General features: G+C 42.1%; 4 protein-coding genes across 8 annotated transcripts in view; 2 read left to right on the top strand and 2 right to left on the bottom strand.

The window, feature by feature from the left end:
• LOC134316840 (phosphoinositide 3-kinase regulatory subunit 6) overlaps positions 1 to 31,692 on the top strand; it is a 33,274-nt gene extending 1,582 nt beyond the window's left edge. The window contains exons 3-19 of the mRNA XM_062997338.1: positions 2,168 to 2,259; positions 2,564 to 2,632; positions 3,625 to 3,757; positions 4,909 to 4,978; positions 9,884 to 10,070; positions 11,419 to 11,545; positions 12,931 to 13,017; positions 14,004 to 14,385; positions 21,083 to 21,176; positions 22,067 to 22,186; positions 24,877 to 24,984; positions 25,893 to 25,995; positions 26,944 to 27,014; positions 27,136 to 27,226; positions 27,723 to 27,775; positions 29,122 to 29,228; positions 30,052 to 31,692. Coding sequence (XP_062853408.1) covers positions 2,168 to 2,259; positions 2,564 to 2,632; positions 3,625 to 3,757; positions 4,909 to 4,978; positions 9,884 to 10,070; positions 11,419 to 11,545; positions 12,931 to 13,017; positions 14,004 to 14,385; positions 21,083 to 21,176; positions 22,067 to 22,186; positions 24,877 to 24,984; positions 25,893 to 25,995; positions 26,944 to 27,014; positions 27,136 to 27,226; positions 27,723 to 27,775; positions 29,122 to 29,228; positions 30,052 to 30,208 — 2,051 coding nt within the window. The 3' untranslated portion in view covers positions 30,209 to 31,692. The remainder of the gene's footprint in view (positions 1 to 2,167; positions 2,260 to 2,563; positions 2,633 to 3,624; positions 3,758 to 4,908; positions 4,979 to 9,883; positions 10,071 to 11,418; positions 11,546 to 12,930; positions 13,018 to 14,003; positions 14,386 to 21,082; positions 21,177 to 22,066; positions 22,187 to 24,876; positions 24,985 to 25,892; positions 25,996 to 26,943; positions 27,015 to 27,135; positions 27,227 to 27,722; positions 27,776 to 29,121; positions 29,229 to 30,051) is intronic.
• Positions 31,693 to 36,848: 5,156 nt separating this feature from the next.
• Positions 36,849 to 97,394, top strand: myh10 (myosin, heavy chain 10, non-muscle). Of its 3 annotated transcripts, XM_062997337.1 has the most exons (43): positions 36,849 to 36,961; positions 41,252 to 41,628; positions 44,517 to 44,673; positions 61,517 to 61,544; positions 62,919 to 63,021; positions 64,406 to 64,435; positions 66,641 to 66,733; positions 67,410 to 67,473; positions 68,297 to 68,395; positions 69,111 to 69,254; positions 69,340 to 69,435; positions 69,723 to 69,841; positions 70,777 to 70,929; positions 71,199 to 71,372; positions 71,693 to 71,866; positions 72,821 to 72,935; positions 73,946 to 74,011; positions 77,186 to 77,379; positions 78,106 to 78,227; positions 78,701 to 78,770; positions 80,229 to 80,389; positions 80,528 to 80,636; positions 80,731 to 80,862; positions 83,005 to 83,211; positions 84,317 to 84,454; positions 84,860 to 84,983; positions 85,237 to 85,408; positions 86,082 to 86,294; positions 86,507 to 86,651; positions 86,739 to 86,945; positions 87,079 to 87,183; positions 87,436 to 87,588; positions 87,698 to 87,946; positions 88,063 to 88,275; positions 88,738 to 88,950; positions 90,818 to 90,979; positions 91,089 to 91,217; positions 91,294 to 91,382; positions 91,465 to 91,588; positions 91,700 to 91,908; positions 92,255 to 92,363; positions 95,041 to 95,213; positions 95,729 to 97,394. In XM_062997337.1, the coding sequence occupies exons 2-43, from the start codon at positions 41,275 to 41,277 to the stop codon at positions 95,862 to 95,864; spliced, it is 6,027 nt and encodes a 2,008-aa protein (XP_062853407.1). In that variant the 5' UTR covers positions 36,849 to 36,961; positions 41,252 to 41,274; the 3' UTR covers positions 95,865 to 97,394. The 3 variants fall into 3 exon arrangements, with proteins under 3 accessions (XP_062853407.1, XP_062853405.1, XP_062853406.1); XM_062997335.1 differs by lacking the exon at positions 73,946 to 74,011; XM_062997336.1 differs by lacking the exons at positions 64,406 to 64,435; positions 73,946 to 74,011.
• Positions 97,395 to 102,390: 4,996 nt separating this feature from the next.
• ubn2a (ubinuclein 2a) lies at positions 102,391 to 116,388 on the bottom strand. 3 transcript variants are annotated; one of them, XM_062997330.1, is made up of 16 exons: positions 115,946 to 116,388; positions 115,175 to 115,276; positions 114,262 to 114,390; positions 114,050 to 114,141; positions 112,633 to 112,786; positions 111,993 to 112,063; positions 111,580 to 111,709; positions 111,030 to 111,139; positions 110,576 to 110,686; positions 109,955 to 110,095; positions 108,291 to 108,338; positions 107,918 to 107,963; positions 106,397 to 107,821; positions 106,124 to 106,262; positions 105,363 to 105,431; positions 102,391 to 104,799 (listed from the first exon to the last, which is right to left on the bottom strand). In XM_062997330.1, the coding sequence occupies exons 1-16, from the start codon at positions 116,174 to 116,176 to the stop codon at positions 104,759 to 104,761; spliced, it is 3,039 nt and encodes a 1,012-aa protein (XP_062853400.1). In that variant the 5' UTR covers positions 116,177 to 116,388; the 3' UTR covers positions 102,391 to 104,758. The 3 variants fall into 3 exon arrangements, with proteins under 3 accessions (XP_062853400.1, XP_062853401.1, XP_062853403.1); XM_062997331.1 differs by lacking the exon at positions 105,363 to 105,431; XM_062997333.1 differs by lacking the exon at positions 115,175 to 115,276.
• Positions 116,389 to 118,430: 2,042 nt separating this feature from the next.
• ift56 (intraflagellar transport 56) overlaps positions 118,431 to 130,000 on the bottom strand; it is a 13,996-nt gene continuing 2,426 nt past the window's right edge. The window contains exons 4-17 of the mRNA XM_062996547.1: positions 128,133 to 128,247; positions 127,984 to 128,033; positions 127,299 to 127,444; positions 125,339 to 125,510; positions 122,872 to 123,049; positions 122,522 to 122,577; positions 122,040 to 122,093; positions 121,724 to 121,787; positions 121,134 to 121,222; positions 120,431 to 120,514; positions 120,192 to 120,261; positions 119,673 to 119,779; positions 119,183 to 119,316; positions 118,431 to 118,904 (exon numbers count right to left, since the gene is read on the bottom strand). Of these exons, the coding sequence (XP_062852617.1) occupies positions 118,793 to 118,904; positions 119,183 to 119,316; positions 119,673 to 119,779; positions 120,192 to 120,261; positions 120,431 to 120,514; positions 121,134 to 121,222; positions 121,724 to 121,787; positions 122,040 to 122,093; positions 122,522 to 122,577; positions 122,872 to 123,049; positions 125,339 to 125,510; positions 127,299 to 127,444; positions 127,984 to 128,033; positions 128,133 to 128,247 (1,431 nt within the window). The 3' untranslated portion in view covers positions 118,431 to 118,792. The remainder of the gene's footprint in view (positions 118,905 to 119,182; positions 119,317 to 119,672; positions 119,780 to 120,191; positions 120,262 to 120,430; positions 120,515 to 121,133; positions 121,223 to 121,723; positions 121,788 to 122,039; positions 122,094 to 122,521; positions 122,578 to 122,871; positions 123,050 to 125,338; positions 125,511 to 127,298; positions 127,445 to 127,983; positions 128,034 to 128,132; positions 128,248 to 130,000) is intronic.

Raw genomic sequence — 130,000 nt, 5'->3', positions numbered from 1 at the left:
CTTTAATTGCTGCTTTTACATGTCCCGTCCATCATGTATGTAGTCGCCTAGAGGTCATGATTGCAGAGGATTGGATTGGAGAATTGGATTTTGGTGTGTGTGACTTCCTTAGAGAGCTCTGATTGGAAGCAAAGATTGGAGTATAAACCAAACAGATTGCTTAGAATTACAATAAGCTCTTATAAAGAGAAATAATGCAGTTTGAATGCAGCTTAGTAAAATTAATAAGTCTGTTCATTGCAACTTTGCTTTCGATAAATGAGACTATGCATTTTGGTTTGATTTTGCTCATCTAGCCAACCAGCAGGAAATAAAGTTTATTTTTTAACTTTAGGAGATCAGTTACTAAGGCAATGCAGACAGACGCCTTTTTTTTTTTGGCAATTAGATAAGCTGTCGCTGTGCACGTTAGCGGTATGTAGCATTACAGGCTGAGCAACCTCTTAAGGTCCTTGTATATTTTTAGTTAGATAGGTATCAGTATTGTTTACACCTGTATTGAAATGCTAGATTTATATATGGACTTATATATGGTGAGTCTAATGCCTAGTTCACACTACACGATTTTTGCCCTGATTTTTGATTGGCGACTGGTCGGCGCTAGATTTGCTGGTTTGGGAGCAACTCGGTGTTCGCTCGGCGATCGAAACTCGGCTCTCAATCGCTATGTGTGAACTCAACAACTCGATCCGGGAGAGATATCTAGCTTGTCAATATCTGGATCTGATTTGCCCGACTGGCAATGAGTGCTATGTTGAACAGCCAGTGAGAATGCAAGATATGGGATGAGGGGAAACGCAGGGGAGGAGTGTAAAAAGGTGGGACAGGGGCATAATATAGTTTATATCAGAATACATTGGCACACACACGTTTTACAGTAATTCTGACTTGATCGTTCTCTACAAAATATAACACCAACGTTGCATTGCAAAAAATATTTAACCTCCAACTCACTACAGAACAATCCATGCTGCTCGCGTAGCCAAATCCACTCAGATTCATTTCTTTTTTCTTCTTGATTTTACGCTGCACATCAGCGCACAAACTTTGATCACTCGCTACTTGTTGACGTGCATTTTTGGACGTTGTATCATTTAACCTTTCGTCACTTCTCACGTTTGTTTTTGTTTGGAGACCAGAGAAGCTGCCTGCGATTCCAGTTGGTGATAGATGGTGTAGTGTGAAATCCCCTATCGCCGATCAGTCATGTAGTGTGAAATACACACCAACTTGAAAGACTCCCGATTACAAGAAATTCATTTGTGTAGTGTTAAATTGGCATTACAGTAACATTTAGTTGAAATTGATCAACTAATTGATCTAACTAACTAACTTATTGTTACCTCCCAATATTTTAAATGTAGTGATTAACATGTAATTCTGCGTTAAATTAGGCAGCGAATTAACTGTACATTTAAACACTTCTGAGGAAAATGTGTCATGGCAATCTTGGAATCTCTTCCTTTATTTTTCAACAACTGTTCTTTTTTCTGTGACTGAATGATTGAAAACCATAGCCTGAGGTTGTGCTGAAGAATTGTGAGGTAATCCTCCTTTGTCCTTTTGCCACTTAAAACAGCTCTGAAACAATACAACAAAACAACACTGTGTTGTTGTGTTTGAAAGCCTCATTCTTCATTGTAATACTTGTGACTTAGAACAACAGGTTCTAAGAATATATATAAAAAATTCCACTTAAGACTGCCATGGTGTACAGTAGGTGCCAAACGTTGAATCTTTAAAAAAGTGACTTCGATTTCAGAATTTCTTAGTATTTGGCACCACTAAAAAGCAAGTAAATGAGCATGTCAGTTCCTTTGTACAAAAGCTCAGATTTCCTTCAGTCTTTTTGTTGAAGCAGATAATCAGACGCCTCTAAGAATAATTTGATCTTCTTATCTGAAGTTTGTACATTTGCTGCTGTTGTTCACTGCTAAAGGTCATGCACATTTTTTGCTGATTGTATGATTTGTAATGAATCACATGGTATTCAGTAAAAAAGCAAAATCGTATGTGAGGTAGTGTACTGTATGTGAACTTTTTGCATCAGCTTTACACAGGTATATATACATGTATGATAGATTTATTTATAGCCCTGTATAAAATGTAAATCCGGATTCTACAGCAAGTAGTGATAATCTGTAATTACACTGTGTATGTGTTGCAGGAATGCTGAGATGGACATTACATAAAAAAGTGCAGTGTGATCCTCAGAAAAGCCTTGCTCTGGTCCGAGTGGCCATCAAGGAACTGGAAAAAGTAAGTGTGTCTGCGAGTGTGTGTGTGTTTGTGTGTGAGTGTGTTTGAATCAGAAATACCACATTACAATGAGTAGCACATTAAGGAATCTGGGAGTGTCGTTAGTGTAGTGTTTGAAGTGGCAAGGCAGCATAATCCCACAGAAACCTAATGTAGAAAAAAAGAGTTACATTAATAATAATGATGTTAAAAAGTTCAGACATTTATAGAGTTACTAAGTTATTTGTGTGTCCACAATGACCATGACCATACAGACTTGTGTGCAAATGTGTGTGTGTGTGTGTGTGTGTGTGTGTCTTTACAGGCTGAAAGAATGAATCTGAAAACACACATCATCCCACTGTTACACACTCTGCTTTATGCAGTCATACAGGTACGCTGCTCTACATACATTGGCCAAAATCAACTGTTTTGATAGTCAACAGCCGATCAAATTTAGTCCAAAAATATGTGCATTCAGAACTGTGGTACAGACTGACCAGTCAGGACACCATGATGCTCACATACACTATATATCAAGTAGAAGCAGGACGGAATAATGTATACCGCAGTAGTTTTTCTCTGCGTGGGCATAGAACTGTCAATGAAATAATGCCAAAATTTTAAAGTAAGTGCAGATGTGCAAACATAGTTGGTAAAGCTTCTGACTGTGGTGAATATTTGGGCAAGAGGGTGTCCTGACTAGTCTCGTTCTTAAAGAAGTTGGTGGAAAGTTAAACTGATTAAAAAACAATAGAGGGAGCTGGGAGTGTCAGAAATATGATGTTGGGATTCTAATTGAAAGCAAAGAAAACAGATGAGGATAGGAACAAGGTTATCAAGATTAAGATGGTCTGAGCATGTGCAGATAAGGGACGAGAGTTCTCTGGGGTGAGAGGTGCTGAGGATGAGAGGAAGCCCAGAGCAGAATTATATGGATGCGCTAAGAAAGGACATGAAGGTGGTTGGTGTGACCGAGGAGGATGTGCATGACAAGGGAAGATGGACACGAATGTGAATCCCCTGTGGTGATCTCTAATAGGAGCTGATGAATGCACAGATATTTAAGCACATCTGGGCATCTGCAGTCTGAACAGCACATCCTAAAGCACCTGGCCCAGTCTTTCGCCAGGTCTTCCTGACATCAACTGCAGAGCTCTTGGGTGTTTAAAGGTTTGGGGGTTTTGTTTACCGGCAGGTTTCAATGTGCTTTACACACAGGAGATGTTTTTTGCTTACTTTTAAATGCATTCAGTTTTGAGAAAAGATTTACCTTCCATGTCTAAATCGACTAAATGCTCCTCTTCTTCCTTCTGTTTTTTAATGGCATTTACTTACACACGGTGTGTGTGTGTGTGTGTGTGTGTGTGTGTGTGTGTGCTACAGTCGGTGTACATACCTGATGAGTTATATAAAAGGCTGTATGAATCATGTAAGAGGCTGTTGACACTGCCCGAGCCGTTCTGTACTGTTGGACTCAACTACACTAGATTATTAAAAACAGAGAGATACACACCAGGTAACACACACACACACACATACACACACACACACACACACACACACACACACACCCCTATTGTACCCATTCAGTGAGAAGAGCATTTGTATGGTTGGTCTTGGGATGTTGGTCCAGAAAGCCTCATATGATGTTTCAGTTCAATCCAAAGCAGGTCAGTTGGGCTGAGGTCAGGGCTCTCTGCAGGTCACTGGAGTTCAAACTAAGCGTTTAAAGAAATGTATTTTTTGTAGAGCTTGCTTCATGCACAGTCATCCTGAAACTTCCTTAAACTGTTGCTGCTGATTTATTTGTGATTTATTACACCTGTTTTGTTGATTACAAGTGATTAGAAAGGGTGTCACAATACTACTACTACTACCACACACACACACACACACACACACACACGATATCCATATCCCTACCACACACACACACAAACATACCCATATCACTTAATACAGGGTCTTAAATTGTCAGGCTGCAGCCTAATCTATTTTAGAAGTCTTATTGTGTTTATAAGGTATGTTAAATCAGGTAATGTTGTCGTTACATGATCCACAAATAAAAAAAACCTTTCTTCTCCATTGTTTCCTATGCACTAAGATGCTTAGCATCAGGCACTGTGTACATTTACCACTTGGAAGCTCAGTTTTCACTGCTTGTCTTTGTGCTCAAAGTTCAATCTGATTAAGCTTTGACCCAGTTTGTGACTGACATTTTCCAAGCACCAGCAATGAGACAAATTGTTTAAATGACATTGTCAGAAATGAAACAGACATGGGGGAGAAAACCTTTAAATCTAGCATGGCAGTGTGAGTCTTTTCCTGCTGCTGTGCATTATGCAATCGGGACTGGACTGGGTGCCTTCTTGAGTGGGGAAGTGGGGGGTCACATAGAGAATAGAGTAGCTCTCCATGTGCGATACGGTTGTGTAGATAACTGATCCTGGCAGGTGATAAGAAAGGCCGTAGAGTGCCGCAAGGGTGTGTATGATGTGGATATGGGGCTTTTTAGATAAGTTCTTATTAAAAGGATACAAATAAATAATCTGAGTTGTTGGGCATATATTTTTAAATCTGCAAGATGCAAATAAAATCTACAGAAATTGTTTATTGGCTTATATTTAGTGTGTTTGTGTGTGTGTGTGTGTTTGTGTGTATTCACAGGAATGCTGTATCTAAGGAAGTTGGTGGCTGAACACAGTCTTAAAAATGAACACTATCCACAACAGGAGCGGTAGGAACACACACAAACATACACACACGTCACACTTACATATTACAAATATAAAAGCATGCATACAGTGTATCACAAAAGGGAGTACACCCCTCACATTTCTGCAAATATTTCATTATATCTTTTCATGGGACAACACTATAGAACTAAAACTTGGATATAACTTAGAGTAGTCAGTGTACAACTTGTATAGCAGTGTAGATTTACTGTCTTCTGAAAATAACTCAACACACAGCCATTAATGTCTAAATAGCTGGCAACATAAGTGAGTACACCCCACAGTGAACATGTCCAAATTGTGCCCAAAGTGTCAATATTTTGTGTGACCACCATTATTATCCAGCACTGCCTTAACCCTCCTGGGCATGGAATTCACCAGAGCTGCACAGGTTGCTACTGGAATCCTCTTCCACTCCTCCATGATGACATCACGAAGCTGGTGGATGTTAAACACCTTGAACTCCTCCACCTTCCACTTGAGGATGCGCCACAGGTGCTCAATTGGGTTTAGTCCATCACCTTTACCTTCAGCTTCCTCAGCAAGGCAGTTGTCATCTTGGAGGTTGTGTTTGGGGTCGTTATCCTGTTGGAAAACTGCCATGAGGCCCAGTTTTCGAAGGGAGGGGATCATGCTCTGTTTCAGAATGTCACAGTACATGTTGGAATTCATGTTTCCCTCAATGAACTGCAGCTCCCCTGTGCCAGCAACACTCATGCAGCCCAAGACCACGATGCTACCACCACCATGCTTGACTGTAGGCAAGATACAGTTGTCTTGGTACTTCTCACCAGGGCGCCGCCACACATGCTGGACACCATCTGAGCCAAACAAGTTTATCTTGGTCTCGTCAGACCACAGGGCATTCCAGTAATCCATGTTCTTGGACTGCTTGTCTTCAGCAAACTGTTTGCTGGCTTTCTTGTGCGTCAGCTTCCTTCTGGGATGACGACCATGCAGACCGAGTTGATGCAGTGTGCGGCGTATGGTCTGAGCACTGACAGGCTGACCTCCCATGTCTTCAACCTCTGCAGCAATGCTGGCAGCACTCATGTGTCTATTTTTTAAAGCCAACCTCTGGATATGACGCCGAACACGTGGACTCAACTTCTTTGGTCGACCCTGGCGAAGCCTGTTCTGAGTGGAACCTGTCCTGGAAAACCGCTGTATGACCTTGGCCACCATGCTGTAGCTCAGTTTCAGGGTGTTAGCAATCTTCTTATAGCCCAGGCCATCTTTGTGGAGAGCAACAATTCTATTTCTCACATCCTCAGAGAGTTCTTTGCCATGAGGTGCCATGTTGAATATCCAGTGGCCAGTATGAGAGAATTGTACCCAAAACACCAAATTTAACAGCCCTGCTCCCCATTTACACCTGGGACCTTGACACATGACACCAGGGAGGGACAACGACACATTTGGGCACAATTTGGACATGTTCACTGTGGGGTGTACTCACTTATGTTGCCAGCTATTTAGACATTAATGGCTGTGTGTTGAGTTATTTTCAGAAGACAGTAAATCTACACTGCTATACAAGCTGTACACTGACTACTCTAAGTTATGTCCAAGATTCATGTCTATAGTGTTGTCCCATGAAAAGATATAATGAAATATTTGCAGAAATGTGAGGGATGTACTCACTTTTGTGATACACTGTACATGCAAATGTACAAACACAAATCTTATCAGTAAAACAAACACGAACACACACTCATAGTCAAGGTTAAACATACACATAAGAACATTAAGGGCATTTTTGGTTCTTGTGGCCAGATAACTCAATCTAAGCCTAGCCTTAACCTTCTGATTTCTGAGCTAAAGCTTTCTTTCTGCAAAATTTGACTTTTGTAGCTTAGTCTATTGGGTGCAGTTAAACTATATGGACACAAGTCATTAATTGAGTCAATTAGTTCTGTTCCACATTCACTTCTCCTGGCAGTTTCATTTCTGTTTTTAGACAGTGGTTATGAATGTAGTCATGTTAAGCTTTCTACTTACTGTATATTAACTTTATATTTCCTTAAGAGATTTGCTGTGGATTAACCATGTCACATTAAGCATTTTAGAACATTCCCAATATAGTGATACAGTGCATAAAATCCAACAAATTGTTTATTTATTTATTTATTTGAAATTCATTTTCATGTCTTACCACCGCTTTATCCTGGTCAGGGTCGCAGTGGGTCCAGTTTCCCCAGAATCACTGACCTCAGTGTAGTAACACACTCCGGACAGAACAGCAATCCATCATTGGGCCTCAAACATCTTGTACCATTCCGCTTACAGTCAGTAATGTTTCACCGTCTTTGACGGGTCTCTTTAGCAAAATCACTTAGAGTAAAAAGGAGAAAATTAAGAATGGAGATGTAGGGCTGCTGGTGTGGTGCAGCGATTTAATGTGCTAGCCCGACACCGCTGAGATCTTGAGCTATTGACCTGGTTGACACTAAAGTTTTAATCTCAGAGTGCTGAGAATTACACAGATGTGACTGGCTATGTCTAAGGATGGGTCCTGGCAACTTCTTACTCATACTGACCAGCTTCATACTCACACCAGCCAACTTCTTACTCATACCAACCAGCTCCATTCTCACACCTACCGGCTTCATAGTGACAGAATGTGTCTGGACACAGAGGGTGGGTGACAGTACATTTTAAATCAGCACTCCTACTTTACAGAGATCTGTAGCTTCATGATGTTTTTATCGACAACATTAATCAAACCACAACTTTTTTGACAGTTATCAGTAAATCAGCCACTCATTGACATATTTAGACCTGTCTCAGTTGAGATGGTGTGCTGAGATTGGGCAGCTTCACTCTATGTTCTATGTTTGGGTTCTGTGTTCTATGTTTAGGTTCGCTCTATGTTCGTTATTCTGTACTGGTTATCTGTGAACACAGTGCAGGTACTCAGTTGACCCTTAAGTTAGAAACCTTTTACACTGTGTTACTTGTGGTGGAACCAGTTGGACGTGTTTACCTTTTTCGGCAACTCTGGGTGTTTTTTTAACCACTTCCTTCTTATAAACTCTGTCAGACTCATTCAGACCAGGTATTAGGTAACACTGCCAAAAGTTCCCGGACATTTTAAGAGCTATAAAGCTCATAGAGTACAATTTCATGTCCACACCTGATCGTTCCTAGCATTAGTAACATAACCTCCACTGCATCTCTATCATACCATGACAACAGAAAATACCTTTTATTAGAGGTAGCTCATAATCTCCTGTAGTACAATAAAGAAGTGTTGGCTCCTTGGAAATTTCAATTTTTTCTTGCATATTTGTTGCACTTGCTTTAGATTTTAGACTGGAATTGATACAAGACAGAGCCAAGCTAGGTAAAGACAAATCACTCATTTACATTTACATGGTCATATACACCGATCAGCCACAACATTAAAACCACCTCCTTGTTTCTAAACTCACTGTCCATTTTATCAGCTCCACTTACCATATAGAAGCACTTTGAAGTTCTACAATTACTGACTGTAGTCCATCTGTTTCTCTGCATGCTTTTTTAGCCTGCTTTTACCCTGTTCTTCAATGGTCAGGACCCCCACAGGACCACCACAGAGTAGGTATTATTTATTAGGTGGATCATTCTCAGCACTGCAGTGACAATAACATGGACTGATCCACTCAGACCAGCACAACACACACTAACACACCACCACCATGTCATTGTCACTGCAGTGCTGAGAATGATCCACCACCTAAATAATACCTGCTCTGTGGTGGTCCTGTGAGAGTCCTGACCATTGAAGAACAGCATTAAAAGGGGCTAACAAAGCATGTAGAGAAACAGATGGACTACAGTCAGTAATTGTATAACTACAAAGTGCTTCTATATGTTAAGTGGAGCTGATAAAATGGACAGTGAGTGTAGAAACAAGGAGGTGGTTTTAATGTTTTAACTAAATGCTAACTGGGGATAGCTGGAGATCAGTCATTCACATTGCTGTGGAGCCGTTTTGGTTGCTGGTTGACTCTTTTTGGCAGAAATGCTGTAAATCGAGAATAAATTGCCAGATTAAGATCCTGCCACAGGTTTTTGTCTTGCAGTACTTCCTCATTCATACCATTTTTGCCTTGTTTTTTATTTCTAAAGGTGAAGTCATGAACACTAACCCTATTTAAGGCAAGAGAGGCCTGCAGTTCTTTAGATGGTTGGGTTGTTATGTGAGTACAGAGCTAATACAGGTAGAGATCCCAGTAAAGATGCAGGTAGAGATGCAGGTAAAGATCCAGGTAGAATGCAGGTAAAGAGATAAAATACTAAGGTGAGACAATTCAAGATGAACACAGTCGATATCAATATCAGCAGAGAAAACATTGATATCAGCTGTCATCTCACAAATTTGAGATTTTGGAAACTGCTCTGTATCTGTACACTTAGGTCTAGGAAGTGTCTCTAGTAATTATAACTGATAAATGATTAAATACCTTTAAGTGGTTCAATGAACAGCAGATTAAAACAACATTATTAAATGATTAAAACAGCTTTTCATTCATTAAAGAACTTATAGATTCTGGAGGAACGTTTGCTGTTCTGCTGGTGGGTGTAAAGATGTGTCCACCAGGTTCACACATGATGCAGGCATGTGCTCGCCTGAAGCACTTTTCAGCCAGCGTGCACATGGAAATTTAGGTGTTTTTAATTGACACTACGCGTAATGGGAACCAGAGAAAAACAGCAAACATGAAACAAGAAGACGAAAATCTTATTATCTGGTTCAACATTGTGATTTTTCTTCTTGTGTTTTTTGTTTAGTCAATAACCTTATATGTCTGGACAAGTTCATTTTTTTTAGTTTATCTTAATGCTGATTTTAAAAGTTTTTCTTTTGGTGTGTGTGTGTGTGTGTGTGTGTGTGTGTGTGTGTGTGTTTGTGTGGGTAGTGTGTTTGTGTTTGCAGACCCGGCGGTGTTCTCAGAGTCCTTGTACACAGTAGTAGGCAAGGATATTGAGGCTGAGGGTCAGACGGAGACATCTCTTGAATACATGCGCTTCGTGGTACAGCGCCTTCTACAGGCCACACTGGGAGAGGAAAACTGTCATGGACCAACGTTAACCCAAGCACTGAAGGTCTTATAAACATACACATCAACACATGCACCTGTCTGTGTATCTGTCTGGCTGTCTGTCAGTTTGTAATGCTTAGGGTGCACCGTATTCTACTATACTTAACCTTAGGTTCACATTAGGGCACAAAACTTCCAGGCTATGTGTTCTCATCAAGTTATACTATATGGACAAAAGTATTGAGACACCCCTTTTAGTTACTGAATTGATGTATTTTAGCCACAAAAATTGCAAAGAGGTAGTAAATCAAGTATGTGAAAGCAATTATATGCTTCCAACTTTGCAGCAATAGTTGAGGGAAGGCCCTTTCACGCTCTGTGCACAAAGCAGGCTCTATTAACACATGAAGAAAAGCACTCCAGTGACCTGCACAGAGCCCTTATTTCAGCCCCACTGAACAGCTTTGGAATAAACTGGATCATCAATTAAAGCCTTCTTGACCAACATCAGTATTCGACCATACAAATGTTCTTGTGACTGAATTGGCACAAATTCCTACAGACATACTTTAAAGTCTTGTGATAAGCTTTCTCTGAAGATTGGCTATTGTTATAGATGAAAAAAATCACAAAGAGGTCACTATCATATGTTTTTGAAATAGGATGTCAAATACTCTTGGCCATATAGTGTATGTCATAAATACCGTGTTTGTTTATGTGAGTACAGAGCTAATACAGGTAGAGATCCCAGTAAAGATGCAGGTAGAGATGCAGGTAAAGATCCAGGTAGAATGCAGGTAAAGAGATAAAATACTAAGGTGAAAAAATTCAAGATGAACACAGTCGATATCAATATCAGCTGAGGAAACATTGATATCAGCTGTCATCTCACAAATGTGTGACATTTTGGAAACTGCTCTGTATCTGTACACTTAGGTCCAGGAAGTGTCTCTAGTAATTATAACTGATAAACTGATAAAATACCTTTAAGTGGTTCAATGAAGAGCAGATTAAAACAACATTATTAAATGATTAAAACAGCTTTTCATTCATTAAAGAACTTATAGATTTACTTTTTAAAGTCCCCACATCCAATCACAAGCCAATCAGGACATGGGAACATTCAGCGTGGGATTAAGGCTCTTTGGGTAGTCTTACTGCATGGTGCATCCTCTATATCAATTATCATCACAGGTTTTTGTCCAACACCTGTGTAGGTAATCTAGGCCAGCTGTGTAGGCAATCAAATGTGTTTTACCTGTTGGGTTTAGTGGAACAGCTTGGCCCTGATAAATCTGAAAGTTTTGTTTAAGCACCCATCCATGTACCCTTTTGTCTACAGGTGTTTAAGTGTATCTAAATTTAACTCTGTATAACACTGTCTGTCTGTCTGTGCATGTGTGTGTGTTTAGGAGCTGCAGCAGGAAGTAGAGTCTTATTTTAGTGAGGTGTTGGCATGTGTTGATCAAAATGAACAAAGTCACAGAGCACAGAAGCTTCAGCAACTCTACACACAACTACTGCTCAGCACAGGCAAGGGTAATCACCTCATTCAAATCTATACACAACTGCTGCTCAGCACAGGCAAGGGTAATGACCTTATTCAACTCTAAACACAACTACTGCTCAGCACAGGCAAGGGTAATCACCTCATTCAAATCTATACACAACTACTGCTCAGCACAGGCAAGGGTAATGACCTTATTCAACTCTAAACACAACTACTGCTCAGCACAGGCAAGGGTAATCACCTCATTCAAATCTATACACAAGTACTGCTCAGCACAGGCAAGGGTAATCACCTCATTCAACTCTACACACAAATACTGCTCAGCACAGGCAAGGGTAATCACCTCATTCAACTCTATACACAAATACTGCTCAGCACAGGCAAGGGTAATTACCTCATTCAATTCTAAACACAACTACTGCTCAGCACAGGCAAGGGTAATCACCTCATTCAACTCTAAACACAACTACTGCTCAGCACAGGCAAGGGTAATCACCTCATTCAACTCTATACACAACTGCTGCTCAGCACAGGCAAGGGTAATGACCTCATTCAACTCTAAACACAACTACTGCTCAGCACAGGCAAGAGTAATAACCTCATTTAACTCTATACACAACTACTGCTCAGCACAGGCAAGGGTAATGACCTCATTCAATTCTATACACAACTGCTGCTCAGCATAGGCAAGGGTAATCACCTCATTCAACTCTATACACAACTGCTGCTCAGCACAGGCAAGGGTAATGACCTCATTCAATTCTATACACAACTGCTGCTCAGCATAGGCAAGGGTAATCACCTCATTCAACTCTATACACAACTGCTGCTCAGCACAGGCAAGGGTAATAACCTCATTCAACTCTCTACACAACTACTGCTCAGCACAGGCAAGGGTAATGACCTCATTCAACTCTAAACACAACTACTGCTCAGCACAGGCAAGGGTAATAACCTCATTTAACTCTACACACCAAGCTGCTTCTCAGCACTTACAAAGTACTAAATTGTACTCAGTTTTACATGGTTCAATTTCTATTCAACAGTAAAGAACACTTTTTAAAACTCTTTTTAACTCAATACAACCATCTCATTTAACTATAGTTTTTAAAGTCTATACCACAAAGTACCAGGAGTGGTAGTTCATTGGTTAGGGTAATGGAGCAGTAATCAGAAAGTCCCTGCTTCAAGCCCCACTGTTGCCAAGTCACCACGGTTAAGCCCCTGGGCAAGGCCCTCAACCCTCAGTTGCTTGCACTGTAGTTGGTCACAATTGTACATTATTTGACTAGTTTTGTGCAAAGAAGCTCCAGTTGCCTACACAGAGTTCGGGCCTCAAGCTTATGGTCAGGTGTTTTAATTGTTATATTCAGCTGTTTTGATTTGGCATGTGTTTGAATCTCCTGGTTTTCAGATCCCTTGTGTTATGGTTCTCTGACCCACGTACCTCTACCCAATCCGGATATGAGCTTCCACATGTGGTGGGAGGAGGAAGAGCTTTGTGAGTATGATCTAATTTGAAACTGTGCGTGTGTGTGAGTGTGAGTGTGTGTGTAAGAGTTGAGACATTTAGTACAAACCAATAAAAAGAAGAAGTTTTAATGTCTTAGGACACTAATTGCTGCAGTTTCGCAAGTACAATTTCTGTCGATTTCTTGCTTAATACAAGACTTCATCTATCCTCTCAGTCTTAATAATTTTCATGTCATGTAGGTTCATCTATTGTTTGATGTGCAGTTGTAGCCTTGCGGTAAAGATACTGGACTAGTAATAAGAGGGTAGATGGTTTACTGCATACTGTCACAATTGTTTCTTGCTTTGGATAAAAGCATCTGCCAAGTTCCAGCCCAATGGGCCAAATCTGCCTTTTGGGAGGAAACATTTTACAGGCACTTTATTGTTTCCTGTTAGTTAATGAAATGAATACAAATCTTTTGGATTCTGAAAATATTGGTCATACGAAATATTACATGAAGTACTACAAAAATGTCTCTTTGTACTAAACCTAATGAAACAAGTCGATTATATAGATGTGTACGATTGAATGGAGCAGACTTGTTTGTCATCAGTGCTCTCTTTGTTTATCTGGCGCCTCATCCAGACAGTAGACGTTTTTGTTGCAGCAAATGTAAAGTGACTTCTGATCCTGTTTCCTTCTGTTGATGCTGTCATCTGTTTTTATGCCAGTGTCAAAGCTTAGACTGTTTTTTGATGGTGGTAAGCTTGCACATTAGACTGCTGTGTTACCCTCTTTTATGTTTTTGTGTCAGTACAGGCTGTATAATATCAAATATGAGAAAATAATTTCTATATTTTTACTTGCAGGTGGGTGGGTTGTCTTTTCTAAATGGCCCATAGTTGTGAATACATTAGTTAATTGGCATGTAGTGTACATTATGTACAACAGGAAGTCTTTTAAGGTTCACTTGAAGTCTTTAAGGTCATTAGAGTGATAACTGATAATAAGAAAATGTTCTTCTCTTACAGGGAGAGAGCTGGCTAAGTTTGCGCGCCCCACCTCCGTCTCCGACAGCTCTGTTTCCATGGATGATTTCGACATGACTGAGTTTTTCTCCGAATTAGATTTGGACATACGTCACTCTGTCATCTCCACTGACAGTGGCATTGACATGGGACAGGGCTCTCCACTGGACACGGAGACAAAGATTGAAAAGCGCCTGTCGAGGCGTGGTGGAATGAAAGTAAAGCCTTCGCTGATGGGCAGCATGACACTTATTCAGGACACTTTAGAGAGTGAGAGCGCATTTCTCAACCAGCAACAACTTCAGCGCAATTTCACTGCAAACGTTGTGGTAATGGGAGACGATCGCGTACTCGGGAGACTCGCCAGGGCCTTTTACAGACTCAGGTATGCCACGAAGACACATAGACTGAAACATCCAATGTACTAATTGTCACGTGGGAAGAAAGGGACACAAATGCAGAAGTAAAATTATAAAAAGATATTTTATTTAATTAATAAGGACAACAGAAAAGGTAAACAGCTAACATAAAATAAAACAAAACCCAATCGGAAACTCCGACGGAAGCTGACAAACACCGATCTGAAAAGGAGAAAAACAAAAGAGAAAGGTTACACAACGGTAAGGCGTGGATTCGAACCGGGGATGCTGGCGTGACTGCCGATTACTTTCCGGAGTTGCCACCCAGCGGTTACAGAATCCAATGTTCCGTTTAACTAAAGGCACTGATGCCGAAATTACCACCAACGCTAAAACAGCGCGGAGTGAAAGCCGCTAATGCTAATGTTAGCGTTTTAAAGAGACAGCGATAAGGAGTCTGCCCAGCAACTGCACGAGAGCTGGGCAGCTGTAGAGAGTGTGGATTCGAACCGGGGATGTTGGCGTGACTACCGAGTACTTTCCGGAGTCGCCACCCAGCGGTTGGAGAATCCAATGTTCTGTTTGACTGAAGGCACTGATGCCTAGGATATAACCAGCGCTACTAGAGCACTGAGTGAGACCGCTAAGCTAAAGCTAGCGCTGAAACAAACAGCAGTTCGAGGACTGCGCGGCGTCGCACCACACTATTTCTAAGAGGACGAAAGAAAACCCTCATACCTCAAACCTTGCGGTTTTACTTACCCTAATGGCCTAGCGCCACCAGGGCTACCACCTATAGCTAAACAACAGTGTGGACGAGCTGCCACAAGAGACCACAAAACAAACAAAGGTGCGACACCCACTGCTGTGTAGAGCTGGCTTAAATAGCCAGCCCCACAGCTGTGGGTGATCAGCACTAATTGGGAGGTCTGGTATAAGAACCCTTTGTTTGCTGAGCTCTGTAACGTCTGTTTCGCTGGGAACCCGGGGCACGTTCACCAGCTACCACAGACCTCGTTATAGAACCCCCTCCTCTAGGGACAGCTCCTGAGGTCCCAAGACCCGCAGCACGGTTCCGTCGGAACTCGCGGATCAGTTCAGGGTCCAGGATCTGACGAGCCGGTACCCATGAACGTTCCTCAGGGCCGTAACCTTCCCAATCCACCAAGTATTGGGTACTACCCTGAACCTTCCTGCTGTCAAGTAACCGGCGAACCGTGAAGGCAGGGGCACCCTGGATGATACGAGGGGCGGGAGGTTGGGGAGGGGGTAAAACTCCCCCGCACATAAATGGTCGGAGATGGGAGACATGGAAGGTTGGATGCACTTTCATGCGGGGAGGAAGCTCCAACCTATACGTCACCGGGTTAATCCGCCTTACCACCTTGAACGGGCCAATGTACTTGGGTGCCAACTTATGTGGAACACCTCGAACGGGGAGATCCCTCGTTGAAACAAGTACTCGTTGGCCTGGCCGGAAGGTAAGAGCCGGCTGCCGCCTGCGGTCAGCTTTGCGCTTCACAGAGCGCTGGGTGGCCACAAGTGCCTGCCTAGCTTTGCGCCAGGCGGCGCGGCAGCGGCGGACCTGAAGCTGTACAGACGGGACCGCTACCTGCTGCTCTTGCTCAGGAAAGAGCGGAGGAGGGTACCCGAACTGAGCTTCAAACGGTGACATGCCGATCGCCGAATGATGCAGGGTGTTGTGAGCAAACTCTGCCCACATCAGCTTATCCGACCACGTGGTCGGATTCCCTGCCGTCAGGCACCTGAGCATCTTGCTCAGATCCTGGATAAGCCTCTCCGACTGCCCATTCGACTCCGGGTGGTAACCGGAGGATAAGCTGGCCTTCGCGCCAATAATTTGGCAAAAGGCCCGCCAGCACTGGCTCACAAACTGTGGGCCCCGATCTGACACAATGTCTGAGGGGACCCCATGTGCTCTCACCACATGATTCAGAATGATCTGCGCAGTGCCCATGGCGGATGGTAGCTTGGGCAGTGGGATAAAGAGGCAAGATTTGGTAAACCGGTCGACAATTACCAATACCGCCGTGAACCCTCTGGACTTAGGCAAGCCTGTCACAAAGTCCAGGGCAATGTGGGACCACGGTCTAGCCGGTATTGGCAACGGGTGAAGAAGGCCCCTGGGGCGCTCTCTGGGACTCTTGTTAAGAGCACACACCGAGCAGGCACGGACAAAGTCACGTACCTCATTCTCCATCCCCGGCCACCAAAATCTTCGGCGCAGCAAGACCAGGGACTTAGTCACGCCTGGGTGCGCCGCAAATGGGGAAGCATGAGCCCACTCGAAGACCTGACGCCGTACGGATGAAGGTACGTACAGTCTGTCAGGAGGTCCCCCACCGGGGTCGGGTTCAGCCCGTTGGGCATCCCGAATGACCTTCGATATGCCCCATGTGATTGGGGCCGCTATCTGGGTCGAGGGGATCACGGGATCAGGTCCGGTCTCCGGCCTGGTCGGTTCCCACTGTCTAGACAGAGCGTCCGGTTTGACGTTTTCGGACCCCGGTCTATAAGACAGTGTGAAATTGAACCTTCCAAAAAATAAGGACCACCGGGCCTGACGGGAGTTCATCCTCTTGACTTGCTGGATGAATGACAGATTTTTGTGATCCGTCCAGACAAGAAAAGGATGTTTGGCCCCCTCGAGCCAGTGTCGCCACTCCTCTAACGCCAACTTAATGGCCAAGAGTTCCCTGTCTCCAACCGGGTAGTTCCGCTCGGCTGGAGTCAGGCGGTGCGAGAAGAAGGCACATGGATGTAGCTTCTTCCCCGGCCCCACTCTTTGGGACAAAACTGCCCCAGCCCCGACCTCGGAAGCATCCACTTCGACAACGAAGGGTTCCTCTGGGTCGGGCAACTGCAAGACGGGAGCAGTCGTCAAGAGTGTTTTTAGCTTGTCGAAAGCTTGCTGGGCCTGCACCGTCCATTGGAACGGACCTTTGCCTGTGAGGTCCGTTAACGGGGCGGCGACTGAGCTAAAGTTCTTAATGAAACGCCGAAAAAAGTTTGCAAAGCCCAAAAACCTTTGCAGTTGGCGTAAAGAACTTGGAGTTGGCCACTTCTCCACCGCAGATACTTTAGCCGAGTCCATGCGCAGGGTGCCCTTGGACACTACAAACCCCAGAAACGAGACCGTGGGGGAGTGAAAGACCGACTTCTCCAGCTTGACAAACAGATGGTTGTCGAGCAAGAGCTGGAGAACTCGTCGGACATGCCCTATATGCTCGTCGATGGACTGACTAAAGATAAGAATATCGTCTAAGTAAACATAGACGAATTTACCAAGAGTCTCCCGCAAGACCTCATTGATAAATCTCTGGAAGACTGCGGGGGCATTCATTAACCCAAATGGCATCACCGAGTACTCATAGTGGCCAGTGGGCGTAATGAACGCAGTCTTCCACTCATCCCCCTGCCTGATCCGGATCAAATTGTACGCGCTGCGAAGATCGAGCTTTGAAAAAACCGATGCTCGCTGAAGGGCTTCGAAAGCCGTGGCCATCAGCGGCAGCGGGTACCGATCCTTGATCGTAATGGCATTCAGACCGCGATAATCGATACAGGGGCGCAGGGTGCCGTCCTTCTTGTTCACAAAAAAGAACCCTGCCCCAGCTGGGGAGGAAGAAGGACGGATGAACCCCTGTTTAAGCGCCTCACGCACATACTCCTCCATAGCAACCTTTTCTAGGCCGGAGAGCGAAAAAAGGCGCCCCCTAGGAGGAGTAGTGCCGGGCAAAAGGTTGATGGCGCAATCGAACGGTCTGTGGGGGGGCAAGTCCTGCGCCCGGGACTTGCTAAAAACCTCCCGTAAATCATGGTACACAGGAGGAACAGCTGCCAAATCCGGAATCGCCATCTTGGGTTCGGACGGCTCGGGGCTCGCGCCGCCTTGCAGTAGGCACGAGTCCCGACACTGCGTTCCCCAGATAAAGATCGATCCGGTGGCCCAGTCGATCTGGGGGTTGTGTCTTTGCAGCCACGAATACCCCAAAACCACCTGGAGGTGAGGAACGTGAGTCACAAGAAAGGTGATCCGTTCCTCGTGGTTTTCCAGGCGCAACGTGAGAGGTCGCGTCTGGTGGGTTATCGGGCTGCCCGCTACAGGTCGGCCATCCACAGCATGGACCGACACTGGAGTTGTTAGCGGTTGGACCTCAATCCCCAGCCTGTGTACCAGGTTGATGTCTATGAAACTCTCCACCGCGCCTGAATCCACACAGACCCGAAGGTCTGTGTCTCCCAGACCCCAAAGCAACCGGGCCTGCAGAAATAGTCCTTGGGCAGGGATGGTAGTTCGGCTCACTCCCGAGTCCCTAGCTCGAGAGCGGCCTGCTAGTTTAACGGCTGCCGGGGTCTGGCAGACGGACCCGAAGCCGTTGGGGCACCAGCGCGAGCTGACCCCAACTGCATGGGCTCAGGATCCAGGACAGGCGGAGGAGAATTGGGAGAGACCTGCGAGCGGGTGAACGGGGAACAGGTGCCCCGTTCCCGGGCTCGCTGGCGAAGGCGGGTGTCTATGGCGTTGGCCAGGACATAGAAGTCCTTAAGAGTGGTAGGAGGGTCCCTGGTGGCTAGCTCGTCCTTCACCTTACCAGACAAACCACGATGGAATATGGCAGTAAGGGCCCCCTCGTCCCAACCACACTCAGCCGCGAGCGTTCGAAACTCGATTACATAATCGGCTACTGACCGAGCACCTTGGGTAAGCTCGAGTAGACGAGGGCCTACCTCACGGCCACCCGAAGGGTGAAAAAAGGTCTCCTTTATAGCTTCCTTAAAGGAGCTTTCCGAAGAGCATTCTGGAGCATTTTGCTCCCAGAGGGCAGTAGCCCATTCTAAAGCTCGGCCAGTCAGCAGGGAAATTATGTATGCAACCTTCGATCGCTCCGTAGGGTAGCGAGAGGGTTGCAGCTCAAACGCAAGGGCACACTGGAGGAGGAAGCCACGGCACCTCTTAGCCTCTCCCGAATACCTTTCGGGAGGCGAAATAGGGGTGTCGCGGTTTCCGCACCCTCCGGAGTGGGTAGGAGAGTGGGCAGGGGGTTCAGGACCGGACCTAAGAATTGGCGACTGCAGGGTGAGCGCAGCTACCCGCTGCGCCAACTCGTTTAGGGCCACCTCGTGCCTGCCTAACGCTACCCCTTGATGACGTAGAACGTCCGTAAGGGGTGGAACTTCTGCTGCGTCCATGGTATGGTCGCACCTTTCTGTCACGTGGGAAGAAAGGGACACAAATGCAGAAGTAAAATTATAAAAAGATATTTTATTTAATTAATAAGGACAACAGAAAAGGTAAACAGCTAACATAAAATAAAACAAAACCCAATCGGAAACTCCGACGGAAGCTGACAAACACCGATCTGAAAAGGAGAAAAACAAAAGAGAAAGGTTACACAACGGTAAGGCGTGGATTCGAACCGGGGATGCTGGCGTGACTGCCGATTACTTTCCGGAGTTGCCACCCAGCGGTTACAGAATCCAATGTTCCGTTTAACTAAAGGCACTGATGCCGAAATTACCACCAACGCTAAAACAGCGCGGAGTGAAAGCCGCTAATGCTAATGTTAGCGTTTTAAAGAGACAGCGATAAGGAGTCTGCCCAGCAACTGCACGAGAGCTGGGCAGCTGTAGAGAGTGTGGATTCGAACCGGGGATGTTGGCGTGACTACCGAGTACTTTCCGGAGCCGCCACCCAGCGGTTGGAGAATCCAATGTTCTGTTTGACTGAAGGCACTGATGCCTAGGATATAACCAGCGCTACTAGAGCACTGAGTGAGACCGCTAAGCTAAAGCTAGCGCTGAAACAAACAGCAGTTCGAGGACTGCGCGGCGTCGCACCACACTATTTCTAAGAGGACGAAAGAAAACCCTCATACCTCAAACCTTGCGGTTTTACTTACCCTAATGGCCTAGCGCCACCAGGGCTACCACCTATAGCTAAACAACAGTGTGGACGAGCTGCCACAAGAGACCACAAAACAAACAAAGGTGCGACACCCACTGCTGTGTAGAGCTGGCTTAAATAGCCAGCCCCACAGCTGTGGGTGATCAGCACTAATTGGGAGGTCTGGTATAAGAACCCTTTGTTTGCTGAGCTCTGTAACGTCTGTTTCGCTGGGAACCCGGGGCACGTTCACCAGCTACCACAGACCTCGTTATACTAATAACATCTTTATACTAGGGATGCACTGATACCATTTTTTCTAACAATACTTTAGGTATCGGCTGTATACTAATATGAGATATTCACTCTATTCAACCCAACTTGATGATTTTTTCACATAAATCCTGTAATTTCTACTCTATGAATATATACAGCTGTTTCAGAAACAGTTTAGACTTTTTGAGTGTTTTTTGCACAATTTGGGTTGTGGATTTAACTTTACATTGATAAAATTGCCATTTTTACAGTTAGTTTTACAATTAGTCTACACTTAATCACCTGGCTAATACCATTTTTTACTGTGAAATATGGTGGTGGCAGTATCATGCTTTGGAGGTGCATTACAGCAGTTGTGGCAGGGTAACTGGGCAGAATTAGGGGGCAGATGAATGCAGAACCTGTGTTATATGCAGCAGCTGAAATAGAACTTGATGCTTAAAGGTTGCTGGATAAACTAGATAAAATTGAACACGATACCAATAAAACAACACCATTATTTTTTAAACTTATTTTTTCTTTCTGCTATTTTCTCACAGGAAAAGAGAAGCACGTCGACTTTTTTTGACTGCCAAAGTCAACATAAAGATGTTTTACATTCCTGTTTCCATACAGCCCTCCTCTCACGCCATGGTACATTTCATCTTTACCTTTAATATACTGTATAATAAATATAAATAGTTTGTCCTTGGGATTTTTTAGTTTTATGAAAATGGACATACTGCTTGTATTCAGAAATGTGTCATGGCATGTAAAGGCAGTTTGCTGGGGCACAGGGCCTTCTTTTCTGGACGAGCGTGTGACATGTGATACTTTTTACTCGTCTATCTGTAGCACTGTCACCTCACGTCAAGAAGGTCCTGGGTTTGATTCCCAGGTGGAGCAGTCTGGGTCCTTTCTGTGTGGAGTTTGCATGTTCTCCCTGTGTCTGCGTGGGTTTCCTCTATGTGCTCAGGTTTCCTCCCACAGTCCAAAGATAGATACTAAACTAGAGATACTAAAGTCTAAAGGAGATACTAAATACTAATGGTGAAACTAAAGAGATACTAAAAGTCCCCCTAGGTATAAGTGTGTGTGCATGTGTGTTTGCTCTGTGATGGACTGGTGACCTGTCCAGACCTGTTACCTGCCTTTTGTCCAGTAAATCAGACCCACTGTGACCCTTAATAGGACAACACGGTGGTACAACAGACAATGAATGAATGATTGAATATTTTTGAGGTTTGTAAATTTGTGTAACTGTGGACAACTTTACAGTTTAGATTATAGTGTGTTAAAGTGTGTTTTTGTTCTTTATGGGGTAGGGATGGGGTTTTGACATTATAACACCTGTGATTTTTCCATATATGAGATGTGTAGTGTGTGTAGGTGGTTTAGTGTGTGTTATTGTAGGAAACACTGTAACCACACGTAGGATGTATTAATGAGCAGGTGTTTTATTTTGGAGGAACTAAAGAACTGAATGACGTGTGTTTGCATTGAGCACTGTGTGATTTCCTTTTTCTGATGAATGTGTGTTGTAGGGTGTGTGTCCGGTGGACTCTAACCCATGTGTGTTGGGCTCATATTTGGGGAAGGTGGATCCATGGTACGGGTGTAACATTGCCAGCCTGGGTCACATGATCCCACAACTTGCCACCATGGTAAAGTACCCTTTATGCATTTATAATAGAGGGGCATCAATTATGTTTTTTGGGGGGGCAGGAGGGTAGGGGTTTTTTTCTACATGAACCACATTAAAAAATATTGTGTGACTAGTAAAATTTACATGTACTATGTGTATATATACACATATACACCGATCAGCCATAACATTAAAACCACCTCCTTGTTTCTACACTCACTGTCCATTTTATCAGCTCCACTTACCATATAGAAGCACTTTGTAGTTCTACAATTACTGGCTTTAGTCTATCTGTTTCTCTGCATGCTTTGTTACCCTTTCATGCTGTTCTTCAATGACCAGGACCCCCACAGGACCACTACAGAGCAGGTATTATTTGGGTGGTGGATTATTCTCAGTCATGGTGTCATGGTGGTGGTGTGTTAGTGTGTGTTGTGCTGGTATGAGTGGATCAGACACAGCAGCGCTGCTGGATTTTTTAAACACTCCTACCTAGTTGGTCCACCTTGTAGATGTAAGGTCCGAGACGATCGCTCATCTATTGCTGCTGTTTGAGTTGGTCATCTTCTAGACCTTCATCAGTGGTCACAGGGCGCTGCCCACGGGGTGCTGTTGGCTGGTTATTTTTGGTTGGTGGACTATTCTCAGTCCAGCAGTGACAGTGAGGTGTTTAAAAACTCCATCAGCACTGCTGTGTCTGATCCACTCATACCAGCACAAAACACACTAACACACCACCACCATGTCAGTGTCACTGCTGGACTGAGAATAGTCCACCAACCAAATAATACTGACTGTGGTGGTCCTGTGGGGGCCCTGGTCATTGAAGAACAGCATGAAAGGGGGCTAACAAAGCATGCAGAGAAACAGATGGACTACAGTCAGTAATTGTAGAACTACAAAGTGCTCCTATATGGTAAGTGTAAAAACAAAGAGGTGGTTTTGATAGATAGATAGATAGATAGATAGATAGATAGATAGATAGATAGATAGATAGATAGATAGATAGATAGATAGATAGATAGATAGATAGATAGATAGATAGATAGATAGATAACAGTAATGATAATAAAAATAAAAATAAAATAAAAGATGTGTAAATAATAACTATACAACTGTAACTATAACTATAACTATGTAAGGATGGTGAAAAATAACTGTAACTATACATATGACGGTTGTGTAAAGTGCAGGTTATAACAGCCCAGTGTGCAGTCCGGGGTGATGGTAAAGTTTAATGTTATGGCTGATGAGTGTGTGTGTATATATATATACAGTGTATATATATATATATATATATATATATATATATATATATATATATACAGGGGTTGGACAAAATAACTGAAACACCTGTCATTTTAGTGTGGGAGGTTTCATGGCTAAATTGGACCAGTCTGGTGGCCAATCTTCATTAATTGCACATTGCACCAGTAAGAGCAGAGTGTGAAGGTTCAATTAGCAGGGTAAGAGCACAGTTTTGCTCAAAATATTGCAATGCACACAACATTATGGGTGACATACCAGAGTTCAAAAGAGGACAAATTGTTGGTGCACGTCTTGCTGGCGCATCTGTGACAGAGACAGCAAGTCTTTGTGATGTATCAAGAGCCACGGTATCCAGGGTAATGTCAGCATACCACCAAGAAGGACAAACCACATCCAACAGGATTAACTGTGGACGCAAGAGGAAGCTGTCTGAAAGGGATGTTCGGGTGCTAACCCGGATTGTATCCAAAAAACATAAAACCACGGCTGCCCAAATCACGGCAGAATTAAATGTGCACCTCAACTCTCCTGTTTCCACCAGAACTGTCTGTCGGGAGCTCCACAGGGTCAATATACACGGCCGGGCTGCTATAGCCAAACCTTTGGTCACTCGTGCCAATGCCAAACCTCGGTTTCAATGGTGCAAGGAGCGCAAATCTTGGGCTGTGGACAATGTGAAACATGTATTGTTCTCTGATGAGTCCACCTTTACTGTTTTCCCCACATCCGGGAGAGTTACGGTGTGGAGAAGCCCCAAAGAAGCGTACCACCCAGACTGTTGCATGCCCAGAGTGAAGCATGGGGGTGGATCAGTGATGGTTTGGGCTGCCATATCATGGCATTCCCTTGGCCCAATACTTGTGCTAGATGGGCGCGTCACTGCCAAGGACTACCGAACCATTCTGGAGGACCATGTGCATCCAATGGCGGTGCCGTGTATCAGGATGACAATGCACCAATACACACAGCAAGACTGGTGAAAGATTGGTTTGATGAACATGAAAGTGAAGTTGAACATCTCCCATGGCCTGTACAGTCACCAGATCTAAATATTATTGAGCCACTTTGGGGTGTTTTGGAGAAGCGAGTCAGGAAACGTTTTCCTCCACCAGCATCACGTAGTGACCTGGCCACTATCCTGCAAGAAGAATGGCTTAAAATCCCTCTGACCACTGTGCAGGACTTGTATATGTCATTTCCAAGACGAATTGACGCTGTATTGGCCGCAAAAGGAGGCCCTACACCATACTAATAAATTATTGTGGTCTAAAACCAGGTGTTTCAGTTATTTTGTCCAACCCCTGTATATATATATATATATATATATATATATATATATATATAACACACGCATATATGTAGTTTGTTAATGTGTGTGTGTGTGTGTGTGTGTGTGTGTGTGTGTGTGTGTGTGTGTGTGTGTGTCTGTGTCTTCAACAGTGTGATCCTAACAAGCCACATGAAGCTAACCCCTTTCTGGCTGATGTAATTTCCTATTATGTGCGAATGGCACAGCAGCCAATCCACTTCACTATCTACTATGTGAAGGTGAGAAAAAAAAATATCACAGATTTTTATTTCTATTTCTTTATTTGGGTGTGATGGTACAGCATGATGTCATGCCACCAAAAGCACTTGTCTCATCACATAAGTGAACACTCCGGTAAAAAAACCCTGAGGTGTGATACTGCTATATTACTCAGAGTTTCATTACACCATATACTTTGTTGTGAATGCTTAAGATCCAGGAACAGTGGGCCAACATTAAAGCCACCACCGTCACCTTTGATGTTTTGCTTGGATGGGTATTTTACTGAATGTCTAGTGTTAACTATCAAGCTCAGTCAATAGTGACCCATTCAATTCATAAACACATGAACAAGTTGCATTTTTCTGAGTTTTACCCCTTTTACCAACACATGTCCAATCTGCAGCTGCTTCTTGTTACTTGCCAGTGTTGGGTTCCCATGCTAAGCTCCATGTGACCCCCACCACCAGTCCCAGAGATTGCATTATGCAGCGGCAAGCAGGAAGAGATCATGTCCAACCTTTACTCCCTCAAACACGATCAACTGTGTTTATGTGGACGCCAGGCGTGCTTGTTGACCTTGTTAAGACATGAGCACAGCTTTCTTTTATTTTAGTCTATTATGTCTGTGGTCCGCTGCTGTACAGACACAACTGTTCGTCTTTAAAAAGGACTGGCTGTATAGGATATAACTACATTGCTACTGCAACAGCGACTCTTGCTAACTGGTGAGGCGCCAGCACGAGCTGAAGAGGAATACTTGAGTTTTGCTGGTGTTGGAGGCGATGTGTGCTAGTTTGCTGTTCTCCTCAGGCAGCAGTCATGCATGAAGCGAGGTTTATAATGCAGAGGGCAGGATTGGACTTTTTTTTTCAGTATTGAAAACGGTTTAAAAGCCCCAGCTGTATATGCTTGTGTGTGTTTTTAGGTTTTCTTCACCAGCCCAACCAAAGAATCAGTGGAAGATGTTTTCTTATCTCATCTAGGTGTTACTTTTCCTGACTTTATACAACGCCACACCACAGCTAGAGGTACCAGTACCACTGTCTGTACTCAGATTTAAATATGCATGTGTTTTATAGTAGTTTGATTAGGCGAAGAACATGGCTGGAAAGCTATTTTTTTTTCTTAACCATCTTTAGTATTTTAGGATAGCTCTTTTTCCACTTCACTGATGCCCATCCTGGCCGGGGTCATGGCAGGTCTGGTTCCATCGGGAAACATTGGACACAAGGCAGGAACAATCAGGGCACCAATAAATCTCAGGGCTTTAGCCATCCCCTCTCAGACAAAGCCAGTCATGTCTGTGTAGATGACCGGTTGGCTGGTGGTGGGTTAGTGTCTATTACCTCTCACCCCTTACCAGGAACAGCTGGATAAACAGCCACCGCTGCTAGTCATAAGACGTCCTTTATCAGTCTAAAGAGCTTCACACATCTTTTTCGGCATGTGCTGTAATTTTCTTCCCATTTAGTATAGGAGAACTGCAGAGCACCAATCTCTTCTGCCAGTTCTTACTTCCATGTCCAAAAGCAATGGTTTGCTCTATTAAAGTTTGTCTCCACTTAATCCTGGGTCACATCAGGTCTGTTCCTCTGAGAAACACTGGGTACAACACAGGAATACTCTGGACTGGACGCAGATCAATCGCAGGGCTTCGGCCTTCTCTCTTCCTCCTCAGACATAGCTAATTATAGCCAGACATAGCCAATCAAGTCTGACCGTGGGCATCACTATGATTTGAGCCAGGATTACAGCAGGGGTCACTCGAAGGCCATTTTTGACAACTCTTATCATTTGTATCCGGATTAACTAGCAGCAGGTCTGTTTCCTACATCATTTGCTTAAATGATGAAGCCATCACTGAGTAGCTCATGTAAATACAGAGGTTTATCATGTTCTGTAATATTAAATCAATACTCCTGATGTTATATGTACCCAAAAACCAGGTGACATGATTTTGTGATTTTCTCCTACAGTTGGAACTTTAAGACAGAATAAAAATCCTCCAGAGATGTGTGGTGCTCTTGTCTCACTAAACTACAGAAAGGTATGAGAACTTAAAATGTGCATATTCGGATTTGGAAGAAAAGTGCAATACCCTAAGTACAGATTGGTCAGCACTCTTTATCAGGTAATAACACAAACCTAAAGTGTTCACTTTGTTTCAGGTGTCATTAAGCAACAGAGAAACAGAAAAAGGTATCTCACTACGGACAACAAGAATCCAGGTCTCAGCTGTATCCACCAACAGAAATGAGGGTAGGAAAAAGTGAAAACTTTTTGAATATTTTTTTGAGAGACAAATAAGCCATAGAGTTTAACATGGCAGGGGTGGCTTTGTAGTCAAGCTACAGACTTGTGATCAGAAAGCTGCTGGTTCACGGTCAACAACTGCCAAGGTGCCCATACACCATACACGATCGGCTGTGCCTGAGGGAGGGAAAAGGTGAAATTGATTGCTGCTATACAATTGCGCCCTCTGCTGACTGGTCAAGGTGACTGGGCCATGTGACAGTCACAGCCCTCCTTGGCCAGTATGGCAAAGATTGCATCTGGGATGGGGGTGGGGAGCTTGGACATGATTAGATTAGGAGCAAAAAATGTAAAAAACCAGCAAACAAACAAACAATGCAGAGCTGGATGTGTAGTTATCCCCCTTTTAGAGACAATAAAGAATAGTGGCTAAAAGAGTGGTGGCTCATTGTTTAAGTCTACTGCTAATAATATTAGTTTATTTTCTCTGTTCCTGTTTTAGATCTGAATTGTCTCACAGTGGACTTGGGAGACATGAGGACCAAAAGTGTTTTGGTGAGCTCACACTCTCACAGCGTCATACAAATCATGTACTTATATAGGAAGTGGTAATCAGAATATCGTATTATTGTTTTTATTTTTATTTTTATTATTTAATGCAGTTTTTAAATCTTTCATTATTTTAAAATGATTTACATACCTGAACATTTTGCAGACTTAGGGTTTGATTTTGAACCAATAAAACTACTGTTTTTACCATTACTTACCTTACGTACCTCACTGACCAAGGTCCTTCTTGGCCGTTTGCCCAGTTTCGCTAAACAGCCAACTCGAAGAAGGTTTCACATTGTGCCAAGCTTCTTCCATTTAAAAATAACTGGGGCAACTTAAAGTTGTTGATATTATTTTATAATAAAAAAAACAGCACAAACATTAAACCAAGGTTAAAAGTAACCTGAATTGTACACATATTGCCTGATTACAGTGCAGTTATTAATTATAGTGACACAGTAAAGGGTGTGAATACTTTTGTTAATTCACTGTACGTTTAGAACATGGTGAAGTACTCTGTGTATGAATCTGATCTCTGATCTAACATACCTATTTGAACTATATCTTTGTTATGATTACAGGTCTTTGTTGTTTATCCTATATGTTTCAGTTTTCTATCTACAGGTTAATATGTCATTATTAATAAACAATAACCTGTAATTAAAATTTTGTATTTATTAATTATCTTCTAAATAGATCCATGTTTTTACAGCTTTAAGAATTAAAAACAGGCCGCTCAGGTGGCACAGCGGTAAAAAGACATGCTGCAACCAGAGCTGGATTCTGAGTACATCGTTTCGAATCCAGCTCTGCCTCCCCGGTTCGAGGCTGGACGGCTGTATGAGCAACGATTGGCTGGTTGCTCAGTTGGGGGGTGGGACAATGAACCGGATGTGGGTCTCTCTCTGTCAGAATGCGATTACGACCTCTGCCGGGTGATTAGAGGCGCCTGCACAAGAGATGAGGAAGAGTGCCCTTAGGGTGTGTCTCTCCGCATGCAACGCTAGGTGGCGCCAAACTCATCAATGTGTGGGTGGCAAAAATGCATCCGACTGCTGCCCATGTTTCGGAGGGGATATGGGTTAGCTTCGATCTCCTCTGTCAGGGCAGGGTTCGGCATAGACAGAGAGGAAGCACGATGCAAATTGAACAATTGGATACACTAAAGGGGGAGAAAAAGGGGAAAAAAAAGAATTAAAAACAGAGCATCTCAAGGTTCATTATCAAAGGGGTATTTTATTGTTTAATGTAACTTCCTAAGTGTGGGAAAGACAGGAGTTTTTACATTCTATGCATGTTCACTCCATAATGATTTTTTATTTCCTGACTTTGTCATTTATTTTTATCAGGACCCCAAAATCAGAACGTGTAATCTGAAGATGAAAACCCTAGAGAGAACAGGATTCACGCTGTGTCTGGATAAAGACTCACGCAGAACTTTCCGTAACGTTCAGAGGTTAGAAATATCATTTTCACCAGATCATGATTTGTGTAATAATGGGGTATGTGTGTTCCCAGGGTTCATCTGATGGTGATAGTGACAGGGATACCCTGTCACTATCCTAAATTTAAAATCCTAAATGTAATACTATTTATTGCATTAAAAATCGACAGTAAAATTAAAACACATCAGCGTATCTGTCAACTAACTGTAACAAGCCTACCTGCTGTGGAGCTTTACGGGTGTCATGGTTACAGAATCATGTCTGTCTGCATTTGCATTTATGGCCAGCAGAGGGGGCATTAAGGTGCAGATCCTCATCGAGCATTATTTCACTTTAGGTGAAGGTGTTTTTATTTATCACAGTTTCTTCCTCGTAGACGGATCTGTTTCGCCGTTGTAAACCTGCTTTCTCTTTAAACCGTAATGCAGGTCAGTTTTTTTGCTGGCTTATGAGGGCAGCACAGTTTGTCTTTTTGGGAACCGCCCTGGACGACTGAGCTGCCACAGAGGCAGTGTGATAGCCTATTTTTGAAGCATGCCCCACATTTGGAGCCATGCCGAGCACGGGCTGTGTCAGTTGGTATGATGGAATGCCATTTAGTCATTGCCATACCCAGCTTGTTATGTGGTTCAGAGGTCTGGAATGATCGCCTTTGGCTAGTACCTATAATGAAATATTATTTGCAATAACACATAAGAAGACTAAAGTCTAAAGGACGTTATAAAACTTTCGACAACACATAAACTTTTTATTTCAAATGTAACCATGAGTTCATGTAGGATTTGGACTTGATTGCATTGATATTTAATGTTACGTTCTGATCTTCTTTTACAGTATTGAAGTTGAACCGTGTAAAGATCCGGGATATTACATTCAGAGGTCACTGAGGTCAAGGTTCGCATCAGAAGAGGACACAGACGCTGGACTGAGCACATTTATGAATCGAGAACTTCCTCTTTCCATAAACACCTTCTCTGGTGTCATTTCCTGACAGGAGCTGAAAGTACAAAGGACAAAGTGTTTTGATGGACATGTTAACAGCTAATTAGAGGTGATTTTAGTGTTTTAATACTTTCGTCGTGCATTGCAGTGCTGCTAAAATCCCACTGTTACTTAACAGTGTCTTCACTCTGTTTGGACAACGCAAGGTGGGCTTCATATATGCACTCCTGCCAACAGGCCGAACAATTAGGACTTCAGGACTTCCTTCTCTGTGGAGCTTTTTTATATGGAAGTATGAGTACATTTTGGATGACATACGCTTAGATAACTGTTAGCTGATGCCTCTTTTACTCATTCAGTTGTGGTATATGTGTCTGCTCTGTATATCCTCTAATGAAGATGTAGTTTTGGATTTACTACATCCAGAAAAACAACTTTATTATTCCACATTTAAACCCCAACAAGTCTGGTTTGAAACAGAATGTCCAAACAAAACAGACATTTCTGAAGTGTCCTAATACTTAAGGAAACCAAACCTCTTCTTTCATACATCAGTACAATCAGATTTTTTGTAACTACCAATTTCTTCCAGGTTCAGTTATTCTTTATCTTATTGTCCAAAGTGACTGAGTTCTGACCAGATACAATTAAGGATTAAGGAACTTCAACAGTGTTAACTTGACACTAAAGGGGCTTGAACCAGCAACCTAATAATAATTAGTCTGTTACCATAACCTCTCTGCTCCAACTGCCTAGTTCCCAGTTGGTTGTCTTTGCCTCATGCACAGTAAGACTGTAGATACCCAAAATACTAAGGAGAGGGGTACAGTGGCCAGTCCACCTTCTGCATATTTTGCAAGGTGGGAGGAATCCGTACCAGACCTTCATAACAGTAATTTGAGTTCCTCTGTTTCTGCCACCATGCAGTGCTGGCAAAAAGAGTCACAGACTAGCACCTGCCCCCTCTGCCATGTGTGATGTCAAAGACTCTTTCTTTTATATCAGCCAGTAGAGGATTCTCACAGAGAGAGATACTCCCATCCTCTCAGACATGGCCAGTAATGTCTGCGTAGACCCCTGGTCAGCTGATAGCACGGTTGAGATTAGAACCCGTCACTCAAGCGCCCTGAAAGTGACTTATTACAGTTTTATTCTCTAATTATGAACATGAAGTTTTTTTTTCTTTGAAGTTTGTTATTTTTAGGTAAAAAAGAACAAATTATTGGTGGTGCAGTAGTTCATGTTGGCACTTTACAGCTTCAGTGTTTTAGGTTTGTTCCTGACCTCTGTGTAGTGGGAGTTTTCTTGCCCTGTGCACAGTGTTTCTGCGATGGACTCTGGACCAGCTGCGACCCAGCTCAGACCTGGATGGAGTGTTTATTGAAGTATGAAAAGATCAAAGCATATTTAGCTGTTTCACTTTATAAAATGAAGATGTTTTTCTGTATAATAACAGATTTCATTATCTGTTTGTAAGCACACTAGATTAATTTGATTTGACTTTTTGTTTTTGAATAAATGATTTTGCAATCAGAGGTCTTCATTTATTATTATTTTTTTAAAATGACAATTAATAAAGATGTAATGGGGCTGGTCGAGCCTCACTGTTGAAGCATGAGACAAATCCACACACCTACACAAATAAAAAATAGAACTCAAGTGCAAATGTTTTAACCAAGGTAGAACAATACTGTAGCTAAAACCACTAACAAGGTATAATAAAGGGATAATCACAAAAAATAAGGTGGACAAATTAATAGAAACAATGTAACAAATGGAACACATGAAAACATCCCTAGCTGCCACGGAGAAGAAGGACAGAAAAGGGATAGTGTAGAACTGAGAACTGGATTTATGGAAAAGGGACATCATGTAGCCTCTGGGTCAATTCAGTAATTTGGCAAGACACATGGGTGTTTCCTCAAAGCTAAAAAATGTTGCCATGACATGTCAGCGAAAGACTAAGGATTAAGTAGCCCAGTATCACAGCTGGCAAGTGTCAGACTGAGAAACTGTGATGTAAAAAAACCCTCCACCTGAAGTGAATTAGCAGGCATTCATCTGCGCCTGCAAAAATGGTGTGGTGTATCTGAGGCACTCACATCCAGCTGAGCCACCATGCAGTCGTGGACAACAAAGTATTTCTAAAGGCCAATGTAAATAAGATTCAAAATGATGGATTTGATGCGTAAGTTAGATTTTTCGTTCTAAAACTTGTAACACAGGGCCGCTCAGGTGGCGCAGTGGTAAAAACACACGCTGTTCACCAGAGCTGAGATCTCGATTACATCGTATCGAATCTTGGCTCTGCCTTCCGACTAAGGCTGAGCGGCCACATGAACAACGATTGGCCTGTTGTTCAAAAAGGGGCGGGCTTGAGCCGGATGGGGACTCTCTCTCAGACTAGTGCGATTACGACCTCTGCTGGCTGGTTGTTGGCGCCTGCATGGAGATGGGAAAGGAGTGCAGTAGAGGGTGTGGCTCTCCGTACACAGCGCTGTACTGCACTGCACTTGTCAAGTGTAGGTGATAGGATGTTCGATTGCTGTGCACATGTCGGAGGGGGCATGGAGCAGCCTCGTCCTCCCCAATCAGAAGCAGGGAACAGCATTAGTGAGAGGCTAAAAAGGAAAAAAATAAAATAAATAAATAAATACACGTTTAAAAGGAACAAAAGTAGGCAGCATGGTGGTGCAATGGGTAGCGCTGTCACCTTACAACAAGAATAGCCTGGGTTCAGTTTCCTGGATGGGCAGCCAGGTCCTCTGTGTGTAGTTTGCATATTCTGTTCCTCCCTAAAGCCTAGAGGTTAACTGGAGCTACTACAAATTTCCCTTCGCTTTACTCTGACCAGGATAAAGCGGCGGTAAAACAATGAATGAATGAAACCTAATGGATGAATTATAATTAAACGGTGAGAATTTTACACAATGCAACATCGCCGCCTGTTGGAAAAAATGCAAAACTGCGCGCCATCCAGAACCTCACAAGGACAGAGCAGAGCTTCATGTCTTTGTGGTGTGAGAGGAAACCGGAGCTCCCGCAGGAAACCCACACAGACAAGTGGAGAACATGCAAACTCCACACAGAAAGGACCTGGACTGCCCCACCTGGGGATCAAACCCAGGACCTTCTTGCTGTGAGACGACAGTGCTACCCACTGAGCCACAGTGCTGCCCGAAAGACCAAACTCAATAAACATCTAATCAAGAGATTAAAGCTTTTCTAACCTCACTGGTGTTTATGACAAGACACATCAACCATGAGATAAAAAAGTTTCAAATTGATTAAAAAAATTCTAAATCTATATTCTAATCTAAATTCCGTAAAGCTAAATATTAATATTTCGGCCGCTCAAGCAAGGACGGATTAAGGATAGTCTGGGCCCCTGGGCAAAGAGTTGCCCAGGGACCCACCCACCCCGCCCCATAAATTAATACATTAAACAACCTGTCAATAACTAACCCTAACACAAAAATCTATTTTATATAAGTTTCTTTCTACTCTTCTTTCTTGCAAAGTCATCCACTAATTCATCAAAATTAAGCTGTCTGACCAAATCTGATTCAATGGCCAGAAGTGACAGTGAGTTCAGGCGGTTTTGGCGCATCCTAATCCTGAATGAAATATGGTAGCTTGCCTGGCAATTTGTAGGTCCCTAGAAAGTCAAGGAGCCATGGTAAACGACTTCTATGGAAGTCAAGGGCCCCATAGCAGGGGCCCTCGTGATCAAGGGCCCTCTAATGGTATGCCCTGCTCTTCTCTAGGGCCCCCTGGTAGGGGCTCTCATAACCAGGGCCCTCTAAAAATATGCCCCCCTCTTTCCTAGGACCCCTAATAGCCAGAAGTTGAAGTCAGAGCAGTGCCACAACGCCTCATCCATTTTCATAAGGGGCCCAAAAGCATGGCTAGGGGCCCCAAAAGCATGGCTAGGGCCCCCAAGAGGCCCTGGGGTCAAAGTCCCTAATAGTCAGAGGATCCTTAAAATGGAGGGCCCTCGGAAAGAAAAATATATTGTATCATAAATGTTGATAGGCATCGCAAAATGTTTTGGGCCAGGGCCCCCCCGGGGCCCCCTGACCTCAAGGACCCCTGGGCGCTGGCCCCACTGGCCCGGTCAGTAATCCAGCCATGCGCTCAAGTGGCGCAGCGGTAAAGTACGCTAGCGCACCAGAGTTGGGGTTTCGAATACATCGTATCGAATCTCATCTCCGCCTTCCGACTGGGCTGGACGGCTGCATGAACAACAATTGGCTGTTGTTTATAGGATTAGAGGGTAAAAAGTCGGATCATAGGTCCTCATAACTGGTGCAACTGCGGCCCCTGCTGGCTGACTGATGGCGCCTGCACAGAGCTGAGAAATAATGCTATGGGGGTGTGGCCCTCCGTACACAGTGCCTGTCGGTGTATGAACTCGACTCGTGCAGGTGAAAAATGCAGTCTGTACTAACTGTCAGTTGAGAGGAGTCCTCAGTCAGCGGTGAGGGGTCGAATCAGTATAGAGGACGCAATCAGGGTAATTGGACACGACTAGATTAGGGGAGAAAATTGGGGGGAAAAAGTGGGAAAAATTATAAATAATACAAAAATATATATATTAATATTTTCACCACAGTGACAAACAAATCTTTCTTTTGCTATTTTTTTAAATATTGGTAACTTGCTTTTTTGTAACTGTGCATTAGTCCATACTAGGGATCTCATTCAGCAGGGAAAAGTCTTGTTGTCTTTTAATCACCAATTTATTTCATTCAAACCAGTCAAGAATTAAACAGCCCCCACCAACCTAAAAGCACTTGTTAAATTCTGTTCTGTATCACTGCTCTGTTAACCACAAGTCTGGCTCAGCTTGATCCACCTCTCAAAACTCAAGTAAGACGAGCATCCAAGTGGTGGAATAGACTTTTCCTGGTAGTCCAAACAGTTGTGTATCCTTTCTGTTGGGTGGCACAGTGGTAAATTATGCCCATTAACGCCAGTCAGGTGTATACATGCAGCCATGAATGGCCCTGTAGTGAATGCTTGATTTGTCTGGGGTCTGTTACTGCCATTACTGTGATGTAAATCTTCTTCTTCTTCTTCTTCCTCGGCCTTTGTCCCGTTCGGTTGCGGGGTCGTTTCTCGGCGGATCATGATCCGCATTGATTTGGCACAGTTTTTACGCAGGATGCCCTTCCTGACACAACCCTCACTATTTATCCGGGCTTGGGACCGGCACTACAATGCACTGGTTTGTGCATCTAGCGGCTAGGTATCTATAGGACAATTCAGTGTTTCCAATTAGCCTGGTGGCATGTTTTTGGACTGTGGGAGGAAACCGGAGCACCCGGAGGAAACCCACACGGGGAGAACATGCAAACTCCGCACAGAAAGGACCCAGACCGCCCCACCTGGGGATCGAACCCAGGACCTTCTTGCTGTGAGGCGACAGTGCTACCCACTAAGCCACCGTGCCACCCCATTACTAGGATGTAAATAGTAAATTAAAAGAGAATGAGAAAAATTTGAACACCCATGATAAAATGGCCTGTTGTAAAAATGGGTGAACACATTCTTTACAGGACACATGAATGGGACACATGTTGCATGTTTTATGTTACATTTATTCGTATTTATATGCATTTATTTGTACTAACATCCTGGTCAGGGTCATGGTGGGTCTGGTACCACCTGAAGTTAAAGGGTAATGCCAGAACACTCTGGTCATGCAGGAACAGGCAAGAATGAATGAATGAATGTACCTGATGAAAGAATACCTGGTTTGGAGTGGACGGGGCCTGCATAAAGAACTGATACTGCCTTTTACAGTTGGCGGGGTTTAGAAGTAAGGTAATTAAGAAGTAAGGTTGTTTTTGGTAGTTCACATGCAGTAATAATGACGTTTGGTTGGACTGGGGTGGGCAGGGCTAGTATAAAATGTTAGGGTAGCTGGTATAATCTGTGATGCACAGTAAAAATGGGTTCTGGGGACCTGGGTTCACTCCTCATCTCTAGCCACTGACTGTGAGTATTTTTGCATGTTCTTTACGTAAGTGTCCTTGTGGTTCCACTATTTATCCCACCTTCCAAAAACAAGCAAGAAGTCTATTGACATTTTAAGCCACTTGCTAAGTGAGTGAGTAATTGAGTGAACATATGTGTGAGTGAAGGAGTAGGTACAGTATGAGTGTGTGATGCCTTGCAATGTATTGCAGAGCCTTACAGCCGTTTTTAGTGGCTCTGGACCAATGGTGTAACTGGGAGCTCATGGGGCCCAGTGCAATAAAAATTTTCATATATATATTTATATATATACTGTATATATACATGTATATATAGATGCATGCTGATTAAAGGTAGGTGAATGAATTAAAGGTAGGTGCCATGGGCCCCAGTGCACTTGCCCCCCCGTAGTTACGCCCCTGCTCTGGGCCAGCGTGACCCTGACCATGATGAACTAGTCAGTGAAAAGTAGAAATGAATGAACCTTTAGGGAACAGTTATAATGCTTCATTGGTTTGTGGTGGGCGGGGCCCGCATAGTATAATGATAATGGCCAATTTACAGTAGGCGGGGCCTAAAAGCAATATTGACATAAACTCGGGGTGTGGTGGGCGTGGTTAATAGTGTAGCCGTTAGTGTGGGCGGGACCAGTATAAAGAATGTTAGCGGTTGGGTTGCAGAGAGGCAGCAGCATCAGTGCAGGCTGAGGGAAGAGAGGAGCTAAAACTGAGAGGATTTTAAGACTCTACATTAAACTGAACGCGCTGGATTAAATCTCACTTCATTAACGGAGTGTTTTTTTTATTACTGACCGCCCTTTGTAAGTCTGAATATTATTCATTTTAAAATAAATAATCAGCCCTGATGGATTATTAGTGTCAGTAGTTTTGGGGTTCTCTCTCGCGTTGTTGAGCTAACTACTTTAGCACAGGTGTGAACTTTACTTAAATGTAAGATGAAAGCTGTTTAAGTGCTTGTGAAGTTTTTCTTCGGTAATTTATCCGTTTCATATTTTAATTTATAACTTAACCAGCCTCAATCCTTTTTTCCCAGGCCATGCACCAAGGCTAGATGACCTAGTCTGGGCGTTTTTGTCCTACCCGCTTTGCGTAGATTGACAGTTGTTCGTATTCATTAACGGCTCGCTGATTGGACAGCTGCCCTGTGATATGATCTCGTATCCAGTTCTGGCGCAGGGGGCGGGACTCTTTTAACCAATCACATCTTAGAAGGGCGGGTCTTGACCAGAAAACAGGTGGCTAGTTAACGGTCTCTAGATATGCCGCAATAACTCAAGTTGAGGATCTGATGTTATATTATGTTATATGTAAGCCATGACTTAATATAATAGGTTTTATTCATTTATTTACATTAATATTAATCACATTTATCATTTCGTTCAATCCATAAAAGTTTGTGGTGTACATTTTCAAAAATTAAGCATTTTGAAGCTGGCCTGAATAACTAAAGGAGGGTTAAATTACGAATAGCTGGTCGCTCCCTTAGTAGGCGCCCTACACACGGGAATAAAATAAGGGTTTGTACATGATTTGTAGTGCACTATAGAGTCAGTGTAGGCGTATTTGGGATATGGCCAGTGATTTTAGTAGGAACGACCTACTGCGCCCATTTTTGTTTGAAATTGCAGGCATGACCCTGTTTTTCTGGTTTATTTTTAGAACCTCTAATGGAAATCACTTTTAGAATACGTTTTAAATGTTTGTTGATTCAGATTCTTTTCGTACATTTTGTTTTTCCTTATTTAAACAGCCTACACCTGGTGCAGAATTTATTTCTAGATAATGTATATCAAAAATCATCATTCAGGGCTGTGCAGTTTCAATACACCTAGTGACCCCAATGTAGAATTTCGTGTCTGTGGTGGCTTATCACACCAGTTTATTTATGGTATTTTACACAGTCACGTTTCTTTTATATAATATTAACATCTAGTGCTGGAAAAAACGTCTTAAGATAACACTGCAGTTGCATTATATCGAAACTACAAACCCAATTTCCACAAAAGTTGGGACATTTTTGTAAAATGCAGTATAAAGAAAAATCTGTGATTTTGCAATTCACTGGAATCTTTATTTCTCTGACAAAAGTAGACAAAGATTTCCTAAGTTTTCACTGATGAAATTCATTGTAGTTTGTAAATATAAACACATTTAGAATTTGATGCTTCCAACACATTTAAAAAGAACTTCAGAAAACTGTTGTCAGTTAACGCCGTCCACTGCTGCATCAAGAAATGAAACTTATGCAGAGAGGTGTACATCAATTCAAGTTCTCGGGGCCTGAGCTTAACTTAATGCGAGCTGTGGTCAGACGAGTCAATGTTTCAGCTTGTTTTTAGAAAAACAGATGCTGAGTTCTCAGTTGCAAAGGCGAAAAGGATCATCCAGACTATTCTCGGCGAAAGCTGCAAAAGCTAGCATCTTTTATGGCATGTCAGGGCATCTCTGCCAAAGAAACAAGGATTCTTCTTTTTACTGCATTTTTCTAAACGTTCCAGCTATTATTAACAATGTGCCCGATGATAATGATACTACCTTTGCTTTGACTTTATTTAAGCAACAAAAGTTGGATCACTCCTAATTAATTCTGATAATCAGAATCAATGATTACATAATCAGTGATATTTGGTCATGTTTTTCACAGCAAAGTAAAATAACTCACCAAAAAGCTTAATGACTGTTTCAAATTGCCAATTTATAGAGCTAACACTGCTACTTGAGTTTTACTGTACTTCACTTAGTTTCCCTGAAAAAGAAGTTAACATGTTGGTTGACCTGATAATGCAGCTGTAGGATCTGCTCTATGTTCAGGGAAATCTTGAAATGAGCTGTTGGGATCACACACACCACCGTACAGGTTCACTAAATATTGGTGGAACATGTCCCTTAGTTTACCGCTGTTTTCATCTTTCCTCATTTGGAATAAGTTACTGCATCACCTGTCAACCAGGCAATTAAGATTGTTTTCACACGTGGTTTGTTAGTGAAAGGGCAGCATTGGAAATCAGCTCTTATGAACTCCTAAAGATCACATATTTATTTAATTTTATGTTTTACCTCTAGCTTGGTTAGGATTCTTGTGGGTCCGGTTGTCCTGGAATTGCTGAGCGCGATGCCTTAACGCATCGTGCACTAGAAGCCAACCCATTGCAGGGCCTCATTTTCTATTTTCTGTTTCTGGTCTCAAGAGTGGGATTGCTTCCATGCACAACCTGGTTTACACTCAGTTTTACCTCAAACAAACCCAGATCGCGGTCTTGGTTCCCTGTCGCTTGAAGAGGCCCTATCTGTCTAGCCTGTCTAAGTAATATCTGGGGGTAGAGCTTAATATGACATGATTATGACACCCTATTCTTTTAATAGATGTGTTGCGTATATCGTTTGCAGTTGTAGAACTTGTAGAACCAACTGAGTATTACAGTGATTCTGTACTGTAGAGAGAAAAGCTTCATCTGTGGGTGGCAACAGTGGGCAAAAGCTTATCCCGTGGGCAGTGGACAGAAGCCTAACTCGTGTAAAAGTGATGGCTAGTTCTACCACCAAGAACTTTAGCTCCAACTTCTGAAGTTGCAAATGTCCATTTTTATAAATATCTGGCAAAGAATACTGCCATGCTTTTGTTTGTGAGTAGTAAGTAGGATTGTAAACAAGCCAGGCCGTCTTTTGTTAGTGTCAAAATGCGCTCTCTTAATCCCATTTTTAACAATTTTGTTAACAATCTCACTTAAATAGTGACCAGTGATCTTTTAACATCTGTATTACATTACAGCAGCTTCTCTGTCCAAGCTAACTGTCCAGTGTAACATTCTAGCTCAGTTAGAAACAACACCATAAATCTCGGTATGAGCTGTAATCACCACACCACACTACAGCTTTGTAGAAATCCACACGGAACATTAGCTTGTGTATAAAAACTAAAAACTGATCAACACTTTAATTACAACAGTTAGGTTTTGTGATTATTTATTAACTTTAGTGTTTTATTAAAACACTGTAGTATTACATATACATTTTTTTCTCGGAGGCAGCTGATTGCAGCCTAGTGTTTTTCTGTCATACTAAAGCTCATTTGATCCACACTTGTTAGCAAACTCTTCAGACTCTCAAGTTTGAGGGCTTTCATTATCCAACTGCAAGTTTGACTTTAGAATGGTCCCATGTGTTCTTCTCATCAGTTCGTGTGTGTTTTGTGGTCATGACCCTGCTGCGAGACCCATGGTGAATGAGGCACAGCTTTCTGACACAAGGCTGGATGTTTGCTTCCATAATGCCTTGATAGTCTTCTGACTTTATTGTGCCCTGCAAGGCAAAGCAATGCCAGAAGTGGCGACTGCAAAATGCAGACATTGTGTTAGGACATGAAAACTGGACGAGCATACAGTTAAATCTCTGGCTTTCCTTAGCAAAGAAAATGCCAGTAATCAGCAGGTGAGAGTGCCAGTATTCCCCTATATTCACATGTTGGCGGGTGTACCAGCAAATCACTAAGTATTGCATTACTCAGACTAGCGTTAACATTGTACAACACTCTTTTCTTTCAATTTAGTCATTTCCAATTCCTGAATGTCAATCCGCTGCTGCTTTCACATTTCCTGATCTGATCAAGGAGAGCTGGATCAACCTGAGACGTTTTCAATCTGTTGCCGCTTCTTATCCTCTGACAGTGTTTGGTTTACACTGGACCAGTCCTGGAGATTGCATAACACAGTGGGAAGAGATGCCTTCCGACCCTCTCTTTAACGCGGCCAATTGTGTTTGTGTAAATGCTGGGCCAGGTCATGGTACATGATCCATGCCAAAGACTAAATTCTAGAAGTGCTGGTACTTTGTGGCAGTTAGTACTGGACTATTTCAACCAGTTGCAGTAATTAAAATGAATGAATTGAACAAGATTAAAGCTCTATGCTTACCACGTGTAAATATGAGGGACATTTTCAAAGCTTCAGACCTCTGTCGTGTCTCGGCTGAAATGTTTTTATTCTTCATCTGACTGGTTTTTTTATATGAGTCGTGATGAACTGCATATGGATTGCGATTATCAGCACATACGTTGTCTTGACCCATGATTAACTTGTCTTTTCTTTTTTTAGGTGGCCCACTTTTCTAGTCCTCAATGCCGGAAATGGCTCAGCGGAACGCTCAGGAGGACCCAGAGCGGTACCTCTTTGTGGACCGGGCTGTGGTTTATAACCCGGCCACACAGGCAGATTGGACAGCCAAAAAGCTGGTATGGATTCCATCTGAACGACATGGTTTTGAGGCGGCCAGCATACGTGAGGAACGGGGCGAGGAAGTGGTGGTGGAGCTAGCAGAGAATGGAAAGAAAGCTATGGTAAACAAGGACGACATCCAGAAGATGAACCCTCCAAAATTCAGCAAGGTGGAGGACATGGCTGAGCTGACCTGCCTAAACGAGGCGTCGGTTCTGCACAACCTGAAGGATAGATACTACTCTGGCCTCATCTACGTAAGTGTAACAGACAGAAAATAATAATGAGAACGAGTAGGTAACTGTAGCACCAGGGTCAAACAGAAAATTTATATGACCCAGTTGTGACTGGAAGAACTGGTGAACTGGTGATGGAAAGTTTTCACAGATCATTGTAGTTTGTATTATATACATGTAGAATGTGATGTCTGAAACACACTCAAGTGTGGGACAGGGGCAAATAAGAGTCAAAAGCTTTTATTATATTGAAGTAACAGTGTTTTGAACCAATCCACAATAATCAGGTGAATTGGTGACAGGTGAGAGATTCATGGTTGGGAATTAAAAGAGGATCCATCAAAGGCTTCCCCAGTGCATGCAAAGATGGGTTGTGGCTCACCACTGTGTTCCAGACTTCATGAGAGAATTGTCAGTCAGTTCAAAAACAACATTTCTCAACACAAAATTGCAATTAAATTAAGAGCTTTCAACATCCACCGTACATAATGGTCTGAAAGTGCAGATGCGTTCGGTCAGATGAGTCCATGTTACAGTTCTTGGTTCCAAAGACAAAAAGGACCATCCAGACTGTTATCAATGAAAGATGCAAAAGTCATCTGTCATGGTATGGGGTGCATCAGTACCCACATACTTCACATGTGTGAAGCTACCTTTGAATGGGAGATCTATTTTGGGATTTTAGAGAGACACATGCTGCCATCAGGGTGATGTCTTTTTTCCCCCCGGAAGGTCCATAATTATTTTAGCAAGACAATGCCAGGCCTCATTCTGCACACGCTACAGTAGATACAGAGTGTGTGTGCTTAATTGGCCTGCCTGCAGTCCAGATCTGTCTCCCACTGAAAGTGTATGGTGCATCATAAAGAGGAGAATCAGAAGACAGCAACCATGGACTGTTGAGCAGCTAAAGTCTCGTATCGAGCAAGAATGGAGAAGAATTCCAACTGCCAAACTGGGGACTGAGTTAATTATCCTCAGTTCCCAACCCATTAAAAAAGTCTAATTAATTGGAAAGGTCCCAACTTTTATGAGTGTGTTCTGTGTTCATATTTACAAACTACTATGAAGTTTTCCAGTAAAAACATTGGAAATATTTCTATCCACTTTCATCAAATTTAAAAGAATTAAACAGATTTTACAATTTTTTCCCCCAACCTTTCTTGAAATGGGATTCGTAAAAAATAGTTTAGATCTAGTGATTTGATGAAAGAAAAAATAGTTTGTGAGTAATCTGCTTACGTACACATACAATGTAAAAAATCTTATCAATATTTAATAGGCATTATTTCAGGAACATCGATAAAAATGAATTTTTAATCACCACCACGTGTCCAATATTGTCTGACTTGAACTTGAAATCAATACTGTTTTCAGTCATCCCTGATGATCCCTAACATTAAGTTCAAAATACAAGGTTTCTATATGGCAACAGTATTTTGACACCCATCCATCAGCTTGTTGGATCCCAAACCCCCATCTTACTCCGCTGGGAAGGTTTTTCCACAAGACTTCAGTGTCTTTGTGCTCATTTGTTCAAATGAGCATGTGTGTGGTCAGACCCTGATGTTGGATGCATAGGCTCTTAAATGAGGTGATTCAGTAGAGTTGAGGTCAAGACTCTGTGTAGGTCACTGAAGTTCACCTAATATTTGTGCACAGTGACACAGACGTGCTGGAAGAGGAGAAGGGCCTCCAACTTTGGTTTCATTGATTTTTGGGCCTTGCTGAAGGACCCAAGCTCTGCTTTTAAGACCTTTTGTGTTGGTGTTTAGTTCAGCTGGAAAGATACAGACTGATGACAGAGAGCTAGGACAGATGTAGGTAGGTGTGTGTGTGTGTGTGTACACGAGGTGTGCCAACGTTTGTGCGCGCATGTGGAGGATAGACTGTTCTCATACGCCTGCGCTAAATGAAGCTTAGCAGCTCAGCATGTTAAAGTTAGCACAGTGAGTCAGGAGTGCAGGTTTGCTCATGTGAAGTTCAACCTGAAAACACTTAAGCTCTCAGTATTAGCTGTACGCTAGGTTTTTATATGTATGCTGATGCATTCGAGGGGACTGGTGCACAAATCCGCATGCCAGGCTTGCCTGTGATGAGAGATACGGGGATGCCAGTTGTTGTACAACCTCTAGCATTGAAAATTGACACGTATTATTATTATTACACTTGCTGCACATAGACTTTTAATTGTAGTGTCGCAGCGTTACAACTTGATTCATCTCACATTCACAGCACAGAAACAAACGAAACATTACATTTAAACAAACGGCTTCTTTTAGAGCAGGTTTCTTACCTAGTTTTGGTTGCTCTTTAATTTTAATAGTGGGCCCCACCTTATCTCCCAATTTAGTCATATCTAATTCCAGATTGTGAATCAGCTGCTGCTTGCACAACCCTTGATGTGATCAAGAAGAGCCGGATCCCCACATTCCCCCTCCAAAATGTGTCCAGTCTGCGGCCGCTTCTTATTGTCTGTCACTTGGTGTTCAGAGAGCCAAGCTATGCTTAGTGTGAGCTTGAGATCGTGAGTTCCATTATTCTGCAGTGATGTGCTAGCACGTTAGACTGCTGTGCCACCCGAGTGCCCCGGTTTATGATTATGCTTGAAAGGTTGAATATGAGTGTGCATGTCGGTGTGTGCTTACTGTTTCTTGATTGGACAGGGTTTAGGAAAGAAGGTTTTTCTCTTTATTTTTCTTGAGATTGATGTTTAATAACAGCGTAATGCCATAAACAAGTAGAATTTTACCACATCTGAACCCTTCATGTTAAAATGAATTAAAATATCACAGCCATATTTGCAGCTTGTTTCAGATTTGTGTGTTGAAATGTCTTTTGACTTCTTTCTGTTCCTATATCTGTAAATGTAAATTGGAATGATTATTGTCCATTTTTCTTTATTGCAGACATATTCCGGTCTCTTTTGTGTGGTGATAAACCCATATAAAAATCTCCCGATTTACTCTGAGAACATCATTGAGATGTACAGAGGCAAAAAGAGGCACGAAATGCCACCGCACATCTACGCCATCTCTGAATCAGCCTACAGATGCATGCTGCAAGGTAAGACACTAACTGTTTTACTATAAACCACACACACAGGCCTTCCCCTTTCAGAAATCATTAGTACAGATATATTTGTGTGTGATTGTATTATTCATTTGCATATTTTTCTCCCAATCTAATCACTGCCAGTTCACTTGTTGCAATTTTCTCTCGTGTATCACCCCCACACTGGTCAAGGAGAGCTAAGACTATTACACAGTTTTTTTTTTTTATCTGCCAGTGGCAGAATGCACAGAGATTCACACTACGCTTGTCCGGCATCTACACAGATGTAATTAGACTGTTCAGACACAGCCAGTCATTGTCGGTGCACTCTCAGTGCCAGTCCCAAGCATGGATAAAAATTGGAGTGTTGCCTTAGGAAGGGCATCCGGTGTAAAAACTGTGCCAAGTCAGACATGCGGACCAGAACGGTCCAGTGTGGCAACTTCTAAATACGGGATTCAGTTTGCCTGCGTTTGCATGTTTGGATTTCTCTACATCTGTATGTGCTTACTTATTCCTTTTATGTGGCTGCATCCAGCAGTCGAGGCTCAATTCCACTACCGATTTCCACTCCTTGTTATCCTATTTTACATAGAGGAATTTGGGAAACGTTGCGAATGTCTATCATCCATTAAGTGATTCAAGATTTCTGGGATTCTCGCACATGGTTTTGCTCGCAGTTTTGGCCTTATTTAGTTCTGCAGAATGTTCTTGGTGTTTTATTTTACATGACGTCAGCAGCAGCAGAAACGGAAAGAATTTCCTAAGGTAGCTATTATATATTTTTTTTAACCCCTGGAGATGAATTCATTTCGCCTGGCTCCTTCTGGAATGCAGCGAAAAGGCAGAAAGAGGAAAGTGTGTGTGTGTGGGCTTTGGGTTTCTGCATATTTGAGGTAAAGCAAGCAGGACGAATCTTCAGCCATTCTCCCACATACACTCTACTAACTAACACTGCAGTACAAATGACTAAATTGAAGCCTGTGTGGTGGAGAAAGCTTGTTACAGATGTTTGGCGGGTAGGTGCGAACAACTGATAAACAGCTGCATTTTACACCACTTTAAATAATCATTCATTCTTGTTGGAGGTGTTACTAAAATGCTGCAGACTAGCAGCAGCCCTCTGGTTCAGATGTGCTTCCTCAGAGGTTTGTTGGAATCCTGGAGCTTTGGGGAAGGGGGGTGGCTGGGTAAACAGACTGGATGGGGGACGGGGCACATTTCTAGTACTAAACCCTTAAGGAACCACACCAGTGGTCTGTGGTCTTATCGCCATGCCTTTTTCCTCCAGACATCTTTTTGCATCGTTAGACACTGTGATCCAGTCGTGTGGCTGGGGGTGGCAGCAACCAGGGCTAGCAGATGTTAGCAGTTCCTGATGCCGGACACGCATGATGGTCTAAATAATTAATCAAACCCTGTTGACCGTTTGTGACCGTGAGATCATTGCAGATCTGTATGAACATTTCAGGCATTTCTGGTGTAGAGAGTGACCTTTCCGGGCTAACCCACTAATTGACCTACCTTAAAAACCGCTGAGAGCAGGCAGTGAACACAAGATGCCGTACTGGTCACACCAGATTAACACACCTGTATCTGATATAAGGTGAAGCTGCCCCATATTGTGCAGCATGCCAAACACAGCTAACAATAATGTATTTAATAGAGATGTACCGATCGGGGTTTTTGGCACCGATTCCGATCTCCTTTCAGGGTGTGTTGCAAATTTAGCAGTAAATAAAGTACATCAAACAATTATTTTTTTACCCACAGGAGACATATTTCATTAGTCTAACTGACCACACACACATGCAGGTTTAATGTTATCCAGTTTAGTCTGAAAAAACCTTAAAAAGAGCCTCACAGTGAAGATAAACCGGAGCAGCGCGTGTGTGTGTTTGTGTTTGTGCCTTTAAGAGAAATGATCTGTTCACTGTATCGCTTAAAGTGATTCACGAGTCGATTCATTTTTCGCGAAGCGTAAGTTTCTCTTCTCAGTTATCTCTCCGTGTTTACTGTTATTAATTAAATGTCGTGGTTTTAAATAAACACCAACTAATACAGAACATTTTGTTTGACTCTCTTACATTAAAAAGCTTCATTAAACTGCTATTACCACAGATCTGTAACCGAGTCAGACTCGTTCTGTCTAAGGAGCTAAAAGTTTTCTGATTATCCTAAAAGTTCAGCAGATGATCCTGAACTAACGAATTTGGTAATGAATAAACTTTTGCCTCCGATTGGCTCTGTAACGTTTTCTGTTCTCATCTACATCACAAGTAAGAACCGCTCACGATTTACCAAAGTGAACCAGGAGTTTATATAACGTGCTGATAGAATCGACTCAGATGTGACCGGGTTGAATTATCTTTTTAAAGTAAATATTTCAATCAGAAAAATTACATCGTATGATGCACAACATTAATGATGTTATTTTAGGTCATGAAGAGCTTTCACGATGGTTTCTGTACGATTGTTGACGAATTTTGATGTGATGGTTGGTGCTTTGTAGCTCAAAGTCTGGATCAATCCACTGAGCTGTTAACTTAACGTGATCTTTTATATATCACACAATCGGATCGGCTACATTTAGGAAATATCGGCCAATTGCCGATAGCATATTTTGATTAAAAATCGGCCGATACCGATTCATAGCCGATCGATCGTTCCATCTCTAGTATTTAATGCTGAAATGTATTATTTCTGACCACAAGAGACAACAGATCCTCACAGCAAAGACCATGAAGTAACTATTCAACGATGCAAAAGCAAAAACACTCCCAAAATTCCTGTCAATAACAAAACTAAAGCAACACATGCACTGACAAGGCATAACATTATGACCACTGATAAGTAAAGTGAATAACACTGATTATCTCTTCATCACGGCATCTGTTAGTGGGTGGAATAAATTAGGCAGCAAGTGAACGTTTTATCCTCAAAGTTGATGTTAGAAGCAGAAAAAATGGGCAAGCGTGAGGATTTGAGCAAGTTTTACGAGGGCCAAATTGTGATGGCTAGAAGACTGGGTCAGAGCATCTCCAAAACTGCAACTCTTGTGGGGTGTTCCCGGTCTGCAGTGGTCAGTATCTATCAAAAGTGGTCCAAGGAAGGAACAGTGGTAAACCGGCGACAGGGTCATGGGCGGCCAAGGCTCATTGATGCACGTGGGAAGTGAAGGCTGACCCGTGTGGTCCGATCCAACAGACGAGCTACTGTAGCTCAAATTGCTGAAGAAGTTAATGCTGGTTCTGATAGAAAAATGTCAGAATACACAGTGCATCACAGTTGGTTGTGTATGGGGCAGCAAAAGGGGGACCAACACAATATTAAGAAGGTGGTCATAATGTTATGCCTGATCGGTGTATAATAGACGACAAACACAACATCACTAAATAAAACAGAATATCGAATAAAAGACATCACAACCTTTTCTGCCATGAGCATGACCTAAGGGCAGACATGGCCGTTAAAATCCAAACACTAAACTAAACTAACCCACCAATTTGAAAAACCGTTTTGACCACAAGTGTGAACCCGCTGAAACCTACTGCAGTGCAGTCTCTACTACCAACCCAGCAGGCTTCATGGTGCATTAATGTTGACATTCCATTTTAAAATGGAACCAAAAGAAGCAGGATGCAGCCGCTTAGCCATCTCCTCAGCAACAGAGGAGAAACTCCGCCAACCCTCCCACCCATAGACAAGCTGGTGGCACTACTGCGGTACACACATATAGTCTTTTAAAATCAGTGATACCTTCAGACTTCTCCACATCACAGATTTCATTGTGCCCCACAAATCTGTTGTGTGCTCTTGATTCCTTTGATGGTTATCTGATGGTTAGCAGACTTAATAAAATAATTCCCAGTCCAATGCAGTACTGATTGAGATCTGACGTTGGTGCGTTAATTTTTAACGTTATCATTTCTATTTAGTGACCTACACACGTGGACAAAATAGTTGGTACCCTTCTGTTAAAGAAAGAAAAACCCACAATGGTCACTGAAATAACTTGAAACTGACAAAAGTAATAATGAATAAACATTTATTGAAGATCAGCTAATGAAAATCAGACATTGCTTTTGAATTGTGGTTCAACAAGATTAGAAAGAAAATTATAGACACACATGTTAAAGGTAAAGGCTATAAGACCATCGTCAGGCAGCTTGATGTTCCTGTTACTACAGTTGCACATATTATTCAAAAGTTTAAGGTCTACGGGACTGTAGCCAACCTCCCTGGACGTGGCCGCAAGAGGAAAACTGATGACAAATTGAAGAGATGGATAATACGAATGGTAACCAAAGAGCCCAGAACAACTTCCATTGAGATTACAGGTGAACTCCAAGGTCAAGGTACATCAGTGTCGGATCGCACCATCCGTCACTTTTTTAGCCAAAGTGGACTTGATGGAAGACGAGCAAGGAGGAAACCACTGTTGAAAGCAAATCATAAAAAAGCGAGACTGGAATTTGTCCTTTGGACAGATGAGACAAAACTGGAGCTTTTTGGCAAGTCACATCAGCTCTATGTTCACAGACGCAAAAATGAAGCATACAAAGAAAAGAACATCGTACCTATTACAGTGAAACGTGGAGGAGGCTCGGTTATGTTTTGTGGCTGTTTTGCTGAATCTTGCACAGGGTGTCTTGAATCTGTGCAGGGTACAATGAAATCTCAGGACTATCAGGGCATTCTGGAGCGAAATGTGCTGACCAGTGTCAGAAAGCTTGGTCTCGGTCGCAGGTCATGGGTCCTCCAATATTGATGACCCAAAACACACAGCTAAAAACATCCAAGAATGGCTAAGAGCAAAGCATTGGACTATTCTGAAGTGGCCTTCTATGAGTCCTGATCTAAATCCTATTGAACATCTGTGGAAGGAGCTGAAACATGCAGTCTGGAGAAGGCACCCTTCAAACCTGGGACAGCTGGAGCAGTTTGCTCACGAGGAGTGGGCCAAAATACCTGTGGAGAGGTACAGGAGTCTCATCGAGAGTTACAGAAATCACTTGATTGCAGTGATTGCCTCAAAAGGTTGTGCAACAAAATATTAAGTAATGGGTACCATCATTTTTGTCCAGGCCAGTTTCATTTAATTTTTTTAAAATTATTTTGTTGAACCACAATTCAAAAGCAATGTCTGATTTTCATTAGTTGATCTTCAATAAATGTTTATTCATTATTACTTTTGTCAGTTTCAAGTTATTTCAATGACCATTGTGGGTTTTTCTTTCTTTAACGGAAGGGTACCAACAATTTTGTCCACGTGTGCATGTGATATTTTCACCTATAACAGCCACTCTATTGAGAAGACTTTTCACAAGACTTTAAAGTATATTTGTGGGAATTTGTGCCCATTCAGTCAAAAGAGCTCTGTGCCGGCCACTGGAGTTTCTTTAAGCCGAGCTTCTTCATGTCTTAATAGAGCTTGCTTTATCCCAGAAGCACAGTCATGCTGAAACAGGAAAAGGCCTTCCCCAAACTGTTGCTGCAAAGTTGAAAGCATATAATTTCCTCAATTGTTAGTAATTTCTGTGGCTAAAACACACACATTTAAAAATTAGAAGCGGTGTGCCAATACTTTTGTTTACATAGTGTATTTCTGTCAAGCCCATAGAATTCATCAGTGTCTTGTTTCTTCTCTAAACTTTTGGCTGATCATTTGGCAGGAAGAAAGAAATGAAATGGGGTGAAAGTGCTAAACATCTCTATAAAACTTGGACCTCCTCAAGAGTGGTGGTTCCAGAGCTCCCTCAGCTGTCATGTTTCAATTAGACACAGCACAGGAGGTGGAGTGCATAGAAAATGGTGGCTTCAGAGTGTCTGACCCTCATTGTGGGGTACAATGGGGTCTTTGTGCAGCTGTGTGTGTGTGTGTGTGTGTGTGTGTTACACTGGGGAGGATTTCCTTGCCAACATTCAGTGATGTGTGTTACTATTCTTGCTGCATCAAGCATGCTGCGTTTTGTGATTCCACTGTGTATACTTGCAAAAAAAAGTAGTACATGAATTAGAGACGAGACAGTGATAGGTAAAATGCTGAGTTAGCATTGTGCTGGAGTACACTATATGGTCAAAAGTATTGGGACACCCCTTCTAATTTTTAAATGTATGTGTTTTAGCCACAACAGTTGCTAACAGGTGTAATAACTCAATTAAATAAAGGAAATGATATGCTTCCAATTTTGCAGCAACAGTTTTCAGCATGACTGTGCCCATGTGTACAAAGCAAGCTCTATAAAGACATGAAGAAAAGCTTTTTGGACCACTGATCAAAAATGTTCCGAGTTTAAAACTTTTTGGCCCTTATGCAGAACCCAGTGAAGCCTGCCTCTAGTTTTACGAATGTAACTGCAGGGAGTTACAGGGGTTGGACAATGAAACTGAAACACCTGTCATTTTAGTGTGGGAGGTTTCATGGCTAAATTGGACCAGTCTGGTGGCCAATCTTCATTAATTGCACATTGCACCAGTAAGAGCAGAGTGTGAAGGTTCAAAAGAGGACAAATTGTTGGTGCACGTCTTGCTGGCGCATCTGTGACCAAGACAGCAAGTCTTTGTGATGTATCAAGAGCCACGGTATCCAGGGTAATGTCAGCATACCACCAAGAAGGACAAACCACATCCAACAGGATTAACTGTGGACGCAAGAGGAAGCTGTCTGAAAGGGATGTTCGGGTGCTAACCCGGATTGTATCCAAAAAACATAAAACCACGGCTGCCCAAATCACGGCAGAATTAAATGTGCACCTCGACTCTCCTGTTTCCACCAGAACTGTCCGTCGGGAGCTCCACAGGATCAATATACACGGCCGGGCTGCTATAGCCAAACCTTTGGTCACTCGTGCCAATGCCAAACGTCGATTTCAATGGTGCAAGGAGCGCAAATCTTGGGCTGTGGACAATGTGAAACATGTATTGTTCTCTGATGAGTCCACCTTTACTGTTTTCCCCACATCCGGGAGAGTTAAGGTGTGGAGAAGCCCCAAAGAAGCGTACCACCCAGACTGTTGCATGCCCAGAGTGAAGCATGGGGGTGGATCAGTGATGGTTTGGGCTGCCATATCATGGCCATTAGTGCTGGACAATAATTCGATATCGATATATATCGCGATAGAAAATGTTTCAATAACGGTGATATGATTTTTAAACAAATTCGATCGATATACATGACGTCAGTGCGTGATGACGTACGCCACAGGCATGAAGCGAGTGCTCAGCGTTACCGCTCTGATTACACTCCGCTACCTACAACACGGTGGATATTAGCGGCAAAATGAGTTCAACAGCTGTGAGTGAACGAGCATCCACAGTCAGGGGGCCAACCCCCCACCCCACTCCACCACTGCTTTGCCGGTGTTACTTTTTTGCGGAAGCATTTTTGCACGCAGGTGTTCCCACAGGGACGCAATTCAACAGCGCACTTCAAGCAAGTAGTTCTCCACCAAAACAGTGCAGTTACACACTCAACATAAATGTCAACCACCAACACAATTACAGAAAAAGTACTAGTACTGAGTACTAATACTACTGAGTACTAACACTACTTTTACTACTACTACTTAGTAGTTGTGGCGCGCTACGAATAAAGGCACCAACGCGTTCCAGTGTTGCCAGATTGGGCGGTTTTCCTCCAAATTGGGCGGTTTTTGTTTTTTTTTCTTTAAAAACTATTTAATAGCATTTAAATAACACTTCTATTGAAAAGAGAATATTCAGTTTTAAGAAGCCCCAGCATTGTAGAAGGCTGTTAAAAGTAAAGTCAATTTTCAGTGCTGAATGGCTTAACAGTGCTGGTCAGAATGTGTCATATTCATGAAAGAAAATTAAAATTTGTTTTCCATGCATTCACACTGGCATGTTCTGGGGTTCAAATGAGTCTCATCAGTACACACGAGTTTTAGTTTTTCACTTGTCAGGGAAAATTAGAAAAAAATAAAAAGCTTATTATTCTAGGCTTGATGTAATTCTACATGGTACTCACTGCCATAGGTAAACGAGTGGGTGACCAAAACACTACTAGATCCACAGCAACTTGCCACATACAAAAAATAAGTTATCAGACAGTTTCTGTGTCCCCCCCTGTGAGCAATGGTCTCAGTCTGGCCACCCCTATGGAAATTGTCTGGCTCTGCCACTGTCTACAGTTGAAAAAGAAGCAGACGAAATAGCTGATAAGAGAGGAAGGACTGATTCAGTCGTGTATTTAGCTTGTATTTCTTGCCAGAAACCAGAAAAGAGGTTTGCAGGTACAGCCATCCAATTTTGGTGTTCTTGGCAGTTTTTCTGAAATTTGTTTTATTCATATCGATATCGGAATTATATCGTATCGATCGAAATTAGGAGTTATATCGTGATATAAATTTTAGCCATATCGTCCAGCCCTAATATATATATATATATATATATATATATATATATATTATGTATTATTCTGAAAATGCATCAAGGTGGCGCTGTAGCGGTAGTTTGTCTCCTATGCTCTGACAAGTGTGTTTATCCCTGGTCTGTCCGAATGATTGCAGAATCAGAGCTACATCACTTCAGCTCTACATTCACTCCTATAAGACCGTTGGTTAGTCATAAGTGTGAACAGACTCAGGGCCGAACTCAGTGAATTCCAGCGTGGTACCGTGATAGGATGCCATTTGTGCAACAAGTCCAGTCGTGAAATTTCCTCACTACTAAATATTCCACAGTCAACTGTCAGTGCTATTATAACAAAGTGGAAGCGATTGGGAACGACGGCAACTCGATCGCTACAGACCTCCAAACTTCATGTGGCCTTCAGATTAACTTAAGAACAGTGCGTAGAGAGCTTCATTCAGCTTTGCATTCACTCCTATAAGGCCACTGGTTGGTCTAAAGTGCGAACGGACTCCGTGCTGATTTGTGGTGGAGTACAGCTCTAATGTTAGCTATTTACAACAGGACGCATGTTGTGGTGAGGCCAATACCGTATTATTGCTTGTGGTTTTGAAATGGAAGGTCCAGCAAGCTCATGGTCAGCTGTCCACATATTTTTAGTGATGTAGTTTAGCTCTAATCATGTGTGGAATCGTTTATAGTATGCCAGCATTAGGAAACTCATGACGTAATGGTGGAAATGTGGGCCGATTTCTAAAAACAGCTCACTTGATCCCTGAACCAGCACCAGAATCGGCATCGGATCAGTGGAAAAGGGGGCATTTGTGACCCGTCGTTTCAAACCACAGGCTCTTTTAAGTTCTCTCCTCCAGAATGAGTTCTAATTAAAGACTTTTATCAGACTGTTGTTTGTAACTTAAGTTTTGATGAAATGAAAAGCTGGATGGGTCAGAGATGCCAGTCGATAAATGGAAAACTGTTTAAGTGTTTGCTGGTACCAACACAATAAGCCGACAGAAGCTCTCGCTCTCTCATGCATCCGACTGTGATGGATTTCCCAAATACTTTCCATAATCCCGCTCACCGGTGGTTGACTGCAGTAAGTGCGTAATTATAGCGAGTGTGGAACGCGTGTTCAGGAACTGATCATTTGCTTAAACGAAAACATCTGCAGGGTTACAACAGTTTTCAATGCACTGTAACACTCCCACATGCAGAATAAAAATATAAAAAACAAATCTTTGGTTAGCAGGGCTGGGTGTGTACTGATAGTAGGAAAATGCATACTGGTAGAGATCTTTCTGTTCGCTTTCTACTGCGGTACAGCCAGGTTATTCATTCTGTTGTGCAAACTAAGGAAGAATTGAAACTAGGGCTGTGCGATATGACCAAAAAACTCATATCTCGATATGCTTTTGAGAAGTGGCGATATGCGATACAATATAATGTAAACTTGAAGTACAGTGGGCAGACCACTGCTCGTATTTTAGCTTATTTGGTTTACAAGTTATCTTAAACAACAGCACCACGTCCCAGATCAACCACACAGCAGGATAAAATCATAACTGCTGCGTACCTGCGTGTTCCATTAGTGATATAATCACCTTGTTTTTCTTCTTGAAGGTCACCTTATATGTTTATAAAATATTTCCAGTATATTTAAATCCATTTCCAACTGTTTATCCTCCTATAAGGTTAAAAGCTGAAACTGGTAATTCACTCACTAAACTGTCACTTATGCCTTTACAGCCAGTCAAGAGAGAGATTGAAATTCCGCCCTAAATCTGAATTCGGAAGCTCTGATTGGTTTATACAGCTGTTTTTCAAGGCTTAAACCACGAATAAATCTCTTTCACAAATGAACTGATTCATTTGTATGAGCAAAACGAATGAATTTTTACCATAGATATGAGCACGACTCCCTGATTCAATTCCAATGAGTAATTCGTTTGAAAAGAGTCAATTCTGACTTTTTACTCAGTGATTCAGTTTGCATGTGAGTGCGTGCACGCGCCCACCCGCTAATGCGCTAAAGAAAGCATTATGCGCAGCGCTTGTGCTCCGTTTTAAATGTTCTCAAAAGGTAACCTGTGTATCCTAGACATACTCGATATATCGTGTAAAAAGTAATATCGAATACATCGATATTTGCGATATACCGCCCAGCCCTAATTTAACCTATTTCATCTTTTCTTCTTCTCTTGTTCATCCTTTTTCCGTTGCTTTGACATCCAGTTCTGATGCCCATATACATTTACATTTTCTGCATTTAACAGACGCTTTTATCCAGAGCGACTTATACGTAGTACTTTGACAGTATATTGTCTAAGCAATTGAAGGTTAAGGGCCTTGCTTAAGGGCCCAGCAGTGGCAGCCTGGCAGCGGTGGGGCTTGAACCAGCAACCTTTCCATTACTAGTCCAGTACCTTAACCGCTAGGCTACAACATACTCATTGTAGGTGCTTTTGACAGTGTATAAAAGGGTTGAGTGGCACATAAAGGTGTGGTGCACTGTTTTGTGACACATTCACCTCATCACCAGGATTAAAATCATCTGCAGATTGATCCTCAACAGCTCTTCTGTTGGTCCGTACCAGATGCCATAGCCTTTATGTCTGCCGGCATCAGTGCTTGTCTTTTCTTGAACCAGTGTCGGTACTCCTCACAACTGCCTGCGACACCTTGTTAAGATGCTTCTGTCCATAATGATTTGATTCTTATCAAAGCTGTATCAAAACGCTGCCACCTCTGGAAATTTTACCCTTAATTACAGTCTATACCAACCACTAGGGGCAACATGATGTTCTAAAGTTCAAAGCAAGTATAGAAAGTTGTGTTCTGTAGCATTTCTAGCATGAAAGCGAGTCGGCTGGATGTGTGTGCTTTTACTTTGGGATTATCTGGGACAGCCGTTTTGCTGCTCATAAAGACTTTACTGGAATGTAGAAGGTTCTTCTCTCTGGTCTTAATACTGACAAAAATGAATGAATGGAACTGCAGCTCCCTCACTGTCATCACCGAGCAGATGTAGAAATGAAACCTGACCTCATTAAACTCGTCAGACTGGTTTAAAGATGCGCTTTGATCAGAACCGGCTTCGAGTTGGTTGGGTTCACTCCGAGACTGCTGGAGGAGTAAAATGATGGTAGAAGAATGTGAGTATGTGTATGTTAGGGCTCCTCTTGGGTTTGGAGGTGATTTGGTTCCACCTGGTCCTAATAAAGTCAGTAAATAAGCAGTGATGTATTTCAGTACATTACAGGGCCCATCTGTGCTCTTACCTGGATCAGCAGAGCATTCCAGAAGAGAGATTTAAATGCACGCAGATCTCATTTTTGAGGTTTAAGATCTTTTCCAGTGCATTTTTGTTCCACAAACTGGAATCAAATGCTTTTCTCTCACATTTATCAACATATCTAGGGGCACTTTTAAAAATCCAAGCTACCTTATGGATGAGTAAATGATGCCTTGCATTGAACAGGCACCATATCCAGGGTGTATTTCTTCTTTCTGACCAGTATTCCAGTTGGTATTGGACACAACACTAAACTGACAGAATAAAGCTCTTCTTAGAATGTGAAGTTTAGATATGCAGGATCATTATTCAGTTACATTATGTTGGCTGATGAGGCCTTGATGCTAAACGGTAGGGAACGGTGCATTCTCACCTATGGCGGGTCATGCCGCTTTTTTTTGCCGTATTCTGTGAATGAATATTCATATACGTATAAATATTCTTCGAAGGGAGGTTAGTGTTCTCCTCCAAGTGTGTTCAGCTGCTTAAAATCTGTTCAATAATTTAATACTACAAACTTTTTGTTAACACTCTACTGATGAATTCTGTCTATGGAGGAGTCAGACTGTCTATAAAATGTACCTTAAATGGGCAGTTTATCATCAAGGGTCAACAACGCAAAATTGTAATAAACAAAATCATAACTGAATTTTTAATTGTGGCGTCACTTGCAGCCGGTGAGTCACGGTCACCTAATTCAGAAGACTAGGACAGAGCTAAAGTTGGATAATATGTGGGCTTAACAGCACATATCAGAGTGACGGAATATTAGTGACCCACTGCACTGACAGACCGTTGGATTCAGAAGAGCACGTGTGTCTGGGATGCACTATCAGAACATTGTTTTCCGCTCCATTAGCCAGCAAGTGGATGGTACCCATCAGTTCTATATTCGGCCGTGGTTTCTCAACAGGAATCGGAGGAATTAATGATCATGACAGCTGCTTCACATATCCCATAATGCTGCTGTGAGTAAGCATGACGAAGCAGTTGTCAGTCTCAGCTTTCCTGTCAGGCTTTTTATTTGGAGTATTACCGAGTCTGACCAAATATTTTTACATCAGAATGTGGGATGAATCACGGCTCTGCTGATCGACTGACTCTTCTGTCCCGATGTCCCGATGACTTTTCTTACAAAATGTTATTGTTTAAAATGAACTTGTTCTGGTCTTGATGTTCCTGTTCTTAAAGCTATGTTGAAACGGATGGAAATTATGTTTACAATTTTACTAGGTTGCTGTAAGATTGTTGGTTAACTGTTAAAGGAATTAAGCAAACTTTGGTCCTCTACTCAGAATGGGAAGCAAATGAATGTAACAATAAAATTTATTACAACAAAAAAAAAAAACTACTAAATTATGTTTAGTTACAGTCCTACCAGCTTGCAAGCCAAACAAGAATGACTGTAAAGAGCCATCCATTAAAGAATAAAGAGTCATTAAAGGTCTTGTCCACTTAACACCGCTTGAATGGTACAGTGGTCCAATGCACTAGCCCACCACCACTAGGATCACAAGGTGTGCTGGTGTCGCAGGGGGTGCAGGACAACCTTGGCCATCCTCAATCGGGGGAAGTGGTGGCAACAGCGATGCAAGGTTTCAAATAGACACCACTGGATTAGGGTGAAAAGGGAACAAATTATTACATTGTTTTTAATCCTTTCCATGTTTTCCCTATTACTGCTCATATTCCTCATTCTGACTGAGGAGAAACAACACACTGGCTACTTATTTTCACCTGTCAGTGTTAGATTGTTACACAAAGGTGTGAAAAGAGAGTCACATTAATCCCTCTGTTTATTTTACACTACTCATGCAGGCACCTTGACCAGCCAGTAGAGATCAGGCATGGCCAGGTCAATAGCACTGTTGAGTATCAAGTTTTAGAGCTCAGGAACTTTTTAGTGGTGTGCTAGTGCTTTAGACCACTGTGCCACCTAAGCACCTTAGAATAGTTTCAACATTTTTCTTTTTATAAAATGTTCAGTATGGAGGCAGATTTTTTAAAAAGCTGTTTTCAGTCACCGAAAATGATTTTTAAGTTTAAATTAGAGGCCGAAACATTAATAAATAAAAACGTTTTTTTGTGGACAGGACCAAAAGTATGACTTCACCTACATTGTTTCCAATGTTCTGCTTAAACTCGATTGTAGGACATTACGGATTTGGATTTCAGACATATGAGGAGGTCAGAAGCGGTATGTTAAACGTAATAGCACACCTTTAGCGCACACAGTCATGGAGGAACTACGTCATAAATAATTCCAAACATTTGTTTCCATCATCCTTCATCACGTCTCTCTTTCTAAATAGTTGTCGTAGTTGTTGTTTGTAGAGGACAGACTGGTTTTGGATTGATAACTTTATCGGGGCTTATTCTGTACCATTCCGGCCCCAAGCACCCCCACTCCCCCTTTTCTGCCCCTCCACAAGATTAATGAACCACAGCATTCCTCACATACCAAACTACATCAGCACCAGATGACAGACACCAGGAGAGACTGAAACTGTGGTTTCTATCCAAAAATATATGAAAGATTTAACAGATTTTAATCGTAAAAATGCTAATGTGATCATTTACGATCGTTTCATCCACTGTTTCTAATTAGTTCCACAGTAAACACAATAAATATCACATTAAATAAATACTGCTGCCGATCAGGAGCAGCTGTAGAACAGGGTGCTGGAGGGCTCGGGGTTCGTCTGACATCCAGCTGTCTGTAGGAATTTAGTATGGAACGAACCCCATCAAACCTTATAAGGTCTGCAGACTAAAGAAAAAGCCCATTTATATCCTCATCCCCTGAGCAGTCGCTCCACATGAGCTCATTGTGAAAGTTACATCAGGTTTGCTGGTTTTTTATTCATGTGTAAAATAAAGCTAACAAGGTCACAACAACATCCATCCATTCTGCATTCAATACGAATGTGTAACTTAATTTTTTTCTACGTCCTGCCATGTTGATGGGTAATTCCTAGCAGGTTGCTACTGCTGGACCCCTAAGCAAAGCCCTTGACCCTTAATTGATTACAGATTGTAAGTTGCTCTGGATTAAAAAAAAGCCTTTGTTAAATGCTGTACGTATAAAATGTTCCACTTCTTTTAGCCTTTTCTCCTCAAAACTGGCTTGTAGTTTATATACCTTACTGCAGTTTTAGCATGCTAGCATTATACAGACTTTTCTGCTTTTATGGGAGGTGTAGTATGCTCTAGGTCAGGGTTTTAAATTTTTTTCAAATGGCCCACATTTTGTCCATGATTTTTGCTGTCATCCAGGCAAAGCAAACGATGCATCAAAATGAAACATTGTGTACTTAATTACTAAAAATGGTGACAATCTGGTCCCACTGTGGTTTACAAGATGTAATGTAAAGCCTCCACAGAGGGTGTTCATGAACAAGTTCATTTAGTGTTTGAGCCTGTTAAAATACGTTTATTTAATCATCTTTTTTTTTTCTCTGCGACCCACTTTTTTGGACTTTAGAAAGCAACGTTCTTTGTTTTGAAAGCTTGGTAATAATCGGGTTACGAATATAACAGGATGCACACAAAAAACATTTATGTCCCTCCCTAACAATTTTGGCTTTGGTACCATCAGGTTATCTTTTTGCCTCCTGGCTTTATATCAGCACAGCACAGTGCGGTTTTGTAAACGTCTGGGTATTTGGCTGCAAGAAAGTCAAGAGGCCTCTTAAAACTCCGTGTTATCTGAAGATAGACAAACACCAGGCACCATTCTTCAAAATCCCCGTCTGTATAGTCCAAATGTCTGAGTGAACTATCAACAACTGTTCCTCATCCATCAGTCGACGACGCACAGACCAAGTCATACACACAAGATGCAGAATCTGCCTCACCAGAATAACCCACCAGCACCTGATAAAAAGGGTAAACCCCCCCCCCCCAACCTGTGAAATCTGCCAAACACCTATTACGATAAAGCACATCCTGATATAATGCCCCAAAGTACACATGCCAAAAACCATAAAAGAAATTACACAAGAACAGTTTTGTTCTACATCACAGCCAGAAAAATACAAAAAATGAAAATATAAAATGGACCCAAAATATAAATACAAGATACAATAAGCAGATTCAAACATAATACCGATCATGTCATAAAATGACACAGATATGTGTTAAACATGCCGTTAAAATCCAATCATCCATCAGTCAAACATCTTATCAACACTATGCATGGTTGATACTGAAGAATGTATCAAAGCTCCACACGTAGCATTAAATTCAGTGCAGTGCAGTGCAGTGCAGTTAAATCTAGCAAGCGTTGCACGGGTTAACAGTAAGATGCTTTTTTGCAAGAAACAAAAGCCAATATACATTAAACATTACCATATATGTACATTAAGCAACAATTACTTTTTAACCATCCTTTTGATGCCACTTCAACTCTGAAGTGTAAAACCCAGGTGGTACAATTAATGTGAGGTTTTAGATCAATGACTGGGCTTCATCAGTGCTGTACAATGTGACCTTTGCTGTCTGGACGAGGTGCCTGCGTGTCACTGGCAGGTCAAAAGCTGTGGTCAACGACTGCAGGTGTGCTGGATAGGGCATGTTATGGCCTGAACTTGCTTAATGTGGACATGGTACCACCGTCAAGAGAATTGCAACAATTTGAAAAAGTTTATAGACACTCAGTCACTTATGGGCACCGAATCCAGAGCAGATTATTTTTCATATTTCTGAGGACTGTAACTGGTGGAGTTATTTTTGTGTTTCCGTCTCTGATTGGCTGAGACGTAATTTAGTAAGAAGTGAAACGAGAGCTGTGTTGATGTGTGATCGTTCATCAGTGCGTATAACCCGTCAGCATTTTTCTTACCGAATTTAGTGGTAATGCTGGAAACAGATTTCAAGAATGTCTGTGTATATGCAGCCTCATTATTTTTCTTGATGGTCTGCTGAAGATGCTTCCTGACCTGCATGTTCTTGCCATGCAGCAAACCACACTGGTGCTCACTGAAGACAAATAATAGTGTCTGATGCTTATAATCTATTTACCTGAACCAGTAGTGTTTGTAAGAGCCTGTAGACTTTATATGAAGTTATTAATGACCAACATCCGTCGTGAAACGATGATGGCATAGTGATGTGACATGGTAAATATGATGAATTGATATTTAATGTCAACAACGCTAATGCTCTCTCTCTCTCTTTTATTTCTAGATCGTGAGGACCAATCCATTCTGTGCACGTGAGTAACCCAGATTCTGGTTCCATTAGGTCATGAGTGTTTCCTTCATCTCATGAATTGTTCCCCCTTTTAAAAAGGCAAAAAATCTCACAACACACAAACTCTAAAACGCTTAGATATTAAAATCACCCATTTAACAATTAAATACTAATTATACAGTGTAGCGTCACTCACCAGAATCTCACCACAAAACAAATGCTAAGAGCTTTTTTCACTTTTAGCTTTTTTTTCCCTGATGTTTAGTGTATAAAGTAAAAGTGCGGCCTTGATTAAAAACATGTAGTGTCATTGGTAAGAATGAAGAAGAACGTTTTCTGACACAGGTAATCTGTACAAAAAAGTGCAGCATTGTTTTTTTAAACTAGGTGAAAAAGGGGATCTGTGGAGACCAGGACCAAATAAAAAAACTTCTAGTTTGTACCATTATACTGTCGTATCATTAACAAGGTGGTCAGATCTTTAAACTAGTCATTTCGATGCTGCCAGTTTAGTGTGTAGTCATGAGCTGTTGTTTTATTTGTAATGACCTAAATTATAAACTCACTCGATTATTTACGTGGGACTGTGTTTGCTTGATTACTTGCATGTTTGGACATATTTGGATCAGGTTTAGGATCTAGCGTTGTAATGGTACAGGAATAGGATTTAATACACCCGCTAGCAGTGGGTGTGGTTAAAACACCTGAAATCAATATCATAATCATTTTATCCGATAGATAGATAGATAGATAGATAGATAGATAGATAGATAGATAGATAGATAGATAGATAGATAGATAGATAGATAGATAGATAGATAGATAGATAGATAGATACTTTATTCATCCCAGAGGAAATGAAGGCCTCAGTAGCAAGTTACATAAATCAAAAGTCAAAGGTAATAGTACACACTACAGAGATTCACAGTATACAAACAAGTATCTGTATAACTACAACAACACTTAGACAACACACTACAACAACAGGACCTGAGAGTACATTTGGAGCTGTTATTTCGGTTTACATCGTAAGGCTGGTATAGATTGTAAGTAACAGCTGTAAAATATAAATTATAAAGTAAATTATAAAGTGAACTACAGTGCAAATATAAGAAAATGTGCAGATTGATGTACAAAAGGTGCGAATGTGCTCACCCACATACATAGATAGATACATGTACATGTGCCACAATTCTGTTACAGTGGATGTGTAGCAGTGGCTGTGGTTAAAACACCTGAACTCAATATCATGATCATTTTATCCCTTAACACTTAATATAACACTTAATACTTATTATTTCTTGATGGTTTTAATCTGATGGATTTTAATCTGATGGTCTTTCAATGTATCCTCTGTGTGTTTTTGGAATGGGCGTGTTCATGTCTCTTCATACAGAGGTGAATCTGGAGCAGGAAAAACAGAAAACACTAAAAAGGTCATTCAGTACCTGGCACATGTCGCTTCCTCTCACAAAGGAAGGAAAGATCACAACATTCCAGTGAGTTTATTTCCTCCCTTCATTTTTCTCTCCTCACTCTGTTAAAGCGCTTACGTAGGCGAAATCATCGGAGCACGTGGCTTCAGTCCCAAACGCTAGAATTCATTATTTTTTAAAGAAAATTCTATTGATACAAATTTCCTTTAATAAATAACTTAGATTAAATAACTTTCAAATCTACTTATTTTTTATTCTACAAAGTTCTGCAGCTTCACTCTTTAATTCTTATCACTAAGAGGGCAGTTGTAGCTTAGTGGTAAAGGTACTGGACTAGTAATCAAAAGGTTGCTCATTCAAGCTCCACTACTGCCAGCTTGTCACTCCTGGGCCCTTGAGCAAACCCCTTAACCCTTAATTGCTTTGACAGTATACTGTCACAATACTGTAAGTCCCTTTGGAGAAAAGCGTCTGCTAAATGCTGAAAATGTAAATGTTATCTAACTCCAGCTGCTGGAAATGAACTGAGATAACGTTTTTAAGTGAGAGAATCAATAATAACACAGTACCTTTTTTTTAATTGGTGCCAAGGAAATAAGGGTGTATGGAAAAAATGTCTTTTGAAGTCTAGGGATGTAAACGACATCTTAAATCCTCATTTGTTTCGTAAGACGTACTAGCTGGTTGTACAGCAGGATGAAGAAATTGTCAGAAAAACGGTGTGTGTGTGCGCTCTGCTGGTGCAGTTTGCCCACTTGCTGGTATCTCAAGCTCTTGAGTTTAAATCCCAGGCAGTGCCATCAATCTGCCCAGGTGCCAGCACAGGCACAGTTGACTTTGCAGGGTGAAAAAAGGTCACAATTCATTGGTGCTGTATAATTGTGTCCTCTGCTGTCTGGTCGAGAAACCTGCTTTAGTGATGGATGATCTGAAGGGTACAGCGTATCTCTCTGTATTCGATGCATCTCTCTGTGATTCCTTTACAGGCAGGCATGTGATAGTCTTACCCCAGCCAGTGTGAGGGTGGTTTCAGTGACAAAATTGTAATTTTTTGGAATGGAATGGAATCAGAGATGACTAGATTGGAAGCAGCTCGTTTAAACTTGGTGTAAATGAACTCAAATTGATTGTGCATTTGGGACACAGCCATGCGCTAAACAAGAATACTATGTATGTAACTTTGACCATAATGAACTGTGTTTAGTGTTAGCATTTGTATTAAAATACTAAAGCAAGCTTATGACTAACACATGCGCTTATAACACAATATTAAGATGAATCATTTAGCTCACTAACATCAGTTTAATCAGTGTCACTCCTAGTCTGTGTGTTATAGTGTTTTTCCTGCTCTAACACACACACCAGAATGATTCTCACGAGGTGTGGGGCAGGATGAACCTGGAATGAAGTTTGCTCCTCTAACACTGTGCATTTGTTTATGTAACAGCCAGAGTCTCCTAAAGCTGTCAAACTACAGGCAAGTTCCTCCTGCATGTACCCATAACACCCCACCACACACACACACCCACACACAAACAGTAATGCTGGAATTGTGCTGGCCGTGCGAAGCACTTGTTTGCATACATTTTAGGTGCCTGGAGTATTAAAAGCAGGGGTCAGCACAGCATTAAAACCTGCTTTGGCGATATATCAATAATTTTCAGATTAGGTTGTCTAGAGGTTGTGTAAAATATCACTGTTTATATATCTAGGCTTCGACAAATGCGTAATATTTTTTTCTGGATTTCCCAATTTAGTCATGTTCAATTCCCATTGTGAATTTGCTGCCACTTGCACAACCCTTGATCTGATCAAGAAGAGCTGGATAACCACACGCTCCCTTCAACATGTGTCCAATCTGCGGCCCCAGCCCACCCTACTCCTCAGTGTTGTGCTAGTGCTTTAGGCTGCTGTACCACCAGGTGCCCAGCTTGTGATTTTTAGCTACATTACTCAACTCCAGAATGGACCATACTGTTAAACTGTTAATACCAATCAACTGTTTTAACTTATTCCTAAGATAGCAGTGCTTGATCATGATTGTGATAAATAAGTGATTGATTACACCCATGCTAGATATTCCCACATTCAGTCAAAACATAGAAATACAATACAGTCTCTCAGGAGTCTGAACTAAAAGTCTTGTAACGTGGGGCAGGACATTTACGGGCAACAACAAAAGGTTAAGAGAAGATAGTGTTAATAAAACCATCCACTTGGTTTTTGCTGAGTTTGGGTTGAACTATCGATCCTCCTCGCAGCATCCACACTTCAGTCTCCTAATCGATGCACAAACAGCACACGCTGCGCTCTTTACTCAAGGAGCTTTAGTGATTACGCAAATAGCTGAAAACTGCACAAATGTCAAAACTTACCAACATTCCCATCGAAACCTGACACAGACAATCCACAGACACACACCCAATAAAGCGAGTGCTGTCTGATGCAAACAAACCAGAAAACTGGAAACATCCAGCCTGTGTGGTGTTTCTCCACATCTACTTCTTTTTGGCTGAGTGCCTGTGGGGGAAGGGATAATTGCTGAAACAGGGTTCCTTGTAAGGGTGTAAGTGTGGCCTGTGCTGTTTAGTCCCCTGCTAGGTGAAAATAAGCAATACGTGCGCATGTTGAATGGGTGCGTGACAGCCTCTGCCCCCTTGATCGGAGGTGGGTGTGGCGGCAGCAATAAAACAGAGATAAGCTCCAAATAGCCACAACTGGATTGGGTGAAAAAGAGCGACAAAAAGAGGGGGGAAAAGTTAATGCTGTAAATTAATACATCAACATGAAATTAATGTCAAATTAAAAATGATTTCTGATTATTTTAATTGATTCATTTCAGGCCATCCTGCTGTATGTGAGTAGCATAAGTAATAATGTTAGCAAATGTTTTTTGGTGTTTGGGTTTTTTATGCACAAAAATAAAACGCAGATTTTCTGTTCACCTGCATGCAGATTTCTCACCAGTTATTTACTTTTTATTACTTATTATTTTATTATCATTTTACTTCTATTATTATCAGGATAAACTGGATAAATTCTGGAACTTTATTTTATTTCCTTTTATTTTTATCAATTGCTCCATTTTGGTTTAGACTTCAGTGGGTTCAGTGTCACCGGGAAGCACCCACTGCAAGACAGTAATACCCTGGACAGGGTTGCCAATCCATTGCAGGGCCCCAACCATCAAGACCTAGCCAATCATGTCTGTGTAGACGCCTGGCTGGCCGACTGCACCGCTGAGACTTGAACACAGGTCTCAGCGTTTGTTAGTAGGCTATCATAATAGACCCTTACACCACATGAGCACCCACTTCTGGAACTTTTTTTTTCTTCTATATCTCCTTTTTTTCCACCATTTTGGTTCTTTAGTTGTACGTGCACTAAAGCAGGAATCGAACAAAGTTAAAGCTGTGAATGTAAAGACGATAATTGTATGATAGATCTGAAGACTTTATGAGTGAAATAAAAATAATGATGGAAGAAACAGAAAATGATTATAGAAACAAAGAATGGAGAAAAGTAAAATGGTGGGAAATTAAATTTGGAGTCTGTCCCATCTTTAGTGCACATTCAGACCTGGGTTTGTTTCCTTTTTATCTCATGAGCTTGTTGATGTTTTTGGTTTTATTAAACAGTGTAAATGTAAAACTGTGTTGTCTGTTCTGATGGTTTGTTGCAGGGCGAGTTGGAGAGGCAGTTGTTGCAGGCAAATCCAATACTGGAAGCTTTTGGTAACGCCAAGACCGTGAAAAATGACAACTCGTCACGATTCGTGAGTTTTACCAACACTCAGCTAATTGCACTAATCAATCATCAATTTGGTAAAACATTGTGTCGCCCACCACTGCTAATAATAATCGTCTCAGAGTGACAGTTCTAATCCCAGAGGTGCCTCCAGACTGATCGCTCCTTGTACAGACACATGTGGTTGTGGCAAAGGGAGGGAAAGTAGAATTGGATGGGGAATGCAACAGCTACTCCTACAGTCTGTTTAAGATTTTGTTTGTAAGGCTGCATTCGCATGCTGCAAAATCACCTAGTGCTACTGTGCTATCGAAACTTCGGCCCACTTTGCTGCTGACTTTTTTAAAGCGCTAAATCAGACGAATTTAGTTTATCCAACGTCATAAAAAGTAAAACACAGACATGGCGGAGAGTAACTGATCCTCACTGTTTTACGTAAACCTTAAATTACAATCACAGCACAGTGGGAAATCTCTGGCACAGCGACTAGTGAGCGGTCCATCAGTGAGAGTGTGTTTGCTTTATAGATAGATGTCCGACATTTCTTGATCCTGGAATTGCTGGTTGTAGCTTCTGAGCTCTTTAATGTTCATGAAGGAGTTCACATCCCCTTTTTATCCTTGCAAGGAGACACAAAAGCATTGGAGAATTGGTTGATTGGTTGAATTGATTTTTGATTTTTGTTTTGTTTTGTTTTCTTTTAGGGAAAGTTCATCCGCATCAATTTTGACGTGACCGGTTACATCGTTGGTGCAAACATCGAAACCTGTATCCTGCACTCAGTTCAACATTCATTCATTCATTTATTCGTGGGTCTGGGACACTTACAAACATTAAAACATTTTGCACTCAGTTCAACATTCATTTATTTATTGATTTTTGGACAGTGGTAGTTCAGTGGATGTGCTGGTTTAAGCCTTTTATCACCACTGTTAAATATAATGCATCTGCTATATGCTGAAAATTTATTCATCTCTAGTAACTGCTTCATCTTGGTCAGGGTCATGGTAGGTCCATTGCATGATACATCCTGTACACACTCACCCACTCACAGTAACTCACAGTTATATATAATATAATTACAACATGACAAACTCTTCAGAATCTCAGCTGTGCTTTCAACCAGTTGGGTTAAGACCCCTTACCAAGATGATTGGCTGGTCTGAGGGAGGATAGGTCAAACAGGTTCCTTATTGCTGCTGCTATTTCAGTTTCTGCTGGCTGGTCGAGGCCCCTGCTGGAGAGATGGATTATTAACAAATAGCAGTGTGTGGTGCTTCGTATGCTATACGTCTCTCTGTGAGATGCTGTCTCTGTCAGATGAAACTGGCAAGTGAACCGCACACGTGTTGGAGCGTGCCCATGATAGTCCACTGGGGTTAGGAAAGTTGACTAGATTGGGAGGATAATGTGAAATTAAAAAAATTCAAACATTAAAAAAAGAACAGGTTAAACTTTTCACTTTACCAGTTGCACCACCATGCTACCCAGTAGGTAGATTGGCTGCATGAAAGGACCGGGGTGAGTACATGAATGGGTTGAATTAATTTGGTGATATCTGGTCTGATGTGTCCTTGATTCATGTAATCAGATCTTTTGGAGAAATCCAGAGCCATCCGGCAGGCCAAAGACGAACGGACATTCCATGTTTTCTACCAACTGCTGGCTGGAGCAGGAGAACATCTGAAATGTGAGGGAACACTTGTCTACACTTATTAGGTTTTATATTTATTAATCTGCAGTATTTACTGTTCGGAAGTATTCAGATACATTTTGGTAATGTGCATCATATTAGTATGAAAAGTACACTGTATGGACAAAAGTATTGGGACACTCATTCTAATGTTGTAAAGTCATGTTTCAGCCATAACAGTTGCTAACAGGTGAAATAAATCAGTTATAGAGGGAAAACTGTTTCCTGTTCCTGCAGTAAGAAAAGCTCAGTTTAAATAAACTTCAGTGGCCTGCACAGAGACCTGACTTCAGCTCCACTGAATTGCTTTGGAATGAACTGGAACATTAATAGACACTTTCTTGACCAACTTCAGTGCCCAGCCAAACAAAAGCCATACTCTTTTGACTGAAATATGTATGTAGGAATGTGTGTCCATTTAAAGTCTTGTGAGAAGCCTTATCAAAAGAGTGGCTGTTGTTATAGCTGAAAAGATCACATAGCGGTCACGCATTTTATTACAGATTGTTTTTGAAATGGGACGTCTAAAAGCTCATGGTCCAACTATTTTTGGCCGGACACGTCGCTCAATTATTGAGTTTAGGTGAAGCGGTTTCATGACACTTCACATGGCTATGAATATTATTATTGCAGGCTAATGCTCGGTTCTTCATGCTGTGCGTTAAAGTGTGTGATAAATTATATATATATATTTTTTTGTTCTGTCCTGTAGCCGATCTGCTCCTGGAGGGCTTCAATAATTACCGCTTCCTCTCCAACGGCAACATTCCTATTCCTGGCCAACAGGATAAAGATAATTTCCAGGAGACCATGGAGGCCATGCACATCATGAGCTTCTCCCACGATGAGATCTTGTGTAAGTGTGTGTGTGGTCGGTAATAGATCTTTTTTCTTGTACACTTGAAGTTTTTGATTAATGTGTGTGTGACTGTGTTTTGTAGCCATGCTGAAGGTGGTATCATCAGTGATGCAGTTCGGAAACATTGTATTTAAGAAGGAGAGGAACACAGATCAGGCCTCCATGCCTGAGAACACAGGTATACCCATACACCCCAACCACCAAACCACCCCAAGTCATCAAATGTTTTTACCCCCTGACACCAATCCACCATTCAGGTGCTGCTACACTTGTAAGATGGAAGGAAGCGGCTGAGTAGGCAGTTTCTGTGTGATTAAAGGAGAGCTGACTCTGCTCCTCTTAGGGTTCAGAGAAGCTGTCAGTCCAAGTGTATGCAACAATAGATCAGAGAACTGAGATTAGAAAATCTACATCTGACTCTCTGCTTTGTAGTATAGATTATTGATTGCTTTGTGCTTTTTGCAGCTGCACAGAAGCTTTGCCACTTGTTAGGAATGAGTGTAATGGAGTTCACACGTGCCATCCTCACCCCGAGAATCAAAGTCGGACGAGACTATGTTCAGAAAGCGCAAACTAAAGAACAGGTACGCGCTTCTAACGCTCTTTATTTTTATTTCCCATATTATCTAATCATGCTTTGTAGTTATTATAATAATGACCCAACCTATTTGAATATGTCCCAATTTCAGATTTTTTGAGGAAACTAAAATGGCTAAATTGCCTGACAAAAAAACTAAATCAAACAAAAAACTGCTGTATTTTTTGTTTTTCTACCAACATGGAATTTAAAACAGAATCACGAGTTTTTGACAGATTGATGCAGACTATGGCTCTTGGGTGGCAACACACCCTGCTTCTGAGATCTCAAGCTCTCGATTTCGAATTTCAGCTATACTTTTGACTGGCCAGCAGTGCCTAGGGTTGGGGGGAGTGTCGAATGGGTTTTTCAATGCTGCTGCAATTGTGGCGTCTGCTGGCCGATTGATACCCCTGCACGAGAGATGGTTGGTAGATAGACTCTGTGTATGTGATACATCTCTCTGTAATGTAAGACACTTGGTCTGTTTGGGCGGGGGTGGACACCTCAGACGTCCCTCTTCGGTCAGGCTGGAGGTCTGCAGCATGGGAGGAATCTACAATTAGGAAATGGAATCAATGAATGAATAAATAAAAGGGTGTAATTATGCAACCAATTACGCATCCATATGCTGGTATGGTTGGTGTATTTGCAGGTCGGCTCAGCAGCGCTCTGAACAGTTTTATCACTTTATGAAAAGTTTTAAATATTTCGTTTGTATCACTGCTATTAAATAAATGTAAATAATTTTTGGGAATCTGCAGGCAGTGAAACTTGATGCATATCAATTATTGCTGGATTGTTATAAATTTGTTATCTGGTCCAGTTATCAGTTTGCAGAATTAAGCTTTTTTTTCTCAAATGTATATTTTTACATGGTCTGTGAAATCTGTTAATTTAATACACTTTGTATGAGCTTATACATTCTTTACAATTCTGCAGGCTGATTTTGCTGTTGAAGCTCTGGGAAAGGCAACATATGAACGTCTTTTCCGCTGGTTAGTTTACCGGATTAACAAAGCTCTGGACCGGACCAAACGCCAGGGAGCCTCGTTCATTGGCATCCTGGATATTGCTGGCTTTGAAATCTTTCAGGTGAGGTGTTCAGTATTTATTTTGTATAACGTAATTCTAGTATGTTTGGGTAACACAGTGGTTTAATATGCTAGCCCTCCACCACTGGGACCTGGTTTGTGTTTCTTTGTGCTACTGGTTGAGTCAGAGGGGGGAAAATCCCCTCCATGCCACTAAAACAGCACCTCCTACTGGCCGGTTAAGATATCTGTAGGAGTGGTGGAGAAATACAGAGAGTGTAGTGTGTTCCTGCATGTTAAAGGAGTATGTTTTGTGTTTTCTTTCTGCAGTTGAACTCGTTTGAGCAGCTGTGCATTAATTACACTAACGAGAAGCTGCAGCAGCTCTTCAACCACACCATGTTCATCCTGGAGCAGGAGGAGTACCAGCGCGAGGGCATCGAATGGAGCTTCATCGACTTCGGCCTCGACCTGCAGCCCTGTATCGACCTCATTGAGAGACCCGTGAGTGCAGTGGTTTGATGTGCAGGCTGAGGGTCTGCAGCGTGGGAGGAATCTACAATTAGGAAATAGAATGAATGAATGAATAAATAAAGGGCTGTAATTAGATGTGCTTCACTTAATATAACACAATGTAATAGTTCTACAGACAGTCTAATGCACCATACAGAAATGAAATGGCAACAGATACATGCCAGCTTTCCAGATTCAAACTCGGAGTGGCATAATTAATGTTGTTGGTTCTGGTGCTTTTAGTTTTGTATTTTATGTCTTACTGTTGTACAACATGCCTGAGATGGTTTCTTTGCTTCTTCATTTTGCAGGCGAATCCTCCAGGTGTGCTGGCTCTGCTGGATGAGGAGTGCTGGTTCCCTAAAGCCACAGATAAAACCTTTGTGGATAAACTGGTGCAGGAACAAGGTTCTCATGCCAAGTTCCAGAAACCACGGCAGCTGAAAGATAAAGCCGACTTCTGCATCATCCATTACGCTGGGAAGGTGCGTGAGATTTAAATCCTGTAATATATGATCGTTGAACATCAGTAGTGTGATAATATCAGGTTTTCACTGGATTATCAGTCATACACTGCGAGCAATCGAGCAGGATTTATGAAGCTCAGCTTTAACGACACCCCTCTTTAGCGTGCTCAGGGAAACGTTTAAGTTTCATATTTTCATTCTTTCCTCTTTCTTTTTTGTGCACATCTGGTTTAGATTAGCAGCCGTTTTGCAATAGACCAGAGTGGTTTTGTGTAGTTTATTTTTGTCCTTGTGCAAAACGAAGACATAATGCAGCATGCATTATAGCCTGAGCTAGCTAGACGTCTAAAGATTGACACCACCTACCGACTTAGATGATCAGCATTGGTATATTGCTTGACTTTGTCTATTCATCCAGAAGTCCTCATGCCAGTCCATTCGCCTGCCTTCATGTTTGTCTCTGTGCTTGTCGGGCTGTGTTCATGTCTTTCTATTTATTCATCATAATATTAGTCTGTCCATCACTGCCAGGCCATTCATCCTTCTTCAACAGTCGCTTCATCTTCCTGCATCTTGTTGTCTTCCATTTGTTATAATGTAGGTCTGTGCGGCTTTCTCCAAGTCTGTCCAATCCCTTACCTGCCCCTCCCCCCACTCTCCACTTTGTATGACGTGGTAAGTTGACGGCTGTTCATATGTGCATCGATTACTGGGGAAGGGATGGAGCCCTGTTGCACAATAAGACGATCCAGCTCACAAACAGAATTTACAGGAGCTGCTGGTGACGTCCTGGTACCAAATACCACAGGAGTCCTTCAGATCTGTTAGAGCTGTGTTGACAGCATATTAGGCTGATTTGTAGAGCTGAATGAAAGTCCTGAACGTACATGAATGATAAAAAGTTTGTGAAAGATGTATTAAAGTTCCCATCTTTATCTCTATCCTTATTCCCTTTCTCTTTCTCTCCGTCAGGTGGATTATAAAGCGGATGAGTGGCTGATGAAGAACATGGATCCTCTAAATGATAACGTAGCCACATTGCTGCACCAGTCCACTGACAAATTTGTGGCCGAGCTTTGGAAAGATGGTGAGTACTTTACTCCCTCGTTCTCATTTCCTTGCTTGCTTTTTCTCCAGTGAGGCGTCTAACCATGCAGTTAAAGCTTCACCACATTACTATTATTATTAAGTATCGTCACATTGATCCAGACTACTGGCGATCCTGTGGATAGCGTTTTTACCAGAACATTCTGTCTAATGTTTTTGTTTTCAGGCTTCTTAATGTCTCATTTATTAATCACCTAATAATAACCATCCATCTTGTTGCTAGCTGTCCTCTTCCTCTTTTACCCTCAACTCTTCCAGTGAGAGGATTGGTTTGATTGAGAATGTTACCCAAACTACTCTCAGAAGTCTTCACCAGCTCAAAGTTCAAATGCATCGATCTTCTTCTTGTCCAGCTTTCACATCCATAAAGAACCACTAAGAACACCATAGTCCAGACCTTTCTGATATTTGTTTGGAGATCTTTTCCGGCTTATTATTCTTGTTCTGCTGAGTGCTGGTCCGTGTGGTATTTCCTGTCTGCTGGATTCTTGGCTGTTAATAATTGATCCAAGTGGTCAACTTTAACATCTTCTCCATCAGTGGTAACGTTAGTGGTCTTTCCTTTTGTCATGACTCTTGTTTTCTTTATATCGAGCTGAAATTCCATCTTTCACTTAGTTCTTTAACATTCCTTACAAGGGTCTTCAGGTCATTGAGTCTAGTTGTCTACATATTGAATGTTTTACAATTCTACAGTCTCTAAAATAGACACTTTTGTTTATTTTGTCATCTTGAATGATGATAGATTATTGAATACATACATAGACATAACCAGACTGGAATGTTTTTATGTCTGACAAAATATTTTTACTTATAACAATTATAAATCCATTCTGAGCCTACAGTAAGCAGAATGTGATGAACTTGTTGAACTAACCAATGTTTCTGTTCATTGTTCCTGTGCTTGCTCTTACTGTTTTTATTTTGTTTATTTTGCTTTATTTTTACTTTTCTTTCTTTCTCCCCTCCCTCTCTCGGCCTGGCCTCTAGAAATACAGAATTTTCAGAGAGCGTCTTTCTATGACGTCTCTAGCCTCCATGATTCTCCGGGTGAAGGTACTACGGTGCTGTATATCCCTCGCTTTAAGGCGCATTATGTGGTTTGAGACGCTCCCATGCCTTTTTCACTCTTTCCCTTTTCCATCTGGCTGGATTTTGTCAGATTTGGCCATATTGTTTCGAAAGTTTTAGTTCTTCTACCAAGAAGTTCTGATTGAGATGATTAAAAGAAGGAGGATGAACACAGTGTGTTAGAAGTGCAAGATTAATTGTGCAATCACAGTCTGAAACAGATCTAGCAATCAGAGAAAGTACCACTGACACCCATAAAATTACAAAACCTTTTTATGTGGAAGCTGTTTTAATCTGAAGAAAACAACTGGTGTGGAGACATTAGGATGCCGAGACAAAAAGTGGATTACCTTCTCCCATTCAGGTCAGGAATGAGTTCCATCATGATAGAATGACAGAAGAACAGTCAAACAAACGTGGAGAGACGAGTACAGGCAGACATTCAGCTACTGGTGAACCACTGATAAACAGACAGGGTGATGGACGCAGAGATGATTGATTATATGCTAAATAGGACAGACAGACACTCATATTAATAATAGCGAGACAAGCAAGCTCATTTGGCACAGTGGTCTAAAGCACTAGCAGTACATAAAATCTGAGCTCCGACTTTGGATCTCAGCAGAGCCACCAACTTGGCCTGGCGTTCAATAGACACAGTTAACCGTGTTTATGAGTGGAGAGGTCAGACACAGTTTCTATATATTAGTCTGTGACTGGCCAGGTGCAGGCAGGCTATACTGTGTAAGTGCAAGCGGCAGAGAATTGCAGTATGTACAGGGAATTGGAAACAACTAGCACGACACTAAGCAAAAGAAATTCAGAATTGGAGACGACAGGAAGTCTGACTTGGAGACTCCTGGGCAGGCTGAGAGAATTGACGGTCAGAGAGACAGACGTGAAAACAGTAGGAAGACCGACGGATGGGTGTAAAGACGGTGCTATGGACGGACAGACACAATGGAGATTGGGCTACAGACATCTGGACTAAAAGTACATGTGATGGATGGACAGATGGAGGAATAGACAGACACAGACTCAAATCCTTTAAATCCTTACTCCCATTTATAAACCAGATTCTCTTCACCGGACAGAGAACATGAAAGTGTCCAGTGTCCTCACCATTAATCTGCTGCACACCAAACACACTGTGCTGCCTATTCCCTCTCAACAATGAACAGAGCTTTAAAGATAAAGATTTGATGAAAGATCTTGGTGGTCCACTAAAGACTTTTGAATCCAGTTGATACAGTCTGGCTGATTCTGACAGTCAGCTTTGTGAAGGACGGTCCTGCATGTACTTTTATTTTATTATTTAATGATCTTTCATTATGCCAATTATAGTGGTACTTCATTTAGAAATCCTGCTCCCTTAGTTTGCCTGTAGGTACGTGAGCATGGAACCCTGCAGCTCATTGCTAATTACTGTAGTATATTTGATAGTAGTAAATAGATGCTAGTCGCTGTTACTACATGTGCAACCTAAAGGAAAGCGGTTTAAGTTGCTGTATAGTTATAACTAGCATTTCATCAATGTTCATGTTCCTATCTGTCTCTGGCTGAAGCGTGTAAATCTAAACTCAGATTTTAAACCGGCAGCATTATTATTATCATTTCTTTCGTTTTTTGCTGCACATGCTTCTTTAGATTTAGTCTGCACTTCATACTCTCAGCTTTGGATCATCTGAGCTTTCTGTGCAGAATGAAAAAAAAAATTGCAAAAACCACCAGTTGTGCATGGCTGGGCTCAGATCTTCTCACACACTATATAGCAACTATATGTGGACACACCTCAGAATCATTTAGTTTAGGTGTTTCAGCCACACCCATCACTAACAGCAAGGTGTATGAAATAATGATATATATGATATGGCTCCAAGGGTGCTGCGGTGGCGCAGCTGTAAATTACACTTGCACACAACTGCTGGGATCCAGGGTTCAATCCCCAGCGGTGCTATCGGCCAGTTGGGGTCTACAGAGAGTCATGATTGACTATGTCTGAGGGGGATGGCCATGGATTGGTGCCTTGCCCTGGGTTTGTTACTACATTGTGTCCAGTGATTCCAGGGAATGCTGCCAGACTCTGCAACCATGTGGTAAAACAGGAAAAGAAAGGAAGGATATGGTTCCAACTTTGTGGCAACATAATAGGAAAGGCTATGTACTGTCCCAGCATGCCTATGCCCCTGTACACAAAGCAAGCTCTATCCTTTGGCTGAATTGGAACGTTGTTTAAGAGGCAGGTCTTTTAATTTTAGATCAGTGCCTGACCTGACAAATGCTCTTTAAAGTGCGCCCAGGTGGCGCAGCGGGATATTAAGCTAGCACACCAACGTTGAGATTCTGAACCCCTCTGTTTGAAACTCGGCATTGCCTTTGGTCAGCTGGGCGCAATCTAGCGGGCATAATTGGCAGTGCCTGCAGCAGATACTAATTGGCCACCAAATCTGCAGGGTGTGGGGTCGGACTTTATGTGGGTGGGTGGTTCTTCATACGCTGTGTAAGGACCCTGTGAGACGCCTGTGCAGAATGCAGAGGCAAGAAGAGGAGAGGGCTGTGCGCGTGTCGGAAGAGGCGTGTGCAGCGACGTGCTCTCCTCGGATGCAGTCTGGTATCCCTCAGCAGCAGAAGACAAATTTAGTTTGCTAAATTGGGAGAAAAATGGTGAGAAAATGCATAAGAAAAAAAACAGTGAAAGCTGTTCTGGTTTTGGGATGTGATGTCCAACAAGGTAATGGTCAGGTGTCCACATAATTTTGGCAATATAGTGTATATAAGTTGTGACGGTTGTTTCCAGTATTTCCATTTTAAGTAATGCAGTTGTCTGTTCCTTCCTTCCAAATGGGGAAGAATATTTAGATTTTTAAAATGTCATTTTTAGTACTGACTCTTGCTTATCTGGATGAATTCAGAAATTATTCACACTACTGATTAATAATCACCTAAAATGATGGTGCTTGCAAAGGGTGTGAATACTTTTGTGAATAAGAGACTCAAACCCACAACACAATTAAGTGCTCAAAATGTCAAGGGGTGTGAATTCTTTCTTGGCTTTAATTAATTAGGTCTTTATAAACTGAATTTTAACATGGGTTTTTAATCCTCTCTCTCTCTCTCTCTCTCTCTCTCTCTCTCTCTCTCTCTCTCTCTCTCTCTCAGTGGACCGTATAGTTGGATTGGATCAGGTTGCTGGTATGAATGAAACTGCTTTTGGGGCGACGTACAAAACGAAGAAGGGAATGTTTCGTACTGTTGGCCAGCTGTACAAGGAATCTCTGACCAAACTGATGGCCACACTGCGCAACACAAACCCCAACTTCGTCCGCTGCATCATCCCCAATCATGAGAAAAGGGTGAGTGTGAGCTCTCCATTCACATCAAGTAAACATGTGCACCATGTCACATAGAACTGTTTCTTAGCGACTTCAGGTCCCACGTATGTACAAAGTGCATGGAACAGTGGTCTCTTTGCCAAGGTTGGGAATAAAATGTAAACTGTGTTTTTTTGCTGAATTTGTTCAGATGATGAAATGTAATTTGAGAACTGAATAAGTTAAGCTTCTGGGACACAGGTGCCACAGTCAAGCCAGCTTTTCTTTTTATGGGCTTAGAGGTGACCTTGTAAGAAAAAAAGCTGGTGCTTTAGGATCAGCAACCTAAAGCTCAACTTAAATTAAAGTTAGAGTTATCTTGCCCAAACAACCAGAATTATGTATGAAGTAAAAGCATTCCATCCCAACAGCACTGTACCTACTATACAGTGTGGTGGTATTATGCTGTGGTGCTGTTTTGCTGCCTGTGGAACTGGTGCATTGTACAAAATGGATGGAATAATGAGATGATGATTACCAAATCATCATGGCCAGATGACTGTAGATCTACTGTGGATCATACGGCAGATGATTTTAATCCTGGTGATGTGAATGTATCTAAACACACAGAACATCAGACACTTCTGTACCAGTCAGAGTTCCCATGCTAACTTCTGTCCACTGTCCACTGTCCAAAGCATCTACAATGGGCCTGATTTATTTTGTTGTATTTTTAAAAAATGTATGTAACCTCATTGTCTCTCTCAGGCAGGGAAGCTGGAGCCTCACCTGGTTCTGGATCAGTTGAGGTGTAACGGTGTGCTGGAGGGAATCAGGATCTGCAGACAGGGCTTCCCTAACCGAATCATCTTCCAGGAGTTCAGACAGAGGTACACAAATCTACCCCTTCCACAAAAAAAAAAACATCTAAAATACAGATTCATCTAACCACAATACTGTGTGATCCCTGCGAGCCAGAGCACTTCACGCCTCTTCTGGATGTGGTTAACATAAGGCTTCTTTTTTGCACAGTAAAGTTCTGAGTGGCATTTGTGAATGTAATTCCGTATTGTAGTGCTTGACAAAGGTTTGCCAAAGCAACCAATTACCCATCTGAGGGATCAGATGTAAAGTTGCCCTTTTTCCTTTTTTCCAACTTTTTTGGGATGTGTGGCAGGCCTGAAATGTAGGAATGGATGAATAATAAGATAATCAGATTTATTTGCATTTTCTATACTGTTCCATCTTTTTTATTTGAGTTGTAGATGTACATATAACAGGAAAAGAGATGGTAGGTGGGGATGTAAATCATAGAGAAGTTCACATAAATGATGTGTGTGTGTGGGTGTGTGTTTCTGAACAGATATGAGATCCTCACTCCTAATGCAATCCCCAAAGGCTTCATGGATGGAAAACAGGCCTCTGAGAGAATGGTGAGTTTACAGTATGATGTTCACATATTTCAGGGAAGCTGCCTCAGATCCCTCAAAAATAATATCCCTCCAAATAATAAATATATGTACTGTTTAGACAGAAAACAGCAGTATTACTGTTCTTCTCTAAAGCTTCCCCACCACACTGAGTCAGGAGTCAGAGGAACAACCTGATGTGTGAAGATGAGTGAAGTCATTAGAGGAACATGCTGTACTCTCTGTATTTCTCCACCACTTGGGCTGGCACATTAATCACACAGCAGGAGTTGCTATTGCAGCAAAAATGAGCTGGTTTAACATTCATAACTTTTAGCTGTGTCGGAGTGCCTGAGTCAGGCCGGTGGCACCGCTGAGACTTGAAGTTGGGTCTCCATGCTGCTGGGCTAGCTTAATAGACTGGTTAAATTTCTTTTCTCATTAACATGTCTGGTTTATTAAAATCTTATATGAACATGACTTTCATATCAGCTTCTACCTTCCTCTTCAGTCTAGTAATAGATATTGTGGTGGCACCCATGTGCTCTTCTTGTAATCGTGATATTTCTGACAGGACTTTAAAGCATGGAGCTTGATTCAGAAACAAAATAACAATCAAGAGTGTGATGTAGCAGTAAATCACTCCTGATGCTTTTATTTTACGAACCAAGATCTATTACGAAACATGGATTTACTCTGAAGAAATTTACCACATGCTTTTAGGTATTAAGTCATTGTTTTTAAGATTTAGGGCGTTTCTTAAATCACCCACAAACATGATGCCAGAAAATCCCTAAATAATTTACAGATGTTTGTTTGGGTGGTACCCAGAGAAGCTGATGTTGGAATATTAACTGGGTGATAAAGAACTGGCTTGAAGGTCATTATATAGATAAGAGATAATGATATAACTTTAAAAAAATGTTGAAAATCAAAAAGCAAACACTGTTCTACTTCACCATGTTAGGAGCCGAAAGACAAGATCTCAGCTCAGAAGGTTTTCAGCTTCAGGACTTGGTGTGGTATCTACAGCATGGCTACTGAACCCTCCTATAAGCCTTGCTAAATGCATTGTCAGGTCTTTGCTTTGCTGTGGCTTTTCAGCACTGAAGTATCGGTGTTTTATCAGGCTCAGATCTTTACTGGGGAGTGAAAAATGCAAATCTTATTCTTTATTGATTTCTGTGGTAAAGGACACCAGGAAAAAGTTTGAATCATTATTATTAACAGTATTGTGTATCATTAACAATATATGCTAGCTAGATGTGTATTGACTTATTTTTCTGCCCTGAGTGGAACTGAGATCATCATTATTCAGTAAATAATGTTCAGCGGTGTGCTGAAACAAAACATGCTGTTATCAGACACCAGCACAGTTAGAAAGCTTTTTGTCCAATCAGATTACTTGGTCAGAACTGTCTCCTGTATAAAGCCTAATAACAACTCATAATTAAATATGATACAATTATTTTCCTCACACAGATCCAGGCTCTTGAATTGGATCCAAATCTGTACCGGATCGGCCAGAGCAAGATCTTTTTCCGTACTGGAGTGCTGGCTCACCTGGAGGAGGAGCGTGATCTGAAAATCACAGACATCATCATCTATTTCCAGGCCGCGTGTCGAGGGTACCTGGCTCGCAAGTGAGTGATGGCGAGAGAAACTAAAATTAAATCGCTAATTCAATTATTTAACATTTATTTGTTGATAGCTGAATTATTTTATTAACTTTTCTTTTTTGTTGTGTGTGTGTGTGTGTGTGTGTGTGTGTGTGTGTGTAGGGCCTTTGCAAAGAAGCAGCAGCAGCTGAGCGCTCTTAAGGTTCTCCAGAGAAACTGTGCTGCTTACCTGAAGCTCCGACACTGGCAATGGTGGAGACTCTTTACCAAGGTCAGATTACTGTTCTACACACCTGCAGATCACAGTTTGCACATTACGGAGTCTATATACCCATCTGTATGCTTTTTCCTCTCACTGTGTGCAGGTGAAGCCTCTGCTGCAGGTCACCCGTCAGGAGGAGGAGATGCAGGCGAAGGACGAGGAGCTGGTGAAGGTTAAGGAGAGGCAGGTGAAGGTGGAGAATGAACTGGTGGAGTCTGAGAGGAAACACCAGCAGGTTAGTACACACTCTTATGAGTGTTCACGACACCTCAGTAGCTTTGTTTTACATGAGCTTTATTCAGATAAATAGAACACACAAAAGGCAGTTCCTTTCTTGTCTGGGGTATACTGATTTTAAATATATTTATACCACTGAAAGCATGCAGAAGGTGGCTTGGCTACTCTTAGTATATCTCGGTGTGATGGAGTGAAAAATGTGAAGGTAAGTAGGTAAGCAATTGAAACAATGGCTAAGTTAATGAGAAAGCAGGTGGGTGAGTAAATGGGTGAGTTTGGTGAAGCCCAAGAATGAATAAATGAGTGAAAGAGTGGGTGAATGGTTGAGTGGTTAAAAACATACAGTGTATCACAAAAGTGAGTACACCCCTCACATTTCTGCAAATATTTCATTATATCTTTTCATGGGACAACACTATAGAAATAAAACTTGGATATAACTTAGAGTAGTCAGTGTACAACTTGTATAGCAGTGTAGATTTACTGTCTTCTGAAAATAACTCAACACACAGCCATTAATGTCTAAATGGCTGGCAACATAAGTGAGTACACCCCACAGTGAACATGTCCAAATTGTGCCCAAAGTGTCAATATTTTGTGTGACCACCATTATTATCCAGCACTGCCTTAACCCTCCTGGGCATGGAATTCACCAGAGCTGCACAGGTTGCTACTGGAATCCTCTTCCACTCCTCCATGATGACATCACGGAGCTGGTGGATGTTAGACACCTTGAACTCCTCCACCTTCCACTTGAGGATGCGCCACAGGGGCTCAATTGGGTTTAGTCCATCACCTTTACCTTCAGCTTCCTCAGCAAGGCAGTTGTCATCTTGGAGGTTGTGTTTGGGGTCGTTATCCTGTTGGAAAACTGCCATGAGGCCCAGTTTTCGAAGGGAGGGGATCATGCTCTGTTTCAGAATGTCACAGTACATGTTGGAATTCATGTTTCCCTCAATGAACTGCAGCTCCCCAGTGCCAGCAACACTCATGCAGCCCAAGACCATGATGCTACCACCACCATGCTTGACTGTAGGCAAGATACAGTTGTCTTGGTACTTCTCACCAGGGCGCCGCCACACATGCTGGACACCATCTGAGCCAAACAAGTTTATCTTGGTCTCGTCAGACCACAGGGCATTCCAGTAATCCATGTTCTTGGACTGCTTGTTTTCAGCAAACTGTTTGCTGGCTTTCTTGTGCGTCAGCTTCCTTCTGGGATGACGACCATGCAGACCGAGTTGATGCAGTGTGCGGTGTATGGTCTGAGCACTGACAGGCTGACCTCCCATGTCTTCAACCTCTGCAGCAATGCTGGCAGCACTCATGTGTCTATTTTTTAAAGCCAACCTCTGGATATGACGCCGAACACGTGGACTCAACTTCTTTGGTCGACCCTGGCGAAGCCTGTTCCGAGTTGAACCTGTCCTGGAAAACCGCTGTATGACCTTGGCCACCATGCTGTAGCTCAGTTTCAGGGTGTTAGCAATCTTCTTATAGCCCAGGCCATCTTTGTGGAGAGCAACAATTCTATTTCTCACATCCTCAGAGAGTTCTTTGCCATGAGGTGCCATGTTGAATATCCAGTGGCCAGTATGAGAGAATTGTACCCAAAACACCAAATTTAACAGCCCTGCTCCCCATTTACACCTGGGACCTTGACACATGACACCAGGGAGGGACAATGACACATTTGGGCACAATTTGGACATGTTCACTGTGGGGTGTACTCACTTATGTTGCCAGCTATTTAGACATTAATGGCTGTGTGTTGAGTTATTTTCAGAAGACAGTAAATCTACACTGCTATACAAGTTGTACACTGACTACTCTAAGTTATATCCAAGTTTCATGTCTATAGTGTTGTCCCATGAAAAGATATAATAAAATATTTGCAGAAATGTGAGGGGTGTACTCACTTTTGTGATACACTGTAGGTGAAGGTGAACGGGTGATGAGATAATGGGTAAAAGTGAATAAGCATGAGAGAGTGGGTGAAAGTGATTGGGTAAGACAGTGAGTGAAGGGGTGAGTAAATTACTGTGGGTGAATGATGCCATGCAGTAGATTTCTACTGGGCACAAGGCAACTCTGGGCACATTTATGTTGTTTTTTTCAACCTGTTTGCATTGGTCCTCAGCTTACGGAGGAGAAGAACATCCTGGCGGAGCAGCTACAGGCAGAGACAGAGCTGTTCGCAGAGGCGGAGGAGATGAGAGCTCGATTAGTGGCTAAGAAACAGGAGCTGGAGGAGATCCTGCATGATCTGGAGTCTCGTGTAGAAGAGGAGGAGGAGCGCAACCAGAACTTGCAGAATGAGAAGAAGAAGATGCAGTCGCACATACAGGTAATACAGCTGTGATGTGATCTGTGTTTTTTTTTTTGTCTCCAGCAGGTACAAAATCTGGAGAATGAAAGGTCACATGGACCAGAGGCACCGTTTCAAATTTCCACTGTTCATGGGTGTGACATCAGTTGAGTTTCAGATGGTGATGAAGAATTAGCTCCAAGTGCAGATTGAAATTACATTCAGAAGAATCATTCACCTACTCATACGTTCTTACACGGCATTGCACATTAGTTTCAAGGCATATAAAATCCATCCCACTTTGGGGTTGGATATTAGGAAAGGACACTTCCTGTCCTAGCATGATTGTATTCCGGTGCACAATACCAGGTCCATAAAGATGTGGTTTGGTTTGTGTGCTTGCACCTTAATACCACAGAGGAAGTACACAGCTGAGCCAAAATCTTCAGACCACCCATAGCTCTGACTCACCGAGACATGGTCCATGGACCAGGCTGAATTGTCCTACAGTGCGTCTTAGTTAACTGTGTGAAATGATGCTTATGTGCCCAGACGATCTTGGATTTTTTTTTGGATCAGTCGACTTTTTTTGCTTGCTCTGTCCAGTTCAGATACCTGCATGTACATTTGATGTTTTGTACAGTGGACAGAAGTTAGCCTGGGCACTCTGACTGGTACAGAAGGGTTTGATGTTCCGTGTGTGGTGACACATTCAACTTCTCACCACAATTAAATGATCTGCAGTTTGATCAGAGTAAACAAGGTGTTATAAAAAACAAACAAACAAACTGCAGTTTGATCCACAGTGGATTTTCTGTGGAAACTTTAATGAGTCAACATTAACCTGTCAGCAGTTGGTGGCTCATCCCTGCTCGAACCACTGTTGGTGGGTACTCACCTTGGCTGCCGGTGACACACCACTTTCTGTTTTATAAGGACCAAATGATTATGACCAGATGGCTGGGTTGAGGTTTCCCTTAAAGTTCCTCAGGTCTTCATGCTGATCAGATCTGCTGCTGTCAACACATAAACTATGAGAAAACACCGTCAGCCCAACATCTAATAGATTCCTCACCTCACATGCACCATTTTTGTGCTCATATGTGTATGGTAATAGTACATTATTGTGGGTGTGTTTGTGTAGGACTTAGAGGAGCAGTTGGATGAGGAAGAAGCTGCTCGGCAAAAACTGCAGTTGGAGAAAGTCACCGCAGAGTCCAAAATCAAGAAAATGGAGGAAGATCTGCTGCTAGTAGAGGACCAAAACTCCAAATTCCTCAAGGTAGGTGAGGTGGAGACTATAGTAACTATCAAGGTGAATCCAGTCGATTCTTCTGTAACTATGAGGTTCTGGATCAATAATCAATTGTGTTTAACATCAAAGAGTGTTAAGTGTTGATGAATTTTCACACCTCACTTCTCAGTGCAGCTCCTGGTAGATCCAGGATCAGTCATTTTAACTGCCTTTTTTCTGTGACCTTTCTGGAACCCATGTCACTGTATGTTTTTTGTGAGTTTTCTGAACACCTGCAGTTCATTAGAAGTATATAGGCAGCAACTTGAATAATGTGGTCACTCATATACGTGGCATTATAAATAAAGCAGGTTTGGCTGCACCCCTTAAAAAGTGCATGTAACAGTGGTCCCTGTGGTCCAGCTCTGAGAAAGTCTTTTTTTATCTCTGTAGGAGAAGAAGCTGCTCGAGGAGAGGGTGAATGAGATGACTTCGTTACTGGCTGAGGAAGAAGAGAAAGCCAAGAATCTTGGAAAAGTGAAGAACAAGCAGGAGATTATGATGGTGGACCTAGAAGGTTCTTTCCTCTTTTTTTCCTTGAATGTTTAGGAATATATTTTGGGTTTTGTTAATTTTTAATGTTTCATTATTCAGAGTTGAATGTGAAATTGAGGAGAGAACAAATTTACAAGAAACTTCACATTTCACTTTTCTTTCCTTCTATAGAGTAAACAAAAATACTACTCGCTATGTATGAAACAACATTTTATGACCGATTAGCTTCTACCTGGACTGTCTGACCCTGATGTTCAATGGGGTGTGTTCCTCAGAGCGTCTGAAGAAGGAGGAAAAGACCCGGCAGGAGCTGGAGAAAGCCAAGAGGAAGCTGGATGGAGAAACAACTGACCTGCAGGAGCAGATTGCAGAACTTCAGGCTCAGATTGACGAGCTTAAAATCCAGCTGGCTAAAAAAGAGGAAGAGCTGCAGGCTGTACTGGCCAGGTAACACATACAGGGGTGTATTGGTTACTTTTAACAATTTCAGATTGACTTCCCCCCAGTTTGACACCAATGTGAAGACTTGTTGACTTCTGTTTTTTTGGCTGTACTGTTTTTTACTGTACTGCTTACAATTAGCAGTGTACATAGAATAAAGTTTCATTGGAACTATAATACTTGTAGCGGATACCTGTTGAGGGTCTGTTCGCTTGCTTTCACCAAACATGGAAATGGGTGAGGGGTACACAAACTTTTTACAACCATACCACTGTGCAGGGGTGGCACGGTGGCTAAGTGGGTAGCACTGTCGCCTCACAGCAAGAAGGTCCTGGGTTTGATCCCCAGGTGGGGCGGTCCGGGTCCTTTCTGTGTGGAGTTTGTTCTCCCCGTGTCCGTGTGGGTTTCCTCCGGGTGCTCCGGTTTCCTCCCACAGTCCAAAGACATGCAAGTGAGGTGAATTAGAGACACTAAATTGTCCATGACTGTGTTTGATATAACCTTGTGAACTGATGAATCTTGTGTAATGAGTAACTATCGTTCCTGTCATGAATGTAACCAAAGTGTAAAACATGATGTTAAAATCCTAACAAACAAACAAACCACTGTGCAGTGTTTTAAAATTTCTAATCAATTTTGTGTGTTAACTCTTAAATAATCTAAACTTTTTGTGCAACAGGGGTGATGAGGAAGTGGCTCAGAAGAACAACGCTCTGAAGCAGGTGAGGGAGCTTCAAGCTCAGCTGGCCGAGCTTCAGGAGGATCTGGAGTCTGAGAAAGCCGCTCGCAATAAAGCAGAGAAGCTGAAGAGAGATCTGAGTGAAGAACTGGAGGCTCTGAAGACTGAACTGGAGGACACGCTTGACACAACCGCCGCTCAACAGGAACTCAGGTGAAACAAAACAAATCAAAACCAATATAAACACCACTAGTTGTGGGTTTAGGGCTGTTATTCTCAAGACTTCAAGAAAACACAAGCAGGAGAGTGAACAAGCTTCTGCTGCTGGAATTACCAACCCAAATCGCAGGAAGCAGATTATTAATGAGCTAAATGCCCAGATATTCTTCATTGTTGTTACAGTTGTGATTTTGACTTGTTGGTAGGACGAAGAGAGAACAGGAAGTGACTGAGCTTAAAAAGGCGATCGATGAAGAAGCAAAAAATCACGAGTCTCAGATTCAGGAGATGAGACAGAGACACGGTACAGCTCTGGAAGAGCTCTCAGAACATCTGGAACAAGCCAAGAGGGTCAGTATGCATGTGCACCAACTTCTCCATGATCCTCAGTCCTTTTTCAGACTGAACTGACTGAGATATTTGACTTTGTGTGAACAGTTTAAGCTGAACCTAGAGAAGAGCAAGCAGACTCTAGAGGGAGACAATAAAGAGCTCGGTAATGAGGTGAAGGTGCTGCAACAGGGCAAACTGGAATCAGAACACAAGCGCAAAAAACTGGAGGCCCAGCTGCAGGAGGTTCTGGCTCGAGTTACCGAGGGGGAGAGAAACAAGGGAGAACTTACAGAGCGTACTCATAAACTACAGGTAACGCACTATATACATGCTGACTCTACTGATGTAAACCAACACTGTAAACACACTTTCATTACTTTCATCAATTATAAACTTCACCCCCATTCAGCCACGAGAGAATTGCTGAGTTTGTGTGTGTGTTCAGACGGAGCTGGAGAATGTATCGACCATGCTGGAAGATGCTGAGAAAAAGGGAATTAAACTGGCTAAAGATGCTGCCAGCCTTGAGAGCCAGCTACAGGATACACAGGTGGGTGTGGGTGTGTGATTCTTTAGCCCAAGAGTTCCCAACATTTTATTATTAAAATTTTTCAAACAGCCTGCACAACAAACCGGGAGTTTCATGCTCTAAAACCTTCCAACGTAGCTGTTACAGCTGTTAATGCCAGGAGTGGCACAACCAGTTTTTAGGTTAAGGGGCAATTGATTTTTCACATTGGTGATAAAGGTTTTGAATCAGTTTTTATCTTGAATAAATGGAATGATGATCACATGTGTGTAGGAGCTACTCCAAGAGGAGACACGTCAAAAGTTGAATCTGAGCAGCAAAATCCGTCAGCTGGAGGAGGAGAAGAACTGTCTGCAGGAGCAGCAGGAGGAGGAAGAGGAGTCTCGCAAAAACCTGGAGAAACAACTGGCAACTCTGCAGGCTCAGGTACAGTCTGAGTTAATAAATGGGTCCCCTGCAGGCTGTATCACCCACCTTTACACCACACACAGTACTAATAACCAATACCTGTGTGTGTGTGTGCATGTGCTTATAGCTGTGTGAGACGAAGAAGAAGCTGGAGGACGATGTGGGTGTGGTGGAGGGGTTGGAGGAGTTAAAGAGGAAGCTGCAGAAGGATGTGGAGGCAACAAATGCTCGTCTTGAGGAGAAGTCTCTGGCCTTCGATAAGCTGGAGAAAACAAAGACTCGTCTGCAGCAAGAGCTGGATGATCTCACCGTAGACCTGGACCACCAGAGACAGATCGTCTCCAACCTGGAGAAAAAGCAGAAGAAATTTGACCAGGTAGGAATGTTTTATTTATTTATTTTAAGTATTTTTAATGATCAGAAACATTAAACAGAATAATTACTAGGGTTTAATGATCAAATCAAATGTTTAATGGTTTTGTTTGTGTTTAGTTGCTGGCTGAGGAGAAGAGTATATCAGCTCGTTATGCTGAGGAGAGAGATCGAGCTGAAGCTGAAGCAAGAGAAAAGGAAACCAAGGCTCTGTCACTGGCCCGAGCGCTGGATGAAGCTCTCGAAGCCAAAGAGGAATTTGAACGTTTGAACAAACAGCTCCGTGCTGAGATGGAGGATCTGATGAGCTCCAAGGACGACGTGGGCAAAAACGTATGTCATTTTTATATCACTGCAGCTCTGGTTTGTGTCTGCAGACGTTTGGCACTTCTAAAGACATGGTTTAATCAGATTGATGTACAATAATTCCAGTGGCCTGTACAGAGCCCTGCCTTAACCCACTTAAACAACTTGAAGATGAATTGGAACACTGATTGGCGAACCAGGTGTTTTCTTCCAACATCAGTGCATGCCTTCACAAATGCTGGTTTACCTGAATGAGCATAAATTCTTATAGACACACTCCAGAATCTTGTGGAACACTTTATCAAAAGAGTGGAGGCTGTTATAGTCGCAAAAGTGGATCGAATTTGGAATAAGATGTCTGATAAGCTCATGATCAGGTGTCCAGGTGTATCACTATGTAGAGTATTCCTTAATATACTGTATATATCTGTGTGTGTGTGTGTGTGTGTGTGTGTGTGTGTGTGTGTGTGTGTGTGTGTTTGCGTGCAGGTACATGAGCTGGAGAAGTCGAAGCGCACCCTGGAGCAGCAGGTGGAAGAGATGCGCACTCAGCTGGAGGAACTGGAGGATGAACTGCAGGCCACCGAAGATGCCAAACTGCGCTTGGAGGTCAACATGCAGGCCATGAAGGCTCAGTTCGAACGAGACATTCAGTCCAAAGATGAACAAAATGATGAGAAGAAAAGACTTCTGGTCAAACAGGTGAGATCCATATCCAATTAGACATAGAGCAGGGGTGTCAAACTCACGGCCCGCGGGCCAGATCCGGCCCGCCGCGTCATTTGATCCGGCCCGCGAGAGCTTAAACGACTTTGTGATGGTTCGAGTCGTTACAGAGACGCGCTTATAATTTAATGCGCTCCTGCGCCTTTAAGAGACAACGTGACATCGTAGTCATGGCACCTAACTTTAACCTTCGCTAAGAAGCCATGTGACTTTTACGGCAAAAGAACGCGGAGTAGCGTAGTCAGTAATGTAAACAATAATAAATAAATACAAATAATTATATTGCAATATAATACCCAAGCATCGTCTGTAAGTAGTGGCGTTTATATTCTCAGTTGTTAGTAAATGTTTAGTGAGTATATCACAGCGCTTTAGTTACAAATTTACCGTAATTAAATACTGTTGTTACCGTTACTATAGCAATTAGTAACTTTACACACAATTTTAACTCGTTATTTTACGCTTGGTTAAATCTCATATTGTACCAGATGTAACACTTGACTACAGCTGTGTGCTTTTACTGTAGTAAGTTCTTTATTGTTTTTATTGTTTGTATTTTTACTTCAGTTTGATGCACACAGCTGGCAAGCAAATAAACCGACTGTATTCTGAAGAGAGCTGTCTGTCTGTCTGTCTGTCTGTCTGTCTGTCTAGCTGAGAAAGGGGGATAAACTATTAGTGAGGACAGAATGATTGTCTTAAAAATACACTGTAAAATCCTAAACAAACTGCATCTTTCAAAATGCAGGCTGATTTTGTGACCTGCAAAGTGACACATCCCGTCAGTAGATGATGTTACACATATTTACACATGATCCTAAAATGTACAAAAAGATAATTAAGAAAATTAAGCAGAAGGAGGAAATTTAATGAAAGTGAAAACAAGTTTGTGCTTCAGGAAGAGAAAACGGTGCGTCTCTTGTGTTATGAGGCCGTGTCTGTGGTAAAGTAGAACAATATAAATGCAGAATTCAGCCTCCAAGAAAAACAGCAATGTGACTGCAATCACAGCAGGATACGTTACAATCAGCCCTTCGAGGGCCACCATAATGCTGATGTGGCCCTCGGTGAAAATGAGTTTGACACCTCTGATCTAGAGGAACTGTGCTTTATGTGGTGTACCTGCAGGTCTTTAAGCTTTTGTGTGTTAAGAAGTGGATCATCCTGCACTGCGCCCTTCTACTGAATAAACCCAGCCGTCCACATGATTCTTGAAAAAACAGTATTCCTTGGACCAGTCAGCCTTCTTCGGAAACTTTGATGTCAGTTTTTCATTGTAGGTGCTTTGGACAGTGGGCAGGAGTTGCATTGCCACTTTGACTGGCATAGACAGCTGATGATTTTAATATGTTGTGACACAATCACCTCATTACCAGGGCTACATCATCTCCAGTTTGATCCACAGTATCTTCTGTTGGTCCGTATCAGACCCCACAGCCTTCATGTCCTCTGTCATCAATGAGTCTCGACAGTCCAACAACAAGTCACGGTTGGTGGCTTGTCCCTCCTTGGACCACTGACAGCGGGTACTCACTACTACAATATCGCTGACATGCTGTTTGGGAGATTCTTCAACCCAGTAGTCTGATCATGACTTTCTGGTCCCTATCAAATTTTATCAGGTCTTTGCGCTGATCATATCTGCTGCATTCAACATGTGAACTTTGAGGAACCACTATCAGCCCAACACCTCATCGATCCCTCACCCTTATATGCACCATTTGTGCAGGGTGGTCTTAATGTTTTGGATTATTAGTGTATATACAAATGCAAGCGGTTTGGTATTTTGCTTCCTGTACTTTTAATTATATTTACATTTACTTTATGATCCATGTGTGTTTAGGTGCGCGAGCTGGAAGCGGAGCTGGAGGACGAGCGTAAGCAGAGAGCTCTGGCTGTGGCAGCCAAGAAAAAGCTGGAGATGGACCTGAAAGATGTAGAGGCTCACATTGAGGCAGCCAATAAAGCTCGAGATGAAGCCATCAAGCAGCTGCGCAAACTCCAGGTACCCCGTTACACACATTTGTTAGCTGCTGCATCCTGGTTGTACCTTTTGCTGTAGGGGGGGCATTAAGAGAGGTGTTGGATTCTGATTGGCTGTACGTTTTTGTTAGGCTCAGATGAAGGACTATCAGAGGGAGCTGGAGGAAGCTCGTGCCTCAAGAGATGAAATCTTCGCCCAGTCAAAAGAAAACGAGAAGAAGCTCAAGAGTCTGGAGGCTGAGATCCTGCAGTTACAAGAGGTGTGTATGACTCAACAATGCTAGAATTTTGATCATATTGTGCATCCCCACTAATAACTAGTTGGTGTGTGTGTAGGACCTGGCTGCATCAGAGAGAGCACGGCGTCATGCAGAGCAGGAGAGAGATGAGCTGGCTGATGAGATCTCCAACAGTGCCTCTGGAAAGTGAGTTGCCATTCCCAGTATAGCAACATGACTGGGATTTAAGGACAGACTTCATTTGTGTGTGTATGTCTGTGTATGTTAGATCTGCTCTGATGGATGAGAAGAGAAGGTTGGAGGCCCGTATCGCTCAACTGGAGGAGGAACTGGAAGAAGAACAGAGCAACATGGAGCTTCTCAATGATCGCTTCCGCAAAACATCCGTACAGGTACGTCCTGTAGTTACAGCATGTAGTGTTCTTTACACCAAACCAGGGCCATGTTCATTTCAGTAATTATATGGATTGAAAAGCTGAAGTTGTTTGTGTGTGTACATACAGGTGGACACTCTGACTACAGAGCTAGCGGGCGAGCGCAGTTTGGCCCAGAAGAGCGAGACGGCTCGTCAGCAACTGGAAAGACAAAACAAGGAACTCAAGTCCAAACTGCAGGATCTGGAAGGTTCAGTCAAATCCAAGTTTAAATCCACTCTCGCCGCCCTGGAGGCCAAAATCCTGCAGCTGGAGGAACAACTCGAGCAGGAGGCCAAGTATGCAACACACACACACACACACATAATTTATCTAATGCACACAAGCTTTGAAACTGTTTAGACATGTGAGGCTTACCTCTGTTTTCCTAATGAGATATTGCATTTGGGGAAATTGGCTATGAAGTTCCCTATCAATGGCACTGAAATCCACAACGGCACTCTGGTGCCTCTGTGGCCTGACACACTAGCTGGCCGTTGCCAAGTGTTTGAGCACTCAACTCACTGAATCTGAGTGGTGCTGACTTGTTACCAATGTGCATCAGCCCACGGGTCCATGATTTTAATGTTAATATATATTTAAAAAAAATCATATAAACCCTCAGGTTTATTTTGCTGTTTGCAGAGAGCGTTCAGCAGCCAATAAGATTGTGAGACGTACAGAGAAGAAACTGAAGGAAGTGTTCATGCAGGTGGAGGATGAGCGTCGTCATGCTGACCAGTACAAGGAACAGGTATGTGATTTGTAATCAGAATCCCACCTGATTAAAAATGCTGACTTTCAGTCTTCCACACCTCCACCTTCACCTAACGCACTCGACTCTTTATGAATCACTTGTAGATTGTAGATCATTGTAGATTTTAGGACCACAGCTTTCCCAGAATACATTTTTGTTACTAAACTAATGTATTCACCTTTTGTAGACTGCTGGATGGTCAGGTTCATCCTGTTTGCTTTGATGATCCTTGAGATGATCCTGAGCTATTTAAATTGATTGGACACTGTTTGGATCTACATAATTTACATTGCACAGTCAGGACAAAAATCAAACCATTAAGTCCAAGGAACCGTCTGTGGGTCCTTACCTTCAGTTTGTGTTATGGTTATAAAGATCAAGACAGTTATATAAAACAATGTCTGAGGCTGTAAATGACCCAGGGCCACAGCGGTGTTAATTAAAATGAAAAAAGCTTGACACAACCTGGAACCTTCCAAGAGTAAACCGTCTGGGCAAGAACGACCATGGTCAAAAGAAGAGGTGAAAAAGAACCCAAAAGTCACCACCCGCTTGGAGTTTAGTTAAAAAAAGAGACCTGAAGGCAACAGTTCTTAAACACTCTCCATCCATTCATATGATATGGAGCTTAAAAAAGATTGGATAAACTGCCAAAATCCATGTGTGCAAAGGTGTAATTGCTGCCAGAGGGGCTTTTTGATTTACTGTGTGTATATATATATATATATATATATATATATATATATATATATATATATACAGTGTATCACAAAAGTGAGTACACCCCTCACATTTCTGCAAATATTTCATTATATCTTTTCATGGGACAACACTATAGACATGAAACTTGAATATAACTTAGAGTAGTCAGTGTACAGCTTGTATAGCAGTGTAGATTTACTGTCTTCGGAAAATAACTCAACACACAGCCATTAATGTCTAAATAGCTGGCAACATAAGTGAGTACACCCCACAGTGAACATGTCCAAATTGTGCCCAAATGTGTCGTTGTCCCTCCCTGGTGTCATGTGTCAAGGTCCCAGGTGTGAATGGGGAGCAGGGCTGTTAAATTTGGTGTTTTGGGTACAATTCTCTCATACTGGCCACTGGATATTCAACATGGCACCTCATGGCAAAGAACTCTCTGAGGATGTGAGAAATAGAATTGTTGCTCTCCACAAAGATGGCCTGGGCTATAAGAAGATTGCTAACACCCTGAAACTGAGCTACAGCATGGTGGCCAAGGTCATACAGCGGTTTTCCAGGACAGGTTCCACTCGGAACAGGCTTCGCCAGGGTCGACCAAAGAAGTCGAGTCCACGTGTTCGGCGTCATATCCAGAGGTTGGCTTAAAAAAATAGACACATGAGTGCTGCCAGCATTGCTGCAGAGGTTGAAGATGTGGGAGGTCAGCCTGTCAGTGCTCAGACCATACGCCGCACACTGCATCAACTCGGTCTGCATGGTCGTCATCCCAGAAGGAAGCTGACGCACAAGAAAGCCCGCAAACAGTTTGCTGAAGACAAGCAGTCCAAGAACATGGATTACTGGAATGCCCTGTGGTCTGACGAGACCAAGATGAACTTGTTTGGCTCAGATGGTGTCCAGCATGTGTGGCGGCGCTTTGGTGAGAAGTACCAAGACAACTGTATCTTGCCTACAGTCAAGCATGGTGGTGGTAGCATCATGGTCTTGGGCTGCATGAGTGTTGCTGGCACTGGGGAGCTGCAGTTCATTGAGGGAAACATGAATTCCAACATGTACTGTGACATTCTGAAACAGAGCATGATCCCCTCCCTTCGAAAACTGGGCCTCATGGCAGTTTTCCAACAGGATAATGACCCCAAACACAACCTCCAAGATGACAACTGCCTTGCTGAGGAAGCTGAAGGTAAATGTGATGGACTAAACCCAATTGAGCACCTGTGGCGCATCCTCAAGTGGAAGGTGGAGGAGTTCAAGGTGTCTAACATCCACCAGCTCCGTGATGTCATCATGGAGGAGTGGAAGAGGATTCCAGTAGCAACCTGTGCAGCTCTGGTGAATTCCATGCCCAGGAGGGTTAAGGCAGTGCTGGATAATAATGGTGGTCACACAAAATATTGACACTTTGGGCACAATTTGGACATGTTCACTGTGGGGTGTACTCACTTATGTTGCCAGCTATTTAGACATTAATGGCTGTGTGTTGAGTTATTTTCAGAAGACAGTAAATCTACACTGCTATACAAGCTGTACACTGACTACTCTAAGTTATATCCAAGTTTCATGTCTATAGTGTTGTCCCATGAAAAGATATAATAAAATATTTGCAGAAATGTGAGGGGTGTACTCACTTTTGTGATACACTGTATATAGAGAGAGAGAGAGAGAGAGAGAGAGAGAGAGAGAGAGAGAGAGAGAGAAGTGTTTCTCAACCACTGTTATGTGCCGCGTGAAATCATCAGGTGTGCCGTGGAAGATTATCAAATTTGGTACTCTATGCGAGCGGTGTGTAGTGACAGGAAGAACAATTACATTTTCTTCCACTAGAGGGCAGTACAACAATACTTTTTGTGACTTTTTTGGTGGTGTGCCGTGTCATTTTTCTAATGTGAAGTATGTGCTGTGGGTCAAAAAGGTTGGGAAACACTGATGCAGAGTACCACATTAAAGCTTAGTTGTATGTTTTCAGATGGAGAAAGCTAACTCACGGATGAAGCAGCTGAAGCGCCAGTTGGAGGAAGCAGAGGAGGAAGCAACACGAGCTAACGCCTCCCGCAGGAAGTTACAGAGAGAACTGGAGGACTCCACAGAGTCCAGCGAGAGGCTCGGCCGGGAGGTTACTGCACTCAAGAACCGCCTCAGGTATCTTACACACCCACACCATTTCACACAGATGCACTGCTGTTATTCGGATGTTTGATCAACATAAAAATAAACACGTCACTTTTACGGGTCAATTCACACAGACAAAAATACCACATGCCTAAAGAAAGCAGCATTAGCTTGGCAGAAATGGGTGGCTGGGTAGTTTCTACCACTCACATTCCCTTGTTGTTAGTTCTTGGGTTGCCACTGACTTGTAGGTTCAACTTTAAAACGGTTTGGTGAAGCTTATTTTATGACGGTTCAGAATGTAATGCTGTGCAAAATATTATGTATCCACTTTGTCATGGCTGTGATCTGGCAACCCTGCCAATAAAGCTAAATGACAGGCTTTTGATTCAGGAATGGTTACTAGCCTCTGGCGATTCAGGTGATATGAGCTGGTTTGATATCAGCTGATATGAGCTATCCTGAACACACAGCTTCTAACCCAATCCCTGCATGATGTTTATTGTGTGTGTGTGTGTGTGTGCGTGTGTTTGTGTGTGTTGCAGGCGTGGAGGTCCTGTAAGTTTCTCGTCAGGTCGTTCAGGACGAAGGCAGCTGCAGATGGAGGGAGAATTCTCAGACGATGATGCTGATAGCAAAGCCAGCGATGTGAATGAGATACAGCCACCCCAGAGCGAGTAGAGAGTCTTTCTGCTGCCCTGCCTCACCTCACCCTCACATTACACCCTCCTGTTTAACACTAATATAATGATTTAAAGATCAGGACTGAGGTTACACACACACACACACACTCACACTATAACGACACTAACCACTAGCTCATGCCCCTGCTGGGCAGTGATGAATTTAAACTGGATCTGTTCTCCTCATGTTCATACCCCATTCAGTGCAAAAACAGGCTATGATGGACGTGTTCACAAGGACTTCCCTAAAATGTTTGGAAACCTATCTGGCAACATGAAGCACAATGCAGGAAGGCAGGAACACACCCTGAACAGGGCGCAAGTTCATCACAGTGCATCATACACTCACACTCACTATCATGCAGAGCAGCCGATCCAGTCTGACTCTGGAAAGTAAAAGCAATGCAGTGACTAGCTCTTCACAGACCCTGACCAAAGGAAAGAATTGAACCCAGGTCCCCAGGACTCTGTTGCTGGGTAACACTCACTTTACTCACTGCAATTCCACTGTCCTGTCTGTGGAGTTTGTCATGTTCTCCGATGACTCTGTTTGCTGAATGTCTGTTTCTCCAAACTCACATGAACATGAAAAAGATGGATTGGCTGCTCTCAGGTAGCTTAGAGTTCCTGTGTGTCTGTGTGTGTGTCTCTGTGTGTGTCTCTGTGTGTGTCTCTGTGTGTGTCTCTGTGTGTGTGTGTGTGTGTGTGTGTGTGTGTGTGTCTGTGTGTGTTACCCTGTGCTGAATGTATTCCTATAATATCAGAATGAAGCAGGTAAATATAATGAAGGAGGACACAGAACCCACTTTGGGAACCAGAAAAGTTTGGTTGGTGTGTGTTTCACATAAACCAAAAATGTCTCTGAACATCCTATTCATTTTCTCCAGAAACCTGTACCTGCATCAGCACATGCTCGTGATCGTCCAAACATTTATCCCACAATGATCCTGACTCTTTTACATCAGGATCCTGGACTCTGCCTTACGGGAACAGCTAACATCTAAGGTTTAGCGTGTTTCCTTCCCAACAGCGACGTATTGTAAAGATTAGCTTTGACTGCTGCTTATAATAAAGCTATAAATAGATAGAAATAAATCTCGGTGCTTTTGTACAGGAACCGAGTCGCATTAAACAAACGCTTAGCAACGAGTACAAACACAAGGTCCGACTTATAGTTAGTTTTAAGTGGAAATTACATTCAAACAGTTGAAACATTTATAGTACTATAAATGGAGTGGAGCAGCGGTCTATTATGCTAGCCCACTACCTCTGGGATCAGGGTTTGAATCTCAGTGGTGCTATTGGCTGGCCAGGCATCTATACAGACATGTTTGCTGGTCGAAGGCCTGAGATGGATTAGCGTATGTGTTTCTGCTTTGCACCAATTGTGTTTCTCTGTGGAACTGGATTTGCCGTGATCCTGACCAGGATAAAGAGCTTGAAAAAATCTAAAAGACATATTTACAAATGATTAGTAGGTATGATGTTCGGCAGAAATTAAGCATTAAAACTGTGAACGTACTCGTCAGGCAGGATTGAAGTATTTTGGGCTGGAGGAGGAGCGAGATGTTCCGATGCATTGGCTGCTCACTTTGTTCTCTGGAAGTAAACACTAAAAAATATGTGTATAGATCACTTGAGTAAAAAAAAAAATCACAGGTTATAATGCCCTGTGATGAGGCGTTAGGGTTAGCATCATTCCATACCATTAATTATATGAACTAGATCTAATGAAAAACCTTCGAATACAGAAACATCTCAAACTTCTCGTTCTGTTCTAGTTTATGGGCTGTTTTTTTCTTTTTCTTTTGGGACTATGTGGTGAAACTTGAAGGCAAAAAATTGGAGCTGCACAGAAAGCTCTCTGACTGGAAGTAACGAAGGAATTCTCTCTATCTTAATGAAGAAATCAAAGCTGCTTGTTTGAGGAAAACCTTTGGTGTCAGTACCATATAAAGATGTGGGGGGAACTGGAAAAGTTCTGAAGGATCATCTCAGTTGTTTGACTGGAACTCTTATTGTTGAGGGATCATTTTTGAGGCACTTCATTTATTTAAAGTTTTTAATAAGGACGTCCCTGCAGATCTTCCACACTAAACATAATTGATTAAAATGTTAAAAGCCCTAAGTCACGGGGCACATGTTTACTCAAGTCCATGCGTTTGTCTGAAATATGAAACAATGTTCCGCTCACACTGAATGAAGTTTATTAGCTAGAACTGCTATTTGACATTTTTTGTGTTTATTATTTTGCAAGCGGTCCTAGTGGTTTTGATGAAGTCAGTATGTATTGTTTACGATATATTATGCGATATATAGTGTTATACACTACAGTTAGTATCCATGTTTCAAATTCTCAAGGGGGGGGGGGATGGGTGATTGTGCACAGTGATTCTAGGGAAAGTGGTGGTAAAACATGGAAAAAAACACTAATTTATGAACAGCCACATAGGATGTTGTTTATTGTTTTTGCTTTAATATGGGCACTTTATTCATTCCTAAAATAATTTACATGAAGGAGTCTATGAATTAGCAGTAAATATGAGGTGATTGATCTATCAGCATTAAGGGATTATGGAAAGTATAATCTTTCATTTGTTATGCCTAGACACTTAAAAACATAAGCAATAAGAATATAGGGGTGGATATCAGTAATTTAATCTTGCGTTTCACATGTTCTGTGAAAAACACAGCGCTCACACATAGCAATATCAGCGGACTCAGCGAACTCTAAAACAGTCCTTCTGAAGCTTGGACTTTACTACCCCCTAGTGTCTGGAAACTTGAATTGACACTAACATGTGTAGTACGGTGAGACTGTTAGTCATGTGCTTTCAAAAAAGTGAATTGTATATGTAGATCCAGTGGCCTCAAAAGATGTGAAATTGTACAAGTGTTTGAGTCAAAGCTTCAAGACCGAAATGCTTCATATATTAGCTGCTAGCTGTAAGCAGCCATTACTTCATTACAAACTTCAGACACCGAACTGGTCCCAGCTGGTTGATTACATTTGGACTTAATAAATTAATAAGCTGTTAGGGAACCTGCTTAAAATAAAATGTTTTACAAGTTGCACATACAAATTTTAGGGGATAAAAACAAATGAAATGAAACCATTTTGGACTACACTGTTTTCATGTCTTGTAAAAAGCAACAAATGCTACAGTGCATTTCATAATCAGCACATTACAGCAACAGTGGCACATGATAGTGGAGGTGTGATGGTGTAGGAGGGCTTTGCTGCTTTAGGACCTGAGCGACTTGTTAAAGAACAATAAATTACAGGTCATCTCTCTGTGAGCTGAACTTCAGGTTCTCTGAATCTGAATAGAAGAATTGATGGTCAGGACACGGTGTGGACTTGTGTAAACATTATTGTGTATTGATATCACTTTAAAACAAAGTGCCTTAGTCACTAATGATACAAATATGAAGGACAGTTTGTGAGGTGAGAAGTTGAACATGAAGATGAACTGATGTGAGAATAATAAACACTATGTAATCCTTTGGATTTTCTTTCCTGGCGCTCTGAATCATATCAGTTCTGTTTTTCATATTTTAGTATTAAACCAGCTTCAGTGTTTTAAATCCTCCGAATGCAGAATTCGGTTTGGTTCAAAGCTTTATATCCTCCATCATTTATCTACTATTATTATTAGAATAATTATTATTATCATCTCATTCAGATTATTCTGATGGCTGGCTGTGGACGAGCAGATGTTTGGCTGCACGTAATTTCTCCTTTATTCCCTTCTATAATCTTCCTGTATTTCTAGACCACAGTGATTTTTTTTGTTTGTTTTTGTAAAGGAAACAATAATAAAAGCTTCATTATAGAAGAAAATCTGTTTCTGTTCTTTTCTTCTGTTGATTTCTCCGAGTTGTGATGTCATGTCCTGGCTGATGCTTTGCGGTGGTAAACTGCGTTAATGAGCTTTTTTTTAATGCTGTAGATTTGGGAGAGAAGGAGATTTGGAGAATGTGTTAAATGTGACCTGAGTCCAACTAAGCTTTAGTAAACGTTACACATTAGCCAATCAGGTTAGGGTGGTTGAATCGGACACCTGAAGGAACTGATGTTAGATGAGGCTGTCCTGAATGCACTGGAAGTAGTTGAACAGTAACAGCCTTGTTCAATGGTGTGACTAAAACAACCTTCTGGTTACTAGTGGCTTAAGGGCGGCCCGGTGGCTAATTGGGTAGCACTGTCGCCTCACAGCAAGAAGGTCCTGGGTTCGATTCCGAGGTGGGGCGGTCCGGGTCCTTTCTGTGTGGAGTTTGCATGTTCTCCCCGTGTCTGTGTGGGTTTACTCCAGGAGCTCCGGTTTCCTCCCACAGTCCAAAGACGTGCAAGTGAGGTAAATTGGAGACACTAAATTGTCCATGACTGTGTTTGATATAACCTTGTGAACTGATGAATCTTGTGTAATGAGTAACTACCGTTCCTGTCATGAATGTAACCAAAGTGTGAAACATGACGTTAAAATCCTAATAAACAAACAAACTAGTGGCTTAACCGTTAAGCTAGCACTGCTCCGACTGTTTTATGCATGTTCAAAAAATGCAATAAAGTCACAACAGCAGATTAACAACCACAGTTTTATTACAGAAACGGAAATAATCCACATCAAAAAAAAATTATTTCAGATCAACTAAAAAAAAAAATCACTGTTCATGTACAAACACAACGTTTAATTCTGCTATGCTATGGATGTTAAGGTACTTGAGGGTGCAGGCTGTAACACAGATGCACACACTCACGCATTGTTATTAATCTTATCCTCTTTGGTTTCATCAACTAAACCCTAAATAAAAAAAACATGTTTTGAAAATGAAAGGAGCCGTGAGTTGTTGTTTGATGAGTTGATGTTGGGTTGATGAGACTGAGTGGAAGAACTAATCAGAGGTATTTCTGGGTGACAAACATGAAATGTTTGCAGTTTAACAGCGTTTATCCTGCATAGTTTCTTTTACTTTAATCTCTTAAGCGAAGATGCATCTGTAGACTGACTGTAGGCCTGAATTCAGCCTGCTCACGTGGTGCAGTGGCTCTTCAGTTCAAGTGCTGGGTGGAGGGGAGGTTGAATGGGTTTCATTGCTGCTGTATAATTGCACCCTCTGCTGTGTGGTTGTGGCATCTGCACAAATAATGGATGATTTGCAAAGTTTATAGCATCTCAACATTTGCGTATCAGCTCCTCTCAGCCAGCAGGGGGCGTTTTTTTTTTTTTTTTTTTTTTTTTTTTTTTTTACAAAGTGGAGCAGCAATTTAATTTATTTATCATTTACTGAATCTGTACAAATTAAATGTTTACATACTGCTACTGGAACACAGCTGTCCAGAAATGATGGATTTAAAGTAATACATTTATTTTTAATTTATTGTAACTATACAGACAGCAGCGTTTGACTTATTTGGTGGTGTAGAAAGTAAGTTTCATAATGTCCTTCAGTTTCGCTGCATGGCCTCATGATCCTCACTGCTGATTATGATGCAGGTCTTCATACCAGTCAACCAGAAGACTTCACTGCTTTTTGCGTAATTAGCAGTATATAAACCTGCAGTATCCTCACAAACATTAGTAGGATCACTTGATGAATTACTCTCTTGTGCACTATTGTTGCAGGAGCTTCATATGAGCTCATGAATCAGTACTGAGCAGTAGTTCCTGCCTGGCTGGTCTGAAGACCTGCAGCCATGTTGTCTATTCAACAAACACCAAGAATGTCCATGTGAGTGCAGCCTTACTAACACAACACATCAATCAGCCATAACATTAAGACCACAAGCAGCTCCTTTAACTTCTCTAGGGTGAGCGCTGGAGCGCTGGCTTTTACAACAGTCCATTCTGATCCATCTCTTCCTCTAAACATTGCACATGTGCCCCGCCATCCACGTGATCTTAGAGAAAGCATAATTCCTCTGACCCATCGTCCTCCTTTACATTTTACGTTTTCGGCATTTAGCAGACGCCTTTATCCAAAGCGACTTACACAATGAGCTGAACACAATGAGCAATTGAGGGTTAAGGGCCTTGCTCAGGGACCCAACAGTGGCAACTTGGTGCTGGCGGGGCTTGAACCGGCAACCTTCTGTTTACTAGTCCAGTACCTTAACCACTGAGCTATCACTGCCCTCCTTCTGTCCAAGTTCTGACGCCTGCATGCTCATTGTAAGAGCTTTGGAGGGTGAATGTGTACTTGGAGTTAACATGGAATTGATGCCCAGCCGTCCATGTGATCTTAGAGAAAGCATAATTCTTCTGACCAGTCGTCCTTCTTGTTACCCAATGTCCAGTTCTGATGCCTGAGTGCTCGTTGTAAGTGCTTTGGATGGTGAATATTTGTTCTGAGTTAACATGGGATTGATGCACTTTGTGATGACACATTTACCTCATAAACAGGATTAAAATGTAATAGATCCTTCACATGCACATTTTTGGGGGTTGGTTTTAATGTTTTGGCTCATTAGTGTAGATAATATGGATTATCAAAAAGCATAAATGACACTAACAGCAAAGCACTAATTTGTCATGTATTGTTTATCACTGAATTATGTGGATTTGGACACAACCATAGATCCTTGTAAGGTAGCATTTGTAGATCAACAAGAGAAAATAGGGAGTTTGTCTCATCTGTTGGGATAGGTTGCGGAGGACAAATTGGAAGTTACCCAATAATACAGCTACCCTATAATATAATCCACTTTTCTAGTATCTTCTGAACGGAGCAAACATTATGTTGTCATATAGGAAACCTTCTCAACACTCACAATATATTGAAAAATCAGATTTTGACTTTAAATATTAATTTTTGAGTAGCTACAATCCCGCACACACACAAATTAAATTCAAGTTTGATAAGCAGGTCCAGTGTGATATACAGCACCAAAACACTGAGCGACTGAGCAACAGGACACTCTTACACACCATATCCATCCTAACCTGTAAATATTCTGGATTATAGTTCTCTAGATTATATATATACAACTTTCTGCCAACAATCAACTCAAAAAAATAACAATAAAAGAATAAATATATGCACCATGTTAACGTGAAACAGCGACAGATTTAACAGTCTGGAGATGAAATCCAGTCCAATCTAAAACCTACTGAACTGCATGACCACCAGCTGCAACTAAATTAAAAAAAATTAGTTCTCTTCACCTCTTCCCTCCCACAGTGATTCAGGTCTTCTTCTGTAAACATAGCGACAAAATGACCATGATGGAACCTGCTCGCTCCTCACCTCACCTCACCTCACTTTATCCATTACCCCCCTCAGACCAGGAGAATTATTACTGTTAATTTAGTAACCTGTTGATATTTACCATGGAACAAGTGTAGCATTCTGAACCCAGCAAGATGAATGTGAAGTGGAATTATAAACTTTTAGGGGAACACTCTACAACTCCAGAGTCATTTATTTTAAAATGACAGGAGAAGGAAGACAGTTGTTTTAGTGGACATTACATTGTATTATGGACTACATTTTCCAGAATGTAACTGCGCTGAGTGGCCCTCCAGCTTCAACTACCCAATCTGAGAGGTGCTTGGTTAAAATTCTAAAATGGAACGGCACCCTCTCCAGGGTATTCGTGTCTTCTATTTCCCTGAGCAACCGAGCCCATCGTGACCCTGACCAGGATAAAGCAGTTGATGTACATTTTAATTCATTCTCCTGGGCAAATTCTGTAAGGTTATGAGGTTCCCTCTAATGGACTCACAGTTACATAAATGTCTGCATACATTTGTTAATAGGAATCAGGTCAGAAGATCAGCTGGATAGTGCAGCATCGTTTGTGTAAAAAACAGTTTTTAGTTTTCGTATCTTTATGTTTGGACTCATCATCCAGATTTAGTTTCATGGTCAGTCAGATTTAATTCTCCTCTAACGTGTCCCAATACTTTTACTCCATTCATGTTTCTTTCCATGACATGTAAGGCTCAAGTAGTGTTTGCAGAGAAGCAGCTCTATTATCATGATGCTTCCACCATCGTATTTTACTGTGGGTTTGGTGTTCTGGGTATTGTACGCATACGCAACCTTTTATTCTCTAAATATCACTGCTGATGAGTGTTTTTATTTATAAATAAATATTTTTTGTTATTTAAAAGCCATGATGGGTGTAAAAATGTGAAGGTTTTTTTTCCCTCTCGATTAAGCACACTCAATTTGTCTTCTGCTGCTGACGGATACCCAATTGCATCTGAGGCGAGCACGTCACTGTACACGCCTCTTCCGACACGTGCACAGCCCTCCTCTTCTCGCCCCTGCACTCTGCACAGGTTTCTGCACTCTTCATAATTCCACTCCTTATTCACCTTGCATTGTTATGAATGCTACACTTTTTGCCATGGTAAATATTCTACACTCTTCTGCCGATCACGGTCCTTATACAGCGTATGAAGATCCCACCCCACACATAGTCCGGCCCCCCACCCTGTAGATACGGTGGCCAGTTAGTATCTGCTGCAGGCACTGCCACTTGTGCCCACCAGATGGCACCCAGCCGACCGAGGAGCAGAACCGGGGAGTTCAGAATCTCGGCGTTGGTGTGGTAGCGGAATATTCTGCTGAGTGTCACATGGTACAATTTAGAGTGAAACAAGGTGAAGGTAGTACTGAGGTTTAGATTCTTCAAACATGTTGTTAAAGTATGATGCCTGTATGTAAAAATTCACGTGTACTCATTCATTTCAGTAACACATTTGGCTCCAGGTCTGAAGGGGTTAAAATAAAAGTAGGTAATTAGAGGAACGGCTCATTTATATCGATTAGGTCCAAACGCTCCACGCAAAAAGAAGCAACTCAGTTCCTCTTTATACTTCTAATCATCTAATAATGTTTTTTATATTTAATAACAGCTCTGTAACACTTTCTTTCATCATCTCATTTCCTCTTCGTGTCTCCGCCCTGGCTTTGGTTCAAATCTGCAAAAGAAAGAAAGAAAAAAAACTGAAAGATTTTGTTAAAAATTAATAAATCGACACAATCTGTACAAACGTGCAACTGAGTCTAATCTCGGCGTTCAGGTAAAGCAGCAGTCTAATGCACTAGTCTACCATCACAGAGTTAAAATCTCAGTCTTTGCTATCGACCTGGCTGGGCATCCTATCAGGCACAACTGGCTGTGCATGAGGAAGGAACGTGGATTGGACTTTACTGCTATTACTGCTGTCTGGTTGTGTCACCTGCACTAATTGTGGTGGTATATGTGGAGTTATGTGAGGTAAAAAAATGCACAACAGTCTCAGCTCTCTTCAGCCAGTGTGGGTGATACAAGCAACTAGAAGAATTGCAACAGGGGTTCGGGTTAAGCAACAAGTAGATAGGGAAAAATAGTGGGTGTAGATGGGAGTCTGCAATTTTAGCATCACATACTAAAATAAATAAATACAATAATTAGTGTATTTATTTAGCAGGGGATAAAAAAGCAGATGCAAAGGGAGAAATTGTAGCAGAAGGTGAAGAAAAGGAATGAGGGAGGTTTTACCTGAGAAAGCAAGCTGCAGATGAGGAGGAAGAGCAGCCTGAACACCTGACTGCAAACTCTTGAACAGGTCTGAAGGACAAAATCATGGATGAGGAGAAAGAAAAAGCAGGACAGAAAGCAAACGAGCGATCAGGAGAACATCAGCAAGCCAGCAAAAATGCAGCAAAGGCAGAAAGGAAGAAACACAAGCTGGAGGGAAAAGATGAAGCTCTTATAACTTCTAACGTTCTTCATGCATGTGTTTCTGTTCTTTTCTAGAGAAACTGAGATCATTTAAAGACCCAAACTCAACAATTAATTCAAAGCTTTAAAAATAAATAGATGTTTACTTTTCTGAATCATTGTGACATCAAAATCTCCCAAAAATGACTGAACCTACTAAATGTTGTAACCCCATTTCCAGAAAAAAGGCCTGATTTATGAAGGCTACAAAGATGATTGTCAATCCAACAGGTTCTCTCATCATTGCACAGGAGTTTGAATCCTTTAAGTGAATGTTGGTTTCTTTTTTATCTCGCTGACTAAGGCTGTTCTTGCCCAGACAACCAATTTGGCAGAATTTTTAATTAAAGTCTTCACTTTGTAATTCTAGGTAATTTAGTGTAGATTGATGGTAAAATAGTAATTATATCCATTCAAAATCAAATCCACAACAATAAACGCTTAAGGGGTGTAAATACTTACCGAGTACATACTGAACCGAGTACAAACTGGGACATTTTAAGTATCCAGCAATGAGACACACTGGCTTTGGTACTCACTCTGGGTGAGGGTGTATCCTGAGTTGGGTGGGTGTGAGGCTCTTCCCAGGGATGTGAAGTTAAGCAGAGGAAACTGGAAGGGCAGTGAGACGGGCACCAGGCCACCAAACACCCCCAAACCCATCGGTAGAGATGACACCTACACATAAAGAAGATTTGTCTTTTACTGATTCTGTAACAGAAACTGCCTCCTCTGTTTTAGCTCAAACAATCAAATAGACACAAAAATTTAATTCTATTATAGACACAAAAATGTAATTCTATTATCTGTACCTGGCTCAAAAGTGCAGAGTCAGTTGGAGTAGGCAGTCTTACGGCTGATGCATGATTGGTGGGGGTCTTGTTGCTTTGACTGGCACCTTCCACCGGCCTCTGTCTCTGCCCTTGATTGGACATGCTGGGTGAGAGGGTGAGATTACTGTCCTGCAGACTAGAACTGTGGGTTGCTGCTTTTGAGGCTGGACTAAAAGGTAGCTTAAATCCTTGTGGGTGGGGATGAGTGAGACCAGGGGTAGAGGCAGGTGTAGAAGTGGGAACAGAGGAAGGCCTGCCAATGGGGGAGAGGTGGGCAAGGCCAGAGGGCAGAGTGGGAAGAGAAGGGCGGTGGGTGGAGCCTGAAGTCAGAACAGAGGTGGGATTGGTGCTAGGTGACGCCTGGGTCGAAACAGAAAGGCAGTGGGTGGTGCTTGTGGGAGCTGGTGCAGGTGGGCGGAGGGTAACAGGGGAGGTTGTTGTCAAAACTGAAAGACAATGGGTGGAGCTTGGCTTGGCTGCAGGAGGGCGATTTGAGCTAGAAGTTGGTGGTGTTAAAACAAAAGGGCGATGCCCAGTGGCAGAAGACGGCGAGGCTGGACCCGGGGAACGGTAGGTAGGGCTAACCAGTGGTGGAGACTTTGCAGGAAGATGATTGTTGGAGCCAAAAGAGGGTGTAGCCATAGGAGGGTAGTGGGTGGGGCCGGAGGAGGAGGAAGAAGAAACAAAGAGGTGGCGGGTGGAACCAGGGGGTGTGGTTTGAGCAGGTGGGCGGTGTGTCAGTTTGACAACTGAAGCACTGCTGCTTTGGGAAGACTTAGTTAGCGTAGCTTGCATGGGTGTTATATAACCCTGCTGGTGGCTTCCAAACGAGGCTTTGTTTTGAAGGGGCGTGGTCACACTCTGGGGATTTTTGGGGTTTAACTGGCTGAGGTTAGAGTTTAAACACTGCTGCCCAGTACTGTCACATGATTTGTTAATCAAGTTCTTGAGCTTTTCAGGAGGGGGCGGAGTTCCCCCAGCCTTAATGTTAATCGCACTGATCGGCCTCTGCAGGGGTGTGGTTGTCTGTGGTGGGCGGGACTTAGCAGCAGGTGTGGTGTTCAAACTACTAATAGCAGATCTGTTAGCTGCAGTTGGTGCTTGTCTTTGCAGCGATGTGGCATCTTTCAATACGCTAGACGCTGAGGGTACCGACTGGGCGGGGCTCGTCGTGTGTGGGAGGGGCTTTGTGACTGCAGGTAAGGAGCAGGACATGCTGGGGGTGGAGTTTGGCTTTACACCGTTCACAGAATTCTGCAGCAGAGACATGGCCTGAGCGATGGAGTCCAGGGAGTTGGTGGCCAGATCCTCGTCCAGTGAATCAGACGAACAGAACATCTCAGAAGTCGAGTGTATAGAGAAAGAGGTGGAGCTTAATGCAGTTTCCTGGGTCGATCCCACCTCCTATGATGCAAAAAGTTTGGTTACACCTGGATTTTGTGACAATATGTGGCGGAAATCAGAAATAAACAGAATCTTGTTAATAACACACTGGTTTACCTTAATTCTTGTCAGTCTGGGGGTTAAAATGATTTTCTTCTTCCCTCTAAACACACACACACACACACACACACACACACACACACAGAGGTAACAGCATGTTTCCACTGTTTCATCTCATATACATATACTGTACATACACCCACTGGCCACTCAATTAAGAACACCTTAATCTTTATCACTCTCCAATCAGTCAGACATGAATTAAGAGCTTCAGTTCAAGTTTCAAATGCTGATCACCAAGAGGCAGTGCAAGAGAGTTTATCCAAAACAGGGGCAAAGCCAAAACAGAAACCCAGCAACAGCAAAAAGTGGGGTCATTGCTGTAAGTATGTATGTGTGAGTGTGTGTGTGTGTGTGTGTGTGTACTTACAGGTCGGTGAGGTGACCGTGTGCCGTACGACTTTCCTTAAACAGCATCCTGTCACAAACACACAACAATCAAATCAAAGTTTGTCTTCCTCCCAACCCTGGCTGATCCATGTACTCTGCAGACAATGGGTGTGGCAAATAATTCTGACACCTGCGCTAAGTATGAAGTTTCTGCCACACCCATTGCTGATACATGTATGAAATAAATGATATGCTTTGAGGGAAAGGTTTCAGTAAGGCCTTTTCCTGTTTCAGCATTTAGTAATAATTAGGAATAATAAGACAAGTAAAACTACTGTCTTTATATTTTTGCCCCAGCAAATTTGCAGAACTTTTACATTAACAGCATTTAGCAAATGGTTTTATCCAAAGAATCGTACAACTCGAGCATTTGAAGTAAGGGCCTTGCTCAGGGTGCCAGAAGTGGCAACCTGGCAGTGGTAGGGCTTGAACCAGCGACCTTCTTCACTAGTCCAGTACCCTAACCCTAACCACTGTGCTACCAATGTCAGAAAACCCACAAATTTGCAAATGTATACAAGTGTGTCTATGTGTTGTATGCAGGTAAGGAAACTCCAGTGTGCCTGTGGGAATTTGCGCCCCAACATCATTGTTGGCCAGGCACGAATATTGGCTGTGCAGGCAAATTTGAGCGCAGGCTATATGGACCATGCTTCAGGCACATGGTCACAGTTGTAACTAGAGATGCATGAGTACCGATACTGGTATTGGGTATTTGCCCGATACCGCGCTCATTAACTTGTACTCGTACTCGCAAACGAGGCTCCGATACTAAACATCCGATACCGTGTGCCTAGTGCACGTTGCTGCGTTATGCCTAGTTCACACTACACGATTTTTGCCCTGATTTTCGCTCGGCGACCGGATCGAGTTTTCTAGCACGTCAGATATCTGATCTGAGATGTGCGACTGGCAATGAGTGACATGTCGAACAGCCAATGAGAACGCAGGATACGGTGTGAAGGGAAACGCAGGAGAGGAGTGTAAACAGGTGGGACAGGGGGATGATATAGTTTATATCAGAATACATCGGCACACACACACGTTTTACAGTATTTCTGACCTGATCGTTCTCTACAAAACATAACAACAAAACACCAACATTGCAAAAATATGAATTAACCTCCAACTCACTACAGAACAATCCATGCTATTCGTGTTGCCAAATCCACTCAGATTCATTTATTTTTCCTCCTTGATTTCATCACATCAGCGCACAAACACTTTGATCTCTCGCTACTTGTTGATGTGCATTTTTGGACGTGGTATCATTAAACCCCTCGTCACTTCTCACGTGTGTTTTTGTTTTCAAAAACGGTATTCTAAATAGGTATTGGTATCGGTATCGGCAAGTACAAAAATACATGTACTTGTACTTGTCCTCGGTTGGGAAAAAATGGTATTGATGCATCCCTAGTTGTAACTGAACAGGAAAGGGCCTTCCCTAAACTGTTGCTACAAAACATATAATAGATGCTATTGTTTATTATTGATAATTAGGAGGGGTATCCACAAACCTTTGGCCATATACGTAGTGTATTTGGCATAACGTAATGTGTCAGTGATTAGTTCAATACTCAACTTTCTTTGGGAAAAAAAAAAAACACACCTGTTCATCTCACACACTCGCTCACACCCACTCACCTGGCCTGCATCCAGCCTTTGGGCCAAAGTGGTTTAACCTCTGTCTCCAAAAAATTTTTGAGGTAGTCCTCTACAGAGAGGGAGCTCTTCTCCTGCTCATAACACTTCAACTTCACCTGCACCAGGTTACATAACAGGGCTCTACAACACACACACACACACACACACAGGTATGTCAGAATGAAAGGACAATGACATCATTATTATTAAAAAACACAACCTGCCGCTCAGGTGGCGCAGCGGTAAAGTACGCTAGCACACCAGAGTTGGGGTTTCGAATACAACGTATTGAATCTCAGCTCTGCCTTCCGACTGGGCGGCTGCATGAACAACGATTGGCTGTTGTTCAGGGTTAGAAGTAAAAAGTCGGATCATAGGTCCTCATAACTGGTGCAACTGCGGCCCCTGCTGGCGCCTGCACAGGGCTGAGGAATAATGCTGATGGGGGTGTGGCCCTCCGTACACAGCGTCCATTAGTGTATGAACTCGACTCGTGCAGGTGAAAAATGCAGTCTGTACTGACTGTACATGCAGGAGGAGGCGTCTGTCAGTTGAGAGGCGTCCTCAGTCAGCGGTGAAGGGTCGAATCAGTATAGAGGACATGCACACATGCAGGTTTACCTGAGTTTATCATCCCAGATGAATTTCTTGCGTGGTCCCACCGGTCTCCTCCCGGGCTTTTCTTCATCTTCATCTTCTGATCCGTTCTGCTCTCCATCCTCCAACTGCTGCCTGATCAGCACACACAGTTCTATTAGAAAGACCGATAATGTGTTCTCATGTGTGTTCATGCCAGCCGATGCAGGTCTCTGATGTTTACCACACTAAAGAAAACTAAGTAGCTGTGAGGGAACTGGTCTGTTGGATCTACAGGAGCTGATCTGATCTAGGCGTCATACATAATTTGCATAAAGCTGAGAAAATCCCATATTTCTAAATGTGTTTCCTGTAGAACAAGCGAGATGTAAGGATGCACCCATATTTCCGTAGTAGGACTACGGTTTGTACTGAGTTTGGTTTTGGATTAAAATGATTAAAAGGCGGAGGAGAAGAGATGAAGGAGGGATAAACGTACTTAGCTGTTACTTTAGCCATGCAGTCCATGTTGTATCTGGCTGTTTGTTCAGGCATCACGCTGCACACAGCTAACTTCAGCATCAGCAGAGGAGTACGCAGACAATAGTCCTGACACACACACACACACACAATACAAAAGTGTGCTCAGTGACAGAGTGCATGCCGGTGTATATGTACAATAACATGACAAGCGTTTTGTTTAAGCAAAAATATGTGAACACATCCTCTAGAGGGAAGAGATTTCTGCACAAATTCTACTTATTTACTGAATTTAAATGCTTGATGAATCGAATTAATAAAATAAAATGTTGAATGTGCCATTATGTTTGTTCGAGGACACATTTACTATTCCTATTGAAATTTTACATCCTGTAAATAAAAAGTAATTGTGCAATTCTGTCTGTAGAATTTTTCCTCTGTAGAGGAGTTAAGTTCACTTACTCCCTTTCAAAATATATTTATAAACAAGCAGCCCTGGAAACGTGAATGTGTACATATACGTACGTGTGTGTGTGTGTACGTGTGTGTGTGTGTGTGTGTGTGTGTACCTGGATGTTGAGGCTGAGTTTTTTGAGGCGTTTGAGTAAAGCCTCTTTGTTACAGGGGACGAAGGCCTCGAGATGAGAGTAGACAGCAGATTGAATAGAGAAAGGTTGTTCTCGTACCTGCAGCTCTATACTGTAAAGAAGCAGAGAGAGAGAGAGGGAGGAGTCAGCAGAGCGCCACGCCTTACTGCTGTCTACACACACTTGAACTTGCTGTTGTGAAAAATTCAGGAGCCTGTTGAGCTTACATAAACAAGCACATGAACATCAGAGGCTGAGGGTAATTTCACTATACATCCACAGACGTGTCTGCACACTTTACACTTCACTCATCAACAGCAGCATGAGAAGAATCTCGAATTCAACACAAACATGCATGTAGAATTATTGGGTTTTGTTCCAGTACTCATACTCACTCCAGTAAGATGTTATTCATATCCATAGTGAAGAACTTCTTCCTCCCTTCTATATCAAACTGGCTCGATGCCTATAATGAAGAAAGCACAAGTTTATATGACCATTCGTCACTCATAATCAGGTCTTCTACAAACTTAAGGAAAAAATCAAATGCTTGGGTGCATATGCGATGAGGCAACATCACAAAGATCTTCTAACGTCTGTGCTATCAACCTGGCCCGGGCATCCAACTGACACTGATTGGTGTCTGAGGAAGGAAAACTGACTTGGTTTTTCATAGGTTGAGACGCTTTAACAGGGGGTGTGTGACTCACTGAAGGGCACAGTAAGCAATATGGCTCGCTATGAAAATGGGAAGCAAAGACACCTACTGTCTGGTCCAGGTGCCCACAGAAGCAGTTTAAGAATACAGAGATGATAACGTGTTCTCTGAAGAGGTGGGCGCTAGCCTGCAGACCTTCTCAGCTACAGTGGGTGTCATCCAACACAATGGGAAATGGGCACGACTGAATCCTAACACCTTTTTCTCTCTCTATTTTTTTTTATTCAGATCTACCCTTCTAGCTCTTTTCTGTCCTGTAATATGAGTGCACAACCATAAAGGCTGTAACTGAATTATAATAATCTGAAACATCTCACCTCACGCAGATCTTTGATGCGTTTCACCAGGGGGGCTGGCAGACCTTCAGGTAAAGGTGGAGTATCCTTTCTAACAGCAATACTCTGCAGCAGGGCCGCTAAGTTTATCGAGTCATTCCACATCTTTCTCTTCTTCTTCTCCGGACACCACGCACTGAGGGGGGAAAAAGAGTTTTATTAAATGATAAAATTGTACAGAATCAGATGAACTTACAAAAGAATCTCAGTACCATGGGTGATCGGGCCTTCTGTTCTGCTGCCCCTCGCCTTTGGAATGCCCTCCCTGACCATTTGAGGGCACCACAGACGATTGGGACTTTTAAGAAGAGACTCAAAACCTTTCTTTTTAGCAGAACTTATGAATAGTTTTAAATTTATGTAGTGATTGTGGCTATTTTATTTATTTATTTATTTATTTATTATTTGTAGTGATGTATTTTATCTTATGGCACTTTTGGCAGATTTGTACACAAATGTAAAGTGCGTTACAAATTAAATGTATTATTATTATTATTAAAGTGGAAAATGGGTGCAAAATGGGTAGAACGTCTAAAAGGAATAAAGTCTTAAACTTATAGTCAAACAAGCAGCCAGGGCTCAAAGCATAGCAATTACATGACCTGTCTTTGATTACAGCAATTACTACCAAGAACCAAATTGCCTTTGGAAGCAACACTGGACCAGAAACTATCAGGACCCTACTGGATCAAGTGTCCATGGCTGAGAGGCCAAACAAGATTAACATGCACAATGACAAGCATCATCTAGATTAATGTAAAGCATACCGCTGTTGGACAATTAAGTTTATCTGGCAGTTTGAAGGAAACATCTGAGTGTGGCAGATACCAGGAGAAACCTAATGGCTATGTTTGATAGTTTCCACCACTTTGTGTCAGTGAAGCAAATTTAAATGCTAGAGCATACAGTGATCTTTTAAAAAATCTAACCTCGGGGTAACAGTTCAGGGAATGTTCTTTCGGTATGGCAATGCCCTTGTGCACAAAGTGAGTATAAAGAAATGATTTGCTGATGTGTGTCCCAACCGCTGCAGGCAACTGGGTTGTGCAGAAGGCAGGGGTCACCAGAGTGCCCGGGGGAGATGAGCATATCCAAAATTAGAACTGGGTTATCTCTTCTAGCTGGTTTTCTTATTTAGAAGACATTCAGATGTTTATATTCTGACTATGAGGAACAACTTCCTGTATCCTCTTGTGTCTGAATGGAAGTTCGATAGATAGATCACTTTATTAATCCACAAGGGACAGTCAAGTTGTTTTTTTTTGATAGATAGATAGTTTATCCCAACAGGCAAGTTCCAATATCTAGTGGAAAACTTCTGAGGAAAGTGGAGAATGATGTGGAGGCAGCATGTTAATTCTGTACTACTGGCCGTGTAGTGTGTAAAGAAAATACCCACCCTGGTGTGGCGAGCTGATTATTCTTCATATTCTTCTCATCGATTTCAGCTTGGTCATTCCTATCCTCCTTCTTCAGCTCAGAATCGTCCTCCTTTAAAGAAAAATGCTTCCCTTTAACATCATAATCTTTATTTGGTGATTAAACAGCACAATGCTTGGTCCTGCCCACCACTGGAGGAACGACAGAGGAATAAAATATGTTCATACTCACCCTGTTCTGCCTGCTTCTCTCAGTGTCACTGCTCTCTGACTCTGAAGTATTCCGAAACTGCAAGGTGCCCGTGTTGATGTAGAAGCCGCCCAGCTTAGTGGAGAGAGACGAAGGGACCAGCTCGTCATACTGCACGATAACAAAACATTGACAATAATTCAATACACATCAATACACACAAGAGAGAGGATTATTAATGCTCCACGCTACACAGGACAGGCCAAGATGAGAATGATATTCTGAGAGGCACAGCAGTTGCTAGAATGTTACAGGTGTGAAAAACAGCCAGGCTGGTTCGAGCTGACAGAAAGGATCTTTACATTCGCTGGGACCAGACCATCAAACCATGAAACAGATGAGCTACAACAGTAGAGAATGACATTACATTTTCACTTCTGTCAGACCAGAACATGAATTTGAAGATACAGTGGGCACAGGCTCACTAAAACTGTAAGACTTCCAGAAGATCGAAGAAACATCTCGATCTGGGTCAGAATTCCATGCAAACAGTATAAATCCATGGATTCAACTTGCTTGAGATGTTTTCTCGGCACATGTTGACCTCCTAATACCAGTCTAGCATAGTCTGAATAGTGTCTTTAGGCACACATCATCTCGAATTGGTTTCATCAACATGATGATGAATTCAGTGGCCTCCCCAGTCACCAGATCGGAATGAAATGGGGCACCTTTGGGATGTGGTAGAACATTAATGTGCAGCTGACATAATGTAACCATAATCCATGGTACAAAAACTGAGGGTGAGAAAAGTGTGTTCTACCCAGTATTAGTTCAGTGTTCCTTTTGAAGTGACCAGTAAGTGTGAAATGTCAATCAAATTTTCAATCAATCAATCTAAATGACTAAAGAACAAAAACAAAAAACAACTATTTACAAGTATTTGGACACTCACAGCTTCAGAGTTATCAATAAATGAGTCGCTCTCATCGTATCCAAAACCGATATCGATCAGATCCTGAACCCGGTCCTGACGTTTCTTCTTGCACACTGAACCCTAAGGGAAAGTGAAATTAAACACAAACAAGCTGACTTTACAACATCTCTGTTTATGGTGAGATTGTGAAAGGACAGCAGAAAGTTTGTGATTGTGAGTTTATGAACTCATGAGTCATGAATATTAACCCCAATTGTGAAGGTTTGGCTTCAACTTAAAATTCACCCAAAGAAGTGTAGCATCATGACCAGATATTGTTTGTTTGTTTACTAGGATTTTAAAGTCATGTTTTACACTTTGGTTACATTCATGACAGGAACGATAGTCACTCCTTACACAAGATTCATCAGTTCACAAAGTTATATCGAACACAGTCATGGACAATTTTATATCTCCAATTCACCTCACTTGCACGTCTTTGGACTGTGGGAGGAAACCGGAGCTCCCGGAGGAAATCCACGCAGACATGGGGAGAACATGCAAACTCCACACAGAAAGGACCCGGACCGCCCCACCTGGGGATCGAACCCAGAACCTTCTTGCTGTGAGGAGACAGTGCTACCCACTGAGCCACCAGATATTATAAACATCCAACACTGTCTGATGATGACTGACCACCTAAGCTGGGACAGAAGCACTGAAACCTGTAGAACATTTTAACTACTTTTATTCCTGACTGTACTAAAACTCTTCTGCATGTTGTCAGGTGTGTCAGTAGGTAAACAGTACCTGGATGAGCTCGGTGTAGCTGAACTCAGGTGAGCGTAGATCCGAAGGTTCAGAGAGTCTCAGCTTCAGCCTCACAGTTTTGCCCTGCTCCAAAGCTCCGGCTCCAGCCTCCCGGCTCAGGCTGGGCTCGGTGTCCGGCTCCAGGCGCCGTTTCCTGGGCTCAGCCGGTGGAGAGAGCGCGGCGGTGCAGGCCGACACGGTGACAAAGGCCAGTGTTGTGTGTTCGGCCATTTACAGCTCGGTCACTCTCACTTCACCGCTCCCTCTCCGCCGAGCTCCTCCACACAGAGATCCAGCAGCTCTCTCCCTTACACCGTAATCGTCCCGCTCATCAGCAGCGGCTCTCGGTGTGAGAACAGAGCGGAATTATGCTGCACTTCATCCGCTCTTCCATCCTCTCGGTTCGGCTCGGATTGACGGTTTTCCTCACTCAGCCATCTTGGCTTTTAGGAAACAGTAAATAAAATTAACACCGACAAGGTCACTGCGCATGCGCCCAAACTCCACACACCAGCGCATCCAATCAGGATTGACATTTTGACGTTGAGTCGCAGCTCAGTCTCGTCGATACTCAAACTTCACGATACGATACATTTTCCATACAGGATAGGTCAGGGGGGGGGGTTCAAACTTTTTTTCAAGCGACCTACATTTTGTCCATGATTTATACCGCGACCCAAGCAACACAAACAATGCATCAAAACAAAACACAAAACGAAATATACTTAATGAAGTTAATCTGGTCCCACTGTAGTTTACAAGGTGTAGCGTAAAGCTTCCACAAGGGGGCGTTCGTGTGCAAGTTCATGTGCATGTTTAATTATTATTATTTTTCTCTGCGACCCATTTTTGGCTCAAAACGCACCCACAGTATAATGAAATTCTTTCTAAGCTATGGTCAGAGCGCAGGGTCAGCCATCTTACGGCGCCACTGGAGCAGACAGGGTTAAGGGTCCAACAGCGGCTGCATAAAAAATCCAGCCAGGACACAGTCGCTGTACGCTGATGAGCCAAAACATTAGGACAGCCTATTCTGTAGCTCTGGTGCATGTGAGTGTGAAGTTGAGCTGATGGTAAATGCAGATGATCTGATTAGCATAAAGACCTGAGGGACTTTGAAAATTACCAGATTGTCTGTTGATCAAACTACAGACTCCTGTTTTCTCAAGAATCGTTTAATCTGTCTGGTATGTGTGCATCTTGACCTGGAGAAGAGATGAACCACGGGGCAGACATTTACCTACAACAAGAGATAATTTTAATTTTCCATCATTTTAGTCATTTCCAGTTCCCTATTACAGTGTTCCTTCTGGTTTCTTTTCTTCTTGACAATGTGAACCATTTCATTGCTGTAAAGCAACTTATTATTATATAGTATTAAAGCCAACTGAGCACCTAAGAGTTCCTAAACCTAAAACGTTCAAAGGGGGGACAAGAAACGTAACACAGGTAAATAAAGATATGTATTTACTCTACACTGTGTGTCCCTACCTTGTTCACAAAGCTTCAGGAGAGAACCAGACTCACTGTGACTTTAACCAGAATATAGAGATTTTTAAAAAATATAAATATGTCATATCAGACACAACCAATAAAAAACAGTTATCTTTTCACACCACTGGTATTGTACATAAACTACATTAATACTGGTCTAAAGAGAACACAAACCAGCAGTTCAAAACCCTGGTGTCAGGACCCCACATATGGTAGTTTGAGACATAGAAATGTTTTAAATTATAAAAAGCATTTTAGTGTGTATGCATTTAGTTTTTCTATGTTCTAATTTTAATTATTTGGTTTGCAATTTTTTGCCTCTGCTGTATCAGTAAGATTTTGTCTGCTCGCTGTTGCTGATCAGCACTGTAAGATTTGTGTGGGTTTGGTTCGAATAAATCAGGAGTTTTCTTAGTGTGAAGCTCTCGTGTCTTTGGCTCAACACAATGCAGATGTTGCACTAATGTACAGAAACAGAACCCATGTGTTCTTTCCAAATAAAGACATTAAAAGAATTGAGCACCGGGGTGGCACAGTGGTCTAACATACTAACCCACCACTGGAGAGTGTTCAAGCTTTTGAGTCTTAGTGGATGTCACAGAGGGTGCAGGTGCTAACCTCAGCCAGTGTGGAAGTGGTGCAAGCAGCAAACATATTGTAGCATGGAACTGGAAATGATTCAATTTGACAGAAAATTGGGGGAAAAGCCTGAAATCACCTTCTTTATATTTACATTTACATTTTCAGCATTTAGCAGACGCTCTTATCCAGAGCGACTTACAGAAGTGCTTCTATAGTGAACATTTCATTCATCAAGTTTAGGTAAACAACAGTCGAAGAACACAAATCTGCTAAAACCTGATATCTTGTATCTGATAACCTGATATCTTTATAAATAAAAGCTCATGCATGGGAAGTTGTTTCAAGATTAAAACACTTGGTGCCCATAGAAGGGGGTTAATGGCTAAAAACATGAAAAAGGTCTGTCATATTAAGTGCTGTTACACCCTGCAAAAGTATTTTTATTTCTCCACATTACAGATAATTTGTTTACTTAGGCTGATGACCTGAATCATATTTATAATTATTTAAAACATCAAAAGATTAACACATTTATTAATAAATCTTATATCATTTATTTTCAGTATATCAGTAACAATTCTTACAGTTCTGCCTGACAAAAGATGAATATATATATTTTTTTGTTTTATTTACAAAATATTTGTGCTTTATGTTTATAGAAAGCCATCTGTGGACTAAACAAGTGGACATGTATGAAAATACAGAATGAGTTCTACACAATAATAATATTTCATATAAAACAGGAGGTTATGATGAGTGAGTGCTGCAGTATCAGAGAGCCACTCGGTTATCTTTAGCCCATTTCTTCATGATTCGGATGATGTACTCGACCTGAGGATTCCCCGTACTGCGCAACATGGGCAACACCTCCTTCAAACTCTCTCTAGAAAGAAGAAAAAAAGTACCAAATCACACAGCATTCATCAGAAACATTCCCTTTTAATAACGATAAAATCAAAATAACTAAATCCAAAAATATGAGCAGTAACATATAAAAGCACTTTAGTTTTTATCACTGAACATATTTTAGGTGTGAATCTCGACATTTACACATTCGGTTTCTGAACTCTGTAGTTATAAACAAAGGAGAAATCAGTCACTACAAACGTAAAACATTCCTGCTTGAGGAATAAGATATTAAGATAAAGTAAAATGTTGAACCTGGGTTCCCGTCCTGCCAGGATGAGTTGAAAGATTCCCACACAGGCGCCCCGTTTTCCCTCCCAGTACTCCGGGTTCGGATCCAAACGCTCCAGCACATCAAAAGCCTTCGCTGAGTAGTAAAACTGTCCCATCTGATCATCACCACAAACACACAATTAATGATTACATTTATATTAATTCACAACACTACATCACTACTATTTTCGGGCTGTTGAGTAATCACGATCTTTAGTTCTACTGGCAACACATCTCTCATGAAAGTTAAATTAACATCAGCAGACTCAAAATGTAACTGAAATAAAATATTATAATAAGTGTGATTATTTTAAGATGAAGTTTGCATGTTCTCCCTGTGACTGTGTGGGTTTCCTTCGGGTGCTCTGGTTTCCTCCCACAAGTTCAAAGACATGCAGTCAGGCCATTTGGATATGGCAGTGGTAAAACAGACAATAAATAAATGAATGAATGATTCTAATAAATCTTAGACCTTGTAACAATCATTTGCGAGGAGCTGCAGGAGGCTGAAGGAATCGGCTGAAGTTTCCATTTTCAGATAAAGTTCCCACGCCAGCCGAGCTTTCTGATTCATAATATCTAATAAAGAGAATAAACTCAGTACAGATCGGTACACTGCAGCCCTAAAATCAATACTTCAAAATACTTCAAATAATACAACAAATTAATCACTGTATTATATACCGTACAGAGAGTATTCACACGCGTGCATTTGACTGTGTAGTGGATTTGATTTTGAACGGATAGAATAACAGCTGTTAGGAGTTTTCCACAAATTAATTAAAAATGAAAAACTGAATTCAGTTCATCTACAAGGATCCACATTTCTTTGTGGTGGGCTCGCTTAATAAGCCGCTGTGCCTCCCAAGCTGTAGTGTATAAATTGTATTATCCTTCCTTTTTTCTTCATATATTAATCTGTTGTGGTTTAAGAAACTCATAAAAAATGAATACAGATAAAATAATAAAAAAGAAAATGATGAAAACATACAGCAGCGGGCGAGCCAGCTCAGATACACGTAGTCATTCCTGATCTTCTCATTCTGAATAAGCAGGAACACCTGAACACACACACACACAATGATGTCATTCTGATTCAGTCTGTCTGTACATTTATCATTAATATAATCATTCCTAATGACAACAACCCCCATGTACCTGATGACTGTGTGTGTGTGTGTGTGTGTGTGTGTGTGTGTGTGTGTGTGTGTTTGTGTGAAGGATACACACCTCTTCAGCCTCTTTATAGTTTCCTAGAGCACCTTTAGCCTGAGCGTAGTTAAAGTTAAACGTGTCGTCTGTGTAGAAGTAACTCTGTAACATAATGATAAAAATTATTAATTCATTCATCTCAGAAAGCACCATGGATTGCGGACAGGAATATACTCTAGAACCAATGTTCCCAGCAATAACTTGGACTGAGACTGGGAAGAAGATACCAAACTCGCAGCCCCGAACAGATGCAAGGTTTAAGGCCATGTCCCCAGGACCATGGTGCTGTGCGGCACTCAACACTACCCGCAGGTGCAGAATGCTCTCAGGGTCTAGTAAATACAGTAGTGGGCAAGAACTACCTGCACCCAGAAGCACCAAGCTCCTGTTTTATAGGGTTTTATAGATTTCTACACAGATGAATGATTTTTTTCAGACACAGCAGCAGAACTTCCCACTTTTAATGTCTAAATTCAAACTTTTATTCAGTTGTGTTGTGTGAAATTAGCTCCAAACCTTCGATTCAGATTAATCAACTCTTTAGGAGTCAGCTCACAGCCTTCATACTTAATGTATTTAATCCCTTCTAGGAACTTCAAATGTAAAAGAATTGAGACAGCCTTAGTGCCCCCCTCATCATCCCTCTTAATGTGCCCCTCAGTGCCCCTCTCAGTTTGAACACACATGATGCCTCTGCTGATTGATATACAAAAAGTCAAACCTTTACAGAGTTGAGGTAGATGAGAACATCTTCAAACTGTTTGAGCAGGAAGAAGCAGGAGGCCATGCACTGTCGACCTGGGATGGTGTCTAACACACACACACACACAGAAAAATGAAACGTCAAATTGTTCCCCACATCAGGCCTAATGCATGCTTAATGCATTTTCTATTTTGTTTAGCATTTTCCCTCATTACACTTATGTACTCCACCATATACATGTCTGCCAAGCTAGGTGATGCACCATCTGGCCTTGTCTAAGATGTTAACAGCTGTGTCTGTTGAGAGCCCAACCAGGCTGATGAGCTAGCATGTTAGACCCCTGAGCCGCCTGAGCAACTCAATGCTTTTTAATGTGCTAAAATATGCCATCAGATTCTTCATACCATATACCACCATATGTATCATTTTTCAGCAAATCTGCAATAAGCTCTGGGACTCACGGCTACAAATGGATTTGAAATCTACAGAACACTTTCCTAATGTGAATAAGTGATGAAACGTTTCCTCATCAATGTGCTTACACACACAGAATCAGAGCAGTGTGTTTATTCAGTCTTAATGCTGGTGTTGGCATAAGATGACGTTACCACATTCACTAGCTGAACCTCCAACCAGCTGGAAAAACTGCTGTGCTATCTTCAGATGATCCCTCTGTAACGAGAACACACACAAGAGCTGTACAGTGCTAATTTGTGACATGACCTTTTAAACCAAATTGCTTTTTGCAAATCTGCTGTGCTGAAAATACACTACATGACCAACAGTATGATCTGGGATGAACTTAGTAAAATAGATTCAGGTATAAAATAGCCCCAACAGCACTTGCTCAGGAAAGTGTAGTCTGAATACATTTATTCTGTAATGTTTATTCGCTTAGCTGGCTTTTGAACAGAAACGACTCACCGATCCGATTTCCTGTCCGAGTGCAGCGTTCACCACTCCTTTAAGGATGTACTCCTAAAACACATGGTACACACACTTAATCACACAAACAATACCTTATTTGTACCTTCCCTAACTGAAACACCTCTGCTGCTGGCACCAGCACCACCCTGGTCGAGGAGACCCACAGAATATCACACACCCCCTTTAGTCCACCACTGACCGGTTAAAAGAAGAGGTGATGGCTTTACAGGGCTGTGTGCTAGTCTGCAAATCTCCTCGACCAACAATAATGTTATGCATGAAGAGTAGTTTGACTATGCAGAGGGAAGACTGGGCATTTCTAAAAAAAGGTTTCCAACCTTTTTTCATTTCCTCTTTTCTACTCTACAGCTCTACAGAAAACTCTTTACTGTGACCCTCAGTGGAACTGGATTTCTGGCTTCATTCACGGTAAAAAAGAGAACCAAACAGCGGATAACAAATTACTAGTGATGAAGTACCTGAGGGGTGGTGGGCTCCAGATCTTTGATGAGATTATACGCTTCCTGAACATCATCTAGGAAGAAAAGTGTAGAAAACAAGTAAATCTCATGGGCCCAGACGTCACTCTGACAAAATTTCCGAAGAAAGATTTAAGTTGTTGGGAGTTTGTGTGGGGTCTGGATTAAGTTTTTTAGAGGGCTTATTGGCCCTGGCTTACATCTGTGCTGGAATTCAGTGCTGTTAATAGCCAACAGTTTCCCCTAGTTATCTTAGCAATTACAGATGTTTCACAAGGCTAAAATATACACTAGAGGAAAATATTTCTTAATTATGTGTAATAAATTGTTGAACATGTTAAAAGCAGAACCTTGTCGTAGGTAGTAGATGACCAGGTTGAGGCGAGCCTCTGAGATAACATCGATGAGAGGAGGGAGAACCTGTAGCGCTCCTTCACCTCCCCGAAACACCACCAGATTGTGTCGGATCAGTTCTTTAGCAAACTCAAACGAGCTGGAGGAGATATCCATCAGGTTCTTCAGCTCAGCCTGAAGAAAAACAGAGCGTGCACACTGAAAAGAGATGATCTGTTTATTTATTTACCTTACTGATTTATCTTGATCATGGCTTTGATGGGTCTCTGTGACTTGAAAGTGCTTGGTGCAAGACAGGACTGGGTCTGTCTCAGGGCATCACAAACTCATACATTCTTTTACACACTCACACACATATGGGTAAGTTATAGCAGCCATTTGTCTTCTGCATGTTTTTTAAAGGTGGAAGGAAACCAGTGTAGCTGGAGAAACCCACATTGACAGTTATGGATGAGCAGAAACACTTGCACTTGCATCATCCTGGGAAAAGATCTCAATAAACCTAGATAACAATCAATCTTTTTCAGTAAGCTTGTTTACAGAACTCTTATTACTGAAGTTAATGATGTCATGTGGGTGTGTACAGGTACACTAATATAGATCACACTAAATATAATATAGTTTCATAAAGAAATTTGTGGGGAGCCTTAAACAACACAAGAACATTCAGCCTTTACTCCCACTGACACTCCTGCCTGATTGAACAACTGACACTCGAACCCAGGTCACCGTCACAGTGTTCGATTCCTTTCCTGCTTGTAATGCACAATGTCTTGGGAACAGATCATATTCACGTAGTGATTGATAGGTAATGGCCACTATATATATATATATATATATATATATATACAGTGTATCACAAAAGTGAGTACACCCCTCACATTTCTGCAGATATTTTATTATATCTTTTCATGGGACAACACTATAGAAATAAAACTTGGATATAACTTAGAGTAGTCAGTGTACAACTTGTATAGCAGTGTAGATTTACTGTCTTCTGAAAATAACTCAACACACAGCCATTAATGTCTAAATAGCTGCAACATAAGTGAGTACACCCCACAGTGAACATGTCCAAATTGTGCCCAAAGTGTCAATATTTTTTGTGACCACCATTATTATCCAGCACTGCCTTAACCCTCCTGGGCATGGAATTCACCAGAGCTGCACAGGTTGCTACTGGAATCCTCTTCCACTCCTCCATGATGACATCACGGAGCTGGTGGATGTTAGACACCTTGAACTCCTCCACCTTCCACTTGAGGATGCGCCACAGGTGCTCAATTGGGTTTAGTCCATCACCTTTACCTTCAGCTTCCTCAGCAAGGCAGTTGTCATCTTGGAGGTTGTGTTTGGGGTCGTTATCCTGTTGGAAAACTGGAGTTTTCGAAGGGAGGGGATCATGCTCTGTTTCAGAATGTCACAGTACATGTTGGAATTCATGTTTCCCTCAATGAACTGCAGCTCCCCAGTGCCAGCAACACTCATGCAGCCCAAGACCATGATGCTACCACCACCATGCTTGACTGTAGGCAAGATACAGTTGTCTTGGTACTTCTCACCAGGGCGCCGCCACACATGCTGGACACCATCTGAGCCAAACAAGTTTATCTTGGTCTCGTCAGACCACAGGGCATTCCAGTAATCCATGTTCTTGGACTGCTTGTCTTCAGCAAACTGTTTGCTGGCTTTCTTGTGCGTCAGCTTCCTTCTGGGATGACGACCATGCAGACCGAGTTGATGCAGTGTGCGGCGTATGGTCTGAGCACTGACAGGCTGACCTCCCACGTCTTCAACCTCTGCAGCAATGCTGGCAGCACTCAAGTGTCTATTTTTTAAAGCCAACCTCTGGATATGACGCCGAACACGTGGACTCAACTTCTTTGGTCGACCCTGGCGAAGCCTATTCCGAGTGGAACCTGTCCTGGAAAACCGCTGTATGACCTTGGCCACCATGCTGTAGCTCAGTTTCAGGGTGTTAGCAATCTTCTTATAGCCCAGGCCATCTTTGTGGAGAGCAACAATTCTATTTCTCACATCCTCAGAGAGTTCTTTGCCATGAGGTGCCATGTTGAATATCCAGTGGCCAGTATGAGAGAATTGTACCCAAAACACCAAATTTAACAGCCCTGCTCCCCATTTACACCTGGGACCTTGACACATGACACCAGGGAGGGACAACGACACATTTGGGCACAATTTGGACATGTTCACTGTGGGGTGTACTCACTTATGTTGCCAGCTATTTAGACATTAATGGCTGTGTGTTGAGTTATTTTCAGAAGACAGTAAATCTACACTGCTATACAAGCTGTACACTGACTACTCTAAGTTATATCCAAGTTTCATGTCTATAGTGTTGTCCCATGAAAAGATATAATGAAATATTTGCAGAAATGTGAGGGGTGTACTCACTTTTGTGATACACTGTATGTGTGTGTGTGTGTGTGTGTGTGTGTGTACCTCAGCAGCTTTGCCATTGTACAGTCTGAAGTGGTTACAGGCTTTGAGGTTGAGGGCGATAGTAGAATCAGGGACGCTCTGGAGATACACGGCCAAAACTTCCTGAGATACATCATAATAATCCAGTTTATAATAGCATAGCGCTACATACACGTTCAGCGCCAGGAACTCCCTACTCACACACACACACACACACACACACACACACACACACACACACACACACACACACACACACACACACACACACACACACAGAAAGAGAGAAAAATCACAATATTTATTTGTCTTCAGGCTAGTTGATGCTGCTGTTCAGACAGATGCATAAAAGTGCTTCATCTACAGTAAGGGCGAGGCACTACATCAGCTGTACATGAGGGCAGATGCAGTGTCCCAAACCACATAGTACAGTGATAAGCAGTATACACAATCAGTACATGGTAGTGTAACTCAATTGGAAGACTAGTAATACAGTAGGATGGGATTTGGGACAGAGCCTCAGAAGAAGCAACTTGATGTGAGTTTTTGCCCCTGAACAGTGCAGTTACCCTACAGTTAGTAGAGCTAAGAGAAATTAAGCAGGAAATCGGTAGCTCATGTTTTGGTACATTACAGTACATTAAGCTTTTGTACTTAAATCAGGAGTTTAGAATGTGCGCTCAGATGGAGCAGCGCTCTAACACGCTAACACACCACTGCGGATAGTCTGGACTCTCTAGAACAGGGGTGTCAAACTCATTTTCACCGAGGGCCACATCAGCATTATGGTGGCCCTCGAAGGGCTGATTGTAACGTATCCTGCTGTGATTGCAGTCACATTGCTGTTTTTCTTGGAGGCTGAATTCTGCATTTATATTGTTCTACTTTACCACAGACACGGCCTCATAACACAAGAGACGCACCGGTTTCTCTTCCTGAAGCACAAACTTGTTTTCACTTAAATTTCCTCCTCATGCTTAATTTTCTTACTTATCTTCTTGTACATTTTAGGATCATGTGTAAATATGTGTAACATCATCTACTGACGGGATGTGTCACTTTGCAGGTCACAAAATCAGCCTGCATTTTGAAAGATGCAGTTTATTTAGGATTTTACAGTGTATTTTTAAGACAATCATTCTGTCCTCACTAATAGTTTATCCCCCTTTCTCAGCTAGACAAACAGACAGACAGACAGACAGACAGACAGACAGACAGACAGCTCTCTTCAGAATACAGTCGGTTTATTTGCTTGCCAGCTGTGTGCATCAAACTGAAGTAAAAATACAAACAATAAAAACAATAAATAACTTACTACAGTAAAAGCACACAGCTGTAGTCAAGTGTTACATCTGGTACAATATGAGATTTAACCAAACGTAAAATAACGAGTTAAAATTTTGTGTAAAGTTACTAATTGCTATAGTAACGGTAACAACAGTATTTAATTAAGGTAAATTTGTAACTAAAGCGCTGTGATATACTCACTAAACATTTACTAACAACTGAGAATATAAACGCCACTACTTACAGACAATGCTTGGGTATTATATTGCAATATAATTATTTGTATTTATTTATTATTGTTTACATTACTGACTACGCTACTCCGCGTTCTTTTGCAGTAAAAGTCACATGGCTTCTTAGAGAAGGTTAAAGTTAGTTGCCATGACTACGATGTCACGTTGTCTCTTAAAGGCGCAGGAGCGCATTAAATTATAAGCGCGTCTCTGTAACGACTCGAACCATCACAACAATCATACAGTCGTTTAAGCTCTCGCGGGCCGGATCAAATGACGCGGAGGGTCGGATCTGGCCCGCGGGCCGTGAGTTTGACACCCCTGTTCTAGAACATACTTTTAATAACAACTTTACTGAATCCAAAATGCAAAAGAATATGATTTGCACTATTGGCCACCTAGGACTTTTGAAGGAGTAAACCTCTTGTATGTCAAATGTGCTGTGTGATGATGTGCTGTACCTGTTCTGCAGGAGAATTCGTTTGTAAATGTCGATGGCTTCCTGATAGTGAGATCTCATGTAATGGATGGAGGCCAGACTTAGCTGATCCTCTGTCACGTCCTCCAGATCCTGGTGGAACCCCATCAGCTTCTTCTCATCACCAAACTGCACTCAAAGCACAGAGACACAATATTAAACATTATATCTTGTTCATATTGTTACTAAATTTTTTAATACATTATTATTCCCATATCTTTTTATCTCCTTTTAACTCAACAATTCTGGATATACTCAATTCCCCCAGGTACTCTGGCAACCTCTCATTATTTAATACCTAAACTCCAGGTTTACACACAACACATTAACCTACATTTACATTTTCAGCATTTAGCAGACGCTTTTATCCAAAGCGACTTACACAATGAGCTGAAGACGATGAGCAATGGAGGGTTAAGGGCCTTGCTCAGGGACCCAACAGTGGCAACTTGGTGGTGGCGGGGCTTGAACCGGCAACCTTCTGTTTACTAGTCCAGTACCTTAACCACTGAGCTGTCACTGCCCTACCCATGACAAATAGTGTTGAATGAAGACTATTTACTGCAGTACTCACAATTGTAAATGATTTTCAGTAGAACGCTGCAGTTAATGTATAAATGTTTTACTGCCATTAATATTAAAACATCTTTTTGGCCCTGGCTACAGACCTTGTGTGCTAGGTGAAACAGAAGCCGGTTCTGCAGCTGACTCTTAGGACCTGAAATATAAAAAGAGATAAGAATTGATTTGTGTTTCATGATGAAACAAAGGATGAGACAAAGGATCAATCTCTACTGAATCTAATAATTACTCAGACCTTTGAGAGCCGTATCTTCTGCTTCTTTATAGAGGCCAAGGAAAAACAGAGCGCAGCCCAGATACACCCAAACATCAGTGGGGCAGTCAGGGTTCAGAGTCAGCCTTTTATATTCCTGTTATAGTAAATACACGCACACACACATTTACATACACATATAACACGCACAGTATTATAAAGACACACATGTACAGTGTATCACAAAAGTGAGTACACCCCTCACATTTCTGCAGATATTTAAGTATATCTTTTCATGGGACAACACTGACAAAATGACACTTTGACACAATGAAAAGTAGTCTGTGTACAGCTTATATAACAGTGTAAATTTATTCTTCCCTCAAAATAACTCAATATACAGCCATTAATGTCTAAACCACTGGCAACAAAAGTGAGTACACCCCTTAGTGAAAGTTCCTGAAGTGTCAATATTTTGTGTGGCCACCATTATTTCCCAGAACTGCCTTAACTCTCCTGGGCATGGAGTTTACCAGAGCTTCACAGGTTGCCACTGGAATGCTTTTCCACTCCTCCATGACGACATCACGGAGCTGGCGGATATTCGAGACTTTGCGCTCCTCCACCTTCCGCTTGAGGATGCCCCAAAGATGTTCTATTGGGTTTAGGTCTGGAGACATGCTTGGCCAGTCCATCACCTTTACCCTCAGCCTCTTCAATAAAGCAGTGGTCGTCTTAGAGGTGTGTTTGGGGTCATTATCATGCTGGAACACTGCCCTGCGACCCAGTTTCCGGAGGGAGGGGATCATGCTCTGCTCAGTATTTCACAGTACATATTGGAGTTCATGTGTCCCTCAATGAAATGTAACTCCCCAACACCTGCTGCACTCATGCAGCCCCAGACCATGGCATTCCCACCACCATGCTTGACTGTAGGCATGACACACTTATCTTTGTACTCCTCACCTGATTGCCGCCACACATGCTTGAGACCATCTGAACCAAACAAATTAATCTTGGTCTCATCAGACCATAGGACATGGTTCCAGTTATCCATGTCCTTTGTTGACATGTCTTCAGCAAACTGTTTGCGGGCTTTCTTGTGTAGAGACTTCAGAAGAGGCTTCCTTCTGGGGTGACAGCCATGCAGACCAATTTGATGTAGTGTGCGGCGTATGGTCTGAGCACTGACAGGCTGACCCCGCACCTTTTCAATCTCTGCAGCAATGCTGACAGCACTTCTGCGCCTATCTTTCAAAAACAGCAGTTGGATGTGACGCTGAGCACGTGCACTCAGCTTCTTTGGATGACCAACGCGAGGTCTGTTCTGAGTGGACCCTGCTCTTTTAAAACGCTGGATGATCTTGGCCACTGTGCTGCAGCTCAGTTTCAGGGTGTTGGCAGTCTTCTTGTAGCCTTGGCCATCTTCATGTAGCGCAACAATTCGTCTTTTAAGATCCTCAGAGAGTTCTTTGCCATGAGTTGCCATGTTGGAACTTTCAGTGACCAGTATGAGAGAGTGTGAGAGCTGTACTACTAAATTGAACACACCTGCTCCCTATGCACACCTGAGACCTAGTTACACTAACAAATCACATGACATTTTGGAGGGAAAATGACAAGCAGTGCTCAATTTGGACATTTAGGGGTGTAGTCTCTTAGGGGTGTACTCACTTTTGTTGCCGGTGGTTTAGACATTAATGGCTGTATATTGAGTTATTTTGAGGGAAGAATAAATTTACACTGTTATATAAGCTGCACACAGACTACTTTTCATTGTGTCAAAGTGTCATTTTGTCAGTGTTGTCCCATGAAAAGATATACTTAAATATCTGCAGAAATGTGAGGGGTGTACTCACTTTTGTGATACACTGTATATAATACACATACATACATACATGTGAGCACAC

Source organism: Trichomycterus rosablanca, chromosome 6 (genome assembly GCF_030014385.1).
Source record: "Trichomycterus rosablanca isolate fTriRos1 chromosome 6, fTriRos1.hap1, whole genome shotgun sequence".
Classification (NCBI taxonomy): Eukaryota; Metazoa; Chordata; class Actinopteri; order Siluriformes; family Trichomycteridae; genus Trichomycterus; species Trichomycterus rosablanca.
Note: the sequence above shows the minus strand (reverse complement) of the source record. Positions and strands in the feature narration are given on the sequence as shown.

Bases quoted from the DNA above. Each gene is read 5' to 3' on its own strand.
- myh10 (XM_062997337.1), top strand. From the start codon at position 41,275: ATGCCGGAAATGGCTCAGCGGAACGCTCAGGAGGACCCAGAGCGGTAC. The intron at 77,380-78,105 runs GTGAGTGTGAGC...TGTCTCTCTCAG, and splicing joins TCCCCAATCATGAGAAAAGG to GCAGGGAAGCTGGAGCCTCA. The intron at 86,295-86,506 runs GTGAAACAAAAC...ACTTGTTGGTAG, and splicing joins GCCGCTCAACAGGAACTCAG to GACGAAGAGAGAACAGGAAG.
- ubn2a (XM_062997330.1), bottom strand. From the start codon at position 116,176: ATGGCCGAACACACAACACTGGCCTTTGTCACCGTGTCGGCCTGCACC. The intron at 107,964-108,290 runs GTAAGTACACAC...GTGTGTGTTTAG, and splicing joins CACGGTCACCTCACCGACCT to AGGGAAGAAGAAAATCATTT. The intron at 107,822-107,917 runs GTAAACCAGTGT...TTTGCATCATAG, and splicing joins CCAGACTGACAAGAATTAAG to GAGGTGGGATCGACCCAGGA.